At 38.7% G+C, this 144179-nt stretch overlaps 3 protein-coding genes across 3 annotated transcripts in view; all 3 read right to left on the bottom strand.

The window, feature by feature from the left end:
* adamts1 (ADAM metallopeptidase with thrombospondin type 1 motif, 1) overlaps positions 1–11682 on the bottom strand; it is a 15660-nt gene extending 3978 nt beyond the window's left edge. The window contains exons 1-7 of the mRNA XM_057830383.1: positions 10675–11682; positions 3959–4299; positions 3724–3856; positions 3128–3585; positions 1825–2011; positions 1568–1746; positions 767–942 (exon numbers count right to left, since the gene is read on the bottom strand). Of these exons, the coding sequence (XP_057686366.1) occupies positions 767–942; positions 1568–1746; positions 1825–2011; positions 3128–3585; positions 3724–3856; positions 3959–4299; positions 10675–11260 (2060 nt within the window). The 5' untranslated portion in view covers positions 11261–11682. The remainder of the gene's footprint in view (positions 1–766; positions 943–1567; positions 1747–1824; positions 2012–3127; positions 3586–3723; positions 3857–3958; positions 4300–10674) is intronic.
* A 14048-nt stretch (positions 11683–25730) lies between these two features.
* LOC130912197 (A disintegrin and metalloproteinase with thrombospondin motifs 5) lies at positions 25731–66987 on the bottom strand. Its single transcript, XM_057830094.1, has 8 exons — positions 65814–66987; positions 39793–39925; positions 39560–39727; positions 34768–35051; positions 34494–34677; positions 33187–33362; positions 32931–33106; positions 25731–32866 (listed from the first exon to the last, which is right to left on the bottom strand). The coding sequence occupies exons 1-8, from the start codon at positions 66792–66794 to the stop codon at positions 32194–32196; spliced, it is 2775 nt and encodes a 924-aa protein (XP_057686077.1). The 5' UTR covers positions 66795–66987; the 3' UTR covers positions 25731–32193.
* A 9576-nt stretch (positions 66988–76563) lies between these two features.
* Positions 76564–119583, bottom strand: LOC130908535 (sodium- and chloride-dependent GABA transporter 2-like). Its single transcript, XM_057824059.1, has 16 exons — positions 119495–119583; positions 119286–119407; positions 114402–114620; positions 109877–110011; positions 106137–106277; positions 105980–106070; positions 103876–104008; positions 103662–103796; positions 101334–101437; positions 98434–98558; positions 96563–96675; positions 95008–95145; positions 94829–94931; positions 86432–86532; positions 84351–84521; positions 76564–84277 (listed from the first exon to the last, which is right to left on the bottom strand). Exons 3-16 carry the CDS (start codon positions 114592–114594, stop codon positions 84182–84184), a joined length of 1779 nt encoding a protein of 592 aa, XP_057680042.1. The 5' UTR covers positions 114595–114620; positions 119286–119407; positions 119495–119583; the 3' UTR covers positions 76564–84181.
* Positions 119584–144179: the final 24596 nt, after the last annotated feature.

Raw genomic sequence — 144179 nt, 5'->3', positions numbered from 1 at the left:
AGACAAAATATTAATAATCAGGATGACGTCACTTTTTTTTATTTGATTTTTTTTAAATTTAAAAAATAAACAAATGAATTAAGTTTAATATTTTTTTGTTTAAAATTACTTTTTCGTTTTTTTCTAAATTAAATAAAGGTAAATATCTTTAAAATACAAACACTTTGGGTTTTTTTTTTTTTTAATAAAAAAAACAGGAGTTTTCATATTTAAAACATAAATATGAAAATACACTTTTATTTATAAAAAAAAAAATCATTTATATGTATTACTAGATTAAAAAAATAAAACATAAAGGATTATGCTTTAATCCTCTTATTTAAAATAAATAAAAAAGCGAATATTTCCACTTTAGAAAACACTTAAATTATTATGTATTATTTTAAATTCAAATGTATGTAAAAACCTTTTTTAAAAAATAATAAATATTTAAGCAAATATGTTTTCTTCTAAACCGATACGTTTGCTAATCTGTCAAGAATTTAGCGAGTTAAAGAGTATTTTAGTGGAGAAAATCACTTGCCTTGCCCTGACACAAGATGGCAACCAGACACTTACTCCGCCTATGGACATCTAGACTTATAAATGTGATATCCATGAGGCAGACCACATGGTATTTACTGATGGCGCACGGTATGACGTTTGCCAAGCAATCCGGCGATTAAATTTTTATATTATGACGATTGTTCGAGTTATATTTTTTGGCATGTGAGAAATGTAACGTAGCTGAAATGCGTGAGAGTAAAGACTTGTCCCGAGTATTCACCTGGCACGTTCCAGTGAACCCGATACTTTCTTGCAGGTAGAGCCGTCCCCTCCGCACACGCCACACTTATCGTATCGCCGGCTGGAGCCGATAACTCGATCGCATCCCGCTTTGACACATTGGCCTTGAACGCAAACGGAGGTGGAGTCAGGGCTGCATGGTGTTCCATCTGCCACCTGGGGGCAACAGAGGAACAGGCTCATTTTAAAATCCTTTCTTAAAGCAACATGACTTTTGTCAGGACATACTTAACATCGTGACACGTCCAAATTTCCCTTTCATTTTAAATGGCAGAAAAACATGCGTGGCTGTCATTTTTTTAACATGAATGGAAAATGTGGACGTGCATGGCCGTGAATGGCATGGACGTGCATGGCCTGCAAAACTGCCATATACCCAAAAAAAATGCCATATACCCCCTTCAAAAAATGCCACATGGCAAAATCCATTTTGCTACATGGCAAAAAGAATGCCACATGGCAAAATCAATTTTGCCACATGGCAAAAAAAATTGCCACATAGCAAAATCCATTTTGCCACATGGCAAAAAAATGCTAAATGGTAAAATCTAGTTTTGTCAGATGGCAAAAAAAAAGCCAAATGGCAAAATCCATTTTGCCACAAGGCAAATACCAAATTTGGTTCTCGGCCCTGCTAGGTCTAATGCTGTCAATAAAGGTCAATGAGCTAATAAAATGCAAAAATTTGACAGAAAATTTCTGCTGACAGCGAACAACTAAATAACTGAGTATCCATACTTTTGCAATCAAATCTCAACATGGATACTTTTCACAACCTTACCTTAGATTTGAGGACAAAGAAGTATCCCGTTCCCTTGGCCCTGCACACCAGCTTGCATCGGTCTTTAGGTGAAACTCCAGCATATTTGGGCACCCACTCAACACCTTCGCCGTATCCCAGGGACACTTGAGCTGACATGTCATTGTGAGCCAGACACTGTTCCTCCCGGAATGACAAGCCTGAAGCAAACCAGAAGATTTAGCACTCAGGTCTATTTGCTATGTTCTCCCTGAAATTTCACTAAAGTACCGACTCACCGTTGGTATCGGGGCAGGGTTCCGTGTGACAGGAACGGTACTGGATTCTCTTGCCCTCACAGTACTTGCCTCCGTTCTTGGGTAAAGGGTCATCACATGACCGGAAGGAGTACTGAACTCCGCCCCCGCACGTGCGAGAGCAGTCGCCCCAGGGACCCCACACTCCCCAGCCGCCGTTGATGGGAGTCTAGAAAGATTACAGACTATAGGTTGGAATCTGCTTGACTTGTCACGTTATTAAAATGTTTACATCCATATCGATACAGAGAAAAATACTCAATATTACATAAATAAAACATTTAAAACTAAATGTGCGTGAATGGTTGTGTGTCCAGCACCTCCGCGACCCTCGTGAGGAATAAGCGGCATGGAAAATGAATGAATGAATGAATGTTAAATATTTCAGCGTTTCTCTATTGGTGGTCATTATTTTTGACAAAAAATAATTGCCCCAAAGTTAACAGAACGTGACCCAAAATATATAGTAAGTTACCCACGATGTCCCCAAATCCTCAGAGAGTGACATAAAACCAACAGGAAGTGACCCCAAATGTACAGGAAGTGACTGAGAATACCCCAAAATCAATAGGAAGTTTATCGTTTGGTGGTCATAAATTATTATTATTTTTTTTAAACTGACTAATTGCTCCAAAATTAACAGGAAGTGACCCAAACTATACAGAAAGTGACCAGAGAATGCCCCAAATCATCAAAAAGTGACACAAAATCAACAGGAAGAGACCGGAAATTTTCCACAATTAACAGGAAGTTACCCAAAATATACAGAAAGTGACCCGCGAATGCCGCAAATCATCAAAAAGCGACCCAAGATCAACAGGAAGAGACCAAAGAAGAGGAAGTGAGCCCAAAATTTCCAAAACCAACAGAAAATTACCCGAAATGTCCAGGTAGTGATCTGGGAATGCTCCCAAATAATCAAAATGTGACCCGAAACCACCATAAATATGACCCAAGCCCAATAGAAATTGACCAAACAACAAAAAGTGAGCACAAAATGCCGAAAAATCAAAAGAAAACTGCCCAAAATGTCCAGGAAGTGAGCTGGGAATGCTCCAAAATCATCATAAAGTGACCCAAAACCACCCAAAACCCAAGCCCAAAATCAGCAGGAAGGTTACCGGAAATGCCTCAAAACCAACAGGAACTGAACCCAAAATGCCCAAAAATCAAAAGAAAATTCACCAAAATGAACAGAAAGAGACCTGTAAGTCCTCTAAAATCCATATTTTTATATTATACTCTTCAATAATCTTGCCAAATTTTCCCAGTTTCAAGCGCTCACCTGATGTTTGGAAGCTTGACTCTTGGTGAGACAGCGTCCAGCCAGACAGTAACTGTCGTGACCGCACGACGTTCCGTCGGCCCACGGAGAGTTCTTGGTCTGGCACACCAGCAAACCGTTGGACGTCGTCACGGTGCACCACAGGGCGGCGCAAGTGGTGCTCAGGTCAGGACAATGTTGGGAATCGTCGCCGAAGGTAAGCCGGCACTGATGGTCTGCGTCGTAGACCGTCCCCGGAAGGGGCAGGGGGAGCGCTTGAGGCTTGGCTGGCTTATCTAGCAGACACTGACCGTGGCCATTGTCCAGAAACGTGGTGACCATGAGGGCGGAACAGGGGGACCAAGGCTGCTGCTGGTCAAGGTTGGACAAGGTGGAGGCCATCATGTGGGAGCCCCAGTGGGGGCCGTTGACCCCGGAGCATAGCTGGGAATCATCGTGAGGCATGTTGAAGACATGGCCTGCAGGATCGTACAAAAAAGTACATGTGGTATTACTATCACACCTCGGAACTGCTATTGTTAAGATCTAAAATGTTCCAACTCAATGAGCCATTATTGATACTTTGCCAAACTTTTCACAAGCCTTTTTCGACTCACCTAGTTCATGCGCCACAGTGAACGCAGCTTGCAGTCCATCGTCTTCGATGATGGAGCAGCTTCTCTCTGGGTCACAAACTGTACCGACATCAGCCATTCCAAGAGTGTCACAGGAATGGGCACCACACAGGTCCTAAAGGAGCACACCGTTAGGTCAGTTGCGTAGAGCTGTATCGGTACCGGTACTAGTAAATTCAGAATTGCTCGAAATTCTCCTTGAAACCCTTCAACATACCGTCCTGGTGAAGAGCATGGCTGTGTCGTAGTGCTCCGGGTGGCGATCGCTCGCGGGGTTGTGCTGCCGCTGCCACTGACAAAAGTTGCGGAGTGTCATGGCCGCGTTGGATGACACTTGAGGCCCTCGCTCTTCCTCGTAGACCACCATCAACTTGACCACGGCCAGGCTGATGGAGTTGTGGATGCTCGGGTGGCGGTAGAGGCGGGAGGCCACCGCCATGATGGTAAGGAGGTAAGCCTTCAGACCTGCGCCGTGGAACTCGGCCATGGACTGGTCGGCCACTAGCATGATCTCCAAGTAGCGTGGAGTGGAAACGAAACGTCTGGTCCTGTGGTGGCCTGGAGTAGAGGTGCGGAGAAGGTTGGTTAGTATGTTCAGAGTTGGTTGGTACCCAAGTTAATGGCGACAATTTTTTGTTTCTTATTTAGGTCGTACTTTTACCGATTTTAGAATTTGGAAAGTGTAAACTCATATTTTCAATCAATGGGGACCAGTTGGTTCCCAAGGCAATTTGTGCCGATTTTAGACTTAAAACTATAAACTCATGTTAAATTTGATTTTTTTTATGCCACGCGCTACCCACATAAGCATTGCGATCGACTTTAGAAAATATAAACTCATATTTTCATTCAATAGGGACAGGTTGGTTCCCGTGAAATAGTGACACCTAGTGGTTGAGATGGAAACACATTTTTCGTGCCTGATTTATGTGATATATTTACCGATTTGAAAATGTATAAAATATAAACTCATGTTTTCAATCAATGGTAACCGATTGGTTCCCGTGGAAATGGTGACGCCTGGTGGTTGAGATGGAAACACATTTTTCGTGCCTGATTTATGTAATATTTTTACCGGTTTGAAAATTTATAAAATTAAACTCATGTTTCCAATCAGTGGTGACCGGTTGATTCCCGCGGAAATGGCAATGTCTGGTGGTTGAGATGGGAGCGCATTTTTGCATCTGATTCACGTATTATTTATACTGATTTATAAGTTAATGAAATATAAACTCATGTTTTTAATGAATGTGGATCGGTTGTTTTCAACGGCTTTGTCAACAACTAGTGGTTGAGACGGAAACTGTTTTTGGTGTCTGATCCATGTCATAGTTTTGCTGATTTGCTCACACATGTTGCTCACACAACATAATTAACTATGTACATTTAAAACAATATATTTTTTTGTTTGTTTGTTTTTTTGTTTTTGTTTGATGCTGCGAGCTACCCACACTAGTGTTGCGATCAACTGGTCGATCGTGATCAACGTAATCGGCACCCTTGCTTTTAAAAAATATGAAACTAATTTTATCATTCAATGGAGACCAGTTGGTTCCCGTGCAATGACAAACACCGAGTGGCTGAGATGGAAACACATTTTTTACGCCTGATTTATGTAATATTTTTACCGATTTGAAAATTTAATAAAATATAAACTCATGTTTTTAATCAATGGGGACTGTTTGGTTCCAGTGGCTTTGGCGACAACAGGTGGTTGCGATTGAAACTGTTTTTGGTGTTTTATTCCTGTCCTGTTTTTGCCAATTTTAGACTTTAATGAAATGTAAAGTCATGTTTTCAATCAATGGAGTCCGGTTGGTTCCCGTGGAAATGGCGACGCCTGGTGGTTGAGATGAAAACACATTTTTGCGTCTGATTCATGTAATATTTGTACCGATTTTTAAATTTTAGAAAATTTAAACTCATGTTTTCAACCAATGGGGACCAGTTGTTCCCAAAGCGATGGCGACAACTAGTGGTTGAGACGGGTACCGTTTTTGGTGTCTGATCCATGTCATAGTTTTGCCGATTTCTGCCTTTTGAAAATACAAACTCATGTTTTCAATCAATGGAGACTGGTTGGTTCCCGTGCAATGGCACCACCTGGTGGCTGAGATGGAAACACATTTATCGCGCCTGATTTATCTAATATTTTTACAGATTTTAAAATTCAATAAAATATAAACTCATATTTTCAATCAATGTGGACCGGTTGGTTCCAACAGCTCTGGCGATCCATTTCATAGTTTTGCTGATTTTAGACTTGAGAAAATACAAACTCATGTTTTCATTCAATGGAGACCGGTTGGTTCCCATGGAAATGGCGACGCCGGGTGGTTCAGATCGAAACACATTTTTGCGTCTGATTTATGCATGTAATATTTTCACCCATTTTAGAATTTAATGAAATAGAAGCTAATATTTTCAATCAATAAGAACCAGTTGGTTCCCGAGTTGATAGCGACAATAAGCGGTTTAAACAAAAAACTTTTGTTTTGGTAATATGTATACCGATTTTAGAATATAGAAAATGTAAACTCATGTTTTCAATCAATGGGGACTGGTTGGTTCTCAAGACAATGGCGGCCCCTGGTGGTTGGGAGAGATAACAAAATTGTGAACGGTTTATATCGTGTTTTTTAAAAACCAATTTGAATGCCATTTGTTAAAAATACAAACTCATGTTTTCAACCAATATCGACCAGTTAGTGCCAGAGGCCCAAGCGCCGCATGGTGGTTGAGGCGGAATCAAATTCTCGTGTCCGATTTATGTCGTATTTTAACAAATTTTAGAGTTTAGGAAATATAAACTCTTTGTTTTCAGTCAGTGGGGACCAGTTGGTTTCCATGGCACTGTTGACACACTGTAGTTGTTCCTGATTGAGCTCATATTTTTGACGATTTTAGAATTCGGAAAATATAAACTCGTGTTGTCAATCAATGAGATTGGCTTCCATTGACATTCCATCGATTTTAACATTTTAACATTTTAAGATTGGACGTCCATCGATGTCAATGGCAGTGAATGAGTTGAAAGGGGGATTGGTAGCATATCTACGCTTTTAAAAGTGAGGACAATCTGAAATATGGCTATTTTAGCAAGAAACACGAGGAGCCTATGACTCAGCGTTGTGACTCCTTTGACCTTTTTGCAGGAAAATTCTAAGTGAAAATCCTTTGTAGTGGACACATTTCTGTACCAGGAGGCGAGTTTGCACGCCTCAGCACTGCCTGGCTCTGCTTAAACCCTTGCCTCCCCTCCCTGGGGATGGAGGACTTGTATGTATACTGGTATGTATACTGTATGTACAGAGCTGTCCTTTCTAGCTATTGGTGAGCTTTCATTGTGCTAACTTTTGTCAATTTTTAAAAAATTTCTAGCAGGAAAATGAGAAGAAGCTGTTTTTTCTGCATTTCTGGGAATGCCCTCAAACCATCAGAGAAGGACCCAAACGAAAAGAATGTGACTTGTAAGTGCCGCAAAACTGTCAGAAAATGACCCAAAATGTCCCAGTATCAACAGGAAGTAACCAGGTTCTGTTGATTTTAGGTAACTTTCTGATTAGAGCTAGCTATTGGTGACTTTTCAATGTGTTTAATTTGTCAATTTTTATTTATTTATTTATTTTATTTTAGCAGGCACATGTTACGTCTAAGTTTAAGAAGCTACAAAAATGTTCAAGTAGTGTTACTTCAAAATAATTTTACTCAAGTTAAAGTAAAGGTAGTCATAAAAAAATAATGTAGCCAAGTACAAGTAAAAAAGTATTTGGTAAAAATGCACGATATTATCGCTTACCGATAATTATCGGCCGATAATGGCAGTTATGACGTGACACCAATAATCCAGATTTTTAAAAAATCAACTGATATTGCAATCCAATAATTATAAACTTGACTTAGCCTCCAAATGTGCACATGTGCGCAATCGACACAGTTTTGTCTAATTCTGCGCCGGCGCCTCAACCCCTCCTGAAGGCATTTTTGTGCAATTACCGGTAATTATAAATACGTAGGTATTATTAATATGAATGAACATTGTTTAGTTGTTGGAATTTACTAGTTGTTCATATTTTAAGTTGTAAAAGTAGCAATAAATTAGCAATAAATTCTATTTTTGCACAGTAATATTTGCTCTTGTGTATAAATTAAAATCTTATATACTGTATATCTTTTACTAGAATTATCGTCTTGATATTATCGGCTGAAAGGAGGATGAAATTATTGGTTATCAGTATCGGTTGAAAAATGCATCATTGTGCATTACTAGTATTTGGTGAAAAGAATACTTAAGTACTGCGGAACTGCTCAGAACATCTGATTTACTTTTTTAAGCAATGGGGGGAAAAAATCACCGTACAAGCCATCCATAGGAAATTTAATATTATACTGTAACTGTACCATAACCTACTATATGACCATATTAGGTCAAAAATATTAAGACTATAGAAAATTTTACAAAAATGAAACATATTTCCTACCATAAAATTCAAATGATCATATCTCCGATAGAAAATAATGCATTACTACTTACCTCTGAGTAGTACACACAGGTAGCACACGTTTAAAAAAAAAAAAAAAAGGCTTAATAGGCTATAAATGTACATAATAAGGCTTAATATTAAATCTTATTCCCTTATTTAAAGTAATTACAGTGTATTCATAGGTTGTCGTATTTATATTGATTTATTTTGTATGTTCTATGGTGTACAGGAATTCAATCTATTATGTCCTTGTTGTCTTTGCTGATTTGATTATTTACTTTTAATGTGAAATGTGGAAGCCCTACAAAAAATGGTTAGCCACATTCCTGTACGATAAGGCGTTCAAACATTTATTGCATAACAAAAAACAAAAATTCTGAAAATAATTTAAAAAAAAAAAGAATATTCTCTAATTTTTGCACTTTAAGGTGCACCCGACTATAAGCCGCCACCCACCAAATTTGACACGAAAACAACATTTGTTCATAGATAAGCCCCACTGGCCTATTAGCCGTAGCTGTCATCACTGTATTATGGGATATTTACACCAAAAGATATTAATCGGTAACACTTTATCTGACAGTGGCGCCATAAAACTGTCATTAGACCAAAAGAACCACCATGAAGCTTTGAACCAATTGGCTGCAAAGCTTCATTGCTTCCAGAAGCTTCATTTTGTCACGTTCTGCTGCTGGTTGGATTGTTTTGTTGCAGAGCTCATTGTGGGGGCGTTCCTGACGTCGCACCTGCACTGAATGCGGGCTCATCAACACAACATTTAAGCACGGGTGATCCCGAAGCAAGCTGCCGAGATATTGCTTTGCTGATCACCATTGTATTCTCGCACTATAGCCTTGCTAAATTCGCGTATACTCTGCCTAGGATTTTTGTTCGTGTGCTGCCCTCCTTTGAATCTCTACCTTGTGCAGGTATTTGAGTATTTGTGTTCAGCCTTTTTCGGCTTTCTGCCTATTTTACTCATTTACCCTCGAGTTTGTATTATTGAGCCCCGTCGACCTACTGTCATGGACCCTTTTTGTTTTTTCTGCCTTTCTGCAATCGCGTGTTGTTTTTCATTTGTGATTAATAAACCCTTGTACGCCATTCCCGCTTGTGTCTGCTGCATGGTCCAAACTTGTTTCCGAATTCGCGCTTGTAACACATTTGTCCACCACTGCTCCCTCGGGGGAGACATTCAACCACTGCTGCCACCTGCTGTCAACACTGTTGTCATCCAACATGCCTCCAAGCATGCATTGCAGCGCAACAGATGTAAATAACAATCAAAATTCATGTTCTATGCGAAATATTTCTTCAGTTACTGTTCCAGTTGTTTCATGAATTGCTAGTTATGGTATATGGTAACATTTTATTTGACAGTGGCGCCACAAGACTCATTAGACAATCATAATTATGACATAAGACTGTCATGAGCATTAATGAATGCTTATAACAGATGTATTTAATGTTATTATCTCACTTTTGAATGGATGTAAAAGATCTGAGTTGGACATAAATGGAGTTAGATACATCATTTGCCGGATGACACTAAATGACATCGGTCATATGCATTCAGTAATGCCCATGTCATGTCATTATTATGCCAGTCTTATGCCAGTCTTGTGACACTGCTGCAAATAAAGTGTTACCTATTAACCCAAGTAAATCAACAAATAAGCCGCACTGGACTAAAAGCCGTAGGTTTAAAGATGAGGGAAAAAAGTAGTGGCTTATTGTCCGAAAATTACGGTACATAAAAGGTTTAAAAAAAAAAAAAGTTTTTATTACAATTTGGGAACAAAGTCAAATAACATGTATTATATGTATTGCTTTCAAATGCAAAATCTGAATAAATACATTGAAAACACAGACACAAACAAACAAACAAACAAATTATTTGAGGGGGGCGCTACTCTGCGGTTCACTTATATATATATATACTTATATATATATATATACACACACACATCCACAAATAATAAGGCTTAATATGAAAAGTTACACCATATTTTAAAGTAATCACAAAGTATTCATAGGTTATCACATTTCTATAGATTTATTGTGTATGTTCCATGATGTGCTGGAATTAAAGCTATGTCATTGTTGTTTTTTCTGATCAATTATTTTTTTAAAAATGTCCTACAATAATATTTGGCCACATTCCTGTCTGAAAAGGTGTTTTGTTGAATAAAAAAAAGACCTGAATATGAAATAATAGTATAAATATATTATAAGTATAGGAAAATATTACAACATTGGAATAAATTATACATTTTAAAAAATAGGGAGTTACTTTTTAATCATAATGCATGGAATTATTTTTTATTAGTGGGGGTGCGGTGGGGGGCTACAACAAGTTTTGCCCAGTGCTTAAACTTGCAAATAGGAGCGTCCCTGTTGAAGAGTTACCTATAGTGGCATGAAAAAAAGAAGGAAAAAAAGGACTTACCAGTCGATTCTACTTTGACGTCAGGCTTCTTCTCGCCATTACTCGGCACCCTCTCCTCGTCCTCATTGACCCCGCACTTGGAGCTCCCGTCCCCGGCCGTTTCCCGAGCCCTCCGGCGGATGAAGTGAACCCCCTCCTCCGTCCCAAAGTCATTTCCCTTGCCGGGTTTGATCATGTACTCTTCCCCTTTAAAGTAAAATCCACCACTCAACCCCTGGCACAGGTTCAACGCAGCGGCCGAGTGTTCTTCTCCATTCACCGTCCCCGAGAAGAAACACCCGGAATCGTCCGTGCTCTCGGTCTCCCGATTCGGTTCGGATTCAGGACTGGCCACAACTTGGAAGACGAAACCCGGAGCCAGGAAAGTATGATCGGGTTCCAGTTTCAAAACCATCTCTTGACCAAACACGTCCAGCTTGTAGACTCTCATCTGGGACAGCTTCTGCTTTTCTTCAGGGGAGAAGGTTCGCCCCGGTTCGGCGTTACTCGCCATTGGGTCTAACCTGACCGGTACTACGGTACTCTCTTCCCAAGCGCCGCATAGACTGACCATAAAACCAATGGAAATGCAGAAAAACCACATCATATAAGTACTAATAAAAAAATATATATATATATATACAGTTTCTAAGTCTAAAAAATGTCCAAATCCAGTGCAAAAATAAAAAAAATTAAATCACATTCAAACTAAAACTGGACCTCAGTAGTAATCCAACAGTTCCTCCAAAAACTTTCAAAGTTGCAGAGTCTTCTTTTTTATTTTGCTTTTTTTTCCTAACCCTCCAGATGGATTCGCTGCTATTTGACTGGCAGGCAAAAAGGTCCCATTATATATCCGCCCCGGCGCTAGGCCACGCCCCTTTTTCGAGTGGTCCTTTGATGTGAGGTGCCAGGTCATGTGCGTAACCAAAACTTTTCAGGTTGTCATAATACTCAATCATTGTTGCGCTGATGTGGATTTCTGCCTAAAAACTGCAATTACCCATTCACTGCTATTGACGGCGATAGACGTCCAATCCGTTCTGACTGTTAGAGATCGTTCAAGTCAAAAATGGATTGGAGTTGGGACGTCTATAGTCGTGATTGCTTTGAAAAAAAAAATCCTCCGGGCCGTTTTGAATGTTCTGATCCTCAGCCAGAATCGTTTTCTCGGGGAAAAAGAGGAGAAAGGGGGCGCTGAGCTCTTAAGGTGGACCGAGTCTTAACTTTTGCCAGCTCCTGCATTGAAACCCATTCAAATCCGGTCGATTTCACCCCCGCCCGTCCGTCCGAACTCGTCCTCCTCGGAACGACTCACGAATAGAGTAAAGTTTCACCTAAATACATTTGAAAACGTCCACCTTAACTCATTATCTGCCATTAACATCGAATGATGAACCACAATTGCTTTAAAAAAACGCCGTTTTTACATTTATCACATACAACATTGTCAAATTACCATTTCCAATACTAAGACTACATAAACACATCAACAACCTTCCGACTGTCCAATCGGCTTTAATTTTATTTCAAACATTAACACTAATTGCCATTGACGGCGATTGACGTCCAATCCAGTTGGACATCTGTCGCACTGAAACGTGATCATTCAATGCCAACTATACCAATTGAGTAGGATTTGACATCTATCGCTGTCAATGAGTGAGTTAAAAAATTTCATTGAAAAGGAGTTATTGCAGTTCAAACTTTGATCACTAGATGTCAGAAACGAGCTAAGAAAAGGGAAACATGTTGACTGCTGCTATCAACAGGTTGACCAATGGGTGACGCCGTTGAATCATATCATCATAAGACCGTCTGCGTTTTCTATTATTTCGATATACAGTATATTATTATTATGTCGGAATATTCACATAAATGATGGCCTCATATTATCAGAAGTACAAATTCTACCGAATTAATGCGAATTTCTGACCCAAAAATAAAAATAAAACTTTTTCCCCTGAATTCCTTAATTTACATTTAACAAATTTACGTGAAGCATTGGAAGGATGCATAAGCAGGGGTGAAAGTGGGCCAGAACGGTCAGGAACGCAGTTCCGGTATAAGATTCCGGGCAGGAACGCAGTTCCGGTATAAGATTCAGGGCCGGAATACTGTTCCGGTACACGGTGCTTCGATTCCAAAAATATGACGGCAACTGTCAAAACGTTATGTAAAAATTTTTTTTTTAAATGCTGAGCTGCCACACATGCGTTTCATGTCCAAGAAGAAAACAATCCACCAACATCAGATTTACATGCACAAGTGTTAATAACAAGCATAATAAAGTGCTTATGTAGCGTAATCCGTTTCCACCAATATTTATTATTTGTTTTATTCCACGGACGGCATGAAGGTTTCCCTAGCTGCTGCTGTTATCCGAGTCTGGCGACGATGAGTCACGTCAATGTGCAAATGCACGTGGCAAAGCAAAACGCTTGGACTCATTAATCCGTTCAATTGGCTGACATACTGACATGTGATCAGCAAAGATAGTTAGCTAGCTAGTGCATGTTTTCTGGAACAGCAACAAAAAAAGAAAGAGTTTTTTGAATTGATGCGACAAAAAAAGGGCGACGCAACAGAAAATGGATCAAATCTTTAAGAGCAAGGAAAGAGTTGAGGAGGCTTATTTATCATGTTTAGTTTTATTTGCTCTGATGGGGAGGTTCAGAACATCTTAGCTGTCAATGTGCACTTTGGACTTATATTTGTTCATTTATTTTAGGCTACTTATTAATTTCCTTATGATTTAAAAAAGTCAATGCTTGTGCGATCTTCAAAATATACTGTATGCCATTTCACTCTGCATAAGATGAGTCATTTGTACTTATTTTTCTGAATGTATGTTTTTTATATCTTTATTATTAAAAAACAAAGTAAATGTTTACATTAACTTCAATTTTAGTGTGCATCCTATCTTCTTTAGTAGTTAAAATTGAGATTTGGCATTTAGTATGCGAGGAAATGAGGGAAAATAAAAATTAGGAGATGGAGGTTGGGATTATTGGATTATTATTATTTGGACACAGACACAGACACTCGAAGGCGAAGGACGCATTTCTGAATGTCAAAAATTGGATATTTGATATTTTCTGCGTCCTTTATGGTATACTGGGGACGGGTTTCAATAAGCTTCGACTTCTCCCGTCAGCCCTTTTCTTTTCGGGTTGAATTAATTGTAAACACATATAATTGCTGTATGCCTGAAGGGAAAATAAATAAATGATAAATAAATTATTGCTGTTTTTGTTAAATTTTACTTTGCAAATCATTGAAAAAATACAATTTTAAATGAAAATCAGTTTTTGTATGAGTTATAGAAATAACTGTGCCAAAACAGTTTTTTTTGCATTTCAGTAGTTTTAGGAAGTTTGCCCCCCCCCCCCCAAAAAAAGTAAAAAAATTAAAACATAAATAAACAAAATTTCTGGCTCCGTGGCGACCTTCCTGCAAGAAATTCTAGCCACTTTCACCCCTGTGCATAAGTACATGAAAATATTCTTGATTGAAAATAAACAAACATAAGAACTAAGTACAGACAATTAAATAGGAAATATACAGATAAAAACTAGAAAATTGAATATTAAAAAATCATCGAATTATATTAAATAATTAGGGAATAAGAATAAATATAGAAAATGAACTTAAAATATATATTCAAAATCTAATATTTATAATACATTTAAAAATTAAAAAAGGATAATAATTTCTTCACTTGTATTTATTGTTCATATTTTCAACAGAACATTTTTTTTAGTTTTTAGTAGTAAAAAGTTATTATTTTACAATAACTTTTTTAATTTGTAACTTTTCCAATTTTAATATTTTAAATTTAGGGTTATCCCATTTTAGTTGATTTTCAAATTATTTTTTAAAAATGTATTTTCTTTATTTTTTCTATCTACTTTTTTTTTTTTTTAACTCATTGGCTGCCTTCGGCAGCACTAGACGTCCGATCCATTTGGACTAAAAGATGTTTGAACGGTGGTACACACAACAAACATAATATTTTGTTGTGAGCCCCCCAAAGTGTACCTAATTGCAGAAATTATGGATATGGTGGTATTTATTACTATTATTTTTAGCTAATTCCTAGCATAACTCAAACATGCTAGCAAGTAATTGGCTCGCAACAGATGTTTGAAACGATTAGACACAACAAACATAATATTTTGCTGTAAGCTCCCCAAAGTGTACGTAATTGCAGATATTATGTATATGGTGGTATTTTTTTCTTTTTCTTTTTTTTTTTTTTAGCTAATTCCTAGCATAACTCAAACTTACTAACAAGTAAACAGCTAGCAACAGATGCTTGAAATTTGTACTCACTCACAAAAAACAAAAACACAATATATTGCTTTGAGCCCCCCCCCCAAAGGTACTTACTTACAGATAACGTGTACGTATATATACATATATATATACACACACACACACACACACACACACACACACACACACACACACACACACACACACACACACACACACACACACACACACACACATATATATACACATACATATATATATATATATATATATATATATATATATAAGTTAGCTAATTCCTTGCGTAACTCAAACATGCTAACAAGTAATTGGCTAATAGCAGATGTTCGAACAGTGGTATGCACAAAAAATATAATATTTTGCTGTGAGTCCTTATACAGTGTAATTAATTGCAGATATTATGCATATGATTGTAGATTTTTTTTAACCAGTTCCTTCCACAACTCAAAAATGCTATTAAGTAATTGGCTAGCAAGATGTTTGAAATGATTACACACAACAAAACATAATATTTTGCTTTGAGCACTCCAAAAAGTACCTGCTGATAATATGTGCACACTTATGAGGTTTTTAGCTAATTCCTAGCATAACTCAAACATGCTAACAAGTAATTGGCTCGCAGCAGATGGTCGAATGGTGGTATGCACAACAAATATAATATTAATCTTTGAGTGTTATGTATATGGTTGTAGTGTTTTTTTAGCCAATTCCTTGCACAAGTCAAAAATCCTAACAAGTACTTGACTAGCAACATGTTTGAAATTATTACACACAACAAAACATAATATTTTGCTTTGAGCACCCCAAAAAGTACCAGCGGATACTATGTGTACACTTATGAGTTTTTTAGCTCATTCCTAGCATAACTCAAACATGCTAACAAGTAATTGGCTAGCAGCAGATGTTCGAATGGTGGTATGCAAAACAAATATAATATTTAGCTTTGAGTGTGTTATGTATATAGTTGTAGTGTTTTTTTTTAGCCAATTTCTTGTACAACTATAGAATGCTGACAATTAATTGGCTAGCAACATGTTTGAAATGATTACATCCAACAAAACATATTATGCTTTGAGCACCCAAAAAGAACCTGCGAAAAATATGTGTACACTTATTAGGTTTTTAGCTAATTCCTAGCATAAATCAAACATGCTAACAAGTAATTGGCTTGTAGCAGATGTTCGAATGGTGGTATGGACAACAAATATAATATTTAGCTTTGAGAATTGAGTGTGTTATGTATATGGTTGTAGTTTTTTTTTTTTTTTTTTTTTTTTAGCTAATTCCTTGCACAACTAAAAATGCTAACAACTAATCGGCTCACAACAGATGTGTCAAAAGTTTTACATCCAACAAAACATAACATTTTGCATTAAGCCTCCTAACAAAGTACTGGTAAAGCTTACTTTTAGTGGTCCCTAACTGTCGACCAATCACATGCATTCCCTTTCATCGGAATGACGCCCGGCCTTAAAATATTGATCTCTCATACTAGCCCCTTACCCATACCTTTACACTAAAGGTAACAAAAAAAAAACCACCTCGCCAAGCCCTAAATCTTTAATCCCTTACCCCTAGCCTAGGCTAACCTTAGCCAGAATTCCTAGACCCCGCCCCTACGACAGTTGGGGACCACTAACAGTAATCTTTCCCTAAAGTACTTACTTCTAGAAAATGTGTATGGTTGTGAGATGTTTACCCAATTCCTAGCATAACTCAAACATCCTAACAAGTAGATGGCTATAGTAACAGATGTTTGAATGGCGGTACACACAAATAACATAATTTTGCTGTGAGCACCCCAAAAGGTACTTATTGTACTTGCAGATAATGTGCCCAGTTGTGATATTTTTAGCTAATGCCTAGCATAACTCAAAGATGCTAACGAGTAAATGGCTAGCAACAGAATTTTGAAAAGCTTACACAGAGCAAAACAAAAAAATAATATTTTGCTTTGAGCACGCCAAAGTGTACCCACTTTCAGGTAATATGAGTCCCGTCATGACAATTTTTAATGTGACATACTGATTTTAAAGTGCCTGTGACAGCATAAAAAAAATCTTAAATCGTTATTATTCGTCATTATTATGTGAATTAGAATAATATTTTGAGACGATTTGACTATACACAACAATTTGGCAACGCGCAGATGACGAGAAATTAGTTTTTTAATCTGCCGTTTAGTCCTGTCTGTCATTATAGCACTCTATCGTCCCCAGCTGGAGGATGACGTCGGCAGAGTCACGATTTTATCTGACTTAGAATTCAGCCCACTGAGGGGGAATTATTCAGAACGAGGAAAATGCGACGAAGAGAGCAGCAAAATGTCATTATTTTAATCTCACTACTCCAATATTTTCACAGGTTATTCTTTTTATCTAAGTATTTTTCCCCAATTGCTAAATAAATGGTATGGTCATGATCAGTGTTGTTAATCTTACTGAAAAAAAGTAATTAATTATAGTTACAAATTACTTCTCCCAAAAAGTAATTGCGTTAGTAACTCAATTACCTGAATGTAAGAGTAATTAGTTACTTGGCAAAGTAATTGGTGATAATTACTTTTCTTTTTTTTTCCTCAAAAAAACAAAAAACAAAAAAACATTGGCCACACTATGTGAAATTTTTTGGTACAATTGGCCCGAGCCCAATTCTTTACCCTAATTTACCCTTTACCCTGAATCAACTGTTAAAAGTTGTTAGAATTGCTCCCATTATTGAATTAGTTCCCTTCTCTCTACTTTTGACATATGAAAGTTTAAAAACTGTTTCATCATTTAAAGATAGACTCAAGTCAAGATTTTGCCGATTTAGAAGTATTTTATATAAAAAGTTACTTAGGTTCGCTAGGAAGGTTCTCTACAACAGAGCCGTCCTAAAACGTCTACTGCTTCAAGATGGCGGCTGTCTACTAACGCATTTAGTGCCATGTCTGTCATTTTGCATCTAGTTATATCTATATACAGTACATGTGATATCTACCATGTCTACCATATCTACCATAAAATGCAGGCGTAGTTTGTAGGCTATCGGCTACAACATGTATTATTGGAGCTACCTAGCATCGCGTTTGCTCGGCGTCACAACTTTCTTGCCTCCTCCCAACTCCTGCTCTGCTCTGTCGTCTCGGTGAGTCCGTCTCCCTCAGACTTTTCGACCAATATAGTAACGCATAGTAACCTATGCCTTTCCGTCCTCAGTAACGGTAACGGCGTTGCCACGATGAGAAAAGTAATTAATTAGATTACCCACTACTGAAAAAAATAACGCCGTTAGTAACGCCGTTATATTGTAACGCCGTTATTAACAACACTGGTCATGATAAATAACAGTACTGTGCTAAAGGGAAAATGAAATATTCAAAATGCATTTATTCAGTACGACATGGCAAAATTACTCCATAATGGTCAAAACTGTCAACTTCTTGCACCTCCCGAATGATATTTTATGCCACCGGAGTTAGTCCGGCTTTTGTCATTTACCTGCCCCGGATTCGGGGAGTGTAAACAAACCAGGAGCGACAGCTAGCCAACATGCTAACTTGAACAGAGTCTTATTCTTGCCTTTCAAAGTGAAAAATCACACAAATCTACCCCGGGTCATGTCACACGGTGGCGGGGTTGTCGATTGTCTTCACCGATTGAACCAACCCCCGCAGCGGCGAGCAAGTTACAGTTCGTCGTTCCCCTGCTGCGGGCAGGAGAGCTCGTTTGCCGGGGAAGCAGCTGGAGAATGACCGCCGGACAAACCGGCCGACGTCGGAGGAGCGCGTAGCTGCCCGAGCCCAACCCGAGTATTGTGGTCTATTGCCGGGCACACGGAGAGGGCAGAGGGGGTTGGAAGTCTGGACGATATGTAGAACCGCACGAATATGAGCTGAGTATAGCGCTCTCCCGGCGGGCACGTGAAGAGGACCGAGGGGGGTGTGCGACAAGCTGCCGGTTGTCGGCCGAGGACAAGGAGCATTGTCAGCCACAAAATGCAAGCCACCTCCTTAGTAAAATGTGTGCCATGATCGCAGTATTTGACATAATACAAAACACGTAGCTTACTCACTTCCACATAAGTACAATGGTCCCACAGTTTTCGGACTTGTTTTGACCAATCTCAGGGTGAACGGGAACGTTTTGAAACCCAGAAAGGCTCACACGCACCCTTGTTGCACCCTGGTGCATCAACAAAACCCTGCAGCACATTTGGCTGGCGTGATGCGAAAAATAAACAAATTAATCCGCAAAATCATCTGAATCCATAGTCCATCTGCATGCTATAAAGCAATGCTGTATTGTAAGATGCTGACGTCACATTTGCATTCCTCCTCAATACAGGGAGTTATTTACTTTCATGGTGCGGGATTGAAAAAATTGAATATATAAATCGATTGCTTCCACACACATTCAAGCGGTCCATTTCATTGAGCAGCATAAAATACCATGTGACATATGAAATAAACATGCTTTTTGCTGTCATAGGCACTTTAAGAATTGAAATACCGTGCTGGCCCGAATAAAAGACGGCCCTGATTATAAGACGACCCCCTCTTTTTCAAGACTCAAGTTTGAAAAAAGACTTTTTGAACACCAAATTAATTTTTATGCAGAAAATAATTACAGCACATCTGAAACAAATGATTATAACAATATATTTGAGAGAACAAGCATGTTATTTTGCCTCATTCAAATCTTAATATCTGAACATTTAGATATGTAAACTAAAGTGCAATCACATTCGTAAATGAATGGCTTCTGGCTTTTGAAATGTAAATAAACCAATCTATTGTGATAAAACAACAAAATTGCAATAACTGCATTAACCATCAAAGTGAAGTCTAACTGTAACTGTACTCTTGAAAAACATTGCAATAATTCTATTCAATTCAATTCAATTTTATTTGTATAGCCCTGGATCACAACAACGTTGTCTCAAAGGGCTTTGCAGAGGCAATATGATACACAATCAGAAACAGCAAACGAAGCAACAAAGATGAATAAATAAATTCAAGTCCTGGGTATCCCCCATCCTTAGACCCTCCATGTCGGCAAGGAAAAACTCCAAAAACTCCAGAGTCTTCGGGAGAAAACGAGAAACCTTGGGGAGTACCACAGTCAGGAGAGATCCACTCCCAGGACGGATAGACAGGAAGCCCAGGACCGCTAATGGGAATTAGCAGGCGAAGTTACAGTCCGTAAAGATGCAGTGGAGTAATGGAACAAGAAGCGGTCCATCTAGCCAGATGAGACGGGGGTAGCAACGAGGACGTCCATCCAGCGTGGGGTCCGGAAAGTCAGGAGGCTGCAGCTGAAAAATAGCCCCTCCCCAGAGGGGAGAGGAGAAAGGGGACCCCGGGTGATTAGTGATGAAGAGACTAGAAAACTAGATATTAACATTGGAAAATAGAAATAAAGTAAGATAAGTGGTAGGTAGAGTGAGAAAAAGGAGATAGAACTCAGTGGCTGTACTTCCCCCAGCTTTATAGCTTCTAGTGCAGTTTAGACTAAACTTTGAGTCTAGTCCGACTTCAACTAGCCTGACCGTAAGCTTTGTTGAATAGGAACGTTTTTAATCTAATCTTAAATGTGCAGACTGTCTCTGCTTCTTTAATATTAGCTGGAGGCTGATTCCATAAAACAGGGGCTTGGTGGCTAAAGGCTCTAGCTCCGACAGTACTTTTAGAAACCCTGGGAAGTACCAGTAGACCTGCATTCTGAGAGCGGAGTGTTTTGTTGGGGCGGTATGGAACCAGAGCATCGGTGAGATAAGATGGCCCCAACCCATTAATGGTCTTAAATGTAAGAAGGAGGATTTTAAATGTAATTCTAAACTCGACTGTAAGCCAGTGAAGGGCCTGGAGCACAGGGGTGATGTGCTCTCTTCTATTGGTTCCTGTTAAAAGTCTTGCTGCTGCGTTTTGGACAAGCTGAAGACCTTTTAGAGAACTTTTAGGACAAGCGGCAAGTAGGGAGTTACAGTAATCCAATCTCGATGTAACGAACGTGTGAATTAATTTTTCTGCATCGCTTTTAGATAAAATATTTCTAATTTTGGCTATGTTGCGCAGGTAAAAGAAGGCCGTTCTGCAGGTTTGTTTAATGTGAGCTTCAAACGATAAGTCAGGGTCGAATAAAACTCCTAGGTTTTTAACTGTAGTGCTGGAGGCTACACTTACATTGTCCAGAGTGACTATCTGGGCAGCTAAAGAGTCTCTCACACTTTTCGGGCCTATTATAAGGACTTCTGTCTTTTCAGGATTAAGTAGAAGATAGTTAGTGCTCATCCAGGTATTTATATCTCGGACGCAAGTGCTTAGTTCGTCCACTTGCCTGATCTGCTCATGTTGAATTGATAAATACAGTTGTGTGTTGTCAGCGTAACAATGAAAGTTAATGCTATGTTTTCTGATGATATTACCTAGAGGAAGCATATACAGCGTAAACAAGATGGGCCCGAGGACCGATCCTTGCAGCACACCATAACTAACTCTAGAGTAAGGTGATGATTGCTGGTTTACATTGACAAACTGGTACCTATTAGATAAATATGATTTAAACCAGCAGAGGGCTGCTCCTCTAATGCCTATGTCACATTCTAATCTCTGCAATAAGATATTATGGTCGATTGTGTCAAAGGCTGCACTCATGTCCAACAGAACCAGGATTGAGACTAATCCAACGTCAGCGGCTAGTAACAAGTCATTAGTTACTTTGACTAATGCAGTTTCAGTACTATGATGAGCTCGAAAGCCAGACTGGAAATGTTCAAATAAACTATTGTCCTGTAGGTGCTGACAGAGCTGTTTAATTACCACTCTTTCAAGGACTTTGGAGAGAAATGGTAAATTAGAGATCTAGAGGTCTATAATTGGCCAAAATATCAGGATCAAGAGTAGGTGTTTTTCAAAAGCGGTTTAATAACTGCATATTTAAAGGACTGTGGCACGTGGCCAGTAACTAATGAGGTATTTATTATATTTAAGATAATATCAATAGTTAGAGGCAGGGTCTCTTTAAAAAGTTTGGTTGGGATCGGGTCTAGGAGGCACGTTGATGGTTTGGAGGACATTATAATTGAAATTACATCAATTTGGTCTACAGTGGTAAAGTTATTTAATATTTTAGAGGGGTTTATAGGTGATTCTGAATTTTTAGTCTGCACTTTATCAGACCTAATAGTTGGAAGTAATTCATTTATTTTATTTCTAATAGTTGCGATTTTATTGTTAAAAATTTTTAGGAAGTCATCACAGCTAAGGGTGGTTGGTATATAAGGTTCTATTGAGCTGTGACTGTTTGTCAGCCTTGCTACAGTGCTGAACAGAAACCTAGGATTATTTTTGTTTTCATCTATTAAGGATGAGTAATATCTGGTTTTAGTGGTATGCAAGGCTTGTTTATAGGTCACTAAACTGTGTTTCCAGGCAGAGAGAGTGTGCTCTGTGTTGGAACAGCGCCAAAGTCTTTCTAATTTACGTGCCGATTGTTTAAGAGAGCGTGTTTCAGCATTGCACCAGGGAGAGGTAATAAAATAATCCAAACTGGTTAAACATGAGAGTAGCTGAGATCTGTCATGACAGAACATTGCTTCTATGATATCTGGCGTCATTTAGCGTCGTGAATGGGTATAGACCGCGAATATAAGACAACCCCCCCTTTTTCATTCTTATTTCAATGCAAAAAAACCCCACCGTTTTATATTCGGGCCAATACGGTACATTCACTTACAAATGATGCGAGGTCATCACTCACCTTGCAGCTAGGTGTCACTTCCAGGTCAGAAATCCAGGGGTGCGGCTAAAACCAGGCTCCACCTTTGTGATAAAATGACTATATTTTTTCCTTTTTCATTTTAAATTTAACAGAAAAATTTGAAATACAAAAAAAGTTTTCAAAATGTATATGTATTTCTTTTCTTTTTTTAAAGGACGTTATCTGTAGACTACATAGAAAATATCATGACAAAATATACTTTGTACTCTTCAGGCAAATGAGGTGAATCGAATCTTATCTTGTCAAATATTGAGATTGAAAATATAAAGAAAAGGACACAGAGAACAAGCTGTTTTTAAATATAGATATTTTATGTACATGGCACGGCTAGAAAAGAAACACACTATTTCTTATGCTGAGGATTCTGCATAGTCCTAAGTTAAATAGTCATCTGATACAAAATAGCTACAATAAATAAACCTCATCTGGTTACTTTGTTATTCACACATATCACTTATACAAACAATAAATTACAAGCTCAGTGCTGTTTTGCTGTTTGCTTTGCTTATGGCTCTGCAAATTGCCGGAAATATATTGAAATCATCCATTTTCAAAGCTCACACTGAGATTTTCAAATTGCCATGTGGAAAGCGGACTGAATTTCAACACTGGTCGGTCATCCAATTACCACTTAGGAAAATGATTTTTCTTGTTTTAGGTCTGACAGCTTTTGAAACAGTGTTGTTTTTGTTAACCATGACTCTAACGAAAATATTTCATCAACGAACAATTTTTTCATGACGAGACGATAACGAGCTAAAAACCTAAGGCATAACGAGACACATGCCAGTTTTCGTCTGAGGAGACGAAAATGCGCAATAGTTTATGACGTTATGTTAGCCTGCATCGTAGTGCTGTATGGCTGCTGTTCTCCCGTCTCCAGGCTTACACACACGCACACAGTAAAAATTATATTGGTCAGAGAGAATATGCAATGTTGCTTTAGCCTTAAAAGCAGTGGTTTTTAATTGGGGTTTGATCAGTGAAGGTTTAGAAATGCAGGGCCCTTTTTTGTACGCTGACTAAATCTAGGCAATGTGGCATTGTAGATCAGGTTACAGGGTTTATTCCATTTCCTTCAACTTCTACCCCTCTATCTAATGGGAAGACAAATCGATTTGCTCGGTGGAAGGTTGACTCGCTCTCGGTATGAGGAAGTATAATAGACCTACAAGCAACATGGTCGTCGTAAATAATTAAAGAAAAAAAAACATTTGCGTCATTTTACGTCATGAAAATGGTACATGGTGCAAGAATGCGACAATAAAATGGGAATGTAGAAATGGAAACAAAAAGAACAGACTGAGTTTCATTTAATTTACCCACGTGAAAATCAACAGCAAAAGGCAAAATTATTTGTGGTAAATCGGGAATCTTGAAGAAATTTGAACAGAAATTCACTTAGATGTTAGCTTGCTAAGTTTTGAATCTTTGGTTTTATTGTGAATGCACCTGTGAGACTTGTGGGGTTCTGTACCTTTAGCAAGGTTGAGAACCACTGCTTTAAAGGTTTGTTTTGAGTGATCATCACACACTAAATGTAACTAGTAGCTTTAGCATAGCATTTGCATTAGGCTAATGCTAACAGCAAGTGTCTTCTTAAATTCTCAGACAACTTTTTTTTTTTTTTTTTTTTACATACAGTTCATGGCGTCTAAGTGGGTATAATTAATTGAAAATCATCTACTGTTTTCCTGCTGAGAGTGTATTATCACCAAGTTGTAGACGCTACAATATGAAAATTAAAAGGGCTGCCAAAAGCAACACTGTCTTAAAGTATTTTTTGGGTTTGGAATTCAGATCTGGCCCCAGGTTTTCTCTATCATGTCAAGTATTTTTTTCTAACCTGTAGACTTCCTGTTTTCTGAAAAATATGAGAAAAAAATTGCGTACTTATGTCAATGTCGGGAAATTAAAAAAGTTAAAAGAGTTAGAAAATTAAGATTAGGTTGCGCTAAAAGAGATTTAAGTAGGTCAGTAAGCTTTATCTATACAATGCTTTGTTACAAGGCACTTTATAATAAAACAGTTAAAAAATACATACCAAAGATTTCCATTTTCAAGGTAAATACAACTTTAAAAAAAACACAGAAAACAAAATTCCAAGAGCCGAATATATATATATTTTTTAAAATTCATGTACTGATTTTTTTTTTTGAATGCATTGACGTTGGTGATTTTTTATTTTATTTTATTTTACTTTTAACTATTTTTAAATTTTTAAAATCAGGTTTTTAATATTATTTATCTTTTTTTTTTTTTTTTTTTTAGAATTATTTAAATTTATTATATTTAATACTGCCTGTTTTTATGTATGCTCATTATTCTTTTGTTCATTTATTACTATTTTTTAAATTAATTTAAAAATATGTATTAAATTGTTTTAAGTTATATATACGCACACACAAAATATTGTATGTATATAATTTTTTCTTTATATAGATTTACATTATAGCCTTTGTTTTGGTTTTTAAACATGTTTATTCTTTAGTTGTTTTAATATATATATGTATTTTTTAAATTATCTTTTATTAAAATCACAACTATTTACATTGCTTTTGTTTTGTTTTTTAAACAAGTGTATTATTCTTTTAGATTTTAATTTATTTAAAATGGCTTGGAAAATGTATGAATGAATAAATATATTTTAAAAAATATTTTAATTATATATTTTTTTCATTTTAAATTATATAAATATGTCATTATCTTTGCCATTTTATTTAGAATTATTCATATTTAATCTTACGCATGGCTTTTAAAAAAATGTTATTCTTTTATTCATTTATTACCATTAAAAAAAATAATAATAATAAATTATTTTAATTTTAAATTAATTATACATTTTATATTGCCCATAGCAAAATACGCGCAGGCCACTCTACTACAGCAATTTGATGTCGGACAAAGGCCCGCAAATTATTACCCCATGGATCCCAGTTGGCCCCCGGGCTGCAATATTTATTTATTTTTTTTTTCCCCCAAATAAAAACAACAACATTCCCCCCCCCCCCCCCTCTTCATTGTGCATTTTTTGTGAACTTATGACTTATAAAATGTTCCTGTACATATTATACTCCATAAAATACTCAAAGTGGATTAAAAAAAACAACTTGAAATGACAGAGAAAAACTGCAATTAGTTTTGATTTTCCACAGAACTATCAGACCTAAAACAACATTTAAAAAAAAGTGTTATCAGTACACATGTACTGTACATCGCTTTGGTTAGTGCACACCAACGGAGATTTCCCAGTGTATTGTCTCGGTTTTTACTCACTCTCAATGCACGTCAGCACATACACACATGCACGCGAATACACATACACACTTCAAAAATGAAGCAAAATTAGTGATCCGTCTTGAATTTCCATGTGAGTTCTAACTTATTCTCTGCCGTTGACAGTGAAACCTTTGAGTTGATTTGTGAAAAAATAAAAATGTTGTTGCTGTTGTGTTTCCTGAGTTTCAGTCTTGTAAGTGGTAATATACCAAAATGACTGCGCGGTGAATGTAAAAACAGTCCATTTTTAAAGCAGATCTGGTTCATTTACTACTGTCAATGGCAGCTAAGGAGTTAAGAACAGTCATGGTTTATTAATCCATCTGAAAGTTGACGCTGTGTTCGTAAAAACAGGGGTGTCCAAACTCGTTTTTATTTTATTAATGATGAAAATATCATTGAACATGGCTCAAACAAGAAGATTGCGTTCAGCCTACATTGTTTGCACTTCTCAGCTTCAACACTAGATGGAGATAGTTACTGAAACGGTGCTTCTCCATGGGCTTATGGTCAAAATCTGAAAACTTGTTGAAATCAATGGAGGAAAGTTTAGGATTACACTATTTTGTTTTACGTAATTAAAAAGCATCTGAACCTTTGGAATTTCTCACATTTCTGCATAAAATCACCATCAAATGTGATCGGATCTTTGACTTATTTTTCCCCCTTCTGTCATTGTTTGCATGCTATCCTCATTAAAATATGAAAACCTATAAATGCTTGGGTGGTTTTAGTTAAAGCAGACAACTGTTTTTTTTTCATCTGCGGGATTTTGACAAAGATCAAATCACATTTGATGGTGATTTCATGCAGAAATATGAGAAATTCCAAAAGGTTCAGATACTTTTAATAGTATATGGCGGAAAACACAGACGAGGCTGAAAAAGCAGTTTCTGCTCCTGCACCCCTCTTTAAAATAAACTGCTGTATTTTAAGCCAAAAGAACTGTTGTGTTTGATAGAACAATATGTCCATATGCTGCCATAACAGATTCATGGAGCATTAAGTCCCCGAACTATTTTTAATTTGTCCGTTTTATCCTGGAAACCCCCGTTTACAGATGTCGCACAACCGCTTTTGTTTCAACCTGGCCATAAAAAGAAGTAATCGTATTTATAATTATTCGAAATGTCTGTCATTTTTAGCTTAGAATCATTAATTGATGTCTTTTAATTAAAAAAAAAAAAAAAACTTAAAAAAATTATTCACTCGCATATTTTAAACTTTTAAACAAATTACGTCACAATGAAAAAATTAGCATTTGTAAAAAAGTCACAGATATCTACCTCATAACTATCACTTAATTGTATTTTTTTCGTTACTGTCGCATTTTCTCCAATATTTTAGATGATAAATAATCGATCGAAACAAAGAAAAATGGGGAAAAAAATCATTTAAAAGGGTAAATATATAAAAATGAAAATCTCGACCACTCCTTGATGTCTGCGATTTCTGCATTGAGACCTTTGTTATATGATCATGTTTCACCTGTAAAATCCCCCAAAAATCCGGCTGTGCCCATTCACAGCTGTAGTTTTTGGATCGAAAAGAGGTAAGTACGTGATAGCTCGTTAAAATCATGGCGTCTGTAATTATGTTCTCGCATGCTCTCAGCTCAAGTTAGGGTTTTGCTGTTTAATTTTTCTTTTCTTTTTTTTTTTTAAATGTCCTCCTGTTAAAAAATTTTCTTCCCCCAGGAAATTGAGATTTTAAGCTTTCCAATAATGTATCACACATGCATATAGTACGATTTTTAAATCTGGCCAAATTGGGGGTCTCAGAGCGGAACTTCAACAAACCTGAGTGTTTTCTGCCTTATACAAAATGATAAATTGAGCTAACTTGTGTTTTTATCGTTTTGTTTTTTTTCTGGCTGATGCTGGAAAGTTTCTCTTTGTTCTGAAAGGTTTGTTTCATTAGTGTAAATATATATCTTAATATCTAATCCTGTGATGCAGCTCAGTTTTATATTAAAACTTTTTAACTTTCATATAGGCAGATGAAGTGAGGCTCATATTGTGTGCTTGTCAATAGAATACTTACATAGGTCATGAGTCACGGTTGCCACTCGGAAAGTGTACCCACAATTCTTTATGGGTGAAGCTTTTTTGTTTAGCAACCATAACTTTCCATAGGTCAGAATTCACAAACTATGTAAAGTCGTAGCTGCCACTCGGAACGTGTACCCACAAGTCTTTGCGCCTTTCACAAGTGCAGCAACCGTGACATTACATACCCGGTTGCCAATCGGAATGCGTACCCACTAGTCTTTACACCAAGCGCAAAGACAATCAGACAAGCAGCGTGTCGCTCTGTGGACAGAACATCTTACCCAACCCCACACACAGTGTCTTCTACCAGGCCATGCGAACTAATGAAGCATGGCCACTCTGGTCTTGCCATAACCGATTGAGAATTGCTGTCGGCCGATGCAAAATAAACCTGACAAAGTGTGGGTTTAATGAGAATGGCGACATCTCTTATCTGTATGGAGAGGATCATCTTCTTTTCTGCCCACTAGTCCCGACATCTTGCACCCAAGAGGACCTAGCTGCCTTAACCCCGAGTGCCAGACAATCCATCCAACCATGGACTGGAATCATCTAACTCGAGTAGAAGAAGAAGCGAAGATTTGTGTGTACAACTTTTGTGTTGCAACCTTGACTTTACATGCTCGCTCATGTATGGCGCAAAGACTTGTGGGTATAACTGAGTATCACGAGCTATGTAAAGTTATGGTTGCAATTGGAAAGTGTACCCACTAGTCTTTACCATATTTACAAGCTCAAAGATTTGTGGGTACAACTTTTGTGTAGCAACCAAGACTTTACATACTCGCTTGTGTATGGCGCAAAGACTTGTGGGTATAACTTTTGAGGTGCAAATAGGTCGCTAACACGGGTCATAATTCCCCAACTATGTAAAGTTACGGTTGCAACTCGGAAAGTGAATCCACTTCTCTTTACACCAGGGGTAGCCAACGTCGGTCCTCGAAAGCCCCTATCCAGCTTGTTTTCCATGTCTTCCTCCTCCAACACACCTGATTCAAATGAATTCACCCACAAGTCTTTGCGTCATTCACAAGCACAAAGACTTGAGGATGTGACTTTCAAGTAGCAGCCGTGACTTGACATAGTCCACTAACGCACGTCATCAATTGACCAACTATGTAAAGTCATGGTTGTCGATCTGAAGCATAGACACAAGGCTTTGCACCTGTGAATAGCCTGTCATAATGGATCGATCTGTCTATCCTCGTCAATGGCAGCAGATGAGTTAATACATTAAAAAAAAAATCTTTTTTACCTGATCCCAATCATCCGTTTAGTAAATTAAGTGGAAGGATTCCAGGTTGCATGATTTGATTTTTCTGACAGAAAAAGTTTGGACACCTCTGCTTTAAAAAGCGCAGGGGATAAGGGCAATCACCACTTGTGTCGTGAGGAAGAACGTTCTTCCTGAGTTGTTGCGGAGCGAAGGAACTCAGAGAACCTGATCAAGTCTCAAGCTAGGTAAAACTGTATCCGACTGTAAGCACCATTTCCATTTCACCGTCCGATGTCGGTCAAAGTCTGCCCCTGTTCCTTGAAAGCTGGACGGTCAAAGCAACAAAGTAAGCTGGACGTGCGTCTCCCTTATTTGGATGGATGTGTATGGTGGCCAGGAAATGTCAGGCGATAGCAAGTAGCCACAACGCGAATGCAATATGACCAAAACAGAACAAAACGTTTCAGAAATAGTCATCCAGTATCCACTTTTGTATGCTGTTAGCTGTTAACGTTTAGTAGAGATCGTTGTAGCTCTGACATTAGCCGCTAATGTTAGCGGTTAGATGTGTGTGCTTACTTCCGTTGTACGCCCTACAACAGAAGTGTGTGGCGAACATTAGCTAATTTTTATAGTTACCGCAATCTCTACAGGGTGTCTATTTCTGACTAAAAGACGGCTTCTGCCAATTTTGTGTGTTTGTCAGAAGTAGACCTCCGGTGTAGGTGGTTGTATGACATTAGTCTAAAACGTTTACATTCAGTAGAGATTGTAGTAGCTAGGTCTGTCTGAAATTAGTTTTTGGAACCTGGGATGTCTGGTGTTGTGGTACTGGTCTTGTTTGTACAGAAGCGATCGTTTGCTGGATTTCTAGGCAGGGACGTTTGCCAGTCAGACGTAGCCACTACAATCTCTACTGGATGTAAACGCTAGCGGCCAACGTCATGCATCAATCTCTAGTGGATGCCTACTTCTGACCATTTGTAGAGTTTGTTGTAGCTATAACGTTAGCTGATAACGGTTAAGTGTGTGGCTGACATGAGCCTACCCATTAGCTATCCATCAATCCTCCATCGCTACAACAGTCTATAAGGGATGTAAACGTTAGCAGCACCAAACCCTAACCGGATGATTACTCGTGAGCAGAAATGGTTGCAAATAGAACTCTACCAAAGTAAGCAAGTAACTAAATGAGCAAGTAAGCCTACTTTTTTTGTAAGTCAATACTTTATATTCATTTTGCATTCACGTTGCGGCTTTTAGCAATGTCTTTTTTTTTCGATTACAAAGCGGTTGGAATTTGCAAATTGCCTGACAAATAGCCTCAACAGAAACGCAAAATGACCGCAACTGAAGTATAGAATTGTAGATAGGACATTAGCCGCAAATGTTAGCAAGTCAGACCTAAGTATGTGCTTACTAGTAGTAAGACTTACAATAGAAGTGTGTAGCTAACATTAGCGTCTAATGTTATAACTATAGCTTCTGACCAAAACTCAACAAATCGTGCTGGATTGTGTGTAGATCCATGGTTCTTAACCTGGGCTTGGTCAAACCCCAGGGGTTCAGTAAGTCTAAGAGGTTCCGTGAAGGTAAACAAAATAAGAGCCCTGTTTTCGGATGCCGATTAAATCTATGCACAGTGGCTTTTTAGACCAGGTTTTGGACTGGTTTACTCCCAATTCACAGGCTTAATCCATATTTATTTAACCGCTAGTCTTCGATCTGATGAGAAGAGGAACTGGTGTTCTCAAATTTTGATCTGTTTATAAAACATGCTGTCAAAATAAGAACAAATTTGAACGGGATTTTGCTAAATTATTAGCTTGCTAGCTTAGATATATTGGTTTTGAATTTTAATTTATCTAATTCCGAAGGGTTCGGTCCATCCACATGTGAAACTTGTGGGGTTCAGTACCTTTAGCAAAGTTAAGAACAATTGAGTTAGAAGTACTTACTACAATCTCTACTGGATGTTAACGTTAGCAGCTAATGTCATACAACAATTATGACCATTTGGATTTAGACATCCTCTAAAGATTGTTGTTGCTATAACTTTAGCTGCTAACGGTTAAGTGTGTGGCTGAAATTAGTGGCATTAGAGCAACAACGGGAGGGATATAAACATTAGCAGCAATAATCACTTACCGGATGACTACTTTTGGGCAGAAATGATCTCAAAGGAAACCTACCAAAATAAGTCTACTTCAGTTGTACGTCAATACTTCGGTTGCGGTCATTTCACATTTTTTTGCTATTAGCATTCGCGTTTTTTCTTTTGCAAAGCAGTTGGAATTTGCAAATTGCCTGAAAAAATAGCCATAACAGAGAAGCAAAATGACCACAACTGAAGTATAGAATTTGTTGTAGCTAGTTTGTTAGCCGCTAACATTATCAAGTTAAATGTGCGCTTATTTTTGTTCTAAGCCATAGAAACAGAAGTGTGTGTGGCTGACACTGGCGGCTAACGTGCTAAATAGCTAACACGAATCGCATGATGTACAAGGGATGTACACATTAGCAGCAACAATTTCTAACTGGATGATTACTTCTGAGCAAAAGTGGTTGCAAAACGAAATCTACCAAAGAAAGTCTGTTTCGGTTGTAAGTCAATACTTCCATTTCGGATCGTTGTGGCTATTAGCATTAGCATATTTTTTCTTTTACAAAGCATCGGACACTTCCCTGCCCTCATAGATGTAGGACTCAAACACGCGCACACATCATACAAAAGTTTGGACGCCGAAACAAAGTTGAGTCACCAACATGCGACACAAGTCCTCGACTATAAGACAAACAGGTCCTGGCTTAACTGGATTCCGAGAATGGAGTGTCTGTAAAACTAGGCCTGATATTCCTAGTCCTGTTTAAAAGTTCTAGATGATGTCTTCAAGTCCAAGTGACTGAGTCCTGGACTGCTTCTCTTGTTGTTTCAGCAATTTCTCACAAGACAGTGTTTAAAAGCAGAGGGTCGGGAACTCAATAAACATCCTTTGGACAGTTTCCCACCCAGGGCCTTACATTGAACTGTCCTGCTCTGCCAACCGGCGTCACAAGTTCTAGAGCAGGTCATCCATGCTCCCGTCACCCATTGGGGCCCGGGCGGCGGTGTCGACAATCCGGTGGCTGTAGTTGGCGCAGGGACTAGGATAGTAGGAGTGGGTGAGGATGTCGTAGTGCTGCCACCGCTAGTGGTTCCTATCGCGACAGTCGTCGTAGCCTGCAAACGGGCTAAATTCAAACTAGGCGGCGAATGTTGAGGAGCCGTCCTGCGCGGCATGAAGAAACTGTAACGGACATCTAGGGGCTTTTTAACATCTGTTGCAAGGATCTGGACTACCAAAGCTTCTCTGAGGGCCCCGGGGCCCATGCCGTGGAGCCACTCATCCCTTTGACTCCAGCCGCTGTAGTTAAGCACAGAGCCGTTGAACGGAACGATGGTCTCAGAGGTGGAGATCATGAACTTGCCGTTGAGGAGGTAATCCCCGCTCGGTCTTCGGAGGGCCAGGTAGGCGCTGAAGCGGCTCTGGTCTTTGGCCTTGTGTTGACGGACCTTGATGTGAGTGGAGCCTGCGGGGATCTTCACCACATCGGTGTAGCCCTTACTAGTTGCCAGAGTCACAGTTTTGGTTAGCCGGAATTGGGCAAGGGAGTTTCCTTTGGTCTTACCTTTTCTTGGTAAAGTTGCCCACCACCCGGACACATCCCGTGTTGTCGCCTCCGCATATGCCGCACTTGTCGAACTGAAGCTTGGACCCGATAATGCCATCGCAGCCCGTTCGTACGCACTTGCCCTTCACGCAGACCGAACTGCTGTAAGGACGGCACTCTGTCCCGTCTATCACCTGAAAACGTTTAAACAACCTAGCTTAGTGTAGCCTAGCTTAGAAATGTTAGGACATCACTGATCCCGCTGTTAGCTCACCCTGTGCGAGAAGACTACGTAGTAACCAGTTCCTTTAGCTCTGCAGGTGAGTTTGCAAACATCTTTGGGGAGAACTCCGGCATATTTGGGCACCCACTCCACAAACGTTTTCACGCCTTTCGGATCCGTTTGAGGACCATTTCGCACCTCGCATTGCTCCTGACGGAAACTCTTATCTAGAAGATGACAGTATTGAAAGAAACGGTTTAGCTAATGTTGTAACAATACCATTTTTCGGCTCCTGTTACCGTTTCTGACAGATACCCAAGGCCGATACTGTACCGAAACCATGTTTTTTGAAAAATATATACAATATACATTATATATTCATAAATACTGAAGTACTGCAAAATCACTTGAACCATAGACTTCAAAATGATATTCACGGGTCAGATTCCACCTTCACTGTGCCACGCCTGCAAGTAGGGGGTCATCCCACAGTCTGCTTCGGTTATTCGCAGTCGGTCGCAGCGACATATGCAGCGATCCAACGCCGGATTTAGGTTTAAAAACTGCAAAAGCTGTACCGCATACAAACAGGAAGGATTGTCTCAGGAGTGATTTGTTCGAGGATTCAAGGTAATTATTATATTTTTCGTTTTTTCACAAGAATTTTCAACGTAAAAACTGTTGTAAGGCTGCCCCCACATTGTCTAACAGACTAGAATCATTCTTCAACATATTTATGTAAAATAAATGCGAACTGCCCGTTTGTTTATTTTGCTTTTAATAAGGAATTGAGACTATCTATCTCTAAAGAATTCAGGGATTTAAGCATTTATTCACAAGAATTTTCACCAGAAAAACATGTTTACATAAGGCGGCCGCTACATTGACTAACAGACTAGCATCGTACTTTGACATATTTACGGGCGGCCATGTTGGTAGAGGCGACATTACCATCAAAGTCAATGCATTGACATTAAAATGAAGTCATAACTACCTCATTTCTGAACTGATTTTTAAAAGATTATTTTATCAGTGTTAAAGCATCTTCCAATGACAGCGCTAGATGTTCACTCGCTGCCAGCCCTCCCACTTCAAACAAATTGTACATCTACTAGTGTTAACCTGATTTCAATTCACAGCAAAAGGATGACTGGACACCACACGACGTTTATCATGATTTTTGGAAGGCCAGCAAACACTCCTTTTTATTTTTGTCGGCCATCTTGGGTAGGTCAACTAGTAGTTCGAGACTAATCGGTGCGTCATTTCTCCTATCATTTTAGTCCCGTATTGGTACCGATACTATCGGTGCGACGCTAGCTTATAAGAAACGGAGAAAAACACAATCCCGCACTCACTGGACGGTGGGCATGGCGTAACGTTGCAGGAGCGATAGATGGCTCTCTTCCCTGTGCAGTAACGGCCGTTATTCCGTGGCGGCGGGTTGTTGCACAAGCGCTGGGCGAACTGCACTCCACCCCCACACGTTCTGGTGCACGACCCCCAAGAACCCCAGGAGCTCCAACTGCCATGGTTGGATGACTGAAGTACAGAATAGACAGAAGAGAGTCAGTCAAAATCAAGCTGTTTTCGCGAGAATGAAAAACATTTTCAGAAAGAGTCACCTCCTACCGAGTAATGTCTCTTGCGCGTTTTGTCCACACACTTCCCCTGCAGGCAGATGCGTCCCTTCCCGCAGGGGGTTCCCTCCACAGCCGGTAGTTTCTTGGTCAGACAGACCATCTGTCCCTGGCGGATGACCGCGCACCACAGACGAGAGCAGACGTCCATCCCGGGGCAGACGGTGTATTCTGGGCCGAAAGCCAGGCGGCACTGCCGCACGGCGTCGTAGCTTTGACCCGGTAGCTCCTCGGGACCCAACAGGGGCTGACGCGGTGAGTCCAGAAGACACTCGGCTGCGACGGCATAAGGATATTGTTTACGGAAAAATGTTGTCGTAGTACTGTTGTTGCGATACAAACATTTTCAGCTCAATGTTATACTCAATGCTTTTTTTGACACTACATAAATAAAAAATATAAAATTAAGTGTTAACGCTTTCAGTGTTTCTCCATTGTTGGTCATTATCCACCCCCCCAAAATAAAAAAAATCTCTAATTGCCCCTAAATTAACAGGAAATGACCCAAAATGTACAGGAAGTTAACTGGGAATGCCCCAAATCATCGGAATTTCATACTCAACATAAGATGACCCAAAATGAGCAAGAAGTGAACCGGAAATGCCCCCAACTCAACAGGAAGTGACCAACAGACAAGAGGAATGCCCTAAAATCAAGAGGAAATAATCCAAAATATACAGGAAGTGACCTCGGAATGCCTCGAATTTACCAGAACTGACTCGAATTAACAAGAAGTGACCCAAAAGTGACCAAAAACCAATACAAAAATACCTGCAATCAATAGGAAATGAACCTGGAAATGTCCCAAAGTCACCAGGGAGGGACCAATGGACAGTAAGTGACCCAAAAATGCCCCCAAATTAACAAGAAATTATTCAAAATATATAGGAAATGACCCGGGAATGCCCCAAATATACAAAAGATGACCCAGAAATGCCCTAAAACCAACAGGAAATGATAAAAAATGTACCAGAAGTGACACCTAAAAGCCCAATTGTACCAGAACTGACCCAAAATGAACAAGAAGTGACCCAAAAGTGACCAAAAACCAATACAAAAATACCTGAAATCAATAGGATGTGAACCTGGAAACTCCCCAAAGTCACCAGGGAGGGACCAATGGACAGTAAGTGATCCAAAAATGCCCCCAAACCAACAGGAAATTATTGAAAATATATAGGAAATGACACGGGAATGCCCCAAAATCTACAAAAAATGACCCAGAAATGCCCTGAAACCAACAGGAAATGATCCAAAATGAACAGGAAGTGACCCGTGAAAGCCCAATTGTACGAAAACTGACCCGAAATGAACAAGAAGTGACCCAAAGTGACCAAAAACCAATACAAAAATACCTGAAATCAATAAGAATTGAACCTGGAAATGCCCCAAAGTCACCAGGAAGGGACCAATGGACAAGAAGTGACCCAAAAATGCCCCCAAACCAACAGGAAAATATTCCAAATCTATAGAAAATGACCTGGGAATGCCCCAAAAGCTACAAAAATGACCCAGAAATGCCCTAAAACCAACAGCAAATGATCCAAAATGTACAGGCAGTGACCCCTGAAAGCCCAAATGTACCAGAACTGACCCGAAATGAACAAGAAGTGATCCAAAAGTGACCAAAAACTATAGACTACAAGATACTTGACAGGTCAGATTAGGTATTCTCTGCGCCCCGCCGGCCCGTAGGGGGCTGTGTGAGTCATCTTCATTTATTAGAAGTCTGTGGGAATGACTCTCACACATGCTTTTGAACACAAAGCCGAATTACATTCAAAAAGTATGAAATCTGGACCGCACACTAACAACAAGGATTGTCTCAGGAATGATTTGTTCGAGGATTCAAGGTAAATATTATATTTTTCGGACGATGCATGCATTTTGAAACGTGAAAAAAATCAATGGGAGAATGGGAACCGCTACGGCATTGGTGTCATTCTTTGACATATATACGTAAAATAGATGCATAACTGCCTGGTTTTTAGCTCTTTTAACAAAGAATCGAGGCAGTTTTACGTCCATAACTATAGAAAAGATTTCAGGGATTTAAGTCCAAAGCTCTTTGCTGTGGACTTGTGGTAAGGCGGCGCCACAGTGAATTTAAAGACGAGTCGCACATTCGCCATATTTATTTAAAATACATGCTACCTGCATGGTTTATTTTGCTTTTAACCAATAATCGAGACTGTTTTACTTCCATACCTATAAAGAATTCAGTGATTGAAGCATTTATTCGCAAGAATTTTCTTCTTTGTTTACACATGGAGGTGGCTTAAAGACGAGGCGCATATTCGCCACATTTACGTAAAATACATGCTACCTGCATGGTTTCTTTTGATTTTAACCAAGAATCGAGACTGTTTTACATCAATATCTATAAAGAATTCAGGGATTTAAGCATTTCTTCACAAGAATTTCAACGTAAAAACCTTTGTTTTGCTACGGCGACCGTGTTGGAGTTTGTATTTCTAGATTTTATCTTAGACATTTCTGCGTCCATACTAAAAACAATCAGCTTTTACGTGTTTTATTTTATATAATATTTCAATCTCATAACATTCAGTGAAACATCGTGGTCCTACACCAACCCCTTCACCGACGGCAACAAGCAGATCTTCGTCTACTCTGACCCCATGCACCTTTGGAAGAACATCTACAGCAGCTTCCACAACAACGGCTGTATGGTGCTGCCCAGGTGTCCTGGGGCTGAAGTAAGTGAGCAGCATTATTCACTTTATAAAAAGGATGAATCAAAACGCCTATCTTTCTAAAAAAAACATGTTTTGTAGTGAGCCTGAGAGTATGAGGCCGGCCTGATCTTGAGCCTGAAGGTGCTGGCCAGCTAGGAGAACTACATGTCTTTCAAGGCAGGCTACAAGTTGACCCAGAAGGTGCTGGCGCCCCCTTTGATTGAGAAGCAGAGCATCGGGCTAATCATGGCGGTCGTCAACCGTGTAGGGTCACCGGGCTGAGGCTCCTCGCCATGACCACGGGCAAGGAGATGGGCGTTCTGGAGATGTTCCATAGGATGATCTCTGTGATGAACGTGCGCGGGCCGGAGCATGACGTGCGCTGGAATGATAACTACCGATGTGTGCTGCGGCCAAGAGCAGGAGGTGATGAGGGCGGGGAAGGAGGTGTTGGGGACCAGGCAGGCTGTTTTGATGAGCAGTCGGAGGCTAACATCCAGTTCCTCCAGGAGATTGGTGAAATTTGCAAGGTACGTAACCACACTGTAGTTGATTGAATTGAATTGAATCGACAGCAAGCTTGTTCAGTTTTTTTATTATTTTTTTTATTTTATAATATGTTCCAGATTTGGGCCAAAAAGGAGAAGAAAAAGAAAAGAGGGACAAAGAAAGGCTGCCGACGCCCACGGCCTCGGCTCTGCACATCACATGCCCGCCTCGTGCTGGGATATCATCCTCCGCAAGATCACGGGGGTCAAGTATGTCTGCATGGGGAAGGCCAACTCTGACCCAGCGGAGCAATCACTTGGCAAGCGCAGCCAAATTGCGGCACCAATTACTGGACCAGCATTAAGAACTTCATGGTCAGCAATAGGTTGGCCCAGCGCCTGCACTTGCTTAAGCTCGTCGGGTTCTACCCTGTGGACGTGCAGGCTGACCTGGACCGTGCCAAGGCACAGGAGAAAAACGATGACGAGGTGATCTTGATGTTCCTGGTGGCCTCAGACCCGACCTTGCAGGGGTACAGGTGCCAGGAGGAGCACAGGCTGGTCAACACCTCATTAGCAGGTCGCTCTTCAACTGTTTTGGTGTGAACTTCACCAAGGATGTGACTTCCGAAGCGAGGACGTACAAGGCCTTAGAGTGGCAGACCGGCAGAAAGGAGATGGCGAGGAACAGACTTGTACAAGTCGAGGAAGCTGACCGGAAAACGCAGCAATAGTCCAATATTCATTTGCATGCAATATTTTATGTTCAATACTTTCTCACCTACAATATTCAAAGCATTAACTTTCAAAGTGCTGCTCATTCACTTTGATTATTTTCACTGCCTCAACATATGACTATCTCATATGCATTTTATATTTGTTTATTTAGATTTTATACGTGCAAGTCACTTTTGAGATTTTCATTCATAAAGCACAGTAAAGGGAAAGGCTCCACAATTTCATTGAACACAATAAAGGGCTATTCTATTCTATTCTATTCTATTCTATTCTATTCTATTCTATTCTATTCTATTCTATTCTATTCTGTTCTATTCTATTCTATTCTATAAAAACAAGTTGTGATTGTATATACAATTTATTGATAATCTATTCACATATTATTTATAATTGATTCTGCATTTTTTCCTCAAGTATTAAGTTTCTAATGTAAAAATTGAGTGATTTGTTAGCTGTTGAAAACTTTGCAGTGAGTTAAAAAAATACTAAGTTGCTATTTTGGTCAAAAACCTTTATGATATGGTAAATATTGCTATTGATCCTGAAAATATAGGTAATTATCTCTGCATTTGGTGATTTTTGTGCATCTAGTGTAAAATCTGAGAATTTTATAGCCATTTTAAGTTTTGTTATACTTACATAAAAAATAATTTATCGCGATTCTATAAGGGAACGACTGAATTTTTTGATGCCGCTGCTCATGGAGACTCACATATGGCTAAGGTAGTTGCCTGCTTTTGTTTTAGGTCGGTAGCAGCTTTGGTTTTGAAAATATTTGAATTTGAAGTTTTTGAAAATAGGCCCCCTATGGATCTGCCCCGTTTCCCGTGTCATGTCAAGTATTATGAAGTCTATGCCTCACCGTTGCCATCATCAAAGAAGTCTGTAATGGTGGCGGAGGTGCAGCGGCTCCAAGGTTTGGACGCATCGATGGAGGTCAGGATGGAAGACATGAGCCTCTTGTCGCTGTTGACGCCAAAGCGTTCCTCGCAGAACTTGGAGTCGTCGTGGGACAAACCCAGCAAGTGGCCTGAGGAGGACGGACGGAGGTGATCGGAATCGAACCCTCGCCGGAAAGGACGCGCTGGCACTTACCGATCTCGTGAGCCACCGTGAAGGCCGCGTGAAGGCCGTCGTCCTCGATGACAGCGCAGCTTCTCTCCGGAGAGCAGATCGTGCCGACGTCTGCCATTCCTAGGGTGTCACAGGAGTGATGGCCGCAAAGGTCCTGCAAAGGGTTGCGACTCTTTCAGTGCCATTGACAGAGATAGACGTCCAATCATGTGGAATGAGTTCATTGCTAGTCATTAAATAGCAGATGCTTTGACACTGATAAAATGATGAGTTCAAAAATTAGGTAGTTTTGACTTGAATGTCAGTGTGTTGACTTTGATGGGAAAGTCGCCCATACCAACATGGCCGCCATGGCAACGTGGCCGACGAATCCACGTGAATTTTCAGGACATTAGCATTTCAGTTTCAAGCTTCCTTTCATGTTTCAGTGCCATTGACGGCACTAAAAGTCTAATCCATTCGCCCCTCCTAGTCCAAATGGATTGGACGTATAGCCCCAACAATGGCAGCTAATGAGTTAACAAGGAAGTGATCCTGACATCAACAGGAAGCGACCAAAAATCTACAGGAAATGACCCAAATATAGCCAAAAATCAACGGGAAGTGACCTGAAATCTACAGGAAGTGACCCCCCCCCCCATAAGAAACAGGAAGTGACCAAGAATCTAGAGGACAGCACCTTAAAATATCCCAAAATCAACAGGAAATGACCAAAAATCTACAGGAAGCGACCAAAAATCTACAATATATGACCCCAGACAACCACCAGCAAAAAAAGGAGGTGACTAAAAATGTACAGGACATGACCGTAAAATAGTCCAAAATCAACAGGAAGTGACCCAAAATATCCAAAAATCAACACGAAGTGACAAAAAGAATCTACAGTACGTGACCCTAATATACACAAAATAAATAGGAAGAGACCAAAAATCTACAGAAATTGACCTAAAAACATTCCAAATTCTGCAGTAACTTACCTAAAAATATCCCAAAATCAACAGGAAGCGACCAAAAAATTACAATACATGACCCTAAACTACCCCCCCCCCCCCCCCCAAAAATGGAAGTGACCAAAAATGTACAGGACATGACCCTAAAATAGTCCAAAATCAACAGGAAGTGACCCAAAATATCCAAAAATCAACACGAAGTGACAAAAAAAATCGACAGTAGGTGACCCTAATATACACAAAATCAATAGGAAGAGACCAAAAATCTACAGTAATTGACCTAAAAATATCCCAAAATTGTCAGGAAGTGAACAAAAATATTCCGAAATCAACAGGAAGTTTTAAAAAACCTACAGTACATGAGACTAAAATACCCAAAAACCAACAGGAAATGATAAAAAATCTACAACACGTCACCCTAAAATTTCCCAAAATCAACAGGAAATGACCAAAAATTTACAACATGTCACCCTAAAATTTCCCAAAATCAACAGGAAGTGACCAAAAAATATCCCAAAATCAACAGGAAGTGACCCAAAAATACCTCAAAATGAAAAGGGAGTGATGCTATAATATCCCCAAATCAACAGGAAATGACCAAAAATCTATAGGAGATGACCCTATACTATCCCCAAATTAATGGGAAGTGACTAAAACCTACAGGAAGTGACCCTTGGACGAGAGAGCAAAGCCAATTAATGCAATTTCTGTAGAAATCGCAAGAAGAAAGATGTTCTTATTTATTTTTTTCATTACGAAATAGATATCAAACAGAAGAGTTCTTTTGGGGGCGGGGGGGTTGAATGCTTGTGTTGATGTGTGTCTGCATGCCATTGCTCTCTGACACGATGGGGGAGGAAGGAATTGATCGGACCGTTTGTGGGGAGGCGCCCCGGAGGCACACCATGTCTGCACCGATCCGTAAGAGTCAATATCATGTGCCTGCTGACAAATGGTGGTGAGAGGAACAGTAAACAGACACTCCAATTTTTTTGCTTTTGACGAGCGGATGATCGCTGCCAACCTGTCAAAATGGATTGGACGGCTACAGGCGTCAGTGGGACTGAACAGTGATCATCGTGGGGATCTTCGACCGATTTTCACCACTTCCAACTTTGAAACGTTTAAAAAATCCACGTGACGAAGGTCGTCGGTTTTGTCCCAGCGTTCACGGTTGCGACTAAAATGCGGGTTTTTCGACCCCCCCCCCCCCAAATCCCCATATATTTTCAATGACAAAAATGTTTAAAAATTCTAATTCAATTTTCCAATTGAAATATTTCTTTTTCTCCTATAATACTGACAAAAAAACTCCCAATTAATTGTCAATGGTGCCATTCATTTTCAATAGGGAAAATGACCCAAATCTACAGGAAGTGACACAAAATCAATTTTGTGACATTACCAGGTCACTTCCCGTTTAATAATTCAAAACCAACAGAGAGTGACCGGTAAATGTCTCCAAATCAACAGGAAGTGACTCAGAAATGCCCCAAAATCAACAGGAACTGACCTGGAAATACCCTAAAATCTACAGGAAGTGACCAATGAACAGAAAGTGATCTATAAATGCCCTAAAATGAACAGGAAATGATCCAAAACCAACAGAAAGTAGCCAAAAAATTCCCCAACATCAACAGGAAATGATCCAACATGTAGTATTACCAGGTCACTTCAAGTTCAGTAACCCAAAATCATCAGGACCTGATCTGTAGCTGCCCCAAAAAAACAGGATGTGACCTTTAAATACCCTAAAATCAACAGGAAGTTACCAATAAACAGGAAGTGACCTTTAAATGCACTAAAATCAAAATATACAGGAAGCAACCCTGGAATGCCCCGAAAGCCCAAATGTACAGGATGTGACCCAAATTCAACATGAAGTGATCCAAAATGTAAAGAATTAACCCTGGAATGCCCCAAAATGTACAGGAAATGACCCAAAATCATTATATATATATATATGTGTCAAATAAACAGGAAGTGAATTTTAGGTGCCCTAATAATAACAACAAATTATAATAATAACATCTCCAGAACGCCCATCTCCTTGCCCGTGGTCATGGCGAGGACAATAATTATCTGCCGGTCTGCCACTCATTATAAGAACTGACTCCGAAATACCCCAAATTGTTGAGGAAGTGATCCAAAATCAATAGGAAATAACTTGCAAATGCCCCCAAAACTACTGGAATTGACATAATAAACAGTGACCTGTAAATGCACTGGAATCAACAGGAAACCATCTAAAATGTACAACAAGTGACCCCGGAGAACCACAAAATGTACAGGAAGTGACTACTAGACAGGAAGTGACCTGTAAATGCCCTAAAATCAATAGGAAATAATCCAAAATGTTCAAGAATTGACCTAGAAATGCATAAAAAACAACCGGAAGTGACCCTTAAGTGCCCTAGAATCAATGGGAAGGGACCCAAAATCAACAGGAAATGACCTGTCAATGCCCTAAAATCAACAGGAAGTGACCAATTAAAAAGGAAGTGACCTGTTAATGCTTTAAAATAAAGAAGAAAATGATCCAAAGTGTACAAGAACTGACCCCGGAATGCCCAAAAATGTTCAGGAAGTGACCCAAAATCAACAGGAAGTGACCCAAAATCAACAGGAAGTGACCTGTCAATGCCCTAAAATCAACAGGAAGTGACCAATAAACAGGAAGTGACCTGTAAATGCTCTAAAGCCAACAGGAAATTATCCAAAAATGTACAAGAAGTGATCTAGAAATGCCTAAAAAAAAAACAACAACAACCGGAAGTGACCTTTAAGTGCCCTACAATCAATGGGAAGTGACCCAAAATCAACAGGAAGTGACCTGTAAATTTCCCAAAATCAAAAGGAAGTGACCTTTAATGCTTTAAAATAAACAAGGAAATGATCCAAAGTGTACATGAACTGACCCCGGACTGCCCTAAAATGTTCAGGAAGTGACACAAAATCAACAGGAAGTGACCAATTAACAGGAAGTGACCTGTTAATGCTTTAAAATAAAGAAGAAAATGATCCAAAGTGTACAAGAACTGACCCCGGAATGCCCAAAAATGTTCAGGAAGTGACCCAAAATCAACAGGAGGTGACCTGTCAATGCCCCAAAATCAACAGGAAGTGACCAATAAACAGGAAGTGACCTGTAAATGCTCTAAAGCCAACAGGAAATTATCCAAAAATGTACAAGTGACCTAGAAATGCCGAAAAAACAACAACAACCGAAGTGACCCTTAAGTGCCCTAGAATCAATGGGAAGTGACCCAAAATCAATAGGAAGTGACCTGTAATTTTCCCAAAATCAACAGGAAGTGACCTGTTAATGCTTTAAAATAAAGAAGAAAATGATCCAAAGTGTACAAGAACTGACCCCGGACTGCCCTGAAAGGTTCAGGAAGTGACCCAAAATCAACAGGAAGTGACCAATTAACAGGAAGTGACCTGTATATGCTTTAACACTCAACAAGAAAATGCTCCAAAGTGTACTAAAACTGAGCCAGGACTTCCCTAAGATGTTCAGGAAGTGACCCAAAATCAACAGGAAGTGACCTGTCAATGCCCATAAATCAACAGGAAGTGACTAATAAACAGGAAGTGACCTGTAAATGTGCTAAAGTCAACAGGAAATTATCCAAAAATGTATAAGAAGTGACCTAGACCATTGATGGCACTAGACGTCCGATCTATTTGAACTGAAACATGAGCGCTCAGAGTCAGTCCTCCCAGTTTAAATGAAGTGGATTCACAAGAGTAACTTTCTATAGGCTCCCACTGTTAGCTTGAAAACAAACGTTTGGCTTGTCTGCACATAAAGAGGCCAGAGGGCGCTCAGTGGGCAGTTTCCCCTCATCGGTCATGCGTGTGTTCAGCAGTTTTTTCTAGTGTGGCGCATGTTCATCCTGTTTGTTTCCTATGCGCACGGGTAACACAAGACAGTTTGTTCCTAACTGGTCCACCCAGAATGGGTAAACAAACCCAGCAGGCCTGTCAGCACCACTTAGCGCTGGGGTGTCAACTCATTGTAGTTCTGCTTTCCATCGGAGAGACGTTTTTTTGCCCAACCTAGATGAATATTCAACTCGGTGTCTGCCGTTGACCACGTTAGATGTCTAAGTCATTTGTCCGTTTGCCCCAACTCAGTCCAAATGGATTGGACCTCTAGCACCGTCAATGTCGCTTCCTATCTATTGGTCACATCCTGTTAATTTTGGGTCAGTTCTTGTACATAACATGGATAAATTCCCGTTGATTTTGGGCCATCGAAAGGTCACTTCCTATTGATTTTGGGTCACTTCCTGAACATTTTTGGGCACTCCGGGGTCAGTTCTTGTTGATTTTGGGGCATTGAAAGGTAACTTCCTGTTGATTTTGGGTCAGTTCTTGAACATTTTTGGACATTCTGGGGTCAGTGCTTATACATTTTGGATAATTTCTTTGTTGATTTTAAAGCATATACAGGTCACTTCCTGTTTACTGGTCACTTTCTGTTGATTTTGGGGCATTTATAGGTCACTTCTTGTTAATTTTGAGTCAGTTCTTGAACATTTGGATAATTTCCTGTTGATTTTTGGGCATCGAAACGTCACTTCCTATTGATTTTGGGTCACTTTCTGAACATTTTTGGGCATTCCGGGGTCATGCTTGTACATTTTGGATCATTTCCTTATTGATTTTAAAGCATTTACAGGTCACTTCCTGTTTACTGGTCACTTTCTGTTGATTTTGGGGCATTTATAGGTCACTTCCTGTTAACTTTGAGTCAGTTCTTGAACATTTGGATAATTTCCTGTTGATTTTGGGGCATCGAAACGTCACTTCCTATTGATTTTGGGTCACTTTCTGAACATTTTTGGCCATTCCGGGGTCAGTTCTTATAAATTTTCGATCATTTCCGGTTGGTTTTTGGAGTATTTACAGGTCACTTCCTGGTTATATGTCACTTCCAGTAGTTTTTGGGGCAGTTACAGGTCACTTCCTCTTGAATTTGGGGCATTGAAAGGTAACTTCCTATTGATTTTGGGTCACTTCTTGAACATTTTTGGACATTCCGGGGTCATGCTTGTACATTTGGGATCATTTCCTTATTGATTTTAAAGCATTTACAGGTCAGTTCCTGTTTAATGGTCACTTTCTGTTGATTTTGGGGCATTCATAGGTCACTTCCTGTTAATTTTGGGTCAGTTCCTGAACATTTGGATAATTTCCTGTTGATTTTGGGGCATCGAGACGTCACTTCCTATTGATTTTGGGTCACTTCCTGAACATTTTTGGGCATTCCGGGGTCAGTTCTTATAAATTTTCGATCATTTCCGGTTGGTTTTTGGAGTATTTACAGGTCACTTCCTGTTGATTTTGGGGCATTGAAAGGTAACTTCCTATTGATTTTGGGTCACTACTTGAACATTTTTCTGACATTCCGGGGTCAGTGCTTATACATTTTGGATAATTTATTTGTTGATTTTAAAGCATATACAGGTCACTTCCTGTTTATTGGTCACTTCCTGTTGATTTTGGGGCATTTATAGGTCATTTCCTGTTAATTTTGGGTCAGTTTTTGAACATTTTGATAATTTCCTGTTGATTTTGGGGCATCAAAACGTCACTTCCTATTGATTTTGGGTCACTTCCTGAACATTTTTGGGCATTCCGGGGTCAGTTCTTATAAATTTTCCGGGGTCATGCTTGTACATTTTGGATCATTTCCCTGTTGATTTTAAAGCATTTACAGGTCACTTCCTGTTTATTGGTCACTTCCTGTTTATTTTGGATCAGTTTTTTTGTACATTTTGGATCATTTCTTGTTGATTTTGGGGCATTTCTGGGTCACTTCTTGTACATTTTGGATCATTTCCTGTTGGTTTTAAGGTATTTACAGGTCCCTTCCTGTTTATATGTCACTTCCAGTAGTTTGGGGGCATTTACAGGTCACTTCGTGTTAATTTTGGATCAGTTCTTGTCCATTTTGGATCATTTCCTGTTGATTTTAGTGTATTTACAGGTCACTTGCTGTTTATTGGTCACTTCCTGTTGAATTTGGGACATTGACGGGTAACTTTCTATTGATTTTAGAGCATTTAGAGGTCCCTTCCTGTATATTAGTCACTTCTTATTGATTTTGGGCCATTTAAAGGGTAACTTTCTGTTCATCTTGGGTCACTTCTTGAACATTTTTGGACATTCGGGGGTCAGTTCCTATTCATTTAGGATCATTTCCTTGATGATTTTGGAGCATTTACAGGTTACTTCCTCTTTATATGTCACTTCCAGTAGTTTTTGGGGCATTTACAGGTCACTTCCTGTTGATTTTGGGGCATTGAAAGGTAAGTTGCTGTTGATTTTGGGTCACTTCTTGAACATTTTTAGACATTCCGGGGTCATGCTTGTACATTTTGGATCATTTCCTTGTTAATTTTAAAGCATATACAGGTCACATCCTGTTTATTTGTCACTTCCTGTTGATTTTGGGGCATTTACAGGTCACTTCCTGTTGATTTTGGGGCATTGAAAGGTAACTTCTTGTTGATTTTGTGTCACTTCTTAAACATTTTTGGACATTCCGGGGTCATGCTTATACATTTTGGAACATTTCCTTGTTGATGTTGAAGCATTTGCAGGTCACTTCCTGTTTGTTGGTCACTTCCTGTTAATTTTGGGTCAGTTCTTATACATTTTGGATCGTTTCCTGTTGATTTTGGAGCATTTACAGATCCCTTCCCTTAAATGGGTAACTTCATGTGGATTTTGGGTCACTTCCTTAAATTTTGGGGTATTTCTGGGTCAGTTCTTGTACAATTTGTTTTTATCATTTCCTCTTGATTTTAGAGCATTTACAGGTCACTTCCTGTGAATTTTGGGTCCGTTCTTGTACATCTTGGATCATTTCTGGTTCGTTTTAGAGCATTTACATGTCACTTCCTGTTTTTATGTCATTTCCAGTAGTTTTTGGGTCAGTTCTTGTACATTTTGAATCACTTTCTGTGGATTTTGGGGTAATTCGAGGTCACTTCTTGTACATTTCGGATCATTTCCTGTTTATTTTGGAGCATTTACAGGTCACTTGCTGTCTATTGGTCACTCCCTGTTGATTTTGGGGCATTAACAGGTAACTTCCTGTTGATTTTGCGTCACTTCCTGAATGGTTTTGGGCATTCCGAGGTCAATTCTTGTACATTTTAGATCATTTCCTGATGATTTCAGAGCATTTACATGTCACTTCCTGTTTTTATGTCACTTCCAGTAGTTTTTGGGTCAGTTCTTGTACATTTTGGGTCACTTCCTGTGAGTTTCGGGGGATTCCATGGGCAGTTCTTGAAATTTTGGATCATTTTCTATTGATTTTAGTGCATTTGCAGGTCACTTCCTGTTAATTTATGAGAAACCTTTTGCTTAATTTGGTCACTTCCTGTTTATTTTAGGGCATTTTTAGGTAAATCCCTGTTGATTTTGGGTCATTTCTGTGTTACTTTCTGCTTATTTTGATTACTTTTTGTTGTTTCGGTTAAATTCAAGGTCGCCTAATATTAATTTTTGGTATTTTTTTGGCTTATTTTCTGTTTATTTTGGTCACTTCAAATTAATTAAGGTTCAATTCCAGGTCCCTTTCTATTGATTTCGGGTCATTTCTGGGTCACATCCTGTGTATTTTTGTCATTTCCTGTTGATTTTGGGGGCATTTTTCGGTCACCTCTTATTGATTTTGGGTGATGTCTGTATTAGTTTCTGCTCATTTTGCTCAGATGTTGTTGTTGGTTGGAATTCAGGTCACTTAATGTCGATTTTTGGGTCATTTTCATGAGAAATTAACTCCCAATAAAACTCTAAAGTTGGTTGTTGTTGTTGTTTTTAAACATCATAGTATTTCCTGACTGTCCATAATGAGTTAAAGGATGCAAGGAATTCTGGGTTTTTTGGCAGAAATACTGATGGAACAGGTGGCAGGCTGGATAGCAAAGTTAGGCAACGCGTGTTAGCCAAGACTGGAGTTAAACAAACAGCCAACCAGACACACGTGTTAAAAGTCTGAGTAAGCTAGTTTAGCCCACACCGAAAACAGCTGATGTCATGACTGCACCGACCTGAGGAAGAAAGACATTCACTAGACCACCACCAACGCTGGACTTTAAACATTTGAAGATATCCAGCACTACATACTTTATATGGAACATTTTGAACTTGGTGGCTATCTGTGACGGCGATGGACAACCAATCTATTTAGAAATGGGAAGGCTTGCGGTGAATAGCATTCCTCCTACTTCAGATTGATTGGACGTCTACCAGTGATAAACTCAATTCAAACAGTAAAATATTCACAAAATCAAAACTTCCCCATATATTTCGAATAGCCCCATTCTTTCGAAACACTCCTATTGATTTTCAACTTGGAGCTGCAAAAAAATTATTCATTGATTTTTTTGTTGTTGTTTTCATAAAAAGAGTCCTCAAATTTCCCAAAAATGTTCAAGACGTGACCTGGGAATTCCCTAAAATCAACGGAAAGTGACCCAAAATCAACAGAAATTGACTCGTAACTGCCCCCAAACCAACACAAGGTGACACCCAAATCACTAAGAAGTTACTTGAAAATACCCCAAAATCAACCCGGAGAGACCAATGAACAGGATGTGGAACCGAAATGCTGAATAATGATCAGAAAGTCACCCTAGAAGGCTCCCAAATCAACAGAAGTGAACCATATGTGTCCCAAAAAAAGCAGGAAGTAACGCGTTATCAACAGGAAGCGACTTGACAAAGCCCCAAAATCTACAGGAAGTAACCCAGAAATGCCCTAAAATCAACAGGAAATAATCCACAAGTGATGCTGGAAAGCCCCAAATGTACCAAAAGAAACCCTTAATTAGAGAGACAGCGAGAACAAAAAGTCGTATTTGGTATGTGGCAAAATGTATTTTGGCATGTGGCATTTTTTTTGCCATGCAGCATTTTTTGGTAGGAGGCAAAATGTATTTTGGCGTGCGGCATTTTTGGGGGGTATGTGGCAAAATGGATTTTGGTATGTGGCATTTTTTGGTATATGGCAAAATGGATTTTGGTGTGTGGCATTTCTTTTTCTGTCTTTGGCATTTTTTTTTTGGTATATGGCATTTTTGCAAGCCATGCATGTGGCAAAATGTATTTTGGCATGTGGCTTTTTTTTTTTTTTTGCCATGTGGCATTTCTTTTGCCATGTGGCATTCTTTGGTATGTGGCAAAATGTATTTTGGCGTGTGGAATTTTTGGTGGGTATGTGGCAAAATGGATTTTTGTATATGGCATTTTTTTGGTATATGGCTAAATGAATATTGGTGTGTGGCATTTTTTTCTGTATGTGGCATTTTTGGGGGGATATATGGCATTTTTGCAGGCCATGCATGTGGCAAAATGTATTTTGGCATGTGGCATTTTTTTTTTGCCATGTGGCATTTTTTCGGTATGTGCCAAAATGGATTTTGGCATGTGGCATTTTTTTTGCCATGCAGCATTTTTCGATATGTGCCAAAATGTATTTTCCAGTGCTTAATTTGTAAATCATAAGGTACCGGAACGGAAAGTACAAGGAGGAAGAGACGGGCACGGGTCCCGGAACATATGCAGAAAATAGTGCTGAAAACAACACGCAAATGCCCACTTGCCATGCTGTGGGACATACAAGCCTCAATTTCAGATGATATTCATGGCACAGCATGGGCAATTGCCCACATAACCACAGTTGAGACTTATAGTAACGTACAGTCTAACTTGTAAAACATAAAAAATAAAAAAAAATCAGAGATTACAATAAATAACACAAACCCATTCTTTTGTGAGTTTCATTCCGCCTGTCTTCTCTGGCCCCAAAGTTCCCACCGCCTTACAAATTGGGCAGCCCAAACCTGAATTTCCCATAAGGGTATTGGCCTGTTGCTCTGGCTGTTGGTGGTCCACCTGGCTGACTGCTGGCGCTTTAGCTAGCCCCCGCTCTGGGTGGCGCTGAACCTGACCCGCTGCTGCCACGGTAGCAGCCTCCTGCCCCGGCTTGGCTTAATGTCCGTGAACCTGGTTAGCACCTGGTCCTGCCCGTTAGCATGATCGCTGCAGTTGCCCTAATCGCCGGCTTTTCTGACTTGTTTTGAAACATCTTTATTCTTTTTGGAAAAAAGACAGTAAAAGCAATTGTCTTTTTGGCATGTTGAAATACACGTTGATCCTAGCTGCTTGCTCCCCAGATGCCGCAAATTTCCATTTTTAATTTTTTTTTTTAATGTTAGCGGCGTGATTTGTTGGTTCAGCTTTTCAGTGCATCAACAAATCTCCGACTATCTCAAATGACAAAAATGACAAATTTTCATAAACAACATGCAATTATTGGGATTTGTTTTGTAAATGACTTTATGCATATTATTATTTTATTTTATACTGGAATGTCCATAACTATGTGTAATTTTCTGATATAATGTTTTCCGAGGCAACCTGAAGTGCACGCAACGTTACTGTTGTTTCAGTCATGTGATGCGGGAGTGAGATAGATAGGCACAGCCTGCTGAGAGCCACAAGTTGTGTTTGTGCTATTAGCTCCATGTGTTAATAAAGAAAGTTGTCAGAACATCGTGTGCTCGATACCTTTGTCAACAAAAACCACAAAACAAGACACTATAAACAGTCCCTTTAAGAGACGCTGGGACTGGAGAGCTGTGAGTAGTAGGAAGCGAGGGGGAGACGGGCGAGAAGCAAAAGTTCGTGGTCGAATGTGGTGACAGTCCGCTGTTATTTTGTATATTGTTTTCTTATTGTTGCCACAATAAAGTGGAGAAAGCATCAACGACTCCTCTGCTTTTTCCCCCAATCCAGAGCTATTACAATACATTTTTTAAAAAGTTTTTATATTACTATTATTTTCTATACACGAGAGGTGCCGGATCTGCCCAAACAAGTCCCGGAACACAGGGAGGCCAAAATCAAGAGGTGCCGGATCTTGTTCCGGCCAGATCCGGCACAAATTAACCCCTGGGCGTCCGGCATTCTTTTGGGGGTGTGTGTGGCAAAATGGATTTTGGTATGTGGCATTTTTTTTTGGTATATGGCAAAAAGGATTTTGGTATGTGGCATTTTTTTTGGTATATGGCATTTTTGCAGGCCATGCACGTCCATGCCATTGCCATGCCAAATTTTGCTCTGTAATGGGAAGTAGTGAAAAATAACAGCCACACGTTTTCTGCCATTTAAAATGAATGGAAAATTGGACTTGCATAGCCGTCAACGGCATGGATGTGCATGAAAGACCCATGAAAAGGAAATGAACCAAGAATGCCCCAAAATCATCAAAAAGTGATCAAAACTCAATAGAAATGGACCCATTAGTGCCTCAAAACAAACAGTAAATGAACCAAAATGCCCTAAAATCAACAGAAAGTGACACAAAACCATCACAAAATGACCCATAATCCACAAAAAGTGACCCAGAAATGTCTCAAAATCACCAGAAAGTGACTCATTAGTGTCCAAAAAACAAAAAGGAAGTGAATGCCCCAGAACTATCAGAAAGTGACCTGAAAGTACCCCTGAATAATAGAAAGTGACCCATAAGTGTCCCAAAACAACAGCAAGTGACCTTAAAAAGGCCAAAATCTGCAGAAAATTACCTAAAATGCCCAAAAATCAACAGGAAATGATCCACAATATATAAGAAGTGCCCCAGAATGCGCCAAAATGTACTCTAGTGACTCAAAATCATCAGAAAGTTACCTTACATCAATAGGAAGTGATCTAAAAAAGCCCCAAATCTATAGGAAGTGACCTAAAAATGCCCTAAATCAACAGGAAATTACCTAAGATGTAAAGGTATTGAGCCCAGAATGCACCAAAAGAGACAGCGAGAACAAAAAGCGGTGTTTGGTATATGACTTTTTTTTTGTATATAGCATTTTTTTTGGTACATGGCATTTTTGCAGGTCATGCACGTCCATGCCATTGACAACTATGCACGTCCAAATTTTCCATTCATTTTGAATGGCAGAAAAACGTGGTTGTGATTTTTGACCATACACTTACCATTACAGCGCATTGACATTCAACTGGCACCCAAGTAAGGCCATGCCATTGACACCTATGCATGTCCAAATTTTCCATTCATTTTGAATGACAGATAAGTGTGTGGTTGCGAATTTTGATTTTTAACCATACACTTACCATCACAGCGCATTGACATTCAACTGGCACCCAAGTAAGGCCATGCCATTGACACTTATGCATGTCCAAATTTTCCATTCATTTTGAATGACGGATAAACGTGTGGTTGCGATTTTTGATTTTTAACCATACACTTACCATTACATATAAAACGCCACATACCAAATAAAAATGTCATATACCAAAACCATTTGGGCACATACATAAAAAAATTCCACATACCAAAATCCATTTTGCCACATAGCAAAAAAAAAAAAAAAAAAAAGCCACATACCAAATCATAATACCATATACAAAAATCCATTTTGCCACATACAAAAAAAAAAATGCCACACTCTAAATCCTATCTGCCAGATACCACAAAAAATGCCACATACCAAATCATAGTATAACATATCAACATCCATTTTGTCACATACAAAAAAATGCCATATACCAAAATCCATTTTGCCACAAACCAAATAAAATGGCACTACCAAAATGCGTTTTGCCACATACCAAAAAAAAAAAAAAAAAAAAAAAAAAAATGCCACATGCCAAATCATAATACTGTATCATATACCAAAATCCATTTTGCCACATACAAAAAAATGCCACACCAAAATCCATTCTGCCACATGCCAAAAAAATATTCCCCATACCAAATCATAATATCACATATCAACATCCATTTTGTCACATACAAAAAAATGCCATATACCAAAATCCATTTTGCCACATACCAAAAAAAATGCCACATGGCAAAAGCCATTTTGCTATATACCAAAAAAATGCCACCTACTGAATAAAAATGCCATATACCAAAATTGATTGTGCTACATACCAAAAAAAATGCCACAAACCAAAATCCATTTTGCCACATACAAAAAATGCCATATACCAAATCATAATGCCATACTGTATACCAAAATCCATTTCGCCACCTACAAAAAAAGCCACAAACCAAAATCAATTTTTGCTACATACCACAAAAATGCCACATACCACAAAAAATGCCATATACCAAAATCCATTTTGCCACATACCAAAAAAATGCCACATGCCAGTAGCCATTTTGCCATATACCAAGAAAAAATGCCACATACCAAATAAAAATGCCATATTCCAAAATCCATTTTGCCACATACCAAAATCAATTTTGCCACATACAAAAAATGCCATATACCAAATCATAAACAATATACCATAATCCCTTTTGCCACTTACAAAAAATGCCACATACCAAAATCCATTTTGCCACATACAAAAAAAAAAAAAAAACCACATACGAAATAAAAATGCCGTATACCAAATTCCATTTTGCCACATACCAAAAAACAAAAATGCCACACATCCAAAAATGCCACAGACGAGATAAATGTCACATACCAAATCCATTTTGCCACATACCACAAAAAAAGCCCACATGCCAAAAGTCTTTTGCCATATACCAAACACCACTTTTCTTTCTCGGCCCTGCTGCCAAAATATACTGAAGTGACCGAAATCATCAGAAAGCTACCTTAGAGTGCACCAAAACAACAGAAAGTACAGCAAATCAATAGAAAGTGCCCTGGAAATGCCCAAAATCTACAGAAAGTAACCCACAAATGCGCTAAAATCAACAAGAAAGGACCTAAAATGCAAAGGTACAGTGGTGACCCCAGAATGCACCAAAAAGGAACCAAAGTGACGCAAAATTAACTCAATGTCAGCCATTGACATTGATGAACATCAAATTCATTTAAACTGTGAGGACTGGCTGTTAATGTACATGTTTGAATATCATTGATGGTGTACACGTCTTGTCGCCCAGGGCACCATGTAAACTAGGAACGCCACTGCATGACCGTCAGGAGCTTTCGAAAGATTACCTGAACTTGACCGACAAAAGGCCGAGGGTCGACGCTTTGGGCTGTCTGCGGGTCGTCGACAGACGCCAGACGAAGTATAACGTGTGAAATATCAGGAACTGCTAAAACAAACAGAGACGGCGGCGAGAGCTGGGAAATGTACACTGTCATGTAGACAAAAACTCAGGAAAGGGCGGAGTCGCCGCCACACGTGCAAATTCCATGTAAAAGCTTCATGACGTAGCCGATTACATTTACTTGGTGACAAAGCTGCTTTTTTGGAGTATTTTTCTTAAACAATTAATCATTTTACTTTGACTTAATTGACCTTAAGAGGCCATAAATATATAATAAATGATTGTAGCTTTGTATGTAATGCAAAAGCTACAGTCTATAATTTTCTTTAATTTTTTTTTCAGTGGCGTTTCGTACCAGCCAAAACAGATTACAGGTCACTACTTGTTGATTTGTGTGACATTTCCTGTTCATTGCTTACTTCCGGTTACTTTTAGGGCATTTACAGGTCACTTCCTGCTAATTTCTGGTCATTTTGTGATTGTTTTGGATCATTTCCTCTTGGTATTCAGACCACTTCCTGTTCAGTGGTCACTTTCTGTTAATTTTAGGGCATTTATAAGTCACTTCTTGTTGATTTGTGTGACACTTCCTGTTCATTGATTACTTCCTGTGAATTTTAGAACATTTGAAGGTACCTTCCTGTTGATTTTGGGTCACTTTCTGAAGATTTGGTACTATTTCCTATTGATTTTTGAGTAGCTTCCTGCTGATTTTGGGTCACTTCCTGTTTATTTTTGGGTCTCTTCCTGTTTATTTTGTGCCACTTTCTCAAGTTTTGGGCTTTTTTCCCGTTGATTTTCGAGTCACTTCCTGTTTATTTTGGGCCACTTCCTGTGAGTTTTAAGGCATTTATAGGTCACCTCTCGTTGATTTGTGTGACACTTCCTGTTCGTTGGTTACTTTCTGTTTCTTTTAGGGCATTTAAGGTTCACTTCCTGCTTATTTTAGGTCACTTCCTGTTAATTTTTGGGTCACCTCCTGTTCATTGGTCACTTCCTGTGAATTTTAAGGGCACTTAGAGGTCACTACCTGTTGATTTTGGGTCACTTTCTGAAGATTTGGTACCATTTCCTATTGATTTTTGGGTCGCTTCCTGCTTATTTTGGGTCACTTCCTGTTAATTTTTGGGTCACTTCCTGTTCATTTGTGTCTTCCTGTGAATTTAATGGGCACTTAGAGGTCACTTCCTGTTAATTGGTCAATTCCTATTTGCTGGTCACTTCCTGTGAATTTTAGAGCATTTGGAGATCACTTCCTGTTGACTTTGGGTCAATTTCTTAAGATTTGGGCTTATTTCCTTTGGATTTTCGGGTCACTTCCTGTTGATCTTGGGTCACTTCCTGTTATTTGGATCACTTCCTGTTCGTTGGTCACTTCCTGTGAATTTAAGGGCATTTGAAGGTCACTTCCTGTTGATTTTGGGTCACTTTCTGAAGATTTGGGATTTTTTTCCTGTTGATTTTCGGGTCACTTCCTGTTGATTTTGGGTCACTTCCTGTTATTTGGGTCACTTCCTGTGAATTTTAGTGCATTTGGAGGTCACTTCCTGTTGATTTTGGGTCAATTTCTGAAGATTTGGGATTATTTCCTTTTGATTTTTGGGTCACTTCCTGTTGATCCTGGGTCACTTCCTGTTATTTGGATCACTTCCTGTTCGTTGGTCACTTCCTGTGAATTTTAGGGCATTTGAAGGTCACTCCCTGTTGATTTTGGGTCACTTTCTGAAGATTTGGGATTATTTGCTGTTGATTTTCGGGTCACTTCCTGTTGATTTTAGGTCACTTCCTGTTATTTTGATCACCTCCTGTTCATTGGTTACTTCCTGTGAATTTTAGGGACTTTACAGGTCACTTCCTGTTGATTTTCGGACCACTTCCTTTTGATTTTGGGTCAATTCCTGTTACCGTAATTTTCGCACTATAAGGCGCACCTGACTATAAGTCGCCACTCACCTAATTTGACACGAAAACCGATTTGTTGATAGATATGCCACACTGGACTATATAAGCCGCAGCTGTCCTTACTGTATTATGAGATACTATTTGGACCAAAAGATATCAACCGGTAACACTTTATTTGACAATGGCATCATAAAACTGTCATAAGACCAAATGAACCACAATAAAGCTTTGCAGCCAATTGGTTCAAGAAGCTTCAAGTTGGCCATTACTATTCTGTTAGGGGAGACAGTAAATCTTTGCTGCCACCTGCTTTCAACACTGTTGTGGTTCAATGTGCCTAACATGCATTGCAGCGCTACAGATGTTAATCAAAATTCATGTTCTGGGCTAATTATTTCTTCAGTTACTGTTCTAGTTGTTTCATTAATTTGTATTTATGGAATTTGGTAACACTTTATTTGACAGTGGCGCCATAAGGCAGTTATAAAATCATCATAATTATGACATGAAACTGCCCTGAGCATTAAAAAATACTTATGACAGATGTAATTTTGTGTCATCCGGCAAGTTATCTCCATCTTGAATGGGTGTAAAAAAATCCCAGCTGGACATAAATGGAGTTAGTTACATAATTTGCCGGATGACACTTAATGGCATCCGTCATAAGTATTCATTAATGCCCATGATAATGTTATGTTATAACTATGACGGTCTTATGGCAGTCTTATGACGCCGCTGTCAAATAATGTGTTACCTATGAACCCAAATAAATGAACAAATAAGCCGCACTGGACTATAAGCCACAGGATTCAAACTGAGGGAAAAAAGTAGCGGTTTATAGTCCAAAAATTACGGTAATTTTTTAGGTCACTTCCTGTGAATTTTAGGGCATTTAAAAGTCACTAATTTTTGGGTCACTAGTAAATTTTAGAGCATTTCCATCCATAACCCATTTTTGTTCAATTCTAGTATGTTTTTTTTTCCCCATAAAAAAATGATGACCACCAATGGAGAACGGCTTAAAAAGCCCGTAAAAGAAGCTACTAGTTGACTTTATCTTTGACCCATGACCTATTTGACTGCGGCTTCTTGGCTGCGTCTGAGCGCTACTTGAAGCTGTCAGTCAAGATGACGGGCAGTCCTGCACATCTAAACACTGCAGGGAATAAGTGAGTGAAAGAGGAATGCACAAGCACAAGGTTTCTCTTTCCCTGCCAGGATATAAGTGCATTTGGCTCAGGTGTCTTCAACCCAGCTGCAAAGAAGAAAACAATATTTCAATCAAATTTCAACTGCTTATCAACAAAGCAAAGCTAAGCACACCCCACATATCATTTTGGTTTTTTTGGGGGCGCACCAATAGACTTCATAACCTGTTGACATGACACGGGAAAGCCTGTTAGTGCTCAGACCATACGCCGCACTCTACATCAAATTGGTGGGCATGGGTGTCACCCCAGGAGTAAGCCTTTTCTGAAGACGGTACGCAAGAAAGCCCGCAAACAGTTTGCTGAAGACATGTCAACAAAGCACATGGATTACTGGAACCATGTCCTATGGTCTGATGAGACGGGCAGGCTTTTGTTGCCGGCATATATAGGCTACGTAAAATAAACGCTAACTGGACGGTTTCTTTGCTTTTAACCAAGAATCGAGACAGTTTTACGTCCATATCCATGAAGAATTCGGAGATTTAAGCATTTATTCACAAGAATTTTAGCCATAAAAGCTCCTTTTACGCCAGGCGGCCGCTAGCCTCATTCGCTAACAGAGTAGCATTGTAAGTCGACATATATACGTAAAATAAACGTTAACTGCACGGTTTCTTTGCTTTTAACCAAGAAGCGAGACTGTTTTACGTCCACATCTATGAAGAATTCGGGGAGTTAACCATTTATTCAAAAGAATTTTCACCATAAAAGCTCTGCTTAAGTCAGGCGGCCGCTAGCCTCATTCGCTAACAGAGTAGCATTGTACTTTGACATATATACATAAAATTAACACTAACTGCACGGTTTCTTTGCTTTTAACCAAGAACTGGGACTGTTTTACGTCCATATCTGTATAGAATTCAGGGATTTAAGCATGTTTTCACAAGAATTCTCGCTAGAAAAGCTATGTTTACAGTAAGATAGTGTATAATGAATAATAAAGGGCTATTCTATTCTATAAGTTGTGATTGTATATAGAATTTATTAATAATCTATTTACATATTAATTATAATTGATTCTGCATGTTTTCCTCAAGTATTAAGTTTCTGATGTTAAATTGAGTGATTTATTAGCTGTTGGAAATAAAATAAATTGCTATTTTGGTCGAAAACTTGATATGATATGTTAAATATTGCTATTGATCCTGAAAATATATATAAATATAGGCGATTATCTCTCCATTTGGTGATTTTTGGGCATCTAGTGTAACATCGGAGACTTTCATAGCCATTTTAAGTTGTGTTATATGTATTGAAAAATAATCGGGATTTTATAAGGGAACGACTTGGAATTTTTTGATGCCGCTGCTCATGGAGACTCATATACGGCTAAGTTTGGTGCGTGTTTTGGTTTTAGGTCGGTAGCAGCTTTGGTTTTGAAAAAATTTGAATTTGAAGTTTTTGAAAATAGGCCCCCGATGAATCGGGCCCGTTTCCCGTGTCATGTCAATAGGTTATGAAGTCTATGTGTTTGCATTTAGTTTTACTGATTTGGGTGGATACACTGACCTCTAGTGGGAACAGTGAATATGACATACCTCATTTAACATGGCTGAATCCAGCTGCTCACTGTTAAGACCAACATAAGGTAAGTTTTTGTTTGCGCTAACATGTTTTTATTCATTTGAAATTTAGTTTGTTTATATTCTAGTTTAGGTATTTTTAGCCATTTTTGTGAGAATATCTGTTTGAACAATTTTTTTAAGAGCATTGTAAACACATTTTTTTAATAGCATTAAAGCTAGCAGACTTTTGCTCTGCAAGTTAGCCAATTGTTCTTTTGTTGTACTTCAATCCTAATTTATTCATTTGTTTATACCGTTTGAGGCTAAGCTCAGGTATTTCAATTATTGTTCTTGTGAAATGAAAGTTCAGTTCTGCATAGTTTGAAGAAACACTTAGGAATTTTAGTTTGAAAGTCCAATCTTAGCAAGCCTTTGTTTTACATCTCCTAAAATTTATTCCGTAACGCATTAAATGTTCCTAATCCGATGACTCGATTTTTCGAAATAACTAGTTGATAGATTAATCGACACTAAAATAATCGATAGCTGCAGCCCTAAAACTTATACAACTACAATCTGCTCATCTATACACCAAAAAAATCATCATGAAAGCAAAAATAAAATCCTGTTTTCACAAGAAGACAAGCAGTGAATGTTTTTGTTCCGTTGCCATTGACAGCGACAGACGTCCAATCCAAGCTTCTACCTACAAACACAAGAATCCTCAGTGGGCTTGCCCGAGCAGGTGGCGAGTCAACAACATTTTACCAACAAATGACGGCAGCGAGCAACACTCCGGATGCTCGCTTGGAGCAAAAAAGGTGTGGTTGTGGCGCGAGTGAGAAACTGGGTGAAAGAAAGGCTAAATTAGTGCGGTCTCTGTGCAGCCTGTGTTTGTTTTTCTGACAGCTTCAGCTGACAGTAAAAAAAAAAAAGTGCAGACTCGGAGGGCCGGCAGGATAACACAAGAAAGGAGTGGAATTTTTTTCAGAATGTTTCTCGGGTGCACCCTGCAGCTAATTTTAAAATTCCTGGGATGAATTTGTCCACAAAGCCTGGGAGGGCAGGCCAGCGTGCCCAGAAAAACACCGCGAGGAAGCAAGAAAATTGCTAGAGAAATTCTTTAGGGATGCTTTGCTCTCCCGTGGGTTAATTTTAGGGCATTTTGGGGTCACTTTCTTGGTACCTTTTTGGCTGCCATTGACGGCTCTAGATGTCCAATCCACATGGGTTTTGAAAACATTCCAAAAATTGTCTTTCAACTTTGCATCTTAAGATTTTGGGTTGCGGAAAAAACGTGGATTGGCAGAGCAGGGTGGTGGTCCCCCTTTTTAAGAAGGGGGAATGGAGGGTGTGTTCCAATTATAGAGGGATTTCACTCCTCAGCCTTCCTGGTAAAGTCTATTCAGGTGTGGTGAAGAGGAGGGTCCGTCGCGAGGTTGAGTCTCAGATTCAGGAGGAACAGTGTGGTTTTCGTCCTGGCTGTGGAACATTGGACCAGCTCTACACCCTCAGCAGGGTCTTCGAGGGTGCATGAGAGTTCACCCAACCGGTCTACATGTGTTTTGTGGATTTGGAGAAGGCGTTCGACCGTGTTCCTTGGGGAATTGTGTGGGGGTGCTTCAGGAATACGGGGTACCGAGCCCCCTGGTAAGGGATGTTCGGTCCCTGTACGACCGGTGCCAGAGTTTGGTCCGCTTTGCCGGCAGTAAGTCGGATTTGTTCCCAGTGGGGTTTCACTCCGCCAAGGTTGTCCTTGGTCACAGATTCTGTTCATAACTTTTATGGACAGAATTTCTTGGCAGAGCCGAAGAGTTGAGGAGGTTCGGTTTGGTGGCCTCAGCATTGCATTTCTGCTTTTTGCAGATTATGTGGTGCTGTTGGCTTCATCTCCAACTCTTACTGGAGTGATTCGCAGTCGAGTATGAAACGGTTGGGATGTAGATAAGCGCCTGCAAATCTGAGACCATGGTCCTCAGTCGGAAAAGGGTGTCGTGCCCTCTCCGGGTCGGGGATTAGATCCCGCCCCAAGTGGAGGAGCTCAAGTGTCTTGGAGTCTCGTTCACAAGTGAGGGTAGGAAGGAGAGGGAGATCGACAGGTGGATCGGTGCAGTGTCTGCAGTGATGCGAACTCTGTATCGGTCCGTTTTGGCTTAGAAGAAGCTAAGCCAAAAGGAGAAGCTATTGATTTCCCAGTCGATCTATGTTCCTCCCCTCACCTATGGTCATGAGCTGTGGGGTCGCGACCGAAAGAACAAGATACAAGCAGCTGAAAAGAATTTCCATTGCAGGGTGTTCGGGCTCTCCCTTAGATAGGCTGAAAAGCTCGGTCATCCGGGAGGGATTCAGGGCCGAGCCGCTACTCCTCCACGTTGAGAGGAGCCAGCTGAGGTGCCCTCAACATTGCATCTCTGCTTTTTTCAGATTATGTTGTGCTGTTGGCTTCAGAAGTCATGATCTCTAACTCTCACTAGAGTGGTTCCCAGGCAAGTGTGAAGCGGTCAGGATGAAGAAAAGCACCTCCAAATCCGAGACCATGGTCCCCAGTCAGAAAAGGGTGTTATGCCCTCTCCGGGTCGGGATGAGATCCTGCCCCAAGTGCAGGAGTTCAAGTATCTTGGGGTCTTATTCACAAGTGAGGGTAGGAGGGAGCGGGAGATCAACAGGCAGATCGGTGCAGTGTCTTCAGTGGTGCGGAGTCTGTACAGGTCTGTTGTGATGAAGAAGGAGCTGAACCAAAAGGCAAAGCTCTCTATTTACCTGTCGATCTACGTTCCTACCCTCATCTATGGTCACGAGGTTGTTGGTCGTGACCGAAAGAACAAAAACCCGGATACAAGCGGCCAAAATGAGTTTCCATTGCAGGGTGTCCGGGCTCTCCCTTAGATAGGGTGAGAGGCTCGGTCATCCGGGAGGGGCTCATAGTCGAGCCACTACTCCTCTGCGTTGAGAGGAGCCAGATGAGGTGGCCTCAGCATTGCATCTGTGCTTCTTGCAGATGATATGGTGCTGTTGGCTTCTACAAATCGTGATCGCCAACTCTTACTGGAGTGGTTCGCAGCAGAGTGTGAAGTGGTCGGGATGAAGATCAGCACCTCCAAATCCAAGATCATGGTCCTCAGGGTGGTGTGCCATCTCCAGGTCGGGGATGAGATCCTGCCCCAATTGGAGGAGTTCAAGTATCTTGGGGTCTTTTCACAAGTAAAGGGAGGAGGGAGCGGGAGATCGACAAGCCAATCGGTACAGCATCCGCAGTGATGCTGACTTTGTACCGGTCCATTGTGGTGAAGAATGAGCTGAGCCAAAAGGCGAAGCTCTCGAATCCTCAGTCGATCTACAGTCCTACCCTCACCTGTGGTCACAAGATGTGAGTCGTGACCAAAAGAACGAGATCCCTGATACAAGCGACTGAAATCAGTCACCATCGCAAAGTGTCCGGGCTCTCCCTTAGATAGGGTGAGAAACTCGGTCATCCAGAAGGGACTCAGGGTTGAGTCGATACTCCTCCACATTGAGAGGAGTCAGCTGAGATGGCCTCACTATTGCATCACTGCTTTTTGCAGATGATTTGGTGCTGTTAGCTTCATCAAGTTGTCCAACTCTTACTGGAGCGGTTCGCAGCCGAGTGTGAAGCAGTTGGGATGTAGATCAGCACCTCCAAATCTGAGACCATGTTCCTCAGTCGCAAAAGGGTTGTGTGCCCCCCCCCCCCCCCCCCCAAGAGATGATATCCTGCCCCAAGTGGAGGAGTTCAAGTATCTTGGGGTGTTGTTCACAAGTGAGGGTAGGAGGGAGCGGGAGATCGACAGGCTGATCGGTGCAGCGTCCGCAGTGATGTGGACTCTGAGGAAGTGACCCAAAATCAACAGAAGGTGACGAATAAGTGGAAGTATGTGCTGTCAATGCTCGTTTTTCAGTGCCATTGACAGGGGTAGATGTCCATCAAACATTCATTCGCCCCTCCCAGCCGAAATGGATTGGATGTCTTGCGCCGTCAAAGGCAGCCAATGAGTTAGTTGCCTCATCAAATCAGGTGATTATAAATGTATATGTTATAGTCTCATGCTATCAGAGGTAAAAAACAAAACATAAAAAACGCTACTACCATATATTTCTGTGAAAATATATCATCCTACAAAAAACTGTTATCGTAACACGCCTAAGCGAGTAAACAAACTTCCTCCGCTTCCTTCCTTTCCTTTCCTGAGGCGCCGAGCCGCTTGTCGTGGAAGCGACGCGGCAGCTTAGCGCTCAGGTGCGATGCCAAGGCAACGGAGTGACGCCATAGCGACCCAGAAAAATCCTGGTATTTACTGCACGTCAGACTTGTTGATCCTTTGACAGTCTGTACAGCCTGCCCCTCATGCTGACCTTTCGCCGTAACAAAGCAAAGATTCCTACATATATTGTTAGTATTTTGTTTCCTGTTTGTTGATCATTTCCTGTTCATTTTAGGGCATTTTCAGGCCCTTCCTGTTAATTTCTTTTGATTTTGGGGGCATTTCTGGGTCACTTCCAGTGGATTTTGGGTCACTTTTTGTTGGTTTTGGGCACTTCCAGTACATTTTGCGTCATTACTGGGTGTCTTCCTTTTGATTTTAGTGCCTTCCTGTTGATTATAAGGCATTTCTGAGTCACTCCTTGTTGATTTTGGGTCATTTCTATGATTTTAAAGGATTTTCCGGTCACTTCCTGTTGATTTTGAGTCACTTCCTGTTAATTTTGAGCCAATTAGAGGATTTTTTTTTTTTTTTGTCAAAAATAACGACCACAAATGGAGAAACACTGAAAGAGTCGATACAAATATTTATTTATCTGTTTTTTTGTTTATTTTTAAAATTTAAATGGTTTCAATTTATTGTTGTTTATTTGTCACTTCCTGTCAATTTTGGGGCATTTCCAGGTCACTTCCTGTTGTTTTTGGTTTGCTTACTGTTGGTTTTTGTCACATCCAGTACATTTTGTGTCACTTCTATGATTTTTTTGGGATTCCCGGGTCACTTCCTGTTGATTTCGTGTCACTTCCTGTTAATTTTGAGCCAACAAGTGTAAGTTTTTTGTGTGTGTGTGTGTGTGTGTGTGTGTTAAAGAGTAATGAGACCAATGGAGAAACATTGAAAGCATTGATAAAAATACTTATTTATTTATTTCAAGGCAAATTCCTGTTGTTTTCAATTTGCTTAATGTTGCTTGTTGGGCAATTTTTGGTCACTTCTATGATTTTCAGGGCTTTCTGGGTCACTTCCTGTTCATTAGTCACTTCTTGTTTAATGGTCACTTCCTGTTGATTTCGGGTCATTTCATGTTTTTTTTTTTTTTTTTTTTTGTAAAAATAATGACCACCAATGTCAGTTTTGAGGCATTTCCATGTAACTTCATGTTTTTTTTTTCCAGATTGCTTACTGTTGGTTTTTGGGAAATTTTGGGTCACTTTATATTGATTTTGTGCTACGTTCTGATAATTTGGGGGCATTTCCAGATCCCTACTTGTACATTTTAGGTCACTTCCTGTTAATTTGAGGTCAATTTGAAGAAGTGTTTTTTTATGTAAAAAATAATGACCACTAAAGAAGAAACACTGAAAGCTAGTAGTAAAAGACTTTAAATTAATTGGACATCTATTGTTGACAATGGCAGGCAGCAAGTTATTTTTGGGTGACTTCTGGTGCATTTTGGGGCATTCTGGATCAGAATAAAAAGGGGGAAAAAAATCAGCAACTCCTGTTAATTTGGGTCACTTACTGTTCTTTCTTGGGCATTTTTGGGTCACTTTCTGTTGACTTTGGATGTTTTTCTGTTCATTTTGGGGCATTCCGGGTCACTTCCTGTATATTTAAGGTCACATGCTGTCAATTTTAGGGCAATTTGAGTAAATCGTTTTTTTTAATGTCGAAAATAATGACCACCAACGGAAAAACAATGAAAGCATTATTAAATTATTATTATTATTATTTTTTTTTATTTACGGAGTATTGAAAATTGTATCAATTTATTGTTGCATATTTATCACTTCCTGTCGATTTTGGGGTATTTCCAGTTCACTACCTGTTGATTTCGGGTTACGTAATGTTGGTTTTTGGGCAATTTTGGGTCACTTTCTGTTGACTCTGGATTGTTTTCAATTCATTTTTGGGCAGTCTGGGTTACTTCTTGTACATTTAAGGTCACTTGCTGTTAATTTTAGGGCAATTTGAGCAAATATGACCACTAATGGCAAAACACTGACAGTTGATAGAAATAATCTCATTTATTCCATGTATATATTTTTTTATTATCTTTTTTTTTTTATTTACATGGTATTAAAAAATTGTATTAATGGTATTATTTCTCGGAGTATCGATATTTGGGTATGGTGACAACAGTACCATGGATTTTTGGTCTATACAGACCAGTTGTTTACCTGCCTAGTGAAGAGGATGGCGGCGTCGTGGTGGTGCTGGTGGTCGTCATCCAGCGGGTTTTGCTGGTTCTGCCACTTGCAGAAGCTCTTGAGAGTCGTCGCCGCGTTCTTGGACACGTCCAATCCTTTATCTTTCTCGCCGAGCGTGGTGACTTTAACCACGGATAACCGGATGGGGTTCTCGATGCTGGCGTGCCCGTACAACTTGGACGCGATGGAAGCCAACGTCAGAAGATAGTGGTTCAAGTCCTTCCCGTACTTCTTGCTCATGGTCTGGTCCGCTACCAGAAGCAGCTCCACGTGTCTCGCCCTGGAGACCGACCTCTTCCCGCGCGCGTTCGTGTCCGACTCGGCGGTCCCGACTCTGCGTCTCCGCCATCTCTTGCGCCGCTCCGGCGTCCCGCAGCTCTCGCCGAAATCCCGCTGGGCTTCAAAACTGAAGCGCTCGCGCGTGAACACGTGGAGGGCGTGTTCGGCGTCCTGGTCCTGGAGCGTGCGCGCGTCGCGCTCTCGTCCCTTGGCACGCACGATCGGCGTGATCGAGTAACGGACGCCGCGCACGGCGAAGAATCCCTCCAGACCTCCGCCGCACAGGTTGAAGACGGCCAGCGACTCCGGCTCGGTGTCGACCGTCCCCCGGTAGACGCAGTCCCGCTGCAGAAAGCCAGAACCGGCTCCGATGGCGGCGAGGACGGACTCCGAGCCCGAGCGATGCGACAGAAGCGATCCGTCGCGCTCCATGTCCAGCTGGAATCGAGTTCCGTCCAGGTAGACGAGGTATCCCGCTTTCCCTCCTCCGTTATAAATCCGATCTATAGTCCGAACCACCCCATCCGTCCTGCGGGCTGGCGAGAACTGCGATCCGTTCGCAGGTGGGAGATAAAAACCCTGGAAAACGGGGGCTCCGGCTCCGAGCTGCGAGTCCAGCAGCACGTAAAGCGACAGCAGACGGAAGCAAAACGAACCGAGGAACCCCACCATTGTTCGTTCGGCGCATGGAGAAGGCGAGACTAGGTCCGAACCGGGGACGAGATGAGGAGATGAGTTAGTCGCGGGTCCATCCTGCGAAGGATGGAAGCGAGTGCGGTCAGGGTTGAACTTGGAAAGAGAAATGGAGAAAGTTTGGTCTTAATAGGAGCCGGAGAGGAAAAGTCCTGCCCCCTTTGCGCTCGATCTCCTCCACCCCCACGCGCTCTTGCTCGAGAACTCAAGAGCAGACAAGTGCTGGAAGCAAAGAGAGGGAGGAAGGATGTTTTTGCATGTTGACAGCAGTGGACGTCCAATCCATTTCAAGTAGGAGGGATGGATGCCGCCCTCCCGCTTTAAAATGGATTGGAAGTCCACTAGTGATGAACTCATTTTAATTCACGGGAAATGCATGAAATGACCTTTCATCGCCCCCACTAAGATGTCCTCAGGGCAGTCATGTTGGTAGGGGCGACATTCCCATCAAAATCAATGCATGGACATTAGGGCTGCAACTAATGATTATTTTCATAACCGATTAATCGGACAATTAATTCAACGATTAATCGGATAGATGTCACTTCTTTCAATTACTTTCGCTATTTAACTCAAAGTTGTTTTCGGCATGTCGTAAGTAGCAATGAAGAAAACACTGAGGACTATTTCCATACCTGTCAACCCGAGGCTGTTGGCAATCTTACAAATAGTGTTGTATGCCCTTACAAATTGGTGACTAATCTTACAACGTTGTATATAGCGTGCAATATGAAACAAAAAAAAAAAAATCTATTTTTAAAATAATATGAATTTATTGGTAATATTGTAACATATAACCTGGTGCAATCAAAGAACAATATCTTCAGCTACATCGCGATTACTAAAATTTAACAGTGACTTTTGTTAAAATTGTATGTAGCACTTTTGGCAATTTCTATCATGTCTTTTGATGGCTGCACTTCAGCTCGCAATTCAGCTTGACTTGAAGGTAGTTCGTTAGTGTGTCCAATTATAAATTAAAAGATCAATTTATAAAATTAACTCACCAATGAAATCTTTGAGTCAGGGAACATTTCTTTTGCTAATTCTGAGAAGTGATCAGCAATAGTTGCGGGCAAATTGTGTTCGGCAACAAATTGGCAGGATGAAATCTCCGCTTTCGTCACTTTGCATTCTGCAGACTTCATCTTTATGACCAGTGTTGTTAATCTTACTTTTAAAAAGTAATTAATTAGTTACAAATTACTTCTCCCAAAAAGTAATTGAGTTAGTAACTCAGTTACCTGAAGGTAAGAGTAATTACTTACTTGGCAAAGTAACTGGTGTTACCTTTCATGTTCTTTTTTTCATAAAAAAACAAAACAAAACAAAACAAAACATAGCAACCTTTGCTATGTTTGGAAATCGTTTAATGTTGTGAATCAATTGTTAAAGTTGTTAAAATTGCTACCATTTTGGCATTAGTTCCCTTCTAAAGTTTTAAAACTTTAACATGTCGAAAGAAGACATGTTAAAGTTTTAAAACTGTTTCATCATTTAAAGATAGTTTCAAGTCAAGAGTTTTCTGATTTAGGAGTATTTTAGATCAGAAGTTACTGAAGTTCGCTAGGAAGGTTCACTACAACAGAGCCTTTCTGAGAAGTCTACTGCTTCAAAATGGCGGCTGTTTATTGACGCCGGCGTCTATCATTTCGCATGTAGTTCTATAAGGATTTGATATCTAGGTGTAGATTGTAGGCGTTCGGCTACAGTCAGGAAATATTGGAGCCACCTAGCCTAGCATCACGTTTGTTACAGCGTCACAACACTCTTCTCTCTCAGTGTCTCTGATTTTTCTCGCGCCATTCAACCAACGTAGTAACGCATTGTAACGCACATTGTCTCGTTGCCGAAACGGTGACAAAACCTGAACGGAGAAAAAAAAAACATAATGCACGAAAAACGCACAGATTTTGAACGTACGGCGTAGACATTTAAAAATCAGTGCTCACTTGTACAAATTACGCCGAAACCGTACAACTTGACAGGTGTGTATTTCTGTCAACTGTATTATCGTATTCATTGGCAACTAATTTATTAATCCACTAGAAAATGCAATTTCTGAAGAAATTACGATGGGGCTTTGCAGTGGTAGATTCAGATCTAAGACCCGCGCACTGAAAGCGTTAGTAAAAATGTTAGTGTAATTCTTTTATTCGCGTGGTATTAAAAATTGTATGGAGTTTATGTTTTTTTTTTTTTTATATGTCACTTCCTGTCAATTTGGGGCATTTCCGGGTCACTTCCTGTTGATTTCGGGTCTCTCACAGTTGTTTTTTTGGGCATTTCTGGAAGAAATTGGAGCATTCTGTGGTGACTTCCTGGACACTTTGCATCATTTCCATTTAATTTTGGGTCATGCTCTTGATTTTGGGGCACTTAAGGGTCACTTTGTGTTGATTTTGGTTCACTTCTGGAACATTTTGGGGCATTCCTGGGTCACTTCCTGTGGATATTGGGGTATTCGGGGATTACGTTCTGATTATTGTCAGGTGATGTTAGGACATTTACGGGCATTTCTTGTTCATTGGTCACTTTTTATTTCGGGTTATTTCCTTGATTTTAGAGCAATTCAAGGATTTTTTTTTTTAAATCAAAAGTAATGACCACCAATGGAGAACCACTGAACATGTTAATAAAAATGTTATTGTTTTTTTTTCTTATTGTTATTTCTTTATTCACGTGGTATTGAAAATTGTGTCAAGTTTATGCTTTTTTTATTCGTCACTTCCTGTCGATTTTCGGGTCACTTCCTGTTTACTTCGGGTCGCTCACCATTGGTTTTGGGACATTTCTGGAACAATTTGGAGCATTCTGAGGTGACATCCTGGACATTTTGAATTATTTACTGTTGATTTGGGGGCATTTCTGGGTCACTTCCTGTTTATTGGGCATTTGTTTATTTTAGGGTTGCATTTGGGTAACTTACGTGTCACTCTCTAATGGTTTTGGGGCATTCTCAGGTTATTTTATGCTCATAGGTCACATCCTGTCGATTTTGGGGCATTTCTGGGTCACTTCCTGTTGATTTCAACTCGCTTACTGTTGGTTTTTCTGGTATTTATTGATCAATTTGAAGCATTTTGAGGTGACTTCTTGGACATTTTGCATAATTTCCTTTTGAGTTTGGGTCACGCACTGTTGGTTTTGGGGCACTTCTGGTACATTTTGGGGCAATCCTGGGTCACTTCCTGTTCTGCACACTTTGGATCATTTTCTGGTGATTTTAGGGCATTGACAGGCATTTCTTGTTCACTGGTCACTTTCTATTGATATTACAGTGGTATGAAAAAGTATCCAAACCTTTTGGAATTTCTCACATTTCTGCTTAAAATCACCATTAAACGTGATCTGATCTTTGTCAAAATCACACAGATGAAAAAACTGTCTGCTTTAAGTAAAACCACCCAAACATTTATAGGTTTTCATATTTTAATGAGGATAGTAAGCTAACAATGTCAGAAGGGGGAAAATTGATATTTTGTGCCCCCTTCTTTGGCAGGCAATGACTTCAACCAGACGCTTCCTGTAGCTGCAGATCGGTCTGGCAAATCGATCAGGACTAATCTTGGCCCATTCTTCTCTCCAAAACTGCTGTAGTTCAGTCAGATTCCTGGGATGTCTGGCATGAATCCCTGTCTAGAGGTCATGCCACAGCATCTCAATGGGGTTCAAGTCTGGACTTTGACTTGGAGACTCCAGAACGTGTATTTTGTTCTCCTGAAACCATTCTGAAGTTGATTTCCTTCTGTGTTTTGAATCATTGTCTTGTTGCAGTATCTATCCTCTTTTGATCTTCAACTGTCTGACAGACGGCCTCAGGCTTTTCTGCAAAACATCCTGATAAATTTTTGAATGTATTCTTCCATTGGCAAGTTGTCCAGGCCCTGAGGTAGCAAGCCAGCCGCAAACCTGATGCTCCCTCCACCATGCTTCACAGTGGAGATGAGGTGTTGATGTTGGTGAGCTGTTCCATTTTCCCTCCGCATATGACGTTGTGTGTTACTCCCAAACAATTCCACTTTGGTTTCATCAGTCCACAAAATATTTTACCAAAACTTCTGTGGAGTGTCCAAGTGCCTTTTTGCGAACATTAAATGAGCAACAATGTTTTTTAGACAAAAAAAAAAAAACTTCTCTGACACTCGATTGATGAACATCCAGACTTTTATTCTTTCTTCAGACAGCTGTTTTGACCAAGCCATGATGCACATCAGACAATGTTTCTCATCAAGACAATTCTTACCAGGTGTGTGTTTTATAGTGGGCAGGGCAGCTTTAAACCACTCATCAGTGATTGGACACACACCTGACTTGAATTGGTAAAAAATTAGTTTTAATTGCTCTTTAAGTCTCCTTAGGAGGCTTAGGAGAAAATGTGTGTGTTTTTTTTTTTTTTTTAATTCACGTAGTATTAGTTTTTTTTTTTGGTCACTTCCTGTCACTTCCTGTCTATTTAGTCCATTTCCGAGTCACTTCCTGCTGATTTCAGGTAGCTTATTGCTGTTTTTTGAGGGCATTTCAGGATCAATTTGGAACATTCTGAAGTGACTTCCTGGACATTATGTATCATTTCCTCTTGATTTAGTGGTATTTCTGGGTCACTTCCTGTTTATTGGTCATTATTTGTTTATTTTAGGTCAGCATTTGGTCGACTTATGTGTCTCTCTCTAATGACTTTGTCACATTCTTGGGTCATTTTATGCTCATTGGTCACTTCATGTCGATCTTGGGGCATTTCCTGGTCACTTCCTATTGATTTCGGGTTGCTTATTGTTGTGTTTTGGGGCATTTCTGGAACAATGTGGAGCATTCTGGGGTGACTTCTTGGACATTTTGCATCATTTCCTGTTGTTTGGCGGTAATTCTGGGTCACTACCTGTTTTTTTGTCATTTCCTGTTGAGTTTGGGTCATGATCTGTTTATTTTGGGGCATTTCCGGCATCACGTTCTGCACACTGTAGATCATTTTCTGGTGATTTTTGGGCATTTATGGACATGTCTTGTTGATTGTTCACTTTCTGTTGATTTCAGGTCACTTCCTATTAATTTTGGAGAATGCAAGAATATTTTTTTTGTGAAAAGTAATGACCACCAATGGACAAACACTGATTTATTAACAGTGATTTATTCATGTAGTATTGAAACTAGTAGTTGTAGAATTGTGAGGGGTTTTTTTTGTGTCTCTTCCTGTCGATTTTGAGGCATTTCCGGGTCACTTCCTGTTGATTTCAGGTCGCTAACTGTTGGTTTTTCCAGCTATTTTGTAACAAATTGGAACATTCTGAGGTGACATCCTGGAAATTTTGCATTATTTCCTTTTGTTTTGGGGGCATTTTTGGGTCACTTCCTGTTTATTGGTCATTTGTTGCTGATTTTAGGGTTGCTTTTGCGACACTTTCTGAGATTTTGGGCCATTCTCAGGTCAGTTCCTTTTGATTTTAGGGCATTTCCGGGTCACTTCCTTTTGATTTTGGGTTGCTTTCTTTTGTTTTTAGCACACTTCTGGAACAATTTTGACTATTTCACAGTGACTTCCTGGACATTTTGGATAATTTCCTGTTGATTTAGAGGCATTTCAGGGTAACTTCCTGTTTATTGGTCATTTCTTGCTGATGTTACGGTTGCTTTTGAGCAACTTGCGTGTCACTCTCTCTTGATTTTGGGGCAAGCTCGAGTCATTTTATGCTCATTGGTCATTTCCTGTTGATTTTATCCTTTTCTGATGATTTTAATGTGTTCCCGGGTCACTTCATGTACATTTTGGAGTATTTTGATCGTTGTCAATGGCAGGTAATGAGGTCATTTTCGGTTAACTCCTGTTGATATTGGGTTATTCCTGTATTCCTTGCAGCATTTCAGGTGCACTTCCTGTACTTTTTGCATCATTTTCCTTTGATACGAGGGCATTTCCAGGTCACTTCCTGTTCACTGGTCACTTCCTGTTGATTTTGGGCCATTTCCAGGTTAATTCCTGTTGATTTTAGCTCGCTATCCCTTGGTTTTGGTGGACTTTGGGTCACCTTCTCTGACAGAAATGTAACTCCAATTTTATTTTAACTCATTTTCAAGTCTTTTCCTTGATAACACAGTCGAAATGGTTTGGATGTCCATCGCCATCAATGGCAACCAATGAGTTTTTACATGCATATATGAGCAACGTTTAAAAAAAAAAAAATCATCTCCCACTTTGTAAAGATCACACACTCACCCATTGGTTTCTTTTTAATCCCTATCATCTGAAACGGAAACGTACGCCAAAATGAGCATATGGCCGTAAAGCGCTAACGTTTAACCCGTGCGCTTCGTCACCAAAACAACGGCGGTGGGCCTCCACGTGCTCGGCCACGTGCCTGGAAGCGGCCCACCGCCTACCGTGACCGGGAAGGGAGAGAATCCAATACAGCAAATTGATAAGCCGATCCTTTTACATAACCGCCGAGCTCTGGCGCTAAGTGGTGGTGTCAAAATGCGCTAAACCGCTTCACTGATTCTAATATGCACACATACATTCGCTACATCCTCCTTACACGATTGCTAAATCAGTCGTTTTTGTCATGAGATGAGGAGGGAAACGACTGTATGTACACTTAGTATCAGGCATATCTTGGCACGTAGAGATCTATGAGATAGTATCAGTCGATCACGTGTTGTTTGCTAGTTAAGCTTGAGCGCACAGGTTTCAAATTCAATTTTGTCGCGGCCACATTGTTGTAAAATGCCCCAAATGTACCGGGAATAAACCAAAATCAACAGCAAGTGACCCAAAATGTACAGGAAGTGACCCAGGAAAGCCCAAAATCAACAGGAAGTGACCTGGGAATGCCCAAAATCAACAGGAAGAGTGCCATGAACAGGAAGTGACCCAGATATTCCCTAATATCAACAGAAAATGATCCAAAATTTACAGAAAGTGATCAGGGATTGTCCTAAAATCAACAGGCAGAGTAAAATGAACAGGAAGTGACCCAGATATGCCCTAAAATCAACAGAAAATTATCCAAAATTTACAAGAAGTGACCCAGGATTGCCCCAAAATTTCAGAAAGTGATTCAAATTAAACAGGAACTGACTTGGCAATGGCCAAGATCAACAGGGAGTGACCCACATATGCCCTAACGGCAACAGAAAATAATCCAAAATTTAAAGAAAGTGACCACAGATTGCCCTAAAACCATCGGAAAGTTGCCAAGAAAGGCAAAAAAATCAACAGGAAATAACCCAGGAATATCCAACAGGTAGTATACAATGAATAGGAAGTGTCCCGGGATTGCCCCAAAATATCAGCCAGTCATCCAAATTAAAAAGGAAATGACTTGGAAATGCTCAAAATCTACAGCAAGTGACCCAAAATGTACAGGAAGTGACCCAGGAAAGCCCAAAATCAACAGGAAGTGACCCGGGAATGCCCAAGATCAACAGGATGTGTCCAACGAACAGGAAGTGACTTAGATTTTCCCTAATATCAACAGAAATGGATCCAAAAAATAACAGGAATCAACCAGGGATTGCCCCAAAACAAACAGATAGTTGCCCAAAATCTACAGCAAGTGACCCAAAGTCAACAGGAAGTAACCCGGGAACGCCCAAAATCAACAGGAGTTTCTAATGAACAGGAACATGATCTGGAAATGCCCTCAAATAAAGTGGAAATGATCCAAAATTTACAGGATGTGACCCTGAAATCAACAGAAAGTGACATGGAAATGCCCAAAATCAACAGGACGTGTCCAATAACAGGGAGTGACTCAGATATGCCCCAGAATCATCCGAAAGCGACCCAAAAATCAACAGGAAGTAACCCGGGAATGCCCAACAGGTAGTGTCCAATGAACAGGAAGTGACCCAAGTAATCCAAAATCTACAGCAAGTGACCCAAAATCGACTTGGGAATGGCCAAAATCAACAGGAAGTGTCCAGTGAACAGGAAGCGACCCGGATATGCCCTAAAATCAACAGGAAATGATCCAAAATGTACAGGAAGTGATCTGGGATTGCCCCAAACTCATTGGAAAGTGAACCCAAATTATCAGAAAGTAAGCCAAAACCTAAAGCCATAATCAACAGGAAATGATCCAAAATGTACAGGAAGTGAGCTGGGATTTCCCCAAAGTAATCGGAAAGTGAGCCCAAATCAACAGGAAGTGACCCAAAATTGAGAGCAAGTGAAATCAACTGGAAGCAACCAGGGAATGGCCAAAATCAACAGGAAGTGTCCAATGAACAGGAAGTGACCCGGATATGCCCTGTGCCCTGAAATCAGCAGAAAATGATCCAAAATGCACAGAAAGTGAACTGGGATTGACCCAAAATAATCAGAAAGTGACCCAGAATCACAGGAAGTGACCTGTAAGCACCCCAAAATTAACAACAAAGTGACCCAAAGTTAACTCATTGCCTGCCAGTCCAATTCATTTGAACTGGGAGGACTGGGTGTGAATTCTGACATTTCAGTGCCATTGACAGTGATGGACGTCCAATTCATTTTGACCAAGAGGGATGGATATGTTTGTTTATTCACCCCTCCCAGTCAAAATGAATTGGAAAATTCATTTGGGTAGTTCTCGATTGAGGACGATGGAAATGGGAATATTTTATTTTTCCTTTGTAAAAAACCCAAACATTTTCTAATATTGGATATTTGTGTTTAAGATAACTAACAAATGAATAAAGGTAATATTATGAAATTGCAGAATGTTTGTCATATGAAATGGAAGTGGTCATTAAAGTTTGGGGTATTGAGGTGAAAGGTCACAGAGGTCAGTTAATGAATTTTGTGCTCACTCAAAAATGTATCCTACAAGTTTGTTGAAACAATTGCAATATTCATTTTTTAATACAACGGGAGAGAAGATTCATTTTGGGGTCATTGGGTCAAAGGTCAAAGATGTCAGGAAAGAAAATTCTGGCCAACTCACGAATGAAAAAGACATTTATCATCAAAACTTGCAGGACATCTGAAATAGAAGCATTTTGGAGTAATTAGGTCAAAGGTCATAGATGTTTGTCATATGAAACGAATGTGGTGATTAAATTTCGGGATACGGTCAAAGGTCACAGAGGCCAGAAAACTTAAGAAACGGAAGCCATTAAATTGGGGATAAGAAGGTCAAAGGTCAGAAAATGAATTTTATGACAACTATATAACATATTAGCCTACTTAAATTTGCAAGCTAGGTGATATGATAACAGGTCAAAGGTCGGAAAAGGAATTTTACGACAACTTTATAACGCATGAGCACATTTTTCACAATGAGTGATATTGTTATTACAACAGATCAAAGGTCACAGATGTCGGAATAGGAAATTCACAACTTTATAATGTATTTGCCTATTTAAAGTTGCTAGGTGAAACTATGACGGGAACAGGTCAAAGGTCACAGTGGTAAAAATAAATTCACGACAACTTTATAACGCATTAACCTATTTAAATTTGCAAGCTATGGGAAACCATGATAAGAACAGGTCAAATGTCACTGAGGTTAGAATAGGAAATTCACAACAACTTTTATAACTTATTAGCCTACTTAAATTTGCAAGCTAGGTGATAACAGGTCAAAGGTCAGAAAAAGGATTGTTGCGATAGCTTATAACGCATTAGCAGATTTGAATTTTCAACATGAGTGATATCGTTATGACGACGACAGGTCAAAGGTCACAGGTGTCAGAATAGGAAATTCACAACTTTATAACTCATTAGCCTATTTAAATTTGCAGACTAAGTGAAATCATGATGAGAACAGGTCAAAGGTCATTGAAGTCAGAATACGAATCTCAACAGCTTTATAGCGCTTTACCCTACTTAAATTTGCAAGCTAGGTGATATGATGAGAAAAGAACAGGTCAAAGGTCACTGAGGTCAGAAAAGGAATTTTACGACAACTTTTTAACATATTAGCCTATTTAAATTTGCAAGCTAGGTGATATGTTGAAAAGAACAGATCAAAGGTCACTGAAGTCAGACAAGGAATTCTACGGCAACTTTGTAACGCATTAGCCCATTTAAATTTTCAACATGGGTCATACCGTATAATGAGAACAGGTCAAAGGTCACAGATATCAGCATAGGAATTTCATGACAACTTTATAGCACATTAGCCTATTTCAATTTACAGGCTAGGTGAAACTGTATGAGAACCGGTCAAAGGTCATAGAGGTCAGAATAGGAATGAGAACCGGTAAAAGGTCATAGAGGTCAAAATAGGAATTTTACGACAACATATTAGCCTCTTTCAGTTTGCAAGCTAGGTGATACTGTATGCTGGGAAATGAACAGGTCAAAGGTCACACATCACACAATGGTTTAGGGAATTATTGCTTGTTTATGGAGATTTACAAGACTTTCACTTTCCGAGTCACAAAATACTGCAGCATCACAGAAATTCAAACATTCGACACAGAGTAAGTGTTACTTCTCAGTGCTGTAGACTTAACAAAAAACAAAAACAGTAGAGAACTACAAGTATCAGGAACTTTTTCACCAATCAAAAACAAAATGAAAGTATCTCTGGAGTGGTGGATTACACTTCTGATTATGTTTCATTGACGGCGATAGTCGTCATTGGGAGCCAGAGATCATATTTTAGCTAGCATAGCAAAATGAGTCGGACGTTGCATAGAATTAGATGTTTATACGTTCAAATGTAGCAGCTTTTTGAATGTGCACCCAATGCATTATGGGATACAGAGTCTATGGTAAGAAAACCATGTGTAACAAAACGACTTTTGTATGGATCTTCAAGGTAAAAAATGATGATTTAGGAGTATTTTATGACTTTTTGGATGAAGACAGGAGTTGCTAACTGTTTGAATTAGTTAGCAAATGCATGCCAGTGGACTGAAATGGCATCCAAATGAAAAATGTTGAATCATGATTTCATGCCTGGAATGTGTACTAAATTCATTTAAACTTGTTTGACCCTTTCGGTTAATTTTCACTTCCTGCTGATTTTGGGGGCATACCTGGGTCACTTCCAGTTAATTTAGGTTCAATTCCAGGTTGCTTCTTTTTGATTTTTGGTAATTTCTGGTAAACTGTCTACAGGAAGTGACAAAAATCACTTCCCGTAGATTTTTAGAAATTTCTAGGTCACTTCCTATCGATTTTGGGTCAAATTCCGGGTAACTTCCTGTTGATTTTAGGTCATTTCTGGGAAACTTCTTGTGCATTTTGGTCACTTCCTGTTGATTTTATTTTAAGGAATTTTTGGGTCACTTTCTATTGATGTCAAGTCAACTCTAGGGTACTTCCTGTTTATGTTGATTATTTCCTGTTAACTAAGTTAAATTCTAGGTCACTTTCTGTTGATTTTGACGCATTCCCAAGTCACTTCCTATTTGCTCTGGATCGATTCAGGTTGATTTTGGGGCATTTCTCGGTCATTTCCGATACATTTATATTGAATTGTAAATATTTTCCTTTGTTTTGGGTAATTTCTGGGTGACTTCCTGTGTGGTTTGGTCACTTCCTGTTGATTTTGGTGCAATTACAGGTGATTTCCTGTTGATTTTTGGGCACTTCTGCTGTCAATTCAAGGTATTTTCCAAGTTACTTCTTTAATTATTATTATTTATTATTTTTATTTTGGTCATTTCCTGTTAATTTTGGTAAAATTTCTGGTTCGGGTCATTTCTGGGTAACTTCCTGCATATTTTGGTCAATTCCCTTCGATTTTGAGGCATTTACAGGTTACTTCCTGTTGATTTCTGGGCATTTCTGTTGATTTTCCGGGTTACTTCCTGTGTATTTTGTTGACTTCCTGTTAGTTTTCAGGAAATTTCTCTGTCACTTTCTGTTGATATTGTCTGTTCTAGGTTATTTCCTTTTTATTTTGGTCATTTTTAAATTCAGGGTCACTTCCTGTCGATTTTGGTGCATTCCGAGGTCTCCCTTTGGGTCTCCCCATTTCTGGGCAACTTCCGGTATATTTTGGTCGAATCCCTTTGATTTTGGGGCATTTACAAGTCACTTCCTGTTGATTTTGGTGTGTTTACATTTTAGGTATTTTTCTAAATTTCTTCTTGTTTATTTTGGTCATTTCCTGTTAATTAAGGTTGCATTCTGGGTCACTTTGTTGTTTTTTGGGCATTTCTGTAGATTTTAGGTATTTTCCGGGTCACTTCCTGTGTATTTTGACTACTTCCTGTTAATTTTTCAGGCAACTTCTGGGTCACTTTCTGTTGATACTGTCGGTTTACTTCCTGTTTATTTTGGCTCTTTTGTAGGTCACCCTTTTGATTTTGGGTCATTTCTGGTTTTTATCCTGTATGTTTTGGTCAATTCCTTTTGATTTGGGGGCATTTACATGTACTTCCCATTTATGGCATTTCTGATTCACTTCCTGTTTATGTTGTCATATCTGGGTTACTCCAATGTATTTTTTTCACTTCCAGTTCATTTTGGGGGCATTTCTGGTTCATTCCCTGTAAATAGTTGGTCATTTCTGGGTTACTTTTATTTTTAAATTTTGACTTAGGTTCAATTCCAGGTCACTTCCTGTTGATTTTGGTCATATCTCGTTGATTCGTTCACGTGCCCCTCGTATTCAAAATGAATTGGATGTCTTGCGCTGTCAATGAGTATTCTGTAGCTCATTAATGTTTGCCCAGCGTGATTGTTAAGGATACATTTTCATAGCAAAATGCTTGATATGTCAGTGGAATGCTTGATTATGCAAAAATTTAAAATCATAATTGATCACTCTGACTCATTTTGCCGTGCCTTGTCACATATCGGTTCTATGAAATGACACTTTCATGTCTTAAAATCAGTAGTCTGCTGAATTTTCAAGACACAAAAAAAGCAACAGCTGTCAGTGCAAGAGTCCGTTCTACCGACCCGTTAATTTAACATAGTACAGTGATATACTTATTCCAACGTTCCCTAATGGCATGACATATTCTAACATCTTAACGCCTGAATTTAAATTTCACAAATAGTACACATAATGCATCTGGAGGAATACAAAAGTGTGACCAATGGTGTGTAATAAACATATCCTATCCTAACTCTATTGTGAGGAGCAGAAGTATTTGCACCCCTTGTGATTTTGCAAGTTCACCCATTTAGAATATAGGTAGAGCTCTGAAATTTCAATCATAGATGCATTTCCACTCATAGAGACGATCTAAAAAAAATCCAGAAATCACTTTGTATGATTATTTATTTATTTGAAATTTACTGGGGTTCATAAGGTTCACCCCTGTGAAAATCAGCAATGACAGTCAAATAGTTGTCATGAGTAACCACCTACCCACCACCCGTTTGAGCTCAATATTGTCACCTTTGCACCCCACAGTCAGTCATAATCCAACTGTTACCATGGGCAAGACCAGACAGGTTTTGAAAGACACCAGAGAAAAAATGGCTGCGCTCCACAAAGCTGGAAAAGGCTATGGGACAATTGGAAAACAGCTTGGTGAGAATAAATCAACAGTTGCAGCAACTGTTAGAAATGGAAAAGGCTAAACATGACTGATAATCTACCTCGGACTGGGGCTCCATGTAAAATCTCCCCTCGTGGGGCATCACTCAGGATGAGAAAAGTGAGGGCTGAGCCTAGAACTACAGGGCAGAAGCTGGTCAATGACCCGAAGGGAGCTGGATGCACAGTTTCAAAGGCTACTGTCAGTAGAACACTACGGTGCAATGGTTTTAAATCATGGCTTGCTCAGAAGGTTGTAGCTAGTACATGTGAAGGCCCGTCTGAAGTTTGCCAGGGACCATCTGAATGATGCATAGGGGTCATGGGAGAAAGTCATGTGGTCAGATGAGACCAATGTAGAACTTTTTGGTGCAAACTTTACTCATCGTGTGTGGAGGGAAAAAGAAGGATGAGTACAATTCCAAGAACACCATCCCCACTGTGAAGAATGGGGGAGGAAAAACCTCATGCTTTTCGGCAAAGGGGATATGACGACTGTACTGTATAAAGAGGATCATAGACTTCATAATTATATTGACGGGTCACATTCCCCAGACACTGCATGCCTTCAAGTAGGGGGCCGGCCCAACCTACACCAGCCCGGTCCCCTGGCAGGGAGAGCAATTCTCAAACACACTCGCCGGTTTTAGGTTGAAACAGGATGAAACTTAAGCCTACAAGCAGGCATGAGTGACTCAAGAGTGATTTGATCGAGGATTCAAGTAATTATTATATTTTTCGCACAATGCATGCATTTGGAAACATGAATACAATTGGAAAAATTAGCTGCTACGGCCGCCATCTTGGATTTCTCATTAGCTAACTTTCTCACTATACTTGGAAATATTACGTAAAATTAATGATAAATGCCAGTTTTTTGTTGTTGCTTTTAACCAAGAATCTTGTAGGAAAGCCCATTGTGTGTATATGTGCTTTAGTTTAACTGTTGCGATGCTGGCCCTTTAAGAAGAGTGAAGCTCGCTAGTTTAACTCTCTCCTCCCTTCACAGCAGTGTAGTTTGTTCCCCACACTACCGTCATGTTTACTTACAATCTGAAAGTTGTGTGTAAATGAGAGAAGTATAGTGTTGAAGTGTGCCTTAACAATGCATAAACACGTTTGGTTAATGACAGTTCCTCAGCTAATAATCAGTTGCATTCGCTAGCCGCTGTGAGCTAACTGCTATCTGCTAATTGCTAACGCTAATGGTTGGCCCCTTTGACTACATTGTTGAGGCTAAAAGTTTGTTATGTTTCCCAATTCACTTGTCAATCTAGGTTGTTATTTTAATTTCCTTGCTGATTATTGTCCATGATGAGCAATTATATGCATTATGTGAGCGGTATATTTCATTTATATTTCATGTTGATTTTATATTATAAAGTCTATGAGAGGATGAATGGTGAAATGTATCGTCAGATTTTGAGCCACAACCTCCTTCCTTCCCTCAGTCAAAGACTTGATGAGTCGTGGCTGGATCTTCCAGCACGACAATGATCCGAAGCACACAGCCAAGTTGACTAAGGAGTGGCTGTGTAAGAAGCATATCAAGGTTCTGGAGTGGCCTAGCCAGTCTCCAGACTTCAATCCAATAGAACATCTTTGGATAGAGCTAAAACCTATGGGCCAAAATCCCTGTTTCCATATGTGAAAAGCTGGTGAAGACTACAGAAAGCCTCTGACCTCTGTAACAAAGGCTTCTGCAATAAATGTTAGCTCTGATTTTCTCAGGGGTACAAATACTGTAGAACCCTAGTAAATTACAAATTCCTGAAAAACCATACAATCTGAATTCCAGATTTTTTTTTTTTTTTAATTATGTCTCTAAGTGGAAATGCATCTATCATTGAAATTTCAGACCTCTATCTATTTTCTAAATGGGTGAACATGCAAAACACAAGAGGTGCAAATACTTCTTCTCCTCACTGTATATATTTAAACAATATTAAAGAAAATAAAAAATTAAAGAAACTATGTAGCTATATATCCTCCAAAATATTTTCAATGTTTAATTTTTTCATGAATATTGTTCTATATTTTCTTCCATTGCTTTATGATTTGTAAAATTCATTATATTCCAGTTTTTGTTGGATATTTTAAATGTAAATATTAAAAAAAAAAAAAAAAAAACTATGTAGCTATATATCCTCCAAAATATTTCCTTGAATTTTTAATTTTTTCATGAATATTGTTCTATATTTTCATCCATTTCTTTATGATTTGTAAAATTCATTATATTCCAATTTTTTGTTGGATATTTTAAATGTAAATATAAAAAAAACTATGTAGCTATATATCCTCCAAATATTTTCTTGAATATTTAATTTATTCATAAATATTTTTCAATATTTTGTTCCATTTCTTTATGATTTGTAAAATTCACTACATATATATCACTGTATAATTTTTTGATGGATATTTTAAATGTAGTCTTCTATACTCTTATTTATTTATTTTTTTTAGTTTTCTACATTTCCTATTCAATTTCTTTATGATTCGTAAAATTCAATATATTCACATTTTATGGTGTTGTATTTTTTATTGTGCTATTCTACTCTTTCTTTTCTTGAATTTGACATATTAAATGAATGAATGAAAAATAATGTTAGTTTCATATGAAATCGCCATAATTAAACACATTTTTTTAGGTATTAGGTAGTACTCTATTCATACATATATACGTATACATATGGCGGAAAACAGACAAGACTGAAAAAGCAGTTTCTGCTCTTGCACTCCTCTTTAAAAGAAACTACTATATTTTAAGCCAAAACAACTGTTGTGTTTGATAGAACAATATGTCTATATGCTGCCATAGCAGATTCATGGCGCACTAAGCCTCCGAACTATTTTAAGTTGTCCGTTTTACCCTCAAAACCCTCATTAACAGACGTCGCGCAACCGGTTTTGTTTCAACCTAGCCATAAAAAGGTAAGTAATTATATTTATTATTCAAAATTTCTGTCATTTTTAGCTTTGAATCATTAATTGATTTCTAAATTTTAGTTTAAAAAACAAAACAAAAACAAAAAACGACTTTAAACAATTATTCACTCGCATATTTTAAACTTTTAAACGAATTACGCCACAATGAAAAATTTGGCGTCTGTAAAAAAGTCACGGATATCTACCTCATAACTATTGCTTAATTGTATTTTTTTGTTCCTGTCGCATTTTCTCCGATATGTTAGATGATAATCGATCCAAACAAAAAAAAAATTGAAAAACAAAAAATGTTTAAAAGGGTAAATATATGAAAATGAAAATCTCGACCACTCCTTGATGTCTGTGATTTCTGCATAGCAACCCTTGTTATATTACCATGTTTCATCCATAAAATCCCCCCAAAATCCAGCTGTGGCCATTCACAGCTGTGTCTTGACACTCGGTGATACATGTCACATAGAGTTTTTGGATCGAAACAAGGTAAGTACGTGATAATATCTCGTTAAAGTCATGGCGTCTGTAATTCTGCTCTCACTTCCAGATAGGGTTTTGCCGTTTAAAAACATTAACAAAAAAAAAAAAAAAAAAAAAAAAAAAAAAAAAAAAAGGTCCTCCTGTCCAAATTTTTTCTTACCCCGGATAATTGAGACTTTAGGCTTTTCAATAATGTATCACGCTTGCTACGGACAATTTTGACATTTGGCCAAACTGGGGGTCTCAGAGTGGAACTTCAAGTCACCTGAGTGTTTTCCGTCATATATTTCAATGTTTACTTTTATGTACTTATGTATTCCCCCAGTGTTTTTTTTAAACATATTTGTTAATTTCAGTAATCAAAAAAGCTCTGAATGAGTTTGTTGGTTCACAAATGTAATGATTACCAACCAAATATACTGCAAAATATGGATTTTTATCAAAATTTGGCACCGTTTAAAAAAAAAAAAAAAAAACTTTTCCACTATACAATCTGAAGTGTATTTGCTTGGCTCGAAGGCATCAGTCTCGAACGATGTCGTCCTTTGGCTTCTCATCGAGGGGCAGCGCCAGGCTGTAGGTGACCGACATGCTGGGCTTGCACAGGCGTTGAAAGCGCTACCGAGTGACAAAAAACAGGCAAAGTTAAAACTGCGTCGGGACCCGAGCCGCGCTTGTTAAATTGTCGGACCTGCGCGAGGGTGCCGGGCGTCACGGCCAGCGCGTAGATGGCCCAGATGGGGAGCAGAGACACGGAAGAGAAGGTGAGGAGCCAGCCCAGTGCGGTGGCCCAACCAGGGGCGACGAGACCTTTCCCCAAGCTCAATGGAGACCAGCAGACCAGGGAGAACAGGAACGTGGCCTAAAAGTAACAACAGAGATTTGACTTCAAATATGAGCAACTTGGGGGTGTTTTTATGTTCTTCTGGACGGTAAGCTCTCACAGGTCACTGCCTGTTGAGTGTGGGTCCCTTCCTGTTAATTTTGGTTAAATTCTAGGTCACTTTCTCTTGATTTTGTGGCATTTTAATGTGAAACCAAACTTTTTTTTGGCCCCAAATAACATTCTAAAGTTGACTTCCTGTTGATTTCAGGTCACTTCCTGTGGATTTCAGGTCTCTTGTGGTTGATTTCAGTTTCAATTTAAGATTACGTCATTTTGATGTTGGGGCATTTTCATGTGAAACCAACTTTCTCTAGCCCCAAATAACATTCTAAAATTGACTTCCTGTAGATTCTGGGTCACTTCCTGTTAATTTTGGGTCACTTCTTGTTGATTTCGAGTTACTTCCTCTTCATTTTTTGTACATTTCCATGAAAATCAACTCTTTCTGGCCCCAATAAACACTGAAGTTGACTTTATTTATTTTCCGTCACTTCCTGTTGATTTCGGGTCACTTCCTGTTGATGTCCGGTCACTTCCTGTTGATTTTAGTTCAATTGTATGTTACTTCCTCTTGACTTTGGTGCATTTTAATGAGCGATCAACTCTTTCTGGCCCCAAATAACATTCTAAAGTTTAATTCCTGTTCATTTTGGTTCAATTCTAAGTCACTTTGTCTTGATTTTGGGGCATTTTCATGAGAAATCAACCGTTTCTACCTCCCCCTCCCAAAAAAAACACACTTTAAAGTTGACTTCCTGTTGATTTTGGGTCACTTCCTGTTGATTTTGGTTTAATTCTAGGTTAATCAACTCTTTCTGGCCCCAAATAACATTCTGAAATTGACTTCCTGTTGATTTTGAGTCACTTCCAGTTGATTTTGGGTCACTTCCTCTTGATTTGGGGGCATTTCAATGAAAAACCAACTCTTTCTAGCTACAAATAACACTAAAGTTGACTTCCTATTGATTTGGGTCACTTTTAGTTAATTTTTGGTCACTTCCTGTTGATTTACAAGCACTTCCTGTTGATTCCAGGCCACTTCATGTTGATTTTGGTTTAATTCTCCATTACTTCCTGTTGATTTCATGAGAAATCAATTCTTTTTGGCCCCAAATAACACTAAAGTGGTTTCGGGTCACTTCCTGTTCATTTCAAGTCATTTCCTGTTGATGTAGGTTAAATTCTAGGTCACTCTTTCCTCATTTCTGGGTGACTTCCTGTTTATTTTGGGACATTTTCGGGTGAACTGTTTTTTGGGGCATTTCTGGGTAACTTCCTGTTTATTTTTGGGTCACCTCCTGTTAATTATGGGATATTACTGTTCGTGTATGTTCTGGTAACTTGCTATTGATTTTTGCCATTTATGGGTAACTTCCCATTTATTTAGGTAATTTCCTCTTGATTTTAGAGTCTAGTTTATTATGGGACATTAATAGGTAGCTTACTTATTCTGGTCATTTCCTATTGATTTGGAGTCAATTATGGGTGACTCCCTGTTTATTTAGGTCATTTCCTGTTTATCATGGGTCATTATAGGGTGGCTTCTTGTTTTTTTGTCACTTCCTGTTGATTTTGGGGCATTTCTCCACTTCCTGTTGATTTTAGGTAATTTCTTCATCGCTTCCTGTCGATATCTAGGCATTTCTGCGTCACTGTTTATTTTTGTCACTAATTGGATGTCTTGGGGCATTTTTGGGGCACTTCCTGCTGATCTTGGGTCATTTCCTGTTTGTTTTTGTGGCATTTCCTTGGAGATTTGGGACATTTCCATAACAACTTGCCCTCAAAGTTTTTTTGTCTTTTTATTTTATTATTACTGTTTTTCAATCATAGTATGTAAATAAGCGGCCTGTAAAAAGTTAAATAATGTCAATTGACGGACGTACAGTGCATACAGCAGGCGTCAGGTATTTCCAGCACAGTTTGAAGAGAAACAGTGGATTATGGCCAGTCATGTCCTTGATGTTCGAAGAAAAGCGCTCAGCACCTTTGGAAGAAAAAAGTGGACGTGGCTTGAAAGTCAGTTCCAATGTTTTTTACGATGTGGAGCTACAATTTCATTTTTTTCCCCACATATAATCACTCATTCGTTCATTTCACACTAATTATTTATTTTCCGATTGCTTGGCATATTTGCTGGGTAGCTGTGACCTGCAATTGCTGTTCTTGATAAGAAATGACCACGACCAGAAAATGAGTGATTGGAAAATTTGGACTAGACCAGTGCTTCTCAATTATTTTCTGTTACGCCCCTCCCACGGAAGACGTAAATGTTTCGCCCCCCCCCCCCCCCCCCCAAACTCTGCCGCCACTGTAAATAGTATCATTTGTCTATAAAATTACTATTATAAATACCCATCTGCCTAGCATTGTGTCCTTTTTTTCTAAGAAAGAAAAAAAGTAACATAGATCAACTTATAATTAAGTATAACTTTATTAACATTGTTTTGTTTGTAACAGAGAAGACTTGACGCGCATCAATTTGCCTGAATTTCAAAAAAAGTCACATCCAAACTGTAAAAATACACTCAAGGTACATTTTTGACCATTTGATACAGAAAAATAAAATGTAATAAAATCAGTAAATAATAACAAATTAAAATTGATTAGAAACATTCACTCATGAGGACAATATGCCAAAAAATTTGACCGGAAAAACAAAACTGAATAAAAGAAAAAAAGAGTGTCCTTGGACAGAAGGACAGTTTTTATTTTTGCCGCTCACAGTATTTACCTCCTTTGCAATGGTGTGGAGTTATTTTGCAATGAGCATGCTAACAATGCTCACTGGTTTACTGATATAACACTGACAAAGCAGGACGATTGTTGGCAATATTCGGCACGTTTTCACTGAAAAACAATCAAGCGGCTTATCAATGAGATTGGGGTCTAATGTCTTTAAGTGACGTCTTAATTGATTTGGCTTCTGGCTGTCCGCTATAATTATTTTTAGACACAGTAAACAGTGGTCTTTCCTCATCAGCCACTGTATTAAAAGTCAAAGCTAAAAGGCAAACGGCACGAAAAAAGCGCATTCTCGGCGGCCAAGGTAGAACCGCAGGTGAGGGCGGTCGTCGTGACGATCCCAAGCCGAAAATGGCACTTCTCGGGCGGCGACGTGAGAACCGGACAAGACAGTGGGTCGCTGCGTGAGTGAGTCCGGTCGGAAAACGGCTTTTGAAAACGGCGGCGTCACACTGCTCTTCCTATCTGTTTTCTGTGTGTGCTGAGTGCTCTTCCTTAGTTCAAAAATACTGCGCGCACTCTGAAAATGAGATCGCCACTGCCACCCACTGAGTGGATGTGCAAAAAAAAAAAAAAAAAAGCATCTTCCCCGAGGTCACATGCGCCCCCCCCGGCATCGCTCTGCGCCCCCCCAGGGGGGCGCGCCCCACTATTTGAGAAGTACTGGACTAGACGTATGTAAATGAACTCACTGGCTGCCATTGAATGTGATAGACATCCAATCCATTTGGATTGGGAGGGCTGGCAACGAATGAACGGAAGTAAAAAAAAAAAAAAATAATAATAATAATAATAAAATAAAATATTATGGTTTCTTCCTTTTTAAAAAATGTAACATCTTTTTTTTTTTTTTTAACAAATTCAAATAAAATTAATATCTGCCATTTCCCTTTTTTTGTATTTTTTTTTAAATTAAAAAATTGTTTTATTAAAAAAGTTAAATACTGTACAGGGAAAAAATTAATGTAATTAATGTGTTAATGTAATTAAAAATTGTTCCTCTGTGTTATTTTCAGTTTATTCTTATTTTTAATAGATAATCAAAAAAGAAACATTGTTTTTTCCTTTTGTGTTTTGCTTAAAATATTTTTAAATAAAACATTTTTTAATCAAACAATTAAAATACAAATATATTTAACACATTTTTACTGTTATTTTAAATATTTCCAATACAATTTATCAAACATTAAAGAGAATATTGACTGTTTTTCCATGTTATTTTTTTTCTAAAATTCAAATATTAAAAAGAATTTTTACTGTTTTATGCTTTAACTATTAATCATACATTCTTATAATTAATTATATATATTAGTTAATTAATATTGGATGGATTTAAGGTAGGATTCTAATAAAGGAAATTAATTAAAATTATATGCATTTTTTAAATAAAAATACAAAAAATTATAAAATATAAATTATCTGTAAATATAATGTATATATATAAATTATTAATACAATAAAAAAAATAAACCCAAAAAATATTTTACCGTTTCATTCTTTAAACAAAGTTTTTTTTATATCCAAAATATCAAAATTATGAATGTATAAATTAGTTATAAATTATAAATACAGTTAATATATAACTTATTAACCCCAAAAATGACTTCATTAAAATTAAATAACATATATTTACCGTTTCATTCTTTCATTCAGGAGAATATTTAGTTTTCTTTTTTGTTTTTTTCAAAATTTTGTTTGTATTGAAAAAATTAAAAGCAATTGTTTTTAATTAAAAATTAAAAACGATAGTTTTCAAACAAAGTGTTCAATTTTTTTCAAATTTTTTTTTTCCGGAAAATATTTACTGTTTCATTCCTTTTTGTCATTTTTAATTTAAACATTTTTCATATAAAATTTTAAACATTTGCGTTTTATACAAAATATATTCCAAATATACAAATAGAGAATATTTACGTTTTTACTCTTCAAATAATTTGACAACATTTACCGTTCAGAGGCTCAAAAAAAGTCAACATTATCTATACAAACAATGATTACTGCCAGCCTCTCCCAGTTCAAAAATGATTTCTACAAGATCTATCAGCAGCAAAAAAGTATCGTGGCGCTTGACGACTGGAATTCCCCTTCTATTCTGACTTAATTGACACGATGGGATGTGCTCTAGCACAGCATACGTCTAAACGGTTTATTCCGCCATGTCGGAGTTGTTTTTAATAATGCGGGTCTGGCTGGCTGGAATAGTGGCTCCCTGCGGTCAGCAGACTGTGAGGCGAGGGTGGGCCCAGAGGAGACAGACCTGGCTCGGAGCCAGTCTACTCGCAACTCAGGCTAAGCTGCGGCCATGTTCGCTCTACTGACTTTCAGTGGAATGCAATGCAAGGAGGAAGTGGGAAAGCTAGACTGTGTGAGTAATTCAATCACAAAAAATGCTTTTTAATGTCTTTCTAGGTTCGTCACGTTAGGTTTTTGAATTACGGCATCCACAATTTTCTTTAAGTTGTTATATAAAAATGTACAAATATTAACATATCATTAAAATAAGAATGACACGGGCATTTATTGACTGTCAAAATAGTAGATCAACATAACTCCCGTAACGTAGTAACTTAACGCAAGGTAAGGTATAGTAAAATTATAGAACATTAACGGAATGCAACGGGATGCAGCGTAACATCGCACAATATAGGGAGGCACAATGTAACATCACAACATAACGCAACATAAGAGCAGCGTGACATAACAAAATGATATAATGTAAAAACGTAGGGTATCATAATGTAACGCAATGCAATGTAGAACGTAGCGCAATGTAGTGTACAGCAGAAAAGCATCGCAACAATGTAGCATAGCTTAAAGTAGCGTAGCATAATTTAACGGAATGTAACACAATGTAACATCACGTAACACAACGTTACGTTACATAAAGTAACATCACATTAAATTACATAACATATTGTCCATAACGTAATGCAACGTAAAATGATAAAACGTAACAATGTCTATAACACGTCGTAATGTATTTTAAGGCAACATAACGCAACACAACGCAATGTAAAATGATATAATGTCATGTAACGCCCATAACATAACGTAATGCACCGCATCACACCGCAACATAACCGCAATGTAACATAATGCAACACAACGTCCATAACATAATGCAATTCAACGCATCATAACAGCAACATAACAAAAAGATATAACGGTATAAACGTAGGGTAGCATAACGCAACATAACAGCAACACAAGGCAATGTAGCGTAACGTAACTTAACATCCATAACATAACATAATGCAATGTAACGTAGCACAATGTAGCGTAGCGCGATGTCACAACGCATATAACATAAAAACGTAACGTAAAATATTATAATGTAACATAACGCCCATGATATAATGTAACATATCATGCATAACAACCCATAACACAGCATAAACGCATAGTAATAGTTTTGCATAGCTTATAGGAGCGTAACATGATTTAACGCAATGTAACACAATGTAACATACCGTAACCGAATCTAAAATTATACTTGTCCTACTAAAAAAATTAGCATATTGTGATAATTATTTTCTGTAAAGAACTGATAAACATTAGACTTTCAAATATTTTAGATTCATCACACACAATTGAAGTAGTTCAAGCCTTTTATTGTTTTAATATTGATTTTGGCAAAAAAAGTCAAGAAAAACCAACAACTAAAAAAACCAAAAAAATTAGCATATTTCAAAAACTAAAAAAACAAAAAAATTAGCATATTTCATCCGACCAATACAAAAAAAGTTTTTTTTAATACAAAAAAAGTCCACCTTCAATTAATTATATCAGCTATGCATTCAATCCCAGCCGGGAACCTGGCAGCCACAGTAATAGGGTGGTAGGTGGGTCCCACACTTTTTTTTAATGGCATGGCTCCCGAGGCGTGGCCTCCTCTCTGCCTGGGCTGCCGGCTGCGGGAGTGGGGGGAGGTCGTGGCCCTGTGTCGGCGCCCGCGTGGCGTCTCCGCTCGTCTGCGTGGCTGCTGCGTGCCCGGCGGGGCTCGCGTGCGGCTGGATGTCATTGACCCGCTCGGGCGGGGGATCCCGGTGCCGGATTGGCGATGGGGCGGTGTAGGGTCGGTCGCCAACGAGCTTACACTCACAAGGGATTCACACGATTACTGGGTTCTAGATCACAGAGATGATTTGTGTACACTTTACCCCTTTCTATCACTTAGCTTATAGACTCCCCCACCTTCTTCCCCCTCTTTCCCTGGTCAACAGGCCCCCACATGGTGTCAACCGGAAATAAATTTAGCTGACGATAGCACCAACATTTTAGTAGTTAGTGTAGTTAGGCATTCAACAATGTATTTCTTGTTGTTGTTTGTGTTTCTTCTTTCTTCTCTTGTGTTTCTTTTCTTCTGTTCCCCCATATCCCCTTCCTGTTCACTGTTTTGTCATAATGAATGAGATATGTTGACTGATCCCAAAGGGAGTATGTCAGACTCTCAATTTGAAACATTAAAACTTTTCAGACTATCTGGGCACTTAGACATCCATTCTCCGTGTCAAACAGCTGAACCGGACAGGAATCCTTTTGCAGAAATGACTGCTTCAATGCGGCGTGGCATGGAGGCAATCAGCCTGTGGCACTGCTGAGGTGTTAAGAAGGCCCAGGATGCTTCGATAGCGGCCTTAAGCTCATCCAGAGTGTTGGGTCTGGTGTCTCTCAACTTCCTCTTCACAATATCCCACAGATTCTCTATGGGGTTTAGGTCAGGAGAGTTGGCAGGCCAATTGAGCACAGTAATGCCATGGTCAGTAAACCATTTACCAGTGGTTTTGGCACTGTGAGCAGGTGCCACGTCGTGCTGAAAAGTGAAATCTTCATCTCCATAAAGCTGTTCAGCAGATGGAAGCATGAAGTGCTTTAAAATCTCCTGATAGCTAGCTGCGTTGACCCTGCCCTTGATAAAACACAATAGACCAACACCAGCAGCTGACATGGCAACCCACACCATCACTGACCGTGGGTATTTGACACTGGACTTCAGGCATTTTGGCATTTCCTTCTCCCCAGTCTTCCTCCAAACTCTGGCACCCTGATTTCTGAATGACATGCAACATTTGCTTTCGTCAGAAAAAAGTATTTTGGACCACCGAGCAACAGTCCAGTGCTGCTCTCTGTAGCCCAGGTCAGGCGTTTCTGCCGCTGTTTCAGGTTCAAAAGTGGCTTGACCTGGGGAATGCGGCACCTGTAGCCCATTTCCAGCACACACCTGAGCAGGGTGGCTCTGGATGTTTCTACTCCAGACTCAGTCCACCGTTTCTGCAGGTCCCCCAAGGTCTGGAATTGGCCCTTCTCCACAATCTTTCTCAGGGGGCGGTCACCTCTTCTGGTTGTGCAGCATTTCCTGCCACACTTTTTCCTTCCCACTGAGGTGCCTTGATACACCACTCTGGGAACAGCCTATTCGCTCAGAAATTTCTTTCTGTGTCTTAGCCTCTTGCTTGAGGGTGTCAACAATGGCCTTCTGGACAGCAGTCAGGTCGGCAGTCTTGCCCATGATTGCCATTTTGAGTAATGAACTAGCTTGGGAGTTTTTAAAAGCCTCAGGAATCTTTCGCAGGGGTTTTGAGTTAATTCATTGATTCAGATGATTAGGTTAGTAGCTTCATTAGAGTACCTTTTCATGATATGCTAAATTCTTTAGATAGGGATTATTGGTTCTTGTTTTTGCCAAAATCATCAATATTAAAACAATAAAAGGCTTAAACGCCTTCAGTTGTGTGTAATGAATCTAAAATATATGAAAGTCTAATGTTGATCAGTATATTACAGAAAATAATGAACTTTATCACAATATGCTAATTGTTTGAAAAGGACGGGTATAACTCAACATAATGTCCATAACATAACCTAAGGCAACGTAAAAGGATATAACGTAACGCCCATACATAGACTTCATAATGTACTGACGTGACATATTCCCCATTCACTGCGTCACGCCTTCCCAAAGGGGGCCGTCTCACACTCCGCTTCATTTATTAGAAGTCGGTCACATGCAGCGATCTAACGCCAGATCTAGGTTTGAAAAAGTACAAAGGCTATACTGAATACAAACAGGAAGGATTGTCTTAGGAGTAATTATTATATTTTTCATACCATGCATGCATTTTGAAACGTGAAAAAATATCAACTTGGTATTATACTTCGCAATATTTACGTAAAAATAAATGCTACCTCCACGTTTTCTTTGCTTTTAACCAAGAATCGAGACTGTTTTATCCCCAAATCTATAAAGAACTCAGGGATTTAAGCATTTATTCACAAGCATTTTCAATGGAAAAATCTGTTTTCATATGGCGGCCGCTACATTTGCTTATTGACTACCATCATACGTAAAATAAATGCTAACTGCACGTTTTTTTTTTTTTTTGCTTTTAACCAAGAATCGAGACTGTTTTACGTCCATATCTATAAAGAATACAGGGATTTTAGCATTTATTCACAAGAATTTTCAACGGAAAAAGCTCTTTGTTATATGGCTTCAGCTAATTTACTTACTGACTAGGATCATAGTTCGCAATATTTACGTAAAATAAATGCTAACTGCACTTTTTTAACCAAGACACGAGACTTTTTTTACGTCCATATCTATATAGAATTTAGGGATTTAAGCATTGATTCACAAGAATCTTAGACTGTAAAAGCTCTTTGTTTACATACGGCAGCCGCTAATTTGCTTAATGACCAGACTTACTGACGGAGATAGGCCCCCTATTAATCGGCCCTGTGCCCCGTCTATTCATTATGAAGTCTATGGTCCATAACAACAAATTGCAATTTAATGTTAGGCAACATAGCATAGCGCAACACAACGTAACATGAACTTTTACATAAAGTAACATCACACAATATACAATGCAATGTAAAATGATATAACATCACGACTTAACGTATTGCAACACATCATAACACATCGTAACATAATATAAGACAACGTAACTTTACATAAAGTAACATAACGCAACACAACGCAAAATGATGTAACGTAATGTCCATAACATAATGTAATGCAACGCATCACACCGCATCGCAATGTTACATAAAGCAGTACAACGCAATTTAAAATAACATAATGTAACATAACGCCCATAACATAACGTAATGAAACGCATTATAACACATCGTAACGTAATATAACGCCACACAATGTAACTTAAAGTTATGTTGTAATGCGTTATATTACGTATAAAGTTTTTAAGTTACATAAAGTAAAATAATATAATGTAACGTCCATAACATAACATGATGCAACGCATCACACCGCATCGCAACGTAACATAATGCAACATAATGCAATTTTAAATCATATAACGTCACATAACGTTCATAACATAATGTAATGCAACGCATCATAACGTCTCATAACCCAATATAACATACCGCAACACAGCATGACGCATTGTAATATAACGTAACGTGACGTGATGTGATGATCTAGCACTTAAGTGATGATAGATGACTATAGTTTTTGCGAACTGCACTAGCCTGAGAAATAAAAACATGGCTTCAACTTTTACGATTCCTACCATAAATCCATCCTATTGCAACAGACTGGAAGATGGAGAGAAGCAGCAGACTGGCTCCACTGCAGGAGAAATGATCGTATATCTGGAACACATAAAGACCACCCTGCGAAGACAAAGACATTGTCAGCGAAGCCAAACTGGGAGGCGAGTTGGCCATTTTTACGCAGAGCTGAAATTACCGGCGTCACCATAATCAAGCCGATCAAGAAGCACACGACGCAGATGAAGAGCAGCAGCAGCTCCCTGCGGTAGCCTCGTCGGATCAAGTTGGGGTACAAGTCGGTCACGGATGTCATCAGTGCTTCCAGACTCACAAACTGGAACACAGAGATAAGATTTGTGACTTGTCATGGGGATGTTTTACAAATTTGCAAATCCTGCATATGCCCCCCTCCCCCCAAAAAAGGCCTGAAAAAACACATCACAAAAATGTTTTTGAAAAACACACACACACATTCTAAAATGTAAAACACACAAAAAGCACCATAAAAGACACTCCAAATCACCCAAAACATGAAAAATGCACACACACACAAAAAAAATCAGAATACTGGAAAAAAAAATCTGACGAAAAAAGGGGATGAAAATGAAAACCCACAAATCTGAAAAAACAGACATTACAAATCCTGCCCAAATTATACATACTGCAGCCCCCCCGAAAAAAGGCTGAAATACAAACAAACCACAATTTCAAGAAAAATCTTGAAAAACACAAAAAAGAAAATTCCAAAATAAAAAAATTGCAAAAGAACACAAAAAAAGCACCAAAAAAAGGACACCCAAAAAAACCCCCACTCAAAACACAAATGTAAAAAAAAATGTGAACAATTAAAAAACAAAAAAAAACAAAACAAAAAAAAAAAAAAAAAAAAAAAAACACAAAAACAGAGAAACCCCCCCCCCACAAATCAGAAAAAACGTTACGTTACAAATCCTGCCAAAAACAAATATTGCGGCATAAAAAAAAAGAATAAATAAATAAATAAAGTCCCACCGCCTCCCCAAAACCTTGCAAAGTGAAAAACCATAGAAAAAATGAACAAGAAAGCCTGCAAAACTGAGAAAACTGCAGAAACCCCCCACAAAAACTGAAAAAAAAAAAATTCACCAAAAACACTACAACCACCCCATAAAAATATAAATACCCCCCCCCCAAACACACACACACACACAAATCTGAGAAAACAAACATTACAAATCCTGCCAACAACATATACTGCAGCGAACAAAAAACAAAACAAAAAAAAAAAGCCAAACACCACACCCCAAAAAACCTTGGAAAAAAAAAAACATGGAAAAAATGAACAAGAAAACCTGCAAAAATGAGAAAACCCCCACAAAAACTGAAAAAAAAAGTAAAAACATAAAAAAAAATCACCAAAAACACAAAAAAGAAACACTAGAACCACCCCATTAAAAAAAAAAAAAAAAAAAATAGAAAAAAAAATCGAATAACCATGGAAAACCTTTAGTTTTAGTCTGTATAGAGCACTCATTGGCTGCAATTGACTTTTGTTCATTCTTCCCTCCCAGTCAACATGAATTGGAGGTCTAGGGCCATTAATGAAAGCCATTGATTTAACAAGCAAGTGACTCCAAAATGCTCCCAAATTAATAGGAAGGGCTCTAAAATCTAAAGGAAGTGAGAGCAAAGCATCCCTCTGCAAACTGAATTTTCTTGTTTTTTTTTGTTTTGTTTTGTTTCACAAGCTAAGACAAACATCTGAGAGCCACCTGTGTGTCCAGTCCTAACATGATGATCATGAGGAAGAAGCAGATAGCCCAGAGTTGGGGTAGAGGCATCATGGCCACCGCTCTGGGGAAGGCGATAAAGGCAAGGCCGGGCCCTGTGACCACAAAAATCCAAATAAATGAAACCAACACAAACACGTCTATTTGGACAGGCAAAGACGTTCTGTTGTGTTGTTTAGACTAACGTTATTGGAATAACTGTTATTTTGTGACGTTAACAGATGAGTAATGTTTGTACGTGGTCCTTTAGCAAATAAAATATCTCTTTTGGCCTGGTGTGACTTATACACCAGTGCAAATTTTCTTAAAATATAATTTTCATATAAATATTAGGGATTACTTACTTTTCCACTTTGTGTCCTTGCCCCTTGCCGTGTGTGTATTAGGGATCGATTAATCTGTCAATTACCATATTGGCCTGAATATAAGATGGCCCTGATTAAAAGACGACCCCCTCTTTTTCAAGACTCAAGTTTGAAAAAAAGACTTTTTGAACACCAAATTAATCTTAATACAGAAAATAATTACAGTACATCTGAAACAAAATTATAACAATATATTTGAGAGAAAAATCATGTTATTTTGCCTCATTCAAATCTTAATATCTGAACATTTAAATATGTAAACTAAAGTGCAATCACATTTGTAAATGAATGGCTTCTGGTTTTTTAAATGTAAATAAACAAATCTATTGTGATAAAACAACAAAATTTCAATAACTGCATTAACTATCAAAGTGAAGTCTAATTGTAACTGTAGTCTTGAAATAAATCTGAATAAGGAAAAACATTGCAATAAAATAATGCAAACTGGTTAAACTAATAGCTGAGATCTGTCATGAGAGAACATCACTTCAATGATATCTGGCGCCATCTAGCGTCGTGAATGGGTATAATGTCTAGACCGCGAATACAAGACGACCCCCTCTTTTTCAATCTTATTTCAATGCAAAAACACCGTCTTATATTCGGGCCAATATGGTACTTAGTTTGAATAATCGAGTAATCAGATTATAAACATTTAATGTGTTGCAGAATAAATTTTAAGAAATCTAAAACACACACGTGTTTATGCTTGCAATAATATTTTGGCTTGCAAAGATTACACTTTCAAAAGAGCATCAAATGTGAATACAAAATAAAACTCCTAAGTGTTTTTCAAACTACGCAGAATTGCACTTTCAGTTCACAAGAGCTATTAATGCATTTAAAAATAAATTATAAATACCTGAACTAGCCTCAAACGATATTAAAAAAAATAAATACATGAGGATCTAAGTACAACAAAAGAACAACTGGCTAACTGGCATAGCACAAGTCTGCTAGCTTAAATGTTATAAAATGCTAAAAGATTTTTTTAATCTTAAAAAAATACTTCTCAACTAAATAATGAATATACAAACAAACATTCACTCAAACAAAAACATATGTTTATGTTGGTCTTAACAGGGAGCAGCTGGATTTAGCCATGTTAGACAAGTTATGTCATATTCACGGTTACCACTAGAGGGCAGTGTATCTACCCAAATCCTAAATGCAACACTTTCAAAACAAACCATTACAACGTCACTCTAATTAAATGAATCCTTGAAGAAGCTAAATTTGATTTGAAGCTTTTGTCCTTATTGAATTACTCAATCGATTAATAGTTGCAGCACTAGTGTGTATTTGTGTGTTAATTCTCTCCCTGGCTGCTCAGGCTGTTTACAAAGAGGCAGAGGCACGAAGACCAAGATGCATGACACTTCGTGCTGCGTTTAACAGACTAGCAAAATACAAAACGTTTAATTAATGAGTAGGCAGTTAAACGATAATAAATAATAATAAAATATATTGAAATTGCAATATTGGAACCTGATTGAGCCACAGTGGCGATGTCCACTCTTTGCTCCTCCGCCATGAATCCCAGTACTGAGAAGATGGCGAACCCTGCCAGGAAGCTGGTGCTGCTGTTCAACAGGCACAGAAGGTATGAGTCCCTGTCAACAAAAAAACAAACAAACCCAACAAAAGTGATGTTTTGATATTTGACATAGAAAAAGACTGTCCGTAAATTCCTTAGGAGAGAGCGCAACGCACAAATTTCACAATGCATGTGCCCACGAAACCGAAGAGGACATTCAATTTTGAGCGATGTTAAAGTGATAGAGGTCAAAAAGGGAAGAGAGTAGATTTTTCTGTTGTCACGATACTTAAATTTAAACAAGATATCCATAATCAAAACAATACCAAAAAACACACAAAACTACATTAAAAATATATATTGTTAATCAACTCTTTCAATGCCATTGATAGTGATAATGCAATCGTACTTCTGCTATGAATTGAGTGAAATGAGTTTTGAAGGAATCTGACCTTCCAGCCAGACCGCCGGAACCACGCCCGCCAAACCGCCGGACCCACACTGGCGCAGATCCAATGAGCCGGGCCGGCGGGATACTGGCAATCTGGCCAGAAGGCCAAAGTCCGCGCGTTCACCTTTGTGGTGACTCCATTTTGAAAGATTTAAAGAAGGCTCACCGAGAACAAGTTGACAAATTATTCGGGTCACGCGATCAAACAAAAGCGAAACAGACTCAGGCGAGGAGGCAAACTCGTTCCAAGGTCATCATATCAGAATTCAGCAAAAGGTTCCCAAGAAAAATGACAACGCTTAGTTAAACATTGTCTTTTGAAGGCTCTCGCTGGGTGGGCCGTGGGCAGGAAGAAGGGTGTGTTTGAGCGTTGTTTAAGATTATTGTCTGTTTGTGGATTGGACAGGAGGATTCAGGAGTTACTGTTTTCAGGGCAACGAGGGTTGTGGATTTTGCCACCTCAGCGTCAAAAGGGCTGTTGAAGTCTCGTCAGTCGTGTTATCAGTTGGATATCGGGCGTTTGTTTTCCTTGTGTTGGGACAGGGCGTCCCTCCATTTGTTCTGGACTGTCCGGGAGAACTGATTGCAGACGTGTGCTTGTCAGCGTCAATCTTGCTCAGTCAGCTGCATGACGCACACGTTGGGCTTCCGTGATAAGAAGGCGTTGTTTATGTCTTATACCCTACATTCTGCTTGTCTTCCTTAAACTATGGTATAAGTGCTATTTATTTTATATTGGGTGTGTTAGAGTAATACAAACAGTCGATGGGTAAATACGACAAAAGATACTATTCCCTGATTGATTATCTTAAGTGTGTTAGAATAATGCAAACAGTTAGACGGTGCCACAAGAAAAGGTACTATCTCCTTCAGTTTGTTACCGGTAGACATCCAACTCATTTAAACTGGGAGGGCTGCTAGCAAATGAATAAAAGTTTATTTAACTCACAAGTTGGAAAAAAATAATGAAAGAATGAATGTGTGTTCCTCTATTGGCGGCGATTAATTTAGACAAAAAAAAGGCATAGAAATGCCAAATAAATGTACTGGAACAGACGGAAAATATATAGAAAGTGACCCGGCAATGGCCCAAAGTAACAGGAAGTGTCCAATGAACAGGAAGTAACCCAAAAAAAGCCCTAAAATGAACTGGAAATTATCCAAAATGTACAGGGAGTTACCTGCAAATGCCCCAAAATGTACCGGACCGTAAATGACCCAGAAATGCGGCAATATAATCAGGAAGTGACCAAAACCCAAAAAGAAAATGACTCTTAAGTGCCCCACAACCAACAGAAAGTGACCCCGGAATGCTCCAAAATCGACAGGAAGTAACCAATGAACAGGAAGTGCTATGAAAATGCACTAAAATATACAGGAAATGATCTAAATTGTATTGAAAGTTACCCTGCAATGCCCCAAATCAACAGAAAGTGACCTGTAACCAACAAGAAGCGACCCGGGAATGCCTCCAAATCAAGAGGAAATTATCCCGAATCACCAGAAAGTGATCCAAAAATCAATAGGAAGTGACCCAAAATCAACAAGAAATTATCTAGTTTGTACAGTAAGTTACCCCGGAATGCGCCAAATCAGCAGAAAGTGAGCCGAAAGTCCACAGGAAGTGACCTTGGATTGCCTCCAAATTAACAGGAAATGACCCCAAATCAAAGAGACCCAAAACCAAAGAAAACCAAAGAGACCCAAAAATCAAATGGAAGTGACTCGGAAATGACCCAAAATGAAATAGGAAATTATATAAACTGTAAAGGATGTTACCACAGAATGTCCCAAATCAACAGAAAATGACCTGAAAATCAACAAGAAGTGACCCAGGAATGGCTCCAAGTCAGCAGAAAGTGACCTAAATCAATAGGAAGTGACCTGGAAATGACCCAAAATCAACAGGAAATTGAACAGGAAGTACATGCCCAAAATTCAACAACAAACGATCCAAAATGTACTGGAAGTGACCCGTAAATACACTCATTGCCTGCTATTGACAACTACGTGTAGACATTCAATTCATTTCAATTAGGAGGATATCTAGCACCGTGAATCAGATTTATCCCACAACAGCAAATTACTGGTGGCCAAAACCAGTAAATAACCGAGTATCGATACTTTTGCAATCAAATATCCTTTTCAGATACTTCCATACTTTTGACAACTGTAATATATTGAAGCCTGGCATTGTGAAAAGAAGCGCTAGGCTGAGTTGACTGTGAGAATTTGGGTAGCTAAGGCTTTTCTTTGAGGTGTGGCTGTGTCCAAATGTGTTTTCTTGGCCCATTCCATTCATTCTTTCAAGAAACCGTCTGACCATTAGCTTCTACCATTTCACACTGTACGTTCACAAACCAACTGACTTCTCTGCGTGTTTGTAATGACCATTCTTACTTGTAACAGTTGTTGTTGTATTTGTTGTAACTGCCCAGGGCGGTCAAACTTCCCAAGCAGATTCCGTAGGAAAAAAAGATCTGGGTACCTGCGTCCATCCACACCTGCCAGGTCAAGAGGTCAGCAGAGAGAAGTGTCAAGCTACATGCCTTGTAGGGCTAACATTTAACCCCTTAATGCCTGGGTTTACATTTAACAAATATACATAAAAAAGCATTGGGGGAATACGTGAGTACAAAAAAATAGTAATAATTTAAAACATTAACAAAAAAAGTGATCCAAAATGAGCAAAATGTGACCCAAATGGAGCAAAAAGTGACCCAAAAATGTGATTCAAACTGAACAAAAATTAAATCCAAAGATGAGCAAAGAGTCAGCCAAAAATTAGCAAAAAGTGAAAAAAATAACCGAAAAACGAGCAAAAAGTGACCTAAAAACGTGACCCAAATGGGCTAAAAGTCTTTTAAAAATGTGACCGAAAACAAGCACAAATGTGACCCAAAAATAAGGAAGTGACCCAAAAGTCGCCCCAAAAAAAGTGACCCAAAACGAGAAAAAAAAGACTTACCCCAAAAAAGACAAAATTGCCCCAAAAAAAGCACCAAAAAAATCACCCAAAAATGTTATCCAAAATGAGCAAAAACTGACCCAAAAAATGAGTAAAAAGTCACCCAATATGTCAGCCAAAAGCAAAAACTGGTCCAAAAACGTGACCTAAAATGAGCAAAAATTGACCCAAACACTTGACCCCAAAATGAACAAAGTCACCAAAAAAATGTCCCCCTAAAAATGTGAACCAAAAATGAGCAAGAATAAATAAAGTGACCCAAAAGACCCCTAAAAAAGTGAGCCAAAATGAGAAAAATGTGACCCAAAAATGAAAAAAGTGACCAAAAAGTCCCTCATAAAAGTGAGCCAAAATTAGCAAAATCTGACCCAAAAATGAGCAAAAAGTGACCCAAAATGTGACCCATAAATAAGCAAAAAGTCACCCAAAAATGGGATCCCCCCCAAAAAAATGTGACCCAAAACATAAGAAAAAAATGACACTCAAAATGAGAAAAAAGTGACCTAAAATAAGCTAAAAGTCATCCAAAAATGTGACCCGAAAACGAGCAAAAACTGACCTAAAAATTAGGAAAAAGTCACCCAAAACGTGACCCAAAAACAAGCAAAAACTGACCTAAAAATGAGGAAAAAGTCACCCAAAATGTGACCCAAAATGAGCAAAAAGTCACCCAAAACTGTGATCCCCCAAAAATGTGACCCAAAACATGAGCAAGAAAAAAAAAAAAAGACATACACAGTGACCCAAAAATGAGAAAGTCATCTAAAAATGTGACCTAAAAATGGGCTAAAAGTAATCCAAAAATGTGACCCAAAAAAAAATGAGCAAAAAGTCACCCAAAATGTGATCCAAAATAAGCAAAAAGTCACCCAAAACAGTGATCCCCCTAAAAATGTGACCCAAAACATGAACAAGAAAAAAATGACAAAGAAAGTGACCCAAGGGACCCAAAAACGAGAAAGTCATCCAAAAATGTGACCCAAAAATGAGCAAAAAGTCACCCATAAATGAAATGGAAAGAAGGAGTGTGACCAAAAATGTGAATGAATAGATGGATGGAAGGTCCTGTTCACTCATTTTACTAATTACCACAACACATACTCTGTGAATACTATACGTACATACAGTATACCAACAAGTACTAGGGGAATTCCATAAGCATATAAAAAAATTAGTAACAAGGAACAGAAAGTGACGTTTAAATGCACCTAAATCAACAAGAAGTGCCACAATACATGGTTATACTTGTTCAACCCCTTTCTGTTACTTTTAGGGCATTTTTGGGTCACTTCCTGTTGATTTTGGCACACTTCTTGCCAATATCTTTTACTAACTACCACAACAAATACTCAGTGAATAATATACATATATCAAGAAGCATTGGGAGAAATACATAGGAACATAAAAATTAGTAATAATAATAAAAAAAAAACAAAAAAAAACAAAACAAAAAAAAAAAAAACACCTAGTGACACGTAATGAACCTAAATTAATAGACAAATACCTCTAATCAACAGGAAGTTTCCTGTAAATGATGCAAAATCAACAGGGAGTGCCACAATAAATTTTCGTAGTCCGCATCTGAGGTTTTGAGACTTTTCACTATTCATTTGAATGCGAAAAAGTTTCAAAACTTTTGAGCCAGGGCGCACACGTACAGTGGGGAGAACAAGTATTTGATACACTGGCAATGGTTTTCCCATTGACTGTGTATCAAATACTTGTTCTCCCCACTGTATGTGGTGACGGCGTATTGTCACCTGCGGGTCTGCTAATCGAGTGTGGTTAGGTTTGAGGTAGTAGATGATTCCCTGGGCTGCTCCCGGCAAGGTGGCGCCGCGCACCAGGAGTATAAACAGCATAACATACGGAAAGGTCGCAGTCAGATACACGACCTACGAGAAAAAAAAGCACAACTCAACAAAAGCACTACTTGCAGCTACTAAAAACGGCGCGAAAGCTTTGCAAGTTTACCTTTCCCGTGGATTTAATCCCCTTCCACACGCAGAAGTAACAAACCAGCCAGACGACGCCAAGACACAGTGCAAGTTTCCAACTTATTGGCCCGAGCTTGTCTAAATTATCAGACAGGTGGAGCACTTCTCGCCTAAGACAAACGGGTTGTTAGTATAGTACACAAAACTCGATTCGGGGCGATATGCGGTGATAAAAGATGTCACGATATGAATCGAAAATGGATTGCGATATACAGACGAGACGGTTATGATTTTTTTAATAGGGTGCCATTTGTGTCCCCAGTATGGTAGAGGCTCCTAAATTCTATTTCTTAAAATTTAATTTGGGGCTTTCAGTTTTTCTTTGCATTTTTTACCCTTCATCATGATTTTTGCGCATTTATCATGTTTTTTTTTATGTTTGTATTTTTGTGGTTATTTAAAGGTTTTTTTGTGTTCTTGTGCGATTTTTTTTGTGGTTTTTGCCTTTTTTTATATTAGTTTTTTTTGTTGCAGTTTTTGTCTTTTCAGTTTTCCTGGTTTTCATGGTTATGCTTTTTTGTCGGATTTTTAAAAAATTTATTTACCTTTCCGTGGTTTTTGTTTTATCAAGGTATTTGGGGTGTTTATCTGGTTTTGTAGTGGGTGTGTTGGGTTAGGGTTTCATCTGGCTTTGTGATTTTTGCTTTCTTTTTTTTGTTGTTGTTGCAGTTGGTTTTGGCGGGATTATCAATTCTCAGACCCCCCCGCCCCCCGATTTTTTTTTTTAGCTGTTCTGATTTTTTTCACCCTTCGTTGCGATTTTTTTCGTCATTTTTCAAGTTTTTGTATTTTTTGAGGTGGGTATCTAAAGGATTGTGCTTTTTCGCAATTTGTGGTTTTGGAGTGTTGTTTTTTCAGGGTTTTTTGTGTTTATCTTTTTTTTTGTTGTTGTTGAATTTTTCTCAGTATTTGAGATTTTCTTCCACATTTTTTAAATTATTATTATTTTTTTATTTAGCTGTCTGTTTTTTGCGAGGGGGGGGTTCCCAGTAATGTTTTTTTTGTTTCTTTTTTTTGCATTTTCCATGGTTTTTCGTGATGTTTTAGGTGGTTTGCTGTGTTTTTTTCCCCCCAGGCTTTTTTGTGTGTTTTTCAAGATTTTTTTCCCTGATTTGGATACGCAAATGCCACCCATTTTAAAATTTACTTCACGTAAAAGGTTGTTATGGAATTTTGCTATGTCCCAATTGTGTTTCATTAAAATTCAGTCCAGCAATTAAAAAAAAAAAGAATTTTTCAAACATTTTTTGAAAACTTATCGTGACGTATCTTGAGTCTCAGAGAATCGTCCCATCCCTAAAAAAAAACTCTCAATTAGAGTGATGTAAAAAAGTATGGGGCTCATTTTCGAGATTTTCCTTTATAACGCATCGGTCAGAAATTTGCGTTGAATACATCATATAACATAAAAATAAGTTAGAAAATAACAAAAAAAAAAAGGAAATTTTTATATATTAAAAAAAAAAAGAATAAATAATACGACACATTTAAAATTTTATTTCAAAATTAAAAATGGGAAAATTAAGGGAAATTATAAAATTATATATAATAATAAAATAATTTAAATATTTTAAAAAAGTTTTTTAAAATGATATTTTTGATTAATTTTCCTTCTTTCTATTAATGAAAAAGTATCCACAAAATATTTGAAAAATTTTAAATATCTAAAAACTATAATAAAAAGGAGCAATTTATTTTTTCATGTATTAATTAAATAATAAATTTATATTTTATTTTTAATTAATTTTCCATATATATTTTTTTTAAAATTATTTTTATATTTAATGTTAAGATTCTCCAATTTTTACCTGTTCATTTCAATAAATTTAGCATTTAAAAAAAAAAAAATCTATACTATTTTTTTACTTATGTAGTCCTCCAATGCTTTATGTATATTTGTTCACTCATGGGCTGCCACTGACGTCGCTAGATGTCCAATCCATTTGAAGCGGGAGGAACATTCGCTGCCAGCCTCCCGCTTTAAATGGATTAGACGTCTACTGGTGATCATTGTTCATTCATTCATTCGCTTCCAAACTTTTCATACCACTGTCCACTTATTAAAGAGTAAAAAAACTCACTCCCAAAACTCCATAATGGGAGAAGTGGCGTTGTCAGGCAGGCTGCTCACGTTAGCCGTCTGGTTTTGATAGTCAAACATAAAACAAGCCTCTGTAAGGAAACACAAAAATACATTCAATACGAGTTAAACATTACGTTTCACAGCACATGACTGACCTGTGTTCCATGAGTTGTTACAGTGTGACCAAGGAAGTTCAGCCTGAAAACTGTAGGACAAGTACAGGAGAGCCCAGGCTAGTATGATGATGTAATAGACACATCCGTGCAGGATCATCATTTGGCTTGCGTAGCCAAGACCTGCAGACAGACAGGAAACTGTTTCAAGTTGGATGTAGGTTACCTCCGTTAAGTTGGCCCCTATGGAGCCTCTAAAGCAGGGGTGCCCAAGTCCGGTCCTCGAGAGCCCCTATCCAGCTTGTTTTCCATGTCTCCCTCCTTGAACACACCAGAATCAAATGATCAGGTCATCAGCAAGCTCTGCAGGAGCCTGATAATGATCCTGATTATTTGAGTCAGGTGTGTTGGAGGAGGGGGAAATGGAAAACAAGCTAGATAGGGGCTCTCGAGGACTGGACTTGAGCACCCCAGCTCTAAAGGGACATCAATAGAAATAAAATAAATTTAAGCAATCTGGTGTGCAACAGAAATTATCTGGTAAACATTAGCATTATATAGCATTTAAGCTAGCAGACTTTTGCTATGAAAGTGAGCCAATTTTTGCATTGTTGCAATTGTGTACCGCATGAATGCTATTTTTAGATTGCAAGGCTGCATGATGTCACCATCGTAAACTGGAAGGGTGTCAACATACTAGTGGAAGCGCGCGCGTATACAACCCATGGTAGTACTGTTTGTTTTCTGCAGGTAATATTTCAAAAAAGAACATGCCGATTAAACACTGCTGCTATAGAACTTGTAGAAACGACTATAGACATTACGACTGTCCACTAATTAAGGATGTTTTCTTTATACGTTTCCCGAAGCCAAAACCTCAGAGGGAAAAAATGTGAACAATGAATTAACTTGTGTGGACGTCCAAAAGACCAGTTTAACGCCAGCAAAGTGAAGCCATACACCTTCATATGCAGTAAACATTTTGTTGAGCCGCAGCCTGCCCTGAAGAGGTAAGCCATTTTGATATTTTTACTTGTTTTTTAGCGTGGCGTTTTGCCGTGCCGTAACTCACATATCAATCATGATATTTATGAACAATCTTTTTTATTTAGTTGTTGAGAACTGGGAATTAAGAATTTGTTGTTTTCTGTAGTTGTTGCTGCTGGTATTTTTGTAGTAAGCCTGTTCATGCCTACAGGTAGGCTCTAGATTTAACAGCTTTACTTTTACTGTTGTAAAGAAACAACCTTAGTAAGGGGGAAGTGTAAATAAATTGATAGAATTAAGCTTTGTTATTAATGAAAAAAATAAAAGTGTCTGTTGCCTGTCACTGAGAAGCATTTGCAATCGCTACACAAAAATAGCAATATAAATTATCTCCAAGAACGGTCAGAGACATAAGACAACCAGAGGATATAATATATAAGAAAGACAGGGCATATGTGGGTAAAGGATGGCTTGTTGAAACTGTCACTGTCTGTGGCTTAAGGCAATGCACACAAGATGGTGTCGATAAAAAAAGCTACCTCTGGATCAGTTGGGCTCATCTCTTTCAGCCCTCGACCCTCAAGCCATCTCTTTAACTGAACATTTGTATGTTCTTCCACATCTTTACCAGTGAATTTGACCCCAGGGACATCATTTTTTGACAGAATTGGTAGGTTTAGCTCAGTAAACATCTCGTTCGTACACTATTTACATGCATCTAGCATGAGGGACAAACGCGAGTTTGACTCCACTAGCAACAGTTGCTAACGTCATGAATATCAATGAGCAAAGGTGACGTGTTACGTGTGGTACGCTATTGGCTAACTTGCATAGCAAAAGTCGGCTAGTTTAAAAGCTATATAATGCTAATGTTTACAACAATTGGCTAACTTGCATAGCAAAAATCCGCTAGCTTAAATGCTATATAATGCTAATGTTTACCAGAAACTATCTGGTGCGTACCAGATTGTCAATGTCCCTTTAATGGCTCCGTAGGACCCCTATCAGATGCAAATTTATTTAAAATTCAAGTCAATCGTTTGTGCTGTAAAAAGTTTCATTTGTGCTATAATTTTATAGATAATTACAATTCTTTTGTAAGTCAATCTGAGATCAACCAGCCCTCCCTTTTGATATATATATATATTCTTAAATGTATTTTTTTTTTCCCGCTATTTTTGATTAAAAGTTTGTCACAGCATTAGTTTTTAGGGTTTTTTCAGTTTGATGTGTTTTTATATATGGTGGAAAACACACACAAGGCTGAAAAAGCAGTTTTTGCTTTTGCACCCCTTTTTTTAAGCTAAATCAACTTATGTTTGATAGAACAATATATATGCTGCCATAGCAGTTTCATGGTGCATTATGCCCCTGGACTATTTTTAATTTGTCCGTTTTACCCTGGAGACCCCCGTTTACTCACACCGCGCAACCGCTTTTGTTTCAACCCACTCATAAAAAGAAGGTAAGTAATTACATTTATTATTTGAAATGTCTATCATTTTTAGCTTAGAATAATTGATGTGTAATATTTATTCTAAAAAACATAAAACGACTTTAAAAAATTCTTCACACCGGTCATACTCTCGTGTTGTGCAGTAATGAGCAGACGTGACTTTTGCAGCGTATGTTAACTTTTTTAATGCTCCGACAACACTCCCACACTAGATATAATCAAATAGCAACCTAGATGTGCTACGTTAGATATATATGCTGCCATAGCAGTTTCATGGCATTTGGATGAGTCAACAGACATAAGCTATTTATCGCAGCTCAGCGTGACTGGAAGGTTTTGACTCTGAAGGGGACAAAAAGAGGGGAGGATTTATCCAAGTCCATTGAATTCTGTAAAGAAAAAAATCTAGCGATGGATGAACTTGTTTCGGTGTGCACTGACGGTGCCCTGTACATAAGTATCCAAGGATCAACCAGACTACAAAGCCATCAGCTAAACCATGCAGCACCAGAAGTCGCATTAATGCTAAGAATACTCATCATTGATTAGCAACAACATAACTATGTTATTAAAAAGAAATCAGAGACTTATTGTACTTTAAAATTGTTGAAATTACACAAAATCCACACATTACTTGTATTGTTAGTTTTCAACATATTGTATGGCTCACGGAATTACATTTAAAAATATGTGGTGTTCATGGCTCTCTCAGCCAAAAAGGTTCCCGACCCCTGGTTTAGATGATAAATAATCGATCCAAACAAAGAAAAATTGAAAAACGTTTAAAAGGGTAAATATTTGAAAAACAAAATCTCAACCATCTGTGACTTCTGCATCGCGACCCTTGTTATATTACTGTGTTTCAACCATAAAATCCACACAAGTCCAGCTGTGGCCATTCACAGCTGTGTCATGACACACGGTGATACATGCTACACGGAGTTTTAGGATCAAAAAGAGGTAAGTACGCAATAATATCTCGTTAAAATCACGGCGTCTTTAATTACGCTCTCTCATGCTCTCGCCTCCAGTTCGGGTTTCACTGTTTAAATTTGTTTTATTTTTTAAAAATGCCCTCCCGTTCAGAATTTTTCTTCCCACAGGAAATTGAGATTTTAGCTTTCCAATGATGCATCACACATGCTTATTGGAAAATTTAGAAATATGGCCAAACTGGGGGTCTCAGAGTGGAACTTCAAGTCACCTGAGTGTTTTCCACCATATACATATCTATATACACAAATACTATATATTCATCCATGCCAACATTTCCCATAAAATCGCATCTTGGACCAGGAGAACACAGAGTTAAAAACAATGTAGAATAAATACATTATACCTCCGAATATTGGGCAGATGGTTCTCCATGCGCTGACTCCACCCAGGCTGGTGTACTGGCCCAGCGAAGTCTCCAGAAGGAACAACGGGATACCGCACAGCACCAGAAACAAAAGGTACGGTACAAAGAACACGCCTGGAAACACAAACATTTACCGGATTTCTCAGAATATACAGTACATAAGTCACGTTTGAGTATAAGGCGCACTCGATAAAAATTGCACAATGAATTAGTGTTGTAAAAGTTCAACTCGATATTCAAAAAAATAATCCAAATAATTTTTGATACAACAGAAAAAAAAAATTGTGCTAACTCAATGTTTGAGAGAGATATATATATATTAACCCTATACTGCCAAATGTATCATATGATTCTGAACCTTATTGCAGTAAAAACTTTAAAACCTAATTGTGTTTAATCTCACTTTAGTTTTACCACGAGAACTGCATGGAATGCTAAATGTATTATTTATAATACCAATTAGAAAAAATAAATGTATATTTTAATTATTATTATTTTAAAATATATTTATTTACATTTATATACAAACAATTGTTAAGGCCATAAGGACATTCAGGACAGGTAAAAGAAAAAAAAAAAAAATAGAGGCCACTGTCATCCCCCAGGGGCCGAGGGCCGTCCCCCAAACCATCTGCACTCTCAGTAACCAGCCGCCAGGGAAGGTATAAGGGGATACGCTAGGCCTGTCGCGATAACAAATTTTAGTGTGCGATAATATATATAATAAATCATTGTGATATGCGATAGTATTGCGCCCCCCCCCAATTTAAAAAATAAAACAATTTACAATAACAGTGAGAATACAGTATACATTAATAGATCAAGTACACCCATTTAAACGCGATGTTTACTCCAAATTCAAAAATACTTTTTAAGAAATCCCAACTAAAAACAATAGACCATGCATCTTTTAAGTAAACGACAACAATAATAATACAGCACAGAAACACAGAATAAATAAAATGTCTTTTTCAAGAAAAAAAATATAATTGCACTTGATAACTTAAGCATTTAGGCAGAAAAAACTTTTCCCCTCATAGCTTCTGCTATGGCGTTCCATGTGTAATATTCTGATTGTTTTCCGGGGCACCCTGAAGCGCACTTAACGGTCATGTTGTTTTGTTCATGTGACGCTGCAGTGAGAGGCACACAGCCTGCCGAGAGCCTCAGGTTGAGGAAGTGTTGTTAGCGCTGTGTTAATAAAAAACAAAGTTGTCAGCACGTTGTGTTTGATATCATTGCCAGAAAAACACATACAATAGGACACCATACAGCTTCCTTTTTAATGTTGTCCTTATAATGATGATCTGCTGCATCATAAATCACTTTGTGACTTTCTACCTCCATGATGGAGCGTTCTTCGTCCATACTCGCTGGTTAAACCGTGAATAAGCAACTGGGCTGTTGACTCCAGGCACGACTCCGCCCACTTTGACGGATGCTTCTCGGCCAAAAATAGAAAATAGCCTAAACCATCCGGCGGGCGCCGGCTCACCGGAGATGGTCCGCAGTCAATCCGGAGCACTGATGCGGCCGGTATACGTTGAATAATGGGATATAATGGGAATGGATTGGCTCCGGCGCTTTTTCTTTTTTTTTTTTGCCGGACCCGGATCGAAGATGCATTTTGCGTAGTTGGTGACAAAGAAGCCGAACTTTTAACAGCACGTCAGCCGCACGCGTGCACGTGCGCGATAAATCGCAGCGGAAAAATTACCGGCTTCATTTTGATTTACCTTGCGATAAATGGAATTATTGCATATTGCGACAGGTTTAGGATACGCCAATGCCCCAAAACTACCCCACAGTCACCGCCGCAAAACCCCATCTGATGCGGCACACTGCAGGACCCCACAGCCCACTTAACCCTGGGCAGGAAAGGATCCCCACTTGGAGGGGGCAACACCCCGCTGCTTGGGGCCCAAGGAGGATGCCTGAGTGGAATTTAAAACAGGAAGGCGAAAGCAGGAGAATGCGAAGAGGCCACCGCGGGGCGGCGCAGGACCATAGCCTTGACCCCGCGACCCCCACAACCGACAGCCCTGACAAAATGGAGGCCCCGCCCTGGGAAAAGTGTTGGACCCACCTACCGCCATCTAAGCAGTTTTTTTTAGCATGGAGTTTTGACAGTTGTCGTCATATTTTCAGGATCAATGCACAGTTTCGGCCTACTGTCACCCCTGCATATACAGCATTTCAGTAGCAATACGTTTACATTTACAGGTGAAGGGAAGTAATATTTAATAACTAGTGTTAACATTTAAATTAGCAATCCAGTAAAATATATGTACAATGGGAAAGTTGAGACTTTCTGCAGGAAAGGAAGCAGCTTTGGAATGCTGACCTCTGACCTGCCAGGGCCCCGTATTCCACGTAAGCCAGAGGGTATGGTGGAAATCAGAGAGGGCGTATATTTGGCCTTCCAGGGGTGGTATATGGCCCTCCGTTCGATAACACTTTATATCAGCGGTCTCCAAACTATTCCACATAGGGCCGCAGTGGGTGCAGGATTTCACGCCAACAAAACAAGACCACACCTTTTCACCAATCTGGTGTTTTATAAGTGTAATCAGTTGATTGCAGTCAGGTGTTGCTTGTTTTAGTAGAAACCACATTGGTTAAAAGGTCTGTGCTTGATCCGTATGAACAAAAACCAGGACCCACAGCGGCTCTCGAGGACCGATTTGGAGACCCCTGCTTTATATAGACGGAACAGAGATTTGTTCTATTGGTAGTGGTTTGAATGAATTTAGGTTGAGAGTTGAACACTTAATAGCACAGACATCTACACAGGCAAGCTAGGGGTAGCGGCAGCCATCACCTTGAAACAGGAACAGAGTGAGTGTTACATGAGGAGTTTAAAATCTTGTCCACACATTTCACTAGCACTGAACACTAAGACATTAAGCCCAAGAACTGGGATGAAATCAAATTTATTTCTATAGCCCTTTTACAAAAACCTGAAAGGTCTACAAAGTGTTTCACGACAACAATATAGTTCATAATAAATGAATTCATTTTAAATTCACTTCCTGTTGATTTCGAGGCATTTCTGGGTCACTCCCTGTACATTTTGGGGCATTCCGGGGTCACTTTCTACACATTCCGGATCATTTCCAGTTGATTTTCGAGGATTTCGGGCTCGCTTCATGTATATTGGTAACTTCCTGTTGTTTTTGGGACATTTAAGGTCACTTCCTATTGATTTTAGGGGATTTCTTGTTGGCTTCATGTCTATTGGTAACTTGCTGTTGATTTTGGGGCATTTCAGGGCACTTCCTATTGATTTTGGGTCACTTCCTGTTTATTTTCTGGCAGTCCTGGGTTACTTCATGTACATTTTGAACCATTTTCAGTTGATTTTTGCACGGTTTAAAAAAATAAAAACAACCAACAGGTCGCTCCCAAAATCTTCCATTAGTATAGTGTCTACGTTAGCTTACAGGCTGCCATGGAATACAAGTGCGGAGTAGTGCATAGCTGACTGCCGCGTATTTGATGCGCTGCGTCGATCCTCTAACCAGACAGAACAAGGTAAGTAAAACAATAAATTAAGTCTGTCTTCTGCTGCCCCGTGACCCGACCACGGATTAAGCAGTAGATGATGAATGGATGGATGAAATAGTACGATAATAAGTCATACTATTACATCGGGCTAATGTAGCTTTATAGGCAGCTACGTACTTCACGTAGCGCGTTGCCGCCTCCGTTAAAATCAACAGTATTAAAAAATAAAGAATAGGTTTTACAAATAGGGAAATCCCTATTATTTTGCCTCATCTACATCAAATTATAACCAATAGAAGAATTTCTACTAATGCTTCGTTGTAGCTCCCAGCAAAGGTACACGTATGTAAAGTGCGTAGCGACTCTCAGCTGCCTCTACGTAAGGTTTGCAACTTTTTCTCGCGTTCTTATATTTATGCGTTCAAGCTTCATCTGCACCCAGTGAACGTGTGTTCTCCATTGCAGGAGACACTATCTGTCCAGAACGCTCACGCTTACTGCGTGAGAAGGCAAATATGATAATTTTCCTAAACAAAAACTGATTTCATACTGTACCTGCTGCTAATTTTGTTGTTTGTTTGATATTCTGCACCATCTTAGCCCATTAGTGGGAGCTCAATAACATGTAAAAATGCATGCAGCATATGATACTGTAAAACATAGGCAAAAGAATGTGTGTAAATGTTTTCTCTGTGAGCTTTTGAAAATTAACATCTTTGTGAAAGTGCACTCCTGTGGAAAGAAACTTCATCATATTCAAGTTCAAAGACTGATATTTATATACAAGTTAAAATAGCCCTGTAAGAAATTCATAGTAAGTTAATAAAAAGTTCATATCATATAAAAAATAATTGAGAAGTTTAAAAAATATAAACTGTGCAATTTTTTTTTTTTACCGTCTATTAAAAGAATCGGAATCAAGAATCGTTTGGAACTGTTCAAATTCAAACGATGCCCATCCCTAGTTATTGCTATGAAATAATTATACTGTAAGTACCTCCTCCATTCTTGTAGCATAAGTAAGGGAACCTCCAGACGTTGCCCAAACCGATGATCTGTCCCGCCACGGCCAGAAGGAACTCGGCCTTGCTTGCCCACTGGCCCCTGGCGTGCAGGCCGCTTTCTTTCCCTTTTTCAACGTGGGTCAGCAACGGCTCTCCTCGCTGTGGCGCTGGCTGAGAAGTCATCATTGGTTAAGGGAGATACATACGCAAACCTTTGAAAGATACAAAATAAGCTAACTTAGTAGCATAAACCACATTTCACCTAAAGCAAGTGTGTCAAACTCATTCAGAAAGTGACCCAGAAATTCCTTAAAATAGGAAATGACCAATGTATACAAATAAGTTTGAAAATCGACTGTATTTGATAAAAACTGTATAGGAAGTGACCCTGGAATGCCCGAACATGTACAGGAAGTGACCTAAAATCAACAGGAAGTGACCCGGAAATGCCCCATAATCAACATGAAGTGACCAATGCACATGGCGTGAGCTGGAAATGCCCTAAAACTGACTGTAAATGATAAAAAATGCACAGGAAGTGACCCCGGAATTATAGACTTCACGATCAGTTGAAGGGAAACTGGGCATGTGTCTGCTCCATAGGGGGCCTATTTTTAAAAACTTAACAAAAAACAAACAAACAAACAAACAAACAAAAAACGGGCCGTTATCATTCATTTTACGTAAATATTTCAAGCTCAAGTTACCTTGAATACTCGACCAAATCACTCTTGAGACACTCCTTAGTCCTGCCTGCTTGTATGCACTAAAACTTTTGTCCCGATTCCACCTAAATCTGGTGTTAGAACGCAGCATGTGTTGGAGTTTATCGCAGTGAAAGCCGCCTAGACGCTCTGCCTAGCCCGACCTCCTATGTGAAGCCGTGGCGCAATGTCTGTAAAGGCTGTGTCGTCAACTGATAGTGAAGTCTATGTTTCACCTTAAAGCAAGTGTGTCAAACTCATTCAGGAAGTGACCCGGAATGCCCCAAAAATCAACAAGAAGTGTAACAGAAATGCCCTAAAATCGACTAGAAATGACCCAAAGTGTGCAGGAACTGAACCACGAATGACTGAAAATGTACACGGAGTGACCCAAAATAAAGTGGAAGTGACTCACAAATGCCCAAAAATTACTATGAAATGCCCTAAAATTGACTGTATATGATCAAAAATGTACAGGAAGTGACCCCGGAATCATAGACTTTACTATCAGTTAAAGGGAAACGGGGTGTGGGGCCGCTCCGTAGGGGGCCTATTTTTAAAAACTTAAAAATTAAAATATTTTCAAAACCAAAGCAGCTAGGGACCTAAAACCAAAACAGGCACCTCCCTTAGGCATATACAGTGTTATGAAAAAGTATCTGAACCTTTTGGAATTTCTCACATTTCTGTATAAAATCATCATCAAATATGATCTGACCTTTGGCAAAATCACAAAGTTGAAAAAACAGTATGCTTTAATAAAATAGGTTTGATAGGTTTTCATATTTTAATGAGGATAGTATGCAAACAATGCCAAAAGGGGGAAAATAAGTAAGTGAACCATCACGTTTAATATTTTGTGCAGCAATAACTTCAACCTGACCCGTCCTGTAGCTTCAGATCAGTCTGGCACATCGATCAGGATTAATCTTGGCCCATTCTTCTTGACAAAACTGCTATTAATCCCTATTAATTATTTTTTATTTAAGTATAACAAAACTTAAAATGGCTATAAAATTCTCAGATTTTACGCTAGATGCACAAAAATCACCAAATGAAGAGATAATCACATATTTTCCGGATCAATAACATTATTTAACATGTAAGTTTTTGCCCAAAATAGCGACCTAATTGTGTTTTTTCAACAGCTAATAAATCACTCAATTTTTACAGCAGAAACTCTACACTTGAGGAAAGTATGCAGAATCATCTTAATTTTACTCAACAAAACCAAAATTTGCATTTAAAAAAAAAAAATAAAAATACAGTCGCAACCTATTTAGGTTGAATTCCGATGTCAACAATGGGTCCGTGACAGTAAGTCGACGGGGATCAATAATACTAACCCAAGCGGTAGGCAAAGAGCCGTTAAGACGACAAATAAATACACTCAAATACCAGCACAGCGTACGGGATTTCAAATCAAGGGCAACAGACGAACAAGCTGGCAAATGCACGAAATTCGAGCGTACAAGGTGTCCAATCGCGACCAGCAAGTAATATCTCTGCATCCCTCTCTTGGATCGGCTGGGCTTAAATACAGTCTTGATGAGCCTGAATTGGCTGCAGGTACCACCCCGGGAACTCTCCCAAAACACTGTAACAAAACACGATCTGACCAAGAGAATGTGACAGCCGATGCTGACCAAAAATAACGTAATGTCCAGGTTATGAAATCGCCCCACCCGCACAGAGAGCACTGGGATAAATCACGCCATTTTCACATACAACTCGATTTATTCCCGGGACGTTTCCCCATGTGTGAAAGCCATGACGCTGCTAAATCCCTCGTCACCTTACGTGGGAATTTACGGGGATACAAGTCTGAAAGGGGCTCATGACAAGATTCTATTCTATTCTATTCTATTCTATTCTATTCTATTCTATTCTATATTCTCTTTTTTATGTTGTTTTTTATTATTTAAAAAATGGAAAAACAAAAAATAAAACACTGGAAACATCAAATTTTTATTATATTTTTAATTATTTCTAAACCTTTTTTGTTAAGTGAAAAAAATTGTAATGTTATTATTATTTTTTTTAAAGGACATTCTTTTTGTATATGTTGTAGTTTTTTTTTTTTTTTTTTTTTAAAGGAAAAATGTTTAAGTATTATTATTTTGTTTTATTCAAAAACAATGAAAAAAGGGGAAAAAAACCTGAAAAACATTTTTTTATGTTAATTATTATATTTGTAATTATCTGTATTTAAAATATTTTTTTAAAAAGTGGGAGAAAACAAATAGTGTAATGTTAATTTATTTGCATCTTTTTTATTTTTTTTTCAAAAGGAAATAATTTTTTAATATATATTTTCTGCAGGTTCTTTACTTAAAAAGGAAAAAGTTTAAGTATTATTTTTTAAATTTAAAAACAATAAAAGGGAAAACAAAAAATATGTTTTTATTTCAATTATTATTATTGTTTGTAATTATCTTTATTTAGAATACATTTTTAAAAAGTGGGGAAAAAAACAACAAATATTGTAATGCTAATTTGTATCTTTTTTTTTTTTTTTTTTTTTTAGGAAATAAAAATATTTTTGTATCTTTTCTGGAGTTTCTTTCCTTAATCATTTTCTTTATTTAAAAAACTATTAAAAAAAAAAATAATAAATAAAATATATATTATTTTAATTATATTTTACCTTTACTCAAAAACAAACATAAAAGTAGGAAAAAACAGATATTGTAATGTTAATTTATTTGTATTTTTTAAAGGAAATAAAACAATCTTTTGTATATTTTCATTATTTTAAAAATAAAACCAATAAGGGGTAAAACGGAATACATTCTTTTTATCTTTTTTTTTTTTTTTAAATATAAAAAAAGGGGAAACAACTGAAAAATATTTTTTTAAAAAAAAATAGACAACAAAGGGAAATAAAATATATTACCATTTTGAATGATTAAAAAAAAAATCTATTAAAAAATACATTTATTTGTTCCTTTCTTGGTAATGAACCCAAATCCGAATAAAACAATTGCAAACATCTGCTTTTGCTCTGAAAAACGATCCTAAGCTTACATAGTTGAACAGTTAAATACATTTCCAGTAATATAACAGTAAATGCATAACTGCATTGCATAATTTCTTCGCAAAAATAATGGTGAGCCATGCGTCGAATGATGAGAATACCGTTTCTACTCATTGCTTTGGCTGCTTTCCTTATCTCTGATACGCCCCCAAGGACACAACACATTGGGCGTGTGTGCTTATCTCCACTGAGCAGTAGACGTACTATTTATGCAATGTACAAGGAAGCCATTACATTTTACAACATACAATAAAATATAAAAGAACTGTACTTCACAGAAGTCAATTTCCTTTTAATTAATCTTTGAATGATGCAGCCTTACAAAACTCTATTGAGAAATAAGCCAATTTAAGCCTTGACTGCAACACATGCCAGCCCTCTCAGTCCAAACACATAGGACATCTAGCACCGTCAATGGCAACATGAGTCAATTCATGAAATATCATTAACGCCGATAGGACAGTAGGAAGGTTATTAATTTATTCCCCGGGTTTCAGAGTTGTAAATTGTAATATGACAAAGTTATTATGTGGTCAATGTGAAAACAGCCGTTTTTAAAGAGACTCTGGTTCAACTCATTCTATTCACTACCACTGAGAATGGCAGCCAATTCATTATATATCAAATGAAAATATTGAAGCTGATACAACAGTAGGAAGGTTGTTGATATATTTGATTAATTTGACATATTAAAACTTAGAACTGGTCAAAATGACTGTATGGTAAATATAAAAACAGTTCAATTTTAAAGAGTTTCTGGTTGCTCTATTACTATCAGTGGTAGCCAATGAGTTAATTAGCAAACATTGATCTTGGCTTGATTTCAGTCTTAAACTTTTAACAGACTGGGTATAACCCGAGGTTTACCTTCCATTTCGATAAGACAACACTCTTTCTATCATTATTATTATTGTTTTCATTTACCACGTGTTCACATAATACGTATATTTAAAGAGCAAAGAGCTCCAACTCCCCACTACTGAGACGCATTTAGCAGGTTCACCATCAGCGTCGAAACCAAAGTGAAAACATAACGACCAGGCAAAAGGAAATTCGGAAACAATTTGAGTCATTTCCGTTCATTAGTGCTTAATGGAGAAAGCTCGAAAAAAATGCGAAAATTCCACGTGACTTACCTCTGCGTGTGCCATAACGGTTTTAGGCAGCAGGTTCCCCCTCTTAGTAACCAGATGGTTTGCTCCAATGACGTTGCCAGGCAGAATCGGGCTATCAGTGCCCACCTGTTATGATTTGCTATCTAAAATAAAATGTTATTATATCGCAAACACGTATAATTTGCCCTCATGGATGATAGTATGTTATAAATAAAAAAATCAAAAATTACATTTGTTAAAATGTCGTATTCTGTTAAGAAAAATAGTTATAAAACCGTGCTTTACTGCCTTTCATAACGCGTTCAGGAAACGTGGGTCATTCCAGAACTCGAGGACAACTGACGAATCACAACACCCCTGGTCTAAAGTTCCGAGACACTTTCTCGTGTGAATGAATAATGACGTGTCTCAAAACTTTTGACCGCGGGTGTACTTTGTGTTAAAAAAAAAAAAACAACAACAACAACAGGAGACAGGAATGCTTGCAAATATATATTTTTAAGTTAATAAATCTTGAGTACAACGAAAATGCAACTTGTTTGCTCTCAATTATCAATTTACACCTTTTTATTTTTAAATAACAGTTGAAATGAAATATAAATTGGTGATATCTTGAGCTATATTTGTATTTTTGTAAATGTATTGCTTCAGGAGTTTTTTTTTTTTTTTTTTTTTTTTTAAAGAACAGCTAGCTAATAAACAGCTAGCTTCTACTCCTGCGAGAAAGCTGCTAACATCAGGGCAATATATTTTTCAAAGTATTTAACTCATTGACTGACATTGGTGGGAATTCATTTTGATTGGGAGGACTGAATGAATGTGCTTTCGCTGCTACCCCTTCTATTCAAAATAGATTGGATGTCTGGTGCGGTCAAAGGCACTGAAAGATGAGCCTTCACTGCCAATCCTCCCAGTTGAAATGGATTGAATTAGCAGGCAATTAGTCCATTTTTCATATCATACTTGTTAAGTTTATGGTAGTTGTGGCTCACTTCCTGTTGATTTTGGGCCACCTTCTGTACATTTTTTTAAAAATCATTTCTAGTCGATTTTAGGGTATTTCCAGCTCACTTCATGTACAATGGTCAATTCTTGTTGATTTTGGGGGATTTCCAGGTCACTTCCTGTTGTTATTAGGTCACTTTCTATAAAATTTCAGGCATTCCTGGGTCATTTCCGGGACATTTTGGATAATTTCCAGTCGATTTTAGGGCCTTTCCAGCTCACTTCCTGTACATTGGTCACTTCCTGTTGATTTTGGGCCATTTCCAAGTCACTTCCTGTTGCTATTAGGTCACTCCCTATACATTTTTAGACATTCTGGGGTGACTTCCTATACATTTTGGATCATTTCCATTCGATTTTAGGGCCTTTCCAGCTCGCTTCCTGTACATTGGTCACTTCCTGTTGATTTTGGGGAATTTCCAGGTCACTTCCTGTTGATGTTAGGTCACTTCCTATCCATTTTCAGGCATTCCTGGGTCCTTTCCTGGACATTTCGAATCATTGCAGTCAATTTTAGGGCATTTCCAGCTCACTTCATGTACATTAGTCACTTCCTTTTGTTTTTGGGCCACTTCCTATACATTATTAGGCATTCCTGGGTTATTTACTGTACATTTTGAATCATTTTTAGTTGATTTTAGGGCATTTCCAAGCTCGCTTCATGTACATTGGTCACTTCCTGTTGATTTTGGTGCATATCCGGGTTATTTCCTGTTGATTTTGTGTCACTTCCTATACATTTTTAGGCATTCTGGGGTCACTTCCTGTGCATTTTGGATTATTTCCAATCAATTTTAGGGCTATTAGGGCATTTCCGGCTCACTTTCTGTACTTTATTCACTTTTGGGCCATTTCCAGGTCACTTGCTGTTGATTTTGGGTCACTTTCTGTACAGCTTTGTTCATTTCCTGTCAATTTTGAGGGCATTTCCAGCTCACTTTGTGTACATTGGTCATTTCTTGTTGATTTGGGAGCATTTCCAGGTCACTTCCTGTTGATGTTGGGTCACTTCCTGTACATTTTCAGGCATTTCCGGGTCATTTCCTGTACATTTTGAATCATTTTAAGTTGATTTTAGGGCATTTCGGGCTCACTTCATGTACATTGGTCACTTTTTATTTTTAGGGTAGTTGCGGGTCACTTCTTGTTGATTATGGGCTACCTCCTGTACATTTTCAGGCATTCGGGCATCACTTCCTATACATTTTGGATCATTCCTAGTCAATTTAGGGTATTTCTGGCTCACTTGATGTGCATTGGTCCCTTCCTGTTGAATTTGGGACATTTCTGGGTCACTTCCTGTACATTTTTAGGCATTCCGAGGTCACTTCCTAAACATTCTGGATCATTTCCAGTCGATTTTAGGGTATTTTCAGCTCGCTTCATGTACATTGGTCACTTCCTGTTGATTTGGGGGCATTACCAAGTCACTTCCAGTTGAGCTTTGGTCACTTCCCGTACATTTTCAGGCATTCCTGGGTTATTTCCGGTACATTTTGAATCATTTGTAGTCGATTTTAGGGCACTTCCAAGCTCGCTTCATGTACATTGGTCACTTCCCCTGTGGATTTTGTTGCATTTCTGAGTTATTTGCTGTTGACTTTGGGTCACTTCCTGTACATTTTGATTATTTCCTGTTGATTCAAAGGCATTTCTGGTCACCTCCTGTTGATTTTGGGGATTTTCTGTTTGTTTTGGGGCATTGGTTCATTCGCCGCTAGCCCTTCCAGTTCAAACTGATTGGACGTCAATGGTATTCAATGAGCTAAACCAGTGTCTGACCAAGCCATGATAGCAATAACTTTACATTCAACTGAGTATGCAGTAAGTTAGAATTTTGAAAAGTATATTGTTTCAAAAACCTGGTATCGGTACAGTATCGGCATTGGTGGATACCTCTCAAAATTTGTATCGGGAGCCAAAAACTTACTTCTTAGTGTTCCCTATTCTCCGGAAAAAATAAAAAAAATGGTCAGAGTTCAAGAGTAATTGGCTTCCATACAATGCAAAAATTCCTCAACTAAGCACGTGCTTAAGTACAAACACACATTGTATTGTACATACACAACTTCAGCTCACTTTTATGGACCTTGTACTTAATTAGCATCTGGCATCCAGGCCATAGAGTCACTAAATACAGTGGTGGGTATTATGAGCAAAAAACATGACTTCACCATTCATAGGGCACTCATTGGTTGTCATTGGTGGCGCTAGGCACCCAATTCATTTGAACATTCAAATATCAATAGGAAGTGACCTGGAATTGAGCCCAGGTTAATAGGAAGTGAGGAGAAATGAGCAGGAAGTGACCCAAGAACACCCCCAAATCAATAGGAAATGACTAATTAACAGGAAGTGAACCACAAATGAACAGGAACTGGTCCAAAATGTACAGATAGCGGCCCGGGAATGCCACAAAATATAACAGAAGTGAGCCAAAATCCACAGGGAGCTACCTGTAAGTGCCGCAAAAGCAAGAGGTCAGCAGGAAGTGAGACGAAAGCACCTCAGGATGAATAGGGAGTGACCAAAGAACAGGAATTAACACAGAAATGCACTAAAATCAACAGGACATGATCCAAAATGTACAGAAAGTGACCTGAATTGAATGAAGTGAGCAGAAATCAACCATGTTACCCTAATATTTATAACTTGCACCTGTAAAAAAAAAAAAAAAAACTTAAATAGTGGACATTATTTTTTATAAGAAGAAAAAAAAAAAAAAAAAAAAAAAAAAAACTTCCTCGAATCGCACCCAAATTAACAGGAAGTGATATGGAAATACCCTAAAATGAAAGGGAAATGATCCAAAATGTACGGGAGTGGTCTCAGAATGCCCAAAATATACAGGATATGACCCATAATCAACCATAAGTACCGTGAAATTTTCAACTTCCACCTGTAATGTTTTTTTTCAAGCAACACCATGTAACTTGTCAGTTCTGGTTGATTTTAGCGATGCTGGTGGACAAAAGTGGTAGTGTTTTGCCTTGAGAAGACTGCGTTTCCCATGAAGACCGGCGCATGAGCGCATATTGTCGTAAAATCCTGATTTATTGGTCACCTGCAGATGGAATAAACAACATTTCTGTTTCCAGTGGCTGTGTGGAGGATGAATAGTAATGTGGTAATGAATCCAATTCTGGCTAAGCAATAGCATATGACTGTTAGCATCTGTGTGGCTTCATGTGGCTAACCCCCTCCCCGTTGGGGTGGGGGACGTCACGCCAGCGAGTGAAAGCTGGGCCAGTGTTTATTCTTGAGTGTCCATTTATCCTTTTTTTCTCCTCAGACAAAACTTTTTGGCTGTTTTGTTGCTCTGCCATCTTTGCAGATTTCGCACATAAGCGTGCGCATCGACTTCCGTCTTGTATGAGAAAAGGGGGAGGTGATGTATACCATAAACGAGGCAACACATTTGTAGCGTTATTTTGTGTGGCACGGATCCTGCCACCCTCCTCAAAGTTTAATTAGTGAGGTGAAAGTGACAGACCCCCCCTCAAGATATAAAAGAAAAAAGTTTTGTGTTTGTTTCCTCCTAGTTTGACTTGTCCCTGTGATTGCCCATTGATTTCACCTGTTGTTCCTGCTCCTTGTGTTTCCTCCAGCCTGATTCCTCCAGTGTCACCCACCTGTTCCTAGTTGTCCCATTACCCCTGGTCTGTGTGTTTATAAGCTCCAAGCTTTTGTTGAGTCTCTGTCCCGACATTGTCCATGTCCACATCAGCGTTGATTCTTGTCCGTTTCTGCGTTCAAGCCCTTGTGGTCCTCTAAGTAAGTTTTTGATACCCAGTCATTTGTTAGTACCCTGAGTTTTGTTTGCCTCTGTGTTTTTTAGATCTCCACAGTCTTGGTTTGTACTTTGTTGTCTTTAATTAAATCATATTTGCACTGCCTGTCAGCCTCCTTTTCCTCGCATTTGGGTCCACACCGCTCGCGTTCCCTGACGTAGTGTCCCAAAATCAAAAGGAAATCTTAATTGGTGGCCATTTTTGGCCCTCGCCCCTCCCCCCAAAAATACCTCAAATTGCACCAAAATTAACAGAAAGTGACTTAGAATCTACATGAACTTACCCTCGAATGCCCCACAACCAGTGTTGTTAATCTTACTGAAAAAAAGTAATTAATTATAGTTACAAATTACTTCTCCCAAAAAGTAATTGCGTTAGTAACTCAGTTACCTGAATGTAAGAGTAATTAGTTACTTGGCAAAGTAATTGGTGATAATTACTTTTTTTTTTTTTTTTTCCCTCAAAAAAAAAAAACAAAAACATTGGCCACACTATGTGAAGTTTTCTGGTACAATTGGCCCGAGCCCAATTCTTCACCCTAATTTACTCTTTACCCTGAATCAACTGTTAAAAGTTGTTAGAATTGCTCCCATTATTGCATTAATTCCCTTCTCTCTACTTTAGACATATGAAAGTTTTAAAACTGTTTCATCATTTAAAGATAGATTCAAGTCAAGATTTTGCCGATTTAGAAGTATTTTATATAAAAAGTTACTTAGGTTCGCTAGGGAGGTTCTCTACAACAGGGCCATCCTAAAAAGTCTACTGCTTCAAGATGGCGGCTGTCTACTAACGCATTTAGTGCCATGTCTGTCATTTTGTATCTAGTTATATCTATATACAGTACATGTGATATCTACCATGTCTACCATATCTACCATAACATGCGGGCGTAGTTTGTAGCCTATCGGCTACAACATGTATTATTGGAGCTACCTAGCATCGCGTTTGCTCGGCGTCACAACTTTCTTGCCTCCTCCCAACTCCTGCTCTGCTCTGTCTCGGTGAGTCCGTCTCCCTCAGACTTTTCGACCAATATAGTAACGCATAGTAACGCATGCCTTTCCGTCCTCAGTAACGGTAACGGCGTTGCCACGATGAGAAAAGTAATTTATTAGATTACCCACTACTGAAAAAAATAACGCCGTTAGTAACGCCGTTATATTGTAACGCCGTTATTAACAACACTGCCCACAACACACAGAAAGTGACCCGAAATCAACAGCAAGTCACCCGCAAATTCCCCCCAAATCACCAAAAATCAAGAAATGATAAGAATGCATATCTGTCAAGTTGTACGGTTTCGGCATAATTTGTACAAGTGAGCACTGTTTTTAAATGTGTATGCCGAACATTCAAAATCTGTACGTTTTTTGTGCATTACGCTTTTTTTCCCTCCGTTTTGCAACGAGACAATGTGCGCTACTGTTGAAATTGTTGTGCATACAGTTAACATTTATGCTTTCCTTATAGTTAGGTACCAGATAGGATAACCTCTGTCTAGTTAGCCTTTCCTTTGCTCTGGGCCATGTGGCCCTCATGTGATCTACTCAATGTCCCATGATGCCTTCCTGACCCCTCCCATCCTATTGTTTTCCCCTGAATAAATAAGGTTGCTTCACAGCAACTGGGGGGGAGCAGCAACCAACCTCCACAAAAGCTACATCGACTTCCTGCATGTTCTTTTTAGCCAAGCTGGGTGTACATAAACCTAGCTTCAACTCTAACAGTTACTATGCATTACTATGTTGGTTGACTGATGCGAGGAAAGTCAGAGACACGGAGAGAGAAGAGTGTTTGTTGTGACCCTGTAGCAAACGCGGTGCTAGGCTAGATGGCTCCAAAATTTCCTGACAGTAGTCGACAGCCTACAATCTACGCCTAGATATCACATGCATATAGAACTAAATGCGAAATGACAGACTCGGCGGTGTTAGTTAACAGCTGCCGTCTTAAAGCAGTAGACTTCTCAGAAAGGCTCTATTGTATTGAACCTTCCTAGCGAACCTAAGTAACTTTTTATCTAAAATACTCCTAAATCTGCAAAATCTTGACTTGAATCTATCTTTAAATGATGAAACAGTTTTCAAACTTTCACATGTCGAAAGTAGCCAGAAGGGAACTAATGCAAAAAAAGGAGCCACTTTAACAACTTTAACAGTTGATCCACAACATTAAATGACTTCCAAACATAGCAAAGGTTACTATGTTTTTTTTTTTTTTTTTAAATAAAACAAAAACAAAAAACAAACAAACAACAAAAAACTGAAATGTAACACCAGTTACTTTGCCAAGTAAATAATTACTCTTACATTCAGGTAACTGAGTTACTAATTCAATTACTTTTTGGGAGAAGTAATTTGTAACTGTAATTAATTGCTTTTTAAAAGTAAGATTAACAACACTGGTCATAAAGATGAAGTCTGCAGAATGAAAAGTGACGAAAGCAGAGCTTTTATTCTGCAAATTTGTTGCCGAACACAATTTGCCCGCAACTATTGCTGATCACTTCTCAGAATTAGCAAAAGAAATGTTCCCTGACTCAAAGATTGCATCGGTAAGTCAATTTTATCATTTGACCTTTTTAATTTATTAACACACTAACGAACTACCTTCAAGTCAAACTGAATTGCGAGCTGAAGTGCAGCCTTCAAAAGACATGATAGAAATTGCCAAAAGTGCTACACACAATTATAACAAAAGCTCCTGTTAAATTTTAGTAATCATGATGTAGCTGAAGATATTGATTGTTCTTTGATTGCACCAGGTTATATGTTACAATATTACCAATAATGTCATATTATTTTAAAAATTGAGTTTATTTTTGTTTCATATTGCACGCTATATACAACGTTGTAAGATTAGTCACCAATTTGTCAGGGCATACGTCACTATTTGTAAGATTACCAACGGCCTCGGGTTGACAGGTATGAGAATGTAACCATGTAGAATGTAAATGAAGTGACCCCAGAATTCCCCTAAAATATATAAGTGACCAATAAGCATCAGAAGTGACCCAACGCGAATTTATTGCCTGCCACTGAAAGCAATAACCGTCCAATTCATTCAAACTGGGCGATTGACCCTTTGGATTGGATGTCTAGCGCCATCAATGTCAACCAGTTAAAGACAATTAATTTACTTTATTATTATTCAGATTTTTTTTTTTAAAAATCCGTGGTGTACTCTGTGTGGCTGTGGAGTTCCCATTAAATCCCATGACACATTCAAATACAAGGTTTACATCTTTACCTATTCAAATAATTTTTCAGCATACAACTATAAATACTGATAATTTTGACATACATTTTTGCCCACCCTGCCTTTATTTTTTAACAAAAACCTATTCATTCCTAAGAACACATTCAAATACAAGGTTCACATCTCTACTTGTTCACATCATTCATGTTTCAACATACTACTAATTGATACTTTTGACATAATCACATTTTTTTCCTTGATGATCATTATTTTTGACAAAAAAAAAAAAGATACTTATGAAATCCAATTGACACATTCAAATACACACAACTTAGTCCATTCACACCACCTTTAACACTTTATTAAAACATGTCACTTTTCGCATATTCACATTTTTGATCAGATTTTTGACCAAAAACAAACCATTAAAGCCCATGAACACATTCAAATACAAGTCCACATCATACATATTTCAACATACTACTAAAACGATTGATATTTTTTATATATCACATTTTGCTTAAAAGGTCATTATTTTTTTTTACCAAAAACCACATGAAATCCCATTGACACATTTAAATACACTTTTGCTCATTGACATCACTTTTATTTTAACACATTACTAGAAGAACTTAAACATTTCCCATATTCACACTTTTCATCAAATGGTCATTATTTTTGACAAAAAAACAAAAAAAAACTTATGAAATCCAATAGACACATTCAAATACACACATCTTTGTCCACTCACATCACTTTTAACACATTATTAAACTATATTTCAATTTTCTATCATGGTCATTATTATCATTTTTTTAATCAAAACATCCCTTTAAATCCCATGGACACAATCAAATACAATGTTTACATCTTTACCAATTGAAATCATTCATTTTTCATCGTCCTACTAAAAATATTGATGATTTTGACATACCCACATTTTTGCCCACTGTGTCATCATTTTTGACCAAAAACCTCCCAATAATTCCTAAGAACACATTCAAATACAAAATTCACATCTCTGCCTTTTCACATCATTTATGTTACAGCATCCTAATAAAACAATTGATACTTTTGACCTAATCACATTTTTGCCTTGACGGTCAATATTTTTGACCAAAAAAAAAATCACTTATGAAAATCTGATTGACACATTCAAATACACTCATCTCTTGCCATTCACATTACTTTTATTCTAACCTGTTATTAAAAATGTAGGTCACTTATTCCGTATGTTATACGTATGCCATACCTATGTCATTATTTTTGACCAAAAACATCCCATTAAATCCGATGAACACATTCAAATACAAGGCTCACATCTTTACCTATTCACATCATTCAGTTTTCAACATACTACTAAAATTATTGATAATTTTGATATACCCACATTTTTGCCCACTGTGTCATCATTTTTGACCAAAAACCTCCCGATAATTCTTAAGAACACATTCAAATACAACATTCACATCTCTGCCTTTTCACATCATTTATGTTACAACATCCTACTAAAACAATTGATACTTTTGACATAATCACATTTTTGCCTTGACGGTCATCATTTTTGATAAAAAATGTCTTATGAAATCTGACTGATACATTCAAATACACACATCTCTTGCCATTCACATCACTTTTATTCTAACCTGTTATTAAAAATGTATGTCACTTATTTCCTATGTTATACGTATGCCACACCGATGTCATTATTTTTGACCAAAAACATCCTATTAAATCTGATGAACACATTCAAATACAAGCCTCACATCTTTACCTATTCACATTATTCAGTTTTCAACATACTACTAATATTATTGATAATTTTGATATACCCACATTTTTGCCCACACTGTCAATATTTTTGACCAAAAACCTCCCATTAATTTCCGAGAACACATTCAAATACAAGATTCACATCTCGGCCTATTCACATAATTTATGTTTCAACATACGACTAAAACAATTGATACTTTTGACATGTTCACATTTTTGCCTTGGCGGTCATTATTTTTGACAAAAAAATAAAAAATAAAAATGACATATAAATCCAATTGACACATTCAGATACACACATCTGTGTCAATTCACATCACTTTTAACACTTTTTTAAAACATGTCACTTTTAACATATTCACATTTCGATCAAATGGTCATTATTTTTGAAAAAAAAAAAAAAAAAAAAAACCTATGAAATCCGATTGACATATTCAAATACACACATCTCTGGCCATTCAATCCAATTTTATTTTAACCTATTATTAATAACACATGTCCCTTTTCACATATTCACATTTTATTAAATCAGATGGTCATTATTTTCGACGAAAACATCCCATTAAATCCCATGAACACTTTCAGATAGAAGGTTCACATCTTTACCTATTTACGTCATTCAGTTTTCAACATACTAAAATTATTGATAATTTTGACATACCCACATTTTTGCCCACACTGTCCTTATATTTTTGACCAAAAACCTGCCATTGATTCCAAAGAACACATTCAAATACAAGATTCACATCTCTGCCTATTCACATCATTTATGTTTCAACAACTAAAACAATTGATCCTTTTGACATAATCACATTTTCGCCCACACTGTCATTATTTTTTTTTTTTTTTTACCAAAAACCTCCCATTAATTCCAAAGAACACAGTCAAATACAAGATTCACATCTCTGCCTATTCCCCACATTCATATTCAAACATACTACTAAAACAATTGATACTTTTGACATAATCACATTTTTGCCTTGACGATCATTATGTTTGACAAAAAAATTACTTATGAAATCCTATTGACACATTCAAATACAAACATATCTGCCCATTCACATGTTTTATTTTAATTTATTATTCAAAACATATGTCACTTTTCACAAATTAACATTTTTTACCAGATGGTCATTATTTCTGATCAAAAACATCCCATTAAATCCAATAAATACATTCAAATACAAGGCTCACATCTTTACCGATTCACATCATTCATTTTTCAACATACTACTAAAAATACGGATAATTTTGACATACCCACATTTTTGCTCACACTGTCGATATTTTTGACCAAAACCTCCTATTGATTCCTACAAACACATTTGACGACAAGATTAACATCTCTGCCTATTCACATCATTCATTTTTCAACATACTACTAAAACAATTGATTCTTTTAACATAATAAGATTTTTCCCTTGACGGTCATTATTTTTGACAAAAAAATTACTTGTGAAATCCAATTTACACGTTCAAATACACACAACTTTGTCCATTCACAAGACTTTTAACACTTTATTAAAACATATATCGCTTTGAGCGTATTCACATTTTTGATCAGTTGGTCATTATTGTTGACCAATAACATCCCATTAAATCCCATGAATACATTTAAATACAAGTTCACATCATGCACATTTAAACATACTACTGAAACAATTGATACTTTTGACATAATTACAATTTTGCCTTGACGGTCATAATTTACGACAAAAAAATTACTTATGAAATCCTATTGACACATTCAAATACAAACATCCCTGCCCTTTCACATGTTTTATTTTAATTTATTATTCAAAACATATGTCACTTTTCACAAATTAACATTTTGTACCAGATGGTCATTATTTTTGACCAAAAACATCCATTAAATCCAATAAATACATTCAAATACAAGGCTCACACTTTACCAATTCACATCATTCATTTTTCAATATACTACTAAAAATACTGATAATTTTGACATACCCACATTTTTGCCCACACTGTCAATATTTTTGACCAAAACCTCCTATTGATTCCTAAGAACACATTTGAGGACAAGATTCATATCTCTGCCTATTCAAATCATTCATTTTTCAACATTCTACTGAAACAATTGATTCTTTTGACATAATAAGATTTTTCCATTGACGGTCATTATTTTTGACCAAAAATATTACTTGTGAAATCCAATTTACACGTTCAAATACACACAACTTTGTCCATTCACAAAACTTTTAACACTTTATTAAAACATATATCGCTTTGCGCGTATTCACATTTTTGATCAGATGGTCATTATTGTTGACCAAAAACATCCCATTAAATCCCATGAATACATTTAAATACAAGTTTACATCATGCATATTTATACACACTACTAATACGATTGATACTTTTGACACACTCACATTTTTGCCCAGACAGTCATTATTTTTGACCAAAAACTTCATATCAAAATCCTCATATGTTTCCTCATAGTCAGGAGGAGTGTCAACTTCTGCCTACGCTTGTATGGCTTCTCTCCAGCCCCCATCTTCCTCCCGCAGACCAAAATTATACAATTTTGCTTAATTGCAGACTGAAAATATTTGTGCCAATGTGCGAATAGCATTCCGTCTGTGTCAATCCTGCAATCGTTCCTGGGGGTACTCGACCGGCTAAGAAAAACTGCAGCTTTCCTGAAACTCTGAACAGGATAAGCAATCAAGAAAATGATTGAAAGCCCACGCAAGAAATCAAACAATCAGAAAAGAATGACCGTGAAATGAGGTTCAAGTGAATCACAAGGGAACGGTTGGAATACAAAGTCGTTGGCGGCGAAGGTTTCCTTGATGAGACACAGCTGACGGCGTTGAATCTGCAACACGCTCATGACAGACTTCCTCACATCCAGTCAGTGATATTTCCGCGGCGTCTAGGTTTTTGGGCCCACACACGCGTTGCATTGCACCGCTGGCGTGCTCATGTATCGCCATATATATTGTTTTTCATGGGATTGTTTTATATTTATGGCCTGGATGTGTTATTTGTAAGGGAAGAATAGTCAGCAGTCCAAAATAAATAGGCAGTGGTGTCCAAACTAGAGCCCAGTTTTATCGGTTCCTGAAAATATCATTGAATATGGCCCGCACAAGAAGCTTGTGTTCAGCCTAAATTTTGTTGCAGTTCTCAGTTTTAACACTAGATGGAATCTCACTTAAAAAGTGCCTCTGCATTAGCTTAGGGGTCAAAATGGCTAAGTTCAGCCTGCAGATCCTAATGCATAAATCCAATTTCTTCGTGTTTTTCCAGCTCGAGTGAGGCACTAACTTGATGGTCTGAACTGTCAAGTCTCCAAAAATCGAAGTTCGTGCAGCAATTACGTCAGCAAAGAGCAGCAGTGGCAGGAAGGATGGCAGCGATCTAGCCGTGCATTAGCGTTAGCGCCTAGCTTGAACTCTATGGGGATCTATGGGGATTCCGACGGTCTGGATTTAAATAACGCTTTCTGCTAGTTATTTCTTCAGTTACTGTTCAAGTTGTTTCATGAGTTGCTAGTTATGCTATTTAGTTTGATGTTATGTGATCATTTCAGTTTTGTTATGACATGTTATGACTCAAACATGACTATGCATGACATTAGACTCAATGGTCAGCCATGTTTTTGTCTTGTTTGTGGGTGTGAATGTAAAAATGATCTTTATCTGACAATATAAAGTGCAAATTGTCCTTCACTGTCTCGTGAGCGCCACAAGATAGAACCAACTTGTCAATTTTGCTCAGGTAATCCTATTAATATTACACATATAAGTCACAACTCAAACTATAAAACAAAATGCCGCCAATGGCAGCCAATGAGTTAACACTTAAAATGAAATGCTTTTTAAAAACCTAACCTTTAGTTTTTAGTCACCCAAAATTGTCTTAAAATCAAAAGGAAATTCAATTCAATTCAATTTTATTTTTATAGCCCTAAATCACAACAAGGTTGTCTCAAAGGGCTTTGCAGAGGCATTATGATACACAGTCAGAAACATCAGATGAAATAAATAGAGATGAAATAAATAAAAGTCAAGTCCTGGGCATCCCCCATCCTTTGACCCTCCATGTTGGCAAGGAAAAACTCCAAAACTCTCTGGGAGAAATGAGAAACCTTGGGGAGTACCACAGTCAGGAGAGATCCACTCCCAGGACGGATAGACAGGATGCACCCGGACTGCCAATGGGAATTAGCAGACAGAGTTACAGTTTGTAAAGATGCAATAGAGTAAAGGAACAAGAAGAGGTCCATCTAGCCACATCAGACTGAGGTGGCGACGAGGACGTCCATCCAGCCAGGGGTCCGGATAGTCAGGAAGTTTCAGCTGAAAAACAACCTCTCCCCAGAAGGGAGTGGGGAAAGGGGACACCGGGTGGCTAGTGATGAAGAGACTAATCAACTAGATATTAACATTGGAAAATAGAAACAAAGTAAGACAAATGGTAGGTAGAGTGAGAAAAAGGAGATAGAACTCAGTGGCTGTACTTCCCCCAGCATTATAGCTTCTAGTGCAGCTTAGACTGAACTGTGAGTCTAGTCCAACTTCAACTAGCCTGACCATAAGGTTCGTCGAATAGGAACGTTTTCAGTCTAATCTTAAATGTACAGACTGTCTCGGCTTCTTTAATACTAGCTGGAAGCTGATTCCATAAAACAGGGGTTTGGTGGCTAAAGGCTCTAGCTCCGACAGTACTTTTAGAAACCCTGGGAACTACCAGTAGACCTGCATTAGACCTGCATTCCGAAATCAACATGTACCTGGAAGTGCCGCCAAATCAACAGAAAGTGACCCAAAATTTTGCCTTAAAATCAAAAGATGACCTAAAATCTACAGAAAGTGACCAAAATTGCTCCACTATCAACAGGACGTGACCCGAAATCGATAGGACGTGACCCAAAATCAACAGAACTGCTGCCAAATCTAAAGAAAGTGATCATTATTTCTTCAGTTACCGTTGGTGTTGTTTCATTAATGGCAAGCTATGGTATTTTGTAACACTTTATTTGACAGTGCCGCCATAAGACTGTAATAAGACAATCATAATTATGACATGACACCAGGGGTCGCGTTAACCGAATATTTTCCGTCGTTGACCGATTTTTTAAAAACGGTGACGGAAAAAACTGAAGTCCATCCGTCATTTTGACCGGTTGCAATTCACACCCCAGACCACAGGGTGGCGAGTGAGCATATTAATGAGCTATTGTCTCTCTCGATGCATGACGTCGTTGGCCTTACTCTGAAAAATGTCAAGGCAACTGAGTGTCCGAAGTTTCTTCAAAAAGCCCCAAAACGACGATGGTGTTGATAAAAGAGGTGAAAAAACAGGGACTACACAAGCGGGCACGCAATTCAAGTCCATGCGCACCAGGAGGAAAGTGTGAGACTACGTTCAGGCCACAGCAGGTGAACTGTTAATTTCATTGTTCCTTAATGTAGCCTACCTGCTGGGGCCAGTCAGTTGTTTTTGTCACTGCGGAGAAAAAGTTACATATTCATCTGCTTGATGTGTGATGGCACGGTGTGGATTCTCTGTTAAGCTTGTTCGGACAGAATATTAATTTAAAATGAATGAAAACTAAATACTATTGAATATGTTGAAGCGGTATGCAATGTTAAGAGTCTTGTTAGCTGTAGGCGCACTATCCTAGACCCCTCACTATCCACTCGCGGGGGCCTGCGCTTGTCAGTGACGTTCCTTATTCTCGCTATATGATTATACTGTAGCGCCGAAGAAACGGAGACGGAGGCGGAGTGTCAAACACCGGAGCAAACCTCGCTTTAATCAAAGACATAAACGCTCAAGCTAACAGCGGCAGGAACTCTTTACTCAAACCGGAAGTGCAACAACCAAAACAGTTTGTGCGGAATCTCTTAACTTAACACACAAGTTCCCGGAATCTCTTAACTTAACACACAAGTTCCCGCAGGTGAATTATGTAAACACCACAATACAACTTTAAAATTTGTTAATAATACGCTCTGTGTGTAGTATCATCCATTGCTTTTCCTTTTTAAATGGGCACTTATAAGCGAACGCAAGAAGTAACAACGGGAACATTTTTAAACAGGCATTTCACGGGAGAGCATTTCGACTCTTCGGCCAATCATATAGCGAGAGCGAGTGGATAGTGAGGGGACCGCGCGCAGCTCTTAAGTGTCTCTGTCACGTGACTGTCGTAGCCGGTAACGCGCTCGGCCAAATGGACACACAAGTACGGAAGGTGAATTATGCTAAACAAAGGGTCACCACAATGTCATTATCATCATTTTAAAAATTTAAGTGACGGGTAAAAATAGATTATGACCGGATTTTTATGACCCTGTCAGTCAAAATGACAGACAACGAAAAAGTCTAGCGCAACCTCTGCATGACACTGTCATGAACATTAACGAATGCTTATAACAGATGTATTTTAGTGTCATCCAGCAAATTATCCCTTTTGAATGGATGTAAAAGATCTGAGATTGACATGAAGGGAGTTAGTATTATAATTTGCCTGGTGACACTGAATGACATCTCTCATAAGCATTCAGTAATGCCCATGATAGTACGGTGGCCGAGAGGTGTCAGGCAAAATGCAAAGTCCAAACACTTTGCAAATATCTAAGCATGAACCCCAATTGCAAACGCTTTGCAAAAGATAAAAAGCATGAATGCAAACTGCCACAACACGATCCCCAACTCCTAAAGCGCGATCGCAAATATGCAAAAACACGAACCCCAATTGCCACAACACGGCAGCAAATGGCTCGCAGCACGAATGCAAATTGCCACAACACAATCCCCAATTCCTAAAGCGCGATTGCAAATCGGCAAAAGCACAAACGCCAATTGCCACAACATGACAGCAAATGGCTCGCAGCACGACCGCAAAAGGCTCGCAAGACAATTGCAAAGACAATGACCCAGAAATTTAAAAAATAAATAATAAAAAAGACGACACTTTGTATATTGCTATATGTGCTTTGTGACCATCTCTACGGGCCTCCGTAAACCCCCCCCCCCTCCCCATCAGACGCAAATTTATATAAAAATGATATTAATCGTTTGTGCTGCAACGGTTTTGTAGATACAGTATTATGCTTTTATTGAGATATTAATTACGAGTGGGGACGTCACTCGTAGCTTTTTCTTAGCTTAGCTCCCGCAGCTAATGGAGCATACCAACTCTCAATAACAGAGGGGTGTCCTAACAAGGCTAGCACGAACGTAGCGCAAACAAATTCGGGTCCATTTTGCAGTAAATCGGGGGGCTTGAGATATTAATTTCGAGTGATGACATCCCTCTAAGCCCCAAATAACTTTAACTTCTGGGTCATTGTCTTTGCAATTGTCTTGCGAGCCTTTTGCGGTCGCGCTGCGAGCCATTTGCTGTCGTGTTGTGGCAATTGGCGTTCGTGCTTTTGCCAATTTGCAATCGCGCTTTAGGAATTGGGGATTGTGTTGTGGCAATTTGCATTCGTGCTGCGAGCCATTTGCTGCCGTGTTGTGGCAATTGGGGTTTGTGCTTTTGCCAATATGCGATCACGCTTTAGGAATTGGGGATCGTGTTGTGGCAGTTTGCATTTGTGCTTTTTATCTTTTGCAAAGCGTTTGCAATTGGGGCTCATGCTTTTTCTATTTGCCAAGTGTTTGGACTGTGCATTTTGCCTGACACCTCTCGGCCACCGTATGATAGTGTCATAAATATGACTGTCTTATGACAGTCTTATGACGCTGTTGTCAAATAAAGTGTGACATATTAACCTCAAATAAATCAACAAACTGGGCTATAAGCTGCAGGAGTCAAAATGAGGGAAAAAAGTAGCGTTTTATAGCCCGAAAATTGCGGTAAACAGAAGGTGACCTTAAATTGCCTTAAAATTGAAAGGAATTGTCCCAAAATGAAGACATTTCTTAGAAAGTGCCCCATTATCAACAGAAAGTCACCCAAAATTGCCTTAAAACCTAAAGGAATTGACACCAAATCGACAAATTGACCTGAAAGTGCCACCAAAATCAACAGAAAGTGACCCAAAATTGCCCCATAAACAATAGGAAGTAACCCAAAATCACAATAAAGTGACCTGAAATTGAACCAAAATCAACAAAGTCACTTGAAAGGGCCACAAAATCAATAGCAAATGACTCAAAAGCAACAGAATGTGACCCTAAATTGCCACCAAATCAACAGAAAGTAACCCAGATTTACCTTAAAGTCAAAAGGAAGTAACCAGAATTCAACAAAGTAACCCTATAGGGCCCAGAAATCAATAGGAAGTAACTCAAAATCAACAGAAAGTGGCCAAAAATTGTCCCAAAATGCAAAGTAACCGTCAATGGCGACCAATGAGTTAACACTTAAAATGAAATACTTTTTTTTTTAACCTAAACTTTTTTTCTTTTTCTACCCGATTTTGATCATCTGTTTAAAAAAGGAAAGTGGATGAATTTCAAGTTTCGTCCTTTGAATCTCCTCAAAGAATAAAGTTGCACACCCCTGACCTTGAGTGTAAGTCTGTAGATATCTGGCTATGTTCCCTGGAACAGTTTTGTTTCCCCTACTGGGCCAGACCATTTAGTCCAAGACTGTCTCCATCTGCGCGGCAGGTAGTCGGCAGCACGCATCACCTGACAAAGCATGTGAAGAGTCATTCTCTATGGTAAACACAGCCAGCGCTCAGCCACAGTCAGCACGCATGGGTTGATCACTCATCGGCCCTGTTCGAAAAAGGGAGGAAGTTTTGTTTAAACGCGGTGAGGGGGATTGGCTCTGCTTGGTCAGCCCGTCTTGTTGTTACAGATGAAGAGAGCGTGTGTGCTTGACCTTGGCCTGGCTTGTTGCTCATACAGATTTACTGATTGATTGATAGCAGGGTGGTTTGTAACTTAATCCAGCCCATAATCCAACATTTCTAAATCTGAAAATTGAAGATTTATATAATTTGAGAATAAGCTTTAATAACATTTTCACAAAAAAAATAAGTCAACTCACAAAATCAACAGAAAGTGCACCGAAATGAACAGGAAATACTCCTGGAAATGCATCCAACTCAACAGAAAGTCACCCCAAATCAACAAAGTGACCAGAAATTTCACCAAAATAAATGGTGACCCAAAATCTTCAATCGCTGACCTGAAATTGCACCATAAACAACATAATGTGACCAAGATTTGCCTTGAAGTCAACAGGAAGTGACCCATAAGGTACAGGAACAGACTAGGAATGACCAAAATCATCAGAAAATGAAACAAAATCAACAGAAAGTGGGATGAAATAAACAAAACGTGACACAGAATCGCCTTAAAGTCCACAAGAAATGACTCAGAATGTACAGGAATTGACCCGGGAATACCCAAAATCAACAGAAAGTGATACAAAATCAGCAGAAAGTGAGTTGAAATCGATACAAAATGAAAAACTCCCCCAAACTAACAGGAAGGGACCCAAAACCAACAACGGCACCTGAAATTGCCCCAAAACAACAAAAATTGACCCAGATTTGCAGTAAAGTCAACAAGAATGACCCAAAATGTACTGAAAGTGACCCAGGAATGCCCAAAATCAACAGAAAGTGAGCCCAAATAAAGAAGAAATGACCCATTAACACTCCCAAATCAACAGGAAGTGACCCAAAATAAACCCTACCCTACCCTGTCCTACCCTACCCGACCCTACCCTACCATACTGTATATCCTATACCCTACCTTACTCTACCCTAATGTATATCCTATATCCTATACCCTACCCTATATCCTACCCTACACTATATCTTACCCTACCCTACCCTACCCTACCCTACCCTACCCTACCCTACCCTACCCTACCCTAATGATAACAATGGGAACAAGGAACTACGGCGTCAGTCGAGGGAAAAAACACTCTCATTGGCTTGATTTCTAAGTAATTTAAAACTCGCCATTGACACCTTGTGGTGTATTTCAGTCGCTACCTTACGTAGTTAAAGACACTGTGGAAGAACTGCAAGGAGCCCATGTGACGTCACCACTCGGTGACGTCAACAATCGCGAGCTAGTAGTTTATTTTTGATTGAAAATTTTACAAATGTTATTAAAACGAAAACATTAAGAGGGGTTTAATATAAAATCACTATCACATGTACTAATATTTATCTTTTAAGAACTTCCAAGTCGTGGATCCCTTTAACAGAAAGAATGTTAATAATGTTAATGCCATCTTGTGGATTTATCAGTACTTATGTACAGTATGTTGAATGTATATATCCGTCTTGTGTCTTATCTTTCCATTCCAACAATAATTTACAGAGAAATATAGCATTTTTCAGAGATGGTTTGAATTGCAATTAATTACGATTAATTAAGTTTTAAGATGTGATTAACTCGATTAAAAATTTTAATCGTTTGACAGCCCTAGTCAAAACGTGACCTAGAACAAAAATGCTTGCAGAGGAAAAGGACCATCCAAAAAAGAGAGTTCCTTGTAAACACTGTCATTATTTTGACTTTGCATCGGAATCCTATCCAGTGTTTTTAACTTAACCTGACGCAGCAGATGCACATCAGGCACACACAGGTAGCGAGGTAGCCCCCTGCCCCCGTTAGGAAAATAGCGTTTGAAGTTCGATAATGAAAGGGCAACGGGTTAATAAATGTGCACGCTAAGATAGAAAGATGGGGGTCATTTCCTGGCACTCTTCCTGCCAGTGAGCACGGTGGGAGTTGACGTACCCCCGTGGCCACAGTAGCAAAAACACTCACCACTGATACTGTGCGGTGAGTTCTATGCTTGCTTTGGCTAGGTCCTTCCTCCGAGAGGAAGAACCGTGACAGAGTGAAAGGGGGAACAATCAGGGAAGTGCCTGTCCCTGTCCGGTAGAAACCTGGTGGAGATCCCCAATGGGCGTGGGTCGAAGGAAGCAATGTTTTCAAGGGCGGCAATTTTTGAAGTCACACAAGGGGAGACGATTAGCATACGGCATCAACTGTAGGACCTGTTTTTATTGGTGCTAACACTCCTTTAGCCTTTTATGAAGTGGTGTGACAATGTACGGGCCAGCAAGTGCTGCAAAACCAATAGGAAGTGATCTGATATCAACAGGGATTGGCCTGGAAATTACCCACTTTAGCAGGAAGTGCCCCAAAATGTCCTAAAATTAACAGGAAACAAACAAAAAAGTTTTGTTTTTTATCAACTTTTGCACTATTGGGGGTCATGATGGCGGACAGAAAAAACAAACAAAAAAATCCTCGAACTGTCCCAAGGTTAACAGAAAGTGACTTAAAATGTACGGGAAGTGACGCGGAATTTGCCCAAAATATTTTGACACGGATACAAAATCAACAGAAACTAATCCGAAATTAAAATAAAATGACCCATAAATGCCCAGAAATCAATAGAAAGTGACCCAAAATAATCAGAACGTGGCCCAAAATAACCTTACATGCAACAGGAAGTGACCCAAAATGACACGGGATTTGCACAAAATCTTTAGACGCTGACTCAAAATAAACAGAAGGTGGCCAGAAATCAATACGAAGTGACCAAAAATTACCCAAAGTCAACACAAACGTGACCCAGATTTCCCTTACAGTCAAAAGGGAGCCACACGAAATCAACACAGAACTGACGTGTGAATGCCCCCAAATCATCACCAAAAATCAACACCGAAATTGTCCCAAAATCAACAGGATGTCACCCAAAATCAAACGGAAGTGAACCGAAATCAACAGAAAGTCACCAGAATTACTCAGAATCAACAGAAAGTTACTCAGATTTGTGTCATAGTCAAAAAGAAGTGACCCAAAAAAAATAAGATGTGATCCAAAACAATGTGACCTGAAAGTGCCCAAAAAATCAACAGGAAGTGACCCAAAATCAATAGGAAAAGACCTACAATCCACAGACAGTGACCTAAAATTGCCCCCAAATTAACAGGCAGTAACCCCGATTTGCCTTAAAGTCAAAAAGGGACCGAAATGAAAAGAAAAAAACTGATATAAAACTGGCCAAAATCAGCAGAAAGTGACCTGTAATTGCTCCCAAATCAATAGAAAGTGACCCAAAAGAACCAAAAAGTAATCCGAAATTGCCACCAAAACAACAGAAAACCACCCAAATTCCCTTAAGTGACCCAAAATCAACAAAGTTCCGTGGAAGTGCCCCCAGTCAACAGAAAGTGACCCACAACTGCCTCTTATTCAACAGAAATTGACCAATAAACGATAGGAAGTGACCCAAAATCGATAGGAAGTGACCCAAAATATCGTGAAAGTGACCAAAAATTGCCGTGAAATAATCGGAAAGTCACTCAAAATTGCCTTCAAATAAAAAGGAATTGACCCAAAATCAACAGTGACCTGAAAGTGCCGCCAAAATAAGTTACCCAAAATTGCCTTAAAATCAAAAGGAAGTGACTTCAAATCAACAGAAAATGACCCAAAATTTTCCCATAATCAAAAGGATGTTACTCAAAATCAATAGGTAGTTACCCAAAATCACCAGAACCGAAATTGCTGCCAAATGAACAGATGATCACCCAAAATTGCATTAAAATCAAAAGGAAATGACCCAAAATCAACAGAAAGGGACCCAAAATTGCCCCATAATCAACACGAAGTGACCCAAAACCAATAGGAAGTGACCCAAAATCACCAAAAAGTGACCCAGAATCAAAAGAAAGTGACCCAAAATTGCCCCATAATGAACGGGAAGTCACCCAAAATCTGTAGACAGTGACCCAGTGACCCATCAGAAAGTGACTTGAAATTGCTCCCAAATCAATAGAAAGTGACCCAAAATCACCAGAAAGTAACCCGAAATTGCCGCAAAATCAAAAGGAACTGACATCAACTCAACAGAAATTGAACCCAATCGCCTCGTTATCAACAGGACGTGATTCAAAAGCGATAGAGAGTGACCCAAAAGCACGAGAAAGTGACATGAAATTGCTGCCAAATCAACAGAAAACCACCTAAATTTGCTTTAAAATCAAAAGGAAATAACCCCAAATCATCCATTAATCAACGGGAAGTGACCCAAAATCACCAGAAAGTGAGTCGAAACTGCTGCCAAATCAACAGAAATCACCCAAAATTGCCTTAGAATGAAAAGGAATTGTCCCAAAATCAACAAAGTGACCTGTGAAAGTAAAAGTACAAATCAACAGAGAGTTGCCTTAAAATCAAACGGAAATGACCTAAAATTAACATAAAGTATCCCAAAATCGTCCATTATTCAACAGGAAGTGACCCAAAATCATTAGAAATTGACCTTTAATTTCTGCCAAATCCACAGAAAGTTGCCTTAAAATCAAAATGAAGTGACCTAAAAACAGGAAGTGACCCAAAACCGATAGGAAGTGACCCAAGATCACCTGAAATGACCTGAAATTTCTGCCGGATCAACAGAAAACCACCCAAAATTGCCTAAAAATCAAAAGGAAGTGACCCAAAATCACCTGAAAGTGACCAGAAATCCCTGCCAAGTCACCCAATTTGTCTTAAAATTCACCTGAAAGTGCCACCAAAATCAAAAGAAAGTGACTCAAAACTGCCCCATAATCGACAAGAATTGACCGAAAATCATTAGAGTGACTTAAAATTGCCCCCAACATCAACAAAGTGACCTGAGAGGGCCCCAAAACCAATACTCAGAGGCGTATCAAGGGTCCCCAGGCAAAAAGCAACATGGGGCCGTTCGAGTGTTTGCAAGTAAAGGGGACAGTTGGACTTGGAGCAATAGCATATTAAATAAAAGTATAATAATGCCTCGGTCTCATAGAGCGGTTCATAGGACACTCAAAGTGCCCAGCTTCTACTACATTAGGACATAAAACTGCAGTAACATAGTACACTCACTGCTGTCTTGCTTCCTTTTTTCCTCTTCTGCTTTCTTTTGCCTTTCATCGCTTCGAGAAGTAAAACTTCTCTTCATTTTGGATATACGCTAATTAAAAAAAAAGCCAAATCGCCGCTCACTCTGAGTCATGTGGGGGGGGAGGGTGTAGAGCGAATGAAGGGCCCCTTCAGGGAACTCAGACACAAGGCTTTCACTGGCACTGTCGCACTTATCGCTGCGACAGTGCAGTAAAGCTGCGTGTGCTAAATCTGTTGGCTCTCTGGGGTACCCAGCTGGCTGGGGCCCCAGGCAATTGCCTGGTTTGCCTAATGGGACGCGACGCCTCTGCCAATAGTAAATGACTTAAAAGCAACAGAATGTGACCCAAAATTACCCCCAAATCAACAAAGAGTAACCCAGATTTACCTTAAAGTCAAAAGGATGTGACCAGAATTCAACAAAGTGACCTGAAAGGCCCCCAAAATCAATAGGGAGTAACTCAAAATCAACAGAAAGTGGCCAAAAATGCATAGTAACTGAATATGTCATCACTGTTTTGCCCCCAATGAACCTCTATTGATCCTCCATTTCAGTCAGACATTGCTCTGCGTCCAAGAACGTTCCAAATGACGTCCGCCTGGACGTCTTCTGGTCACTTTCGCTGAAGGAGTTGAACTGTGTTCAGTGCCTGCCAGAAAACATATTGCTTTCATTACCCACATGCCTCTGCTTTATTTCATCCATTAATCTTTTCTCCCCTGAGGGACTTTGTCACTCCTCCTCTGTTTTTCCTTGGCACAGATGGGCCCACATACAAGTTTCAAACGCTCCATTTAGCGTCCGCTGTGATGATGTATCGACGGTGTCGTCATTAATCGCTATGTGCTGAGCGGGAATCGTTCAGTATGCCGTAATGACATTGCTTTTGGACATGTTTCTTGGAAAACAGATCAAACAAGTATCCTTAAACCGATTAGAGGTTGTAATGGTTGAATTGTTTGCATTATGAGATTTACATTGACATTTTGAGAACAAAATGCTTTGGTAGGAGGCAGCATGGTGACGTGTTAGTGGTTAAATTTCTCAATCATTTGCGGGTCATGTTGTTTTGATTTTAGGTTACTTTCTGATGATTTGGGGGCTTTCCCAGTCCTCAAATTGTTAAAAAATGTAAAGGAAATGCCCCTAAATGTATAAGAATTGAACCAAAATAAATAGGAATAGACTTGGAAATGACCTCAATTCAACATAAAATGATCCAAAATGCACTGGAAGTGACCCTAAATTAACAGCATGTGATGTGGAAATGCCTAAAAGGCTACATGATATGGTCCA

Source organism: Corythoichthys intestinalis, chromosome 2, assembly GCF_030265065.1.
Source record: "Corythoichthys intestinalis isolate RoL2023-P3 chromosome 2, ASM3026506v1, whole genome shotgun sequence".
Lineage (NCBI taxonomy): Eukaryota > Metazoa > Chordata > Actinopteri > Syngnathiformes > Syngnathidae > Corythoichthys > Corythoichthys intestinalis.
This window is presented reverse-complemented; position numbering and strand designations above follow the sequence as displayed.

Excerpts from the sequence above, each read along its gene's own strand:
- LOC130912197 (XM_057830094.1), bottom strand. The coding sequence starts at position 66,794 with ATGGTGGGGTTCCTCGGTTCGTTTTGCTTCCGTCTGCTGTCGCTTTAC. Across the intron at positions 39,926-65,813 it reads CCATCCTCTTCACTAGGCAG|GACCTTTGCGGCCATCACTC; the intron begins GTAAACAACTGG and ends AACCCTTTGCAG. Across the intron at positions 39,728-39,792 it reads CACGGTGGCTCACGAGATCG|GCCACTTGCTGGGTTTGTCC; the intron begins GTAAGTGCCAGC and ends CGTCCTCCTCAG.
- LOC130908535 (XM_057824059.1), bottom strand. The coding sequence starts at position 114,594 with ATGATGACTTCTCAGCCAGCGCCACAGCGAGGAGAGCCGTTGCTGACC. Across the intron at positions 101,438-103,661 it reads CTCGATTAGCAGACCCGCAG|GTGTGGATGGACGCAGGTAC; the intron begins GTGACAATACGC and ends TTGACCTGGCAG. Across the intron at positions 86,533-94,828 it reads TGCAATAGGATGGATTTATG|GTGCTGAGCGCTTTTCTTCG; the intron begins GTAGGAATCGTA and ends TTTCTTCCAAAG.